Source organism: Acartia tonsa, chromosome 1 (genome assembly GCF_053477335.1).
Source record: "Acartia tonsa isolate MP-2025a chromosome 1, ASM5347733v1, whole genome shotgun sequence".
Taxonomy (NCBI): domain Eukaryota; kingdom Metazoa; phylum Arthropoda; class Copepoda; order Calanoida; family Acartiidae; genus Acartia; species Acartia tonsa.
Genome location: NC_137260.1, coordinates 42922089 through 43066267, shown reverse-complemented (window position 1 = coordinate 43066267; position 144179 = coordinate 42922089). Strand labels below are relative to the sequence as shown.

At 31.6% G+C, this 144179-nt stretch overlaps 4 protein-coding genes across 5 annotated transcripts in view; 3 read left to right on the top strand and 1 right to left on the bottom strand.

Moving 5' to 3' along the window:
• The window catches only part of LOC145327602 (uncharacterized), a 6687-nt gene extending 1335 nt beyond the window's left edge, over positions 1-5352 (top strand). The window contains exons 2-4 of the mRNA XM_080171144.1: positions 1-2344; positions 2428-3755; positions 4110-5352. The exon at positions 1-2344 is cut by the window's left edge and continues 646 nt beyond it. Coding sequence (XP_080027270.1) covers positions 1-2344; positions 2428-3755; positions 4110-5352 — 4915 coding nt within the window. The remainder of the gene's footprint in view (positions 2345-2427; positions 3756-4109) is intronic.
• A 4561-nt stretch (positions 5353-9913) lies between these two features.
• Positions 9914-12023, bottom strand: LOC145320216 (uncharacterized). Its single transcript, XM_080162653.1, has 4 exons — positions 11893-12023; positions 11371-11483; positions 11082-11191; positions 9914-10933 (listed from the first exon to the last, which is right to left on the bottom strand). The coding sequence occupies exons 1-4, from the start codon at positions 11905-11907 to the stop codon at positions 10329-10331; spliced, it is 843 nt and encodes a 280-aa protein (XP_080018779.1). The 5' UTR covers positions 11908-12023; the 3' UTR covers positions 9914-10328.
• A 30869-nt stretch (positions 12024-42892) lies between these two features.
• Positions 42893-105642, top strand: LOC145327594 (uncharacterized). Its single transcript, XM_080171136.1, has 15 exons — positions 42893-42982; positions 46954-47051; positions 47521-47561; positions 47913-47962; positions 48371-48433; positions 53818-53868; positions 84897-84984; positions 85750-85819; positions 86244-86294; positions 86769-86865; positions 90877-90955; positions 93562-93605; positions 94900-95007; positions 96382-96450; positions 105561-105642. Exons 1-15 carry the CDS (start codon positions 42918-42920, stop codon positions 105592-105594), a joined length of 1008 nt encoding a protein of 335 aa, XP_080027262.1. The 5' UTR covers positions 42893-42917; the 3' UTR covers positions 105595-105642.
• A 9747-nt stretch (positions 105643-115389) lies between these two features.
• LOC145320237 (uncharacterized) lies at positions 115390-132847 on the top strand. 2 transcript variants are annotated; one of them, XM_080162671.1, is made up of 5 exons: positions 115390-115526; positions 119750-119960; positions 121005-121075; positions 130628-130752; positions 132099-132847. In XM_080162671.1, the coding sequence occupies exons 1-5, from the start codon at positions 115518-115520 to the stop codon at positions 132499-132501; spliced, it is 819 nt and encodes a 272-aa protein (XP_080018797.1). In that variant the 5' UTR covers positions 115390-115517; the 3' UTR covers positions 132502-132847. The 2 variants fall into 2 exon arrangements, with proteins under 2 accessions (XP_080018797.1, XP_080018804.1); XM_080162678.1 differs by lacking the exon at positions 115390-115526 and adding an exon at positions 115890-115903.
• Positions 132848-144179: the final 11332 nt, after the last annotated feature.

Here is a 144179-nt window from a genome sequence, read left to right as displayed (position 1 = left end):
AGTGAAAGTTATTAAAGGTGATTACATACCTCTACCAACTAAAATTATCAGTGATATGACTAAACTGATGGAGACGCTGGCAAAGGCTAAGCAAGAGCCTGTTACGCCAGTCTCGGGTGCCTCAGTAGATCCTATGCTGCCGTCATTTGGCGCTCAATCGTTTGCTGCCAGTCCGATGTTTTCGTCTCATGGGTACATGCCACGCCTAGACGAAAAACTCCTTCCCAGCTTTGATGGGCAAGAATCTTCTTATGCGCAATTTAAGGAGAATTTCCAGAAGCTTACTACTGGATATGAGCCCAGCTACCTGCAGATGGTGTTAAGTTGCGAACGAGTAATGAAGGATAAACCGTTGAGGCTGCAGTTGCAACAGATTGCCACGCATGCAGCGCAATGGACGTATTTGGACCAACTGTTCAAATCCAGAACCAGACAGATGTTGTGTATATTCAACAACTGGGACAAGAAAGGTAAATTGTCCGAGAGCGGCCAGATTGTCAGCGCTCTCGCCGAGTTCTCAGGTGCCATCAACCAGCTCGAGCAGATGACCAAGGCTGATGGTAAGGACGCAGTTTCTACAAGCCAATGGCTCACAGTTTTATTGTTGGAGATGTTATCTAAGAAACTGCCAAAAGAGTTTCAGGATAAGCTCGACCTTGCACTCGGGAGCATGGACGTTCCCGATGTGCCTAAGCTGCTGGATATACTAGAACAGCAGCGTGGCGCATTATTGATGCGCAGCAGCCACGGCTTGGACACGCTGTCCAAGAAGAAAGGTAATCCTGCCGCAGCTGCGGCCGCCGTAGGTAAACCTGGTACACCTAGCAAGTTCAAGAAGAAGCAGTCCTGTCCGTCAGACGGCTGCAGTGGAGATCGTTTTTTGTTTAAATGTTCGAAGTTTACAACCATGTCTGTTCCAGAATGGAAAGATTTTGTGATGAAAATCGGCGGGTGCCTCTTATGTCTTAATAAGGGGCACCGCGCCTCAGAGTGTCCGCGTGCTGAGAAGCTTGGAGGCTGCAGGATCAACAATTGTAGACAGAAACACAACTCCCTCCTCCATGAGTCCGTCGCCCAGGTTTCAGCTGTGTATGAAGCGCCATTTTTGGGTGAGAATAATTACATGTTGATGCTCCAAAAGCTGGACGCGCTGGACGTCTACAAGAGGAAGGTGCCTGTGTCCGGGATGTGGGACACAGGTGCCAACCTCACCATGGTTACACAGTCTATTGCTAAGAAGTTGCAGTTGCCCTCTACTGGACGTGTAGCTACTATTTCAATGGCTGATGGCAAAGTTCAGTCATGCCCAACAGTTAAACTCTGCCTGGTTGACCGTAACAAGAACAAGCATGTTATGGAAGCAGCTGTTGTGCACACAATTGGACATACAGATGGGCTGCGCAGCATGGACCCAGTCGCCGCAGCTGCTCTGTTTGATATGAGGCCACAGGATTTTTCATTGGTCAATGGACCACTGGATATTCTCTTAGGGCATGTCACGCCCACGAAGTTTCCAGCGGCGGATAAACTCATCGGCGAGTCAAGATTATACCGCAGCATTTTTCGCACAGGTTTCCTTGTTGTTTCTGCCGATGGAAAGCCTGTTAGCAAGCCAGTTGTTTGTAAAGTTACTAAGTTGGAAGTTGCAGCTATGGACTTCCTATCGTCGGAGGCGTTAGGCGTGCAGCCGCCGCGGCTGTGCAGTGGATGCACGGGCTGCAGGCACTGCCTGGCACTTGGGTCAGGCAAGTCAGCCGTTGATCAGCGAAAACAGGATCTGATAAAAGAAGGTTTGACATTGGATCTTGTGAAGAATGAGTGGACGGCAGCTTATCCATACCGGCTGCCAACACATACGCTGCCGAACAATTCGCGGCAGGCGTATAATATTGCGCTTCGTGATCGCCGGCGCATGATAAAAAACGGCGAATATGACGTATTCGTGAAAGTGTTCAAGGAGGCGGTGTCCTGTGGGGTGTACGTCAAAGCCACGCCACAAGACTTAGCATTTGAAGGTCCAGTTTATTTTAATTCATTAGTGACGGCCTTCAAGGATAGCATTTCTACCCCCTTGAGAATCTGCGCAAACTCTAGCTTGACCTGCAATGGAACAAGCTTAAATCATATTATGATGGACGGCCCACAACCTACCTACACTTTGTTTCACAATCTTATTCGGTTCAGAAGTTACAAGTGTGCCTGTGTTTGTGATGTCTGTAAATTTTACAATTCTTTGGCGGCCACATATGAAGATTCGCAGCTGAAGAGAGTGTGGTTTGCAGAGGATGAACATGCCAACCCCGAAGTTTACTTGACCAAAAAAGTTAACTTCGGGGAGAAATTGGCAGGCGATTTCGCCGTCACAGCCCTGAGACTTACAGCAGCCGCCAAGATGTTCATGACGTTTATGGATCTGAATACGTAAAGGGAGCAGAGGTAGTTGCAAAGCAGGACCTGTGGAGAAGTGAGCAACAACCTACCGGTTCCAAGTTTGTACTGCATCAGGATGCTCCAGCTATCAAGCTGGAGCAGTGTACCTACATTGATGACCATACTGGTGGCCATAATAGCAAGCCAGAAGCCGTCAAAATGGTCGAAGAGTTGAAGGAAATGATTGAACCTGGCAACTTCAGCTTTAAATCAGTTATTTATTCTGGAGATGATGTTGATCCTGTTAAGGTACTGGGCATTCAATGGGCCCCCAGAGAAGATGTTCTTACTTTACCTGCTCGGGTGAATCATGGCGCCAAGATAAAGGGCCGAAAATTGCTGGAGGACCTTGATCTGTTAGATTTATGGAGAGCCATGCCAGAATGTGTAACGAAGAGAGAGATTTGGCGGGTCGTACAGCAATTGTATGATCCTCTTGGCCTTATGTGCCCACTACTCCTGAAGTCCAAGCTTATACTTCGGGAGGTTTGCATTAGTGGCGTATCATGGGATGAGCATGTTCCTGCCAAGTTGAGAGATGACTTTGTTGATAGTTTGGCCGACAGGGCTAAGCTTGGAGAAGTGCCATTTCAACGTTCTTTAGTTCCTGATGAGCCACTGGGGCTCCCAACCATCATTGGTTTTTCTGATGCTTCAAGTTCAGCCTACGCAGCCATCATCTACCTACGTTGGCCAACGGCCAGAGGCTTTGAAGTAATTTTGTGCAGTGGCAAGAGTCGTGTGGCTCCCGTTAAGATTGAGTCTATTCCAAGGCTTGAATTGTTGTCATGTTTATTAATGGCAAGATTGGCGGATGCAATTGTCCGAGCCCTGCCCTTTGCAGTAGCAGGCAAGATGTTTTTTAGCGACAGCACTTGCGCTATATCGCAAATCGTGTCTGAATCAGTGATGTTAAACATATTTAACAGTCATCGTGTGAGTGAGATCCAACAGCTGACCAGCCCAGAGGATTGGCGCTGGCTTCCTACAGATCAGAACAATGCAGATCTTGCCACTAGAGGTGCCTGTACCATTCAAGATGTTTTACCAGGATCCAGGTATCAGGATGGGCCTGAATGGCTACGCCTGGAGCAGGACCAGTGGCCTGTAAAGACGGCGGGTGAAGTAAATCACCCCATCCCAGAGGCTGAGATGAATCAGCGCATGGTCCGATTGAAGTGTATGGCCGTCCAGGTAGTAGATACTGATTTCTGGAGAACTTTAGCACGACGTACCTACAGGCAGGCACGTAAAACTATGCAGGCGGTGATCAGAGCTGCCAACTGTTTTAAGTTGTTGCTTGTTAAGAAACGAGTTCCGGCCAGGCAAGAGCCGATGAATGATTCGGTTCCAGCCGGACAAGAGCCGACGGGAGTTTCGGTTCCGGCTGGACAAGAGCCGATCAGTGTTGCGGTTCCAGCTGGACAAGAGCCGACGGGAGTTTCGGTTCCAGCTGGACAAGAGCCGCTAGTTGATTCCAAGTTTTATGGCAATCACACTTTTTCAATTACCTACCTAGATGTGGTGTGTGATTTATTCCTGGCATCATACAACCAGGAAAAGGAGATGGTTATGGAGGCTGAAGGTAAATATGATAGTCTTCAACCTTATTACCACGAGACTGAGGTGTATTGGCCTTTCGTTGGTAATAATGGCTATTATCCTGTTCGTAAATTCAGAGTCCTCAAGATGCGGTCCCGTGGGGACGAGGCCTTGGAGGCAGCAGCCGAGGGAAAGAAGAAGCTGTTCAAGGATTCCCCTGGCCTTATTTTGATTGATCGTCACAATAACTTGGCCAGACTGTTCCTACAGCAGGCCCACGATGAACTTGGCCATGCCGGTCATAGAAAAACTTTGGTACAGAGTTGCAGGTATGCTTCGATATCACGTGGCCGCCAAGAAGCTATGAAGGTTGTCAAGTCATGTTCCAGTTGTTGTCTAGAGTATGCACGTCGTTCAGCCCCAACTATGGCAGACGTCCTGCCAGACAGGTTAGAATCTTCAGTTCCATTCTTCCATGTTCATCTTGACCTTGCAGGCCCGATGGAAGTTACAAGGCCTGGCGTCCGCACCAGGAAGAATCCAGCCAAGTACAAGGTTTGGTTGTTAATTGCTTGTTGTCGTTTTACACAAGCAGTGTTTATTGATGTTCTGCTGGATTACAGTACTGAGGCTGTCATTATTGGCCTCAGAAAGCTTCAAGCATTCTACAATATGCCCAGAGTCGTGACTACAGATCGCGGCACCAATTTTCTTGGCTCGAAAAGAATACTTGATGAAGTTATGAAGAAGTCTGATGTGAGTTTTGAGTGGCACCTTGTACCGACTGGCGCTCATTCGTATGTAGGAAGTGTTGAGCGCCAGGTCGCCATGGTCAAGCGTGTCCTCAATAAGAAGTTGTGTGGAGCTGTTGTCAATCACAACGAGTTGTTGCTGCTGACTGCTGAAACTGCTAGAGTTTTAAACTCTAAACCCTTGAGCTATGCTACACAAGGGAATGATGTTAACACATGGAGAATCATTTCTCCTGCTGATTTGTTGGGTGGCAGAGGTAACGACGGGATTTGCTCGTTCGAGACCGGTTCCAGAGATCGAATTACACGCCGTTTAAGCCATCTGGAGGAGCTGACTAGACAGTTCCATGAAGTCTACAAGCAGCAGCTGCTGCCTGAGCTATTGCGCACGGTAAAGTGGAGGCGCAATCAAGTTCCGTTGAGCGTTGGAGATGTCGTTCTTGTTGACCGGTGCACCAACTTGGTTAAGAAGTATCGCCTCGGCAGAGTTCAAGACGTACGTGGCGGTGGCCGTACAGTTGTAGCCCGTTTCAAATTGTCCGATGATGTTGAAGCCACGGATAACGAGATTTCTTCAAGACGATTGTTGAAAGTAAACCTACCCCAAGATGATTCTCAAGACGATTAAGTATTTTTATTAGTATCGTTCTTATCGCGTATTTTTTTAACTTTCAACAATTGCATATTTTTTTTAGAATTTATAATTGATGCAAATTTCCTTACAATTTCGTTTAAAATTATAAATGAGCTCAAAATTTTATTTCCAACGCATAAAACTAAAGTTTTCTATTCGAATACATAAGTTTTCTTTACGGATTTATTTGATCGGGACCTGGGATTTTTTCGCGTAAAAAATCTTAGGTACGTATTTTTTTAAATTTGGATATATACAGATAAGAATAGAAATGAAACACATTTGATCATTTTAAAAATATCTTTTTATATTACAAGCATTACAAATAATTTAATATTAACTATATATTAAGATTATTATATTTTAATTTCGTTCTGAAGATTACCTAAAAACAAAAAAGCAGTAATTTTATGAACACAGCAGATTTACTTTGATTTGTTTGATTTTATTTCGATGAGTATAGCCTAATGAAACTGCTATACAAAGCCTTCCAGCTCTGTTTCCTCGGCCGAAGACCTTGCATAACAGCAAAACTAAAGCTTAAGAAATATCTGATAATTTCAAAAAGATTCTTTGTAGTTTCTTTGATTCCTTCTTTCTTTGAAGATTTTAACTTTGGAACATTTTTCATTCTATTTTTTTCAGAAATGTTCATGAATTGAGCCCCGCGCCAGGAATCCTGTTCACGGTTACACATAAAAGAAACAAAACATAACCATAAACAGGACTCGTCGCACGTGGCATTATTATAATTGTAGTGCGTCGGTTTGATCTGCAAGCTTTCGAGGTTCAGGTTGAACTGAGGCCCCAATTGCTCTTAATTTTAAAAGACTGTATAAATAAGTACACGGAAAAGCTTATTATCTATTCAGCCAAAGAGAAATTGCCAAATAAACACTTTTTGAGACTTTTCTTTTACTTTGAGCTTAATTTAAAATTCGCATATGCAAAAATGCAATTTTACTTTCATTTTGATGTTTTATTGATGAATTAATACAGTTCTTTTATATGTTCTTAGATATAAGGATATTTTATTTTGATGATATGTTTAGATTAAGGATAATTTTACTTTATTTGATTATTCTGTTTATCTAGATTTAAGGATTATTTTCTTATCTATCTTTTACATAAAGATTTGATCGAAGAAAGAATTTACGTATGCATTTTCACTTTTCTTTAACAAAAAAGATTTGTTTGAAAAGAATTTTTTTTAGTAATTATTCCTCTTTTATTAAAAAGATTTGAATGAATTATTTGATGATTAATGCAGATTATGTTTAGCATTAAGGTTATTCTAATATTAAGAATATTATTATTATCATTATTAATGATTAGGTACCTAATTAAAGTTTGGGTACTTATTTTAAGTTATTATTATGTATTGCATTACATGGTCTAACAAATTCAAATAACTTTTTGTTTATTTCGAAAATTTGTGAGGCCATGAGATTAAGTGTTATGAGTGAGTAGTGAATGTGTAAGCTTTCAATGAAGAATGTTTTATATCCTATTCCTTTATTCCTACATTTTTGTGGAATTGTGTCATTTTGTGTTAGTACGAGTATTCGTGAATATTATACTAGCAAATTTGAGGCCAAAAAGGCCAAAATTTAAAACTCTTGTAATTTATGTGGTTTTGAATTGTGACTTTTGTGGACATTGTCTGCACACAAAGTTGAAAATTTGAATGGTGTAATATTCGATTCCCCACTTTCAGGCGGGTGTGTATTGGAAGTATAATAGTGTGATGCGTTTGTGAACTCGAACCTTTATCCTTTTGTTTTCCTTATCATTAATGTCAGTTTGGAAAGCGCTGAGATTCAAATTGAAAGTTCATAATTGGACGCGGCAATCAAAACAGCGCTTGCGCTTGGACCATAAACAAAGCGAGCGTGGCCATCTCTAATCTATCTTTCAAAATGTGCGGAATATCTGCGTGATAAAAAACCATGTATAGTCAGAATTGTGGTGTTGTCTGTACTGAAAAATACCTTTGAGTGCTTCCCGGCTTTACAGGAACAAAAACTTCGGTAAGAATTCTTTCTTTAAGCATTTTTAATGGAATGGAGTGATTTTTTTAAGACGGCAAATTAATCTTTCATTTTTACTTAAATTAGACCAAGTAATTAATTTATTTTTGTATCAGAATATTTTAATCGTAGTCTATAATGATTTTGTTTATGAATTTCAAACTCGCATTTAATTTTGATTAATTTTAAGCAAAAAATAACCCTAGCCTTCTTATATATTTTAAAATATAATTTCGAAGTCCCTCTCATAATGAATATTTACTTTATTAAAAAAGACGATTGTTCCAAATAAGAAAAAGATTTATTCTCTTTTACAAGATTTATTTTATCATGTATTTAACATTTTAATACTTGATTATTAATTTTGTTATTTTCTATTTCAGCATGACCGTTTTCATACAATAAATTGTATTAGTAACTATGCTGGTTTTGTCTCTTGTGGGAAGTAGCAGGTTTCATACGTCTGTACGTAAAGATCTGGTAAACGGCCAGCCAAATGCCGTTGTACCGAAACATAGTCATAATGTCTGTAATGAGTAATGACACCTGGCAAATTGAATTATTGACTTATTTTTTTACAATTAAACAATTAATAGATAAAAGCTCTAGTTTTAGTATAATAAGTGTAGCTTCTCTTTAAAAATTTATATTTAGATTGATAATTTTTAAAAGCGAGGATTTTCTATAATTATTAAAAGCGAAGCTTTTCTATAATTATAGTAGGTCCGTCCGTATGTCCGTCCGTCCGTCACAGAGAGTTCGTTAATTTAAACAGGTTAGAATTGTCCTATCGACTCTAAACTTTGCATGCTGATTCCTGTAGTAGTTAGGTACAATATAGAAAGCGTAGCAACTCTATAACCAATACCAGAATGTCCGTACGTCCATTTTAAACATGTTGATTTTTAACTTTTTTGACAACAAATTTTTGTATGTTAAAATCCGATTCTTCTGATTTAAAAAAAATGATTCCTATCACAACAAAGTACAATGTTATAAGCGAAGTATCTCTATAAACAAGTCCCAAAAATCTAGGTATGTCCTTAAACAGTTTAATCTATTTCTGCAGTTTTGCAACAAATTTACTTACAATATTGTTTGTACTGATGCATTTATATTCTGCTAATTCAGTTCTGACAATCTACTAGTGTTAATGTTAGTTTGTCCTTTTATTTCAGAGCTTCCCTTTTATGGATGTTGTCATCCTTGTTCATATATTAATTTTGTATTAGTATTTTATTCAAATAAAAGAATAACAAGCCCTTTTTTTAATTTTAGGCTTTTTTACAGAATTTTCTCCCCTAGATGATATAAGCGCAACCGCTTACATAAACTCAATTTTTTTAAACAAAAATCTTTTAAACACGGTAAAACAGCTAGCATTACTTTAATTAAAAGCTATTTAGTTGATACTTTGATGCGTTTCCATTAAAGTCATAAAATTGCTTTGCTTAAATCCCAATCAAAAATGAGTAATGGACAGCAACTTAAATTTCAACAATGCAATATGGTAAAGAAGACGCAGCATTATTGACATAGGTTTCGTGATTTTTAAAAGTAAACTAAGCTTTTAATGTATTTGTAGTAGTGTAAATTACTTTCACAAATTTAATAGGAACTATTTATCTTCTTATGTAAATTTATGATTGATAAAGCGATGCTACTTATGATCAGATATACCCTTGTTAGATTTTATATAAGTTAGTAATTAGACAAAATTTAAGTAGGATAATTCTAATCATCTATAATACAAAGTAGAATGATGTCTGTCCGTCTATCCCTTAAGATCTCGGTAACCGCTGATCCGATCGGAATCTACTCTTCAGGGAATATACCTACTGGTCCTGTGGTGGTTTTAGGCTATAACCACGATATTGTTCTCCTTTAAAAGGATTGTTTTTCATAAGACCTGTTAAAGATTATAAATAATATTGGGGAGTGAACCATCACCCTCCCAAGAGTATTCACCCCTAAAAATATTTTTTTTCTAAACTTCTTTCTTTTTAAAACTACAATTGAATGGAAAGGGGGCTCCCCCTTAAGGGACCCTAGAGGCCTCTAGGGGTGTATCCGCTAGTTATAAATAGAAACAAATTCGTTATACAGACTGATATCCGGTTACTTTTTTGTGGTCTGTTTTCGATATAGAAGTTGTTTCTTTAGTTTTTGCCTAACCATGAGGGGAAAGGTCAAACTGGATCAAAACAATTTTAAACAGAAAGGTTATAGGTAAATAAAATTACTCTAAATTATTACAAAATAAGAGAATTTAAATATATTTTCTACATCCGTGTTTAAAATAGCATTTATTTTATTTCATATTAAATGATTAAAATTGTTATGAAACATATAAATAAATTTATATTTTTTATGAATGATTCTTTAGAACTTAAATCTAGAATCAAAAAGTATTTTTAGTCAGTTTTGTATTATATTATTCTTATTGCTGCTTTTTCCCTTTCATACGAATACTTTTTGTTAAAATTTGTAATAATAATATATAATATAAAGAAATAAACTACAAATAAGTTTTTTTTAATGTTTTATTGTGACATTATTAATGATGACAAATAAAGTATATAATAAATTGCATTGTGATAAAACGGCCTGGTTAACTAAAATATAAATGTATTTATACACAAGAATGCCCAAAATTCAGGTGAAACCATCTTTTTGGCAGCAAAATCCCCATCCACAGTTTCCCAAACTATTGATGCGAAAATCCGCGAATTCAAATTCAAATTCAAATTCGATCAAATTTGGCGAGAAATTCTAGAGAACAAAATGGCTGGGAAAAAACAGTGGAGAGGATGTGTGGTAAGTTGGCAAGTGAACGAGGGTGGTCGTGATGGCATTGGCCAATTGCTGTTCGTTTGGCAGTGTGATATTCTGTAATACTAAGGCAGAAATGTTAATGATTTTTTTCAATTAATCAATAACTTAGTTGCCGAACAGAGGGGTCAGTCTGTCTCCGGCAACAGAGCCAGAGGCACCGAATCCAGTGTTGGAGGTGACAGTGCGGGACACAACATTGTTGCTTCTCTGGGAAGAGACAGCGGTGTTGACAGCACTGCTGATCTGGGGCTGCAGAGCGGTAATGATTCTGGCAATCAGGTCAGACTCGTTGATAGCGGAAGAGGACTGGCTGGTGGAGATGGTGGATTGTCTGTTGTTGTTAATGGTGTTTCTGCTGCCGGTAAAGGCGGAAGAAGCGGCGGGAGTGGCACCGACAGAGGAGGATCCAGTCTTGCTACGGATGGAGACAGCGCCCTCCTGTTTGTCAACAGTCTGTGTGTAGCCCATGGCGCCGGCCTGGTAGTTGACAGTGATCAAGGCTCCAGTGGGATCAACATAGGAGTAGGTTCCGGTAACATCATCGCCATCACGGGCCTCGTTGTGGGTGATGTAGGTCTGCTCATCATCATCAGCAACCTTGAATTCATAGGCGTAGTTGGGGCGGGCGGTCACCTCCTCCTCGAACTGGGCGGATTGGCGGTTGCCAGAGGCGAAACCAGTAGCGCTAGTGCTGGAGCTTCCTTGAGATCCTGAAGAAAAAAGACATTATTTATAGAATAAAAAAGTTTAGTTTGAGCACCATATGACAGTGAAAATCCAAAAAGAGATAAAGACAAAGCTAAAAAACTTCTTCCATTTTTTAAAATTTTGCATACTGAACTAATCCTATTAATCTACCTGAGATGAAATTGTTGGATACAGAGTTGGAGGTAGTGGCACCGAAGTTGAGTCCGCGCAGGGCGTTGGCAACAGCCTCAGCGATGGAAGGCTGCAGGGAGCTCACAACACTGGATAAAGATAGAATTATTTAAAAAGACGCACTCAAAAGATAAAGAATATAAGAAACTATGTAAATTTAATAGAAGTTGTCACAGAAACTAAATATTAAAAAGCTGCTGCTACACTTTTAAGAATTAGGCCAAAAGTCCTATTTTGACATGACAATTTTTACAGGGAAGTGAATCACCTGGTAACGATGGTCTGCTCGTTGAGGTTGGCAGATTGGGAGGTGAATCCTGTGGGCACACCCAGCTGGGGGGCAGCTCTGGCAAGGCCCAACAAGCACAGGGATATCAACATCTAGGAAAACAACAAAATATAATCAAAATAATTTCAGGAACTTGGCCTTCTTTTGAAGAAAGGTTGTATAATAATAGCCTAAAACAACTCATTGAAAATATAATTTAAAATTTTTCAAAACTTGACTATTTCAAATTATTATATATAAATTAAATAAACTTGGATTAATAAATTGCGTCTATTTTCTTCAAAAACTTTAAATAAATGAATTTTGAATGAATTATTAAATAAACTTGAAATAGATGAATAATTTTAATTCAGATAAACAGAATTTTATTTTATTTTTAATATGTATTCTAGAAATGGAATAAGAAAAAGTTTTTTTAAAAATCAAGATAACTTTCAAAAAGAAATTTAGATGAAAAAGTACAGTAAATAAAGTTTCTTCGTTTAGTGAAAAATATAATACCTTAGTTGCAACCATTGTGCTTAGGATTCGAATGATCTTCAAGGAATGATACTCAAATCAAACAGACAGGCCTTTTTATACTAGAATTCCGGCAAATAGCCATTATTACACTTGGGAAAAATTGACCTGAGGGATATAAAACTAAGGAAAGGAGGGGAGGGGGGCGGGGGGTGTTTTAGGGACCGGAGATCGAAGTTAGGACCATATATCACGAGTAAAAATACTTCTTTTCTTTGAAGTGTATTTTTGTGGCTATTGGTAATAGATTTTCTCTTTAAAAATAATTATTTCTATAATAAATAAGATAATTTTATTTAGAATTAATCAACAACATTTTAAACATAATATCTTATATTCATAAGATGAATTTTATCTTCTTTATGACCGAACATTGAACATTTAGATTATCTTTTTTTCTATTCTGTTTTTTATTGAATTTTTATCTATTAAAACAAAATTCAAATATGTTACTAATAAGTATTAAAGGAATCAAAATATTATGCAAAATAGAAATTCTCAGAAATTCTCAGAAAGATATAATTTATAAGATATCTAAAATGGACTGGACGATGAATTGTGCCCTTCATGGAAGCTTTCTATATGTTTTTTTGCTGCTGATGCAGGACAAAACTACCCCCCCCTTCCTTCCCATCCAGCTCTAGAGGCTATGATCAAAGCTGTATGAATGGTAATTTTTTTTATGATAATGCCCTATTTAAATTCGTACTTTCAATTACGTGTATAAATGAGAAAACGCTTAAGAAAGTAAATACTAAATTTCAAAATTTCCTAAAATAAAAGATACACATTTTTGATTGTTTAATCTTAAAAAAAAGATATCATCTTATAATAAGTCATACATATATTAGCCCAAGATAAGAAAAAAAATAATTTTAGAAAATGAAAAAAATTTAGGTGTTTTGTTAGGGGTCATGGTAAAAAGACATTTTTAGGTCCATTTGTCCACAAAATAACTCATCGGGTTTTCCGTATTTCTTACTTTCAATTACGTGTATAAATGAGAAAACGCTTAAGAAAGTAAATACTAAATTTCAAAATTTCCTAAAATAAAAGATACACATTTTTGATTGTTTAATCTTAAAAAAAAGATATCATCTTATAATAAGTCATACATATATTAGCCCAAGATAAGAAAAAAAATAATTTTAGAAAATGAAAAAAATTTAGGTGTTTTGTTAGGGGTCATGGTAAAAAGACATTTTTAGGTCCATTTGTCCACAAAATAACTCATCGGGTTTTCCGTATTTAGCAAGGCTGTGAGCTATGGAAAAAGGGGAAAGAAAAGGTGCGAGAGTTATTTTTAGATCGACCGGTGAATTCTCAAACAAGTTTCCTTCAGAAGGGTTGAAGGAGAAAAGTTTGGGGACAATTTTACGGACATCTTAGGGTGACACGGGCAGAGAGACTAAATTGGGGGTTTAATGGGGGCACAACAATAAGGATGTTGCTAGGAGAATAAAGGGATAGCAGAAAGTTAAGTAACTTAGATTTATTTTTCAACTAAAAATGTAAATCATAATACTTTAAAATACTAGAAAACGGAGAAAAGATGATTTTTTTGTAATCAAGTTTTAGAGAAGATACTTGAATAATATTAAAGTTTTTTTTCATTAGGTGAATATTTAGGATTTTTAAAAGAAAATTGATTTGATATTGATTATCTTTATGTTGGTAAATCACAATTAATGTAAAGAATATTTCCATAATTTCTACACCTTTATAAGTTTAGATAACATAATAAAAATAAGAAAATAAAAGGCATACTAACATTACAAAACTATGTAATTGTTAAAATATCACTGTTCCTAAATGTATGTTTAAGCACTTTTACCCGTTCCTTTACTTATCTGTAAAGGGGGATAAAAATAGATAGGCTATGTGGTGCAGAGGGTAGAAAAAGTGACCGAGAACTTTGGGTTAACTCATCTTCATTTTATCTTGGCTTTTTTTTTCAAACAACACTTGAAATAAATCGTAGTGGCAGCATATAGATTATGTGTTACTTGTTGGACTGCACTGCATTATGAAATGTATTTGGAATGCCTGTCAAATATAGTCTTTTTTTCTTTCTTTAAGTCTTATATTTTGGTTTTGGGTAAAAGGAGTTAAATAACTGAATTTTAATAAAAAATTAACAGTAACTTTTAAATTTCTTATTATTTTCCTGAACATGCAAGGTTGATATCAACTGTATGGTATCGAAAAAAGGGTTCATAATTGACATAACAATATTCTGATTGTATTATGAATAGATGCTTCTATTAACATATTTTTATTCACATTGCATTTTCCATAGTTTAGCCCATAACCATCACGTTTAGACCTATGAAAAGTTTCATCATTTATCTATCTATGAAACACAGGAATTTTCAATTTAGGGTCTTCAGCAAAAAGGAAGATTGAAATTATTGGTGGAAAGGTTGCAACACTCTTACTATATTCAATCAATCAAGATTCAAATTTAACTCCAAAAGTTTTTATGCTAACGAATGACAGAAAGAGTTCATAACAATAATTTAACAATTCATAGTCCATTGTCCCTTTCCCCACTGATGAAGCCCCTTAGAAGATAAAGGGATTTATTGGTATAATATACTTTTTTGGTTTCGGTCTTGAATGGGGTTTTAATGTAAAATAGATAAGGTCCCCCTTTTCATATTAGGAGCCTAGTTACTCTGTAATTATGTTATGTAAATCTAATTTAAGAATTTTGAATCCTTTTTAAACTGGTTTTAGGATAAAATTAGTTAGCATAAAAAACATATCAGAATCCGTTGTTTCATAAACCTTTTTAAAAAAGAAAATTACTATATAATCATATTTTTCAATATTGTATTGTCTTGTGGAATTGAATGTCCTTGTTAGACATTGTGTGTGCGCTGTATGAAAATAGATATAAACATAACACACCAGGATAAATTTTTTCAACACAAATTAAAAAACTTTTCTATAATAAGTAAAATTTGTGCTTTTTTAGCCAGCGAGGAAAAAATTAGGTTTTGTTTTACATGTTTCAAATTATCTCTAAATTCTAATATTAAAAACTATTCAAATCGATTTTTTTTGTCTCTAGCTTCAAGTTGATAAACTCCATTTATTTTACACCCTTGCCATCCAATTAAACTAGCCGTATTACAAGTCTTAAGCATAAGACAAAAATGTATTCTATTCTATGTTTCGAGTCAAAGAATTAAGTAATAACTCAATTTCCAAGAAAAAAGATTAACTTCATAATGAATGATTCTTCTAATACAAAAGAGCGTATGTTTTCTTAGAGAAATGTAAGGCAGGGATATCTCAACTACGGAAAAACTTATTTGACACCAATATTTCAGTCAGTAAAAGTATCTAAGGTTGTCACACTGTACCATGTTTTTCAAAATATTGATAATTTTAGGTGCAATAATTTATCAATTCCAACAGAATATCCCTCCTTCATGAGCAAATGGAGGTATTGAAAAGCATTATCTTATCTTTCTCTCCTCATTTTAGTCTCGTGTAAGAATTTTAAGATGATTCTTTTGTAACCAAATATATATTAGAGCGAAGCTTTTCTATAATTAGGGTCGATCAATCCTTCTGAACGTACGTCCGTAATGATTAGAAGTTAGAATTGTCCTTTCAATTTCAAATTTTGCATGATGATTCTATAACAGTTAGGTACGAGTTAGAAAGCGTAACAATTCTAAAATCGCTACCAGTAAGTCCGTACGTCCATTTAAAACATGCTGATTTTAACTTTTTTAAAACAAAATTTTGTATGATATACTTTATTAATTATCGGGGTTATACTCCATGTATGAATCTAAACAATACGTTAAACAATAAGGAATAATGATTCCTAGAACAAGAAAGTAAAGTATTATAAGCGAGGCTTGTTTGTCCATTCTTCTGATTTTAGAGCTCTGCTTTAAAGGATGTTGTCATCCTTGTTATTACATTTATCAATTGAATACATTGCATTGTAGAACAGACAAAACAAGATTCTCTTTAGTTTTTATAAAAATTCTAAACAAGTCGTCAAATACCGGATACGCCCCTAGATGCCTCTAGTGGGTATGGTGAGAAGACCCTCCTACACTTTTTAGTTTTATGAAGAAAGTAGAAAAAGTTTCTGAGGGGGGGGGGGCACTTTTGTTTAAATGCAGGGAGGAAGGGGACATTGCACTTTGACTTTCACTAGTAAAGAAAAATTTTATAATATACAATCTTAATTTCTTGCTCAAAAACTGTCGATACTTTTGTTAAATTTTCATTGGTTGGTTCAAAACCATTAGTGTCCTAGCTTTTCAACCAATAGTTTGAATCAAAAGAAGGGGTAGTTTGATATACATTTTGCATGTAATTAAACGTCTATCATATAACTACATTCTAATAATGATTTTATATTGATATGTGTTTGAAAATGAACAACCGTGTATTTTAAATTCCTTATTTTACTGGAAAAAATATCAGCTGCCACGTTTTGGTAAAAACAAATAAATCACAAAATTCCTTAAAAACCTTTATCTAAACCGTCTATCATCTATCCTTACAATTTTTGTACTATTTTTGTTCGTCTGTTGGTCGGTCTGTCTGTCTGTCATCATATTGTATTTGCACTGTCCATCCTATGTGCAAGACAAACGTTACAGAAACGAAGTAGAAGCCCAATTAAAATGTAAATTTTTGTAAGTAAAAATTATCCGATTTATCTGATTTTTCGTATTTATTAATTTTATTACAACAAGGTTCAATGTAATAGGAAAAGCATCTCTATAATCAAGTCCTAAAAAGGTAAGTATGTCCATAAAGAGTATCATGTATTTAAGCAGTTTGGCCAAAAACTTAATTATAATTTTGTTTAGACTTATGTATTAATATTCTGCTTATTTAGTTCTGACACTCTACAAGTGTTAATGTTCGTTTATCCTTCCATTTCAGAGCTTCGCTTTTATGGATGTTATCATCCTTTTTACAGCAACAAATAACAATAGAAATTAAAAGGTTTTACTACTACTTCTGTTCCCGCAAGATTATGTTCTTGTTAACCATTCTGGTCTACATTTTATGTACTTTCAAACTGTTTGACGATTTACTTAAATTTTACTACCGTCCATTGAATTTAAATATTTCTTGCTCTTTATATCATTTTAAGAATTACCATTTTTAAAAAAATTATATTTATGTTGATATAGATGTAGACGGTAAAAAAATTATTTCATTAACTATGTAATAAAACTTTAAACTAGGGCCTAACAAAGCTTTGTAAAAGCGAAGCTTTTCTATAATTAAGGTACGTTCGTTCGTGCGCCAGTCCGTACATCCGTCAGTGCGTAACGGCGAGTTCTTATCGTTAATTTAAGGATGTTAAAATTGTCCTGTCGATTTCCAACTTTGCATGATGATTCCTGTAACAGTTAGGTACGATTTTAAAAGCGTAGCATCCGTCTAATTTTATAGCTTCGCTTCTATGGACGTTGTCATCCTTGTTTAGTCATATTTTAGTACTAAACTCTTTTTAGCCTCCTCTGATCCTAATTCTATTCCTTTTCTCTTTTTCTAAAATTTTCAATAAATCTATGATCATATTTTCTAGTTATTTTTTGTAATTTTTTCTTCCCTTTTTGTTCTTTCTTTTCTATATTTATACATCTACATATTTACATGAATGGTCAAAATAAAAATATAGTTTGAACTTATTTGACCTCGGTTGAATGTATACTAAACAAAGTATATAAAATCATGGATATAGAAATAGGGCAATAGAAGAAAAATTTAACTGCAGTAAAATTGAAAATAATTAAAACAAATAGTGCGTTGTAGTAATGGATGTAGACTATACGCGGATATTATGATGTCAATTTAGGTTGCTTTTTCCCTGTCATTTATTAGTCAGTTAGATCATCCATAAAGAGAGGAAGGGCAGGGGAAACTTGGGTGGAGGAGGGATCGTTATTTTAGCCCGCTACAAATTTCACTATAATAGAGTACATGATAATTTGGTGTAAGGTCCAAGTAATAATAAATCCATTGGGAGTAAACATATTATTATTATAATGTATTTTATTTGTTAAAACATCTACTTATAAAATCACAAGTAACGTTTAAAAAAACAAGGATGACAACATCCATAAAAGCGAAGCACTGAAACGGTAGGACAAACGGACATTAACACTTGTGTAGTGTCAGAACTGAATAATCATAATATAAATGTATAAGAGTCAAAGCAAAATTGTAAGTAAATTTGTTGAAAAACTGCTTGATTTAGGATAATGTTTATGGACATACTTACATTTTTAGGACTTGATTATAGAGTTGCTTCGCTTATTACATTATACTTTGTTGTCCTAGGAATCAATATACCAAAAATCAGACCAATCCGATGGTTAGATCACATAAAAATTTGTCGTTAAAAATGTAAAAAAAATCAACATGTTTAAAATGGACGTACGGACATTCTGGTAATGATTATAGAGTTGCTACGCTTTCTAACTCGTACCTAACTATTATAGGAATCACCATGCAAAATTTGAAATCGATAGGACAATTCTAACATGCCTAAATTAACGAAAAAAGCTATTTAAAAAAGTAAAAAAATCAACATGTTTAAAATGGACGTACGGACATTTTGGTTGTGATTATAGAGTTGCTACGCTTTCTAAATCGTACCTAACTACTAAAGGAATCACCATGCAAAATTTGAAATCGATAGGACAATTCTAACATGTCTAAATTAACGAAAAAAGCTATCCGTGACGGACGGACGGACGGACGGACGGACGTACGGACGGACGGACGTACGGACGGACCGACCCTAATTATAGAAAAGCTTCGCTTTTAAAAACAGATAGTTCATAATATGTAAATATGTAAATATAAAATTATCTTCCTTTACCCATCCCTTTTTTTACTGACGGTAAACAGACAGAGAAAATACTTAGAATAAGAAATTTTATATTTAACAATAAACTGAAAAGAATGTCTGTATTGCACTCTAAAAATTTGAGAAAAAAAATCTGGGCTTTTTCCCATCTACGAATTTTCAACAATCAGTGGGCATAACAACAGATCTATAGTATAGATGTATATACAGATTACAGACAACTACCTCCCTTCATTTTTCAAAAACCTCTTTCGTCTGCTTCTAAAGTATTTTCTACTACTTGGCTGGGTAATATAAGCGATACAATTGGTTGATTTTCAATAACTTAATAGAAAGGTTCCACAAGACGGTTGCGATGGGGGAGATACAGTTATTTAACCCTTTCTCCCTCTAGTGTTTTACTTTGATATCATAACAAAAATTGATTGACTGTCAAAATGTACATTATATAGCTACTAAGATAAGGATTAGTACAGAGTTTTAAAGCTATAAATCTCGGTTTAATTTGTTTGACAAATGGTCCAACTTTTTGCATCTAAATCTGCAGTTGTAATTAATTAACAGGTTACAACTGAAGCCGCCCCAAATTTTAAGCTAGTCAAATATTTATTAACACAGCTAATTTTTTATATATCTGCAGCCGCATCTGCAAGAAATAGCAACCGCTAAAGCTGTATTTTTTTTATTATGCAGCAGTCGAAGCAGATTAAGATTTATTTCTGTAATAAGTAGAACTGAGTCGCCCTAAAAATTTGTGTTATCAAACTTAGGTATTGGTTTAAGTTTTTTATGAGTATGGAATTTTTGTGGGAAAACAGTTTTAAAATTGCATAAGGATATGAGAGGGCAGCAACAAATTTTGTATCCATAACATTTTCTAAGAATAGGGTCCAAATAACATTTTTAACATTTCCTGAAAATCTTTTCATGGTGTGTTTTTACAATCTGTTCTGGGAATAGTAAACAGTTAGGGAGTTGAATCAATTTTTATAGAAGCAGAAATATAATCTATGATTATGGTTTGGACCCTCTAAAACTGTAATCTACCTTTCCACTTTCCCCTCTCTTGTTGAAGATATCTTCAACGCCGATACGATCTTTGAAATGTAAGATTCTACTTTCCCATCTCTTGGTGAAGATATCTTCAACGCCGATACGATTTTTGAAATGTGAGATTCCACTTTCCCCTCTCTTGGTAAAGATATCTTCAACGCCGATACGATTTTTGAAATTTAAGATTCCACTTTTGCCTCTCTTGGTGAAGATATCTTCAACAAGAGAGACAAAAGTGGAATCTTATATTTCAAAAATCGTATCGGCGTTGAAGATATCTTCACCAAGAGAGGGGAAAGTGGAAGGGTAGATTACAGTTTTAGAGGGTCCAAACCATAATCATAGATTATATTTCTGCTTCTATAAAAATGGATTCAACTCCCTAACTGGTAAAAGGGTTTTAATTATCACAAAATATGTACCAGTTTATATAGTTTATTTACTCAAATCTTAAAAATTGTGTATTAAGATTTGATACATGTTTACTATTCATAAGGTCATTAAAATAATGATTCCTAGGACAACAAGGTACAATGTATTAAGCGAATCATATCTATAATTAAGTCTTACAGATGTAAGTATGTCCTTATTCTGTATCTTGTATTTAAATAATTTACATACAATTTTGTTTTGACTAATGAGTATATTGTGCTTATTATGTTCTGACACTGACAATGTTTATTTTTGAGAGTAGTTTAGCATATGATTTTAAAATTACCAAAAATCTGCGCGTTTTAGCCCAAACCCTTGACAAGGAATATCTAGATTATAAGTAATCAATTAAGTTATTCCTCTTATTAACTATGCAGAAATAAGTAAAGCTTTCCTACATTTTGGGTTGATCGTTCCGTTTATTGTAGTCCGTTCCTCCGGCCGCAAAAAGATTTCCAAATATTTGATTGTTTCTAAAGTTTAAAGCAAAAGTGCATACACTCTGTTTGTTGATTTTCATTACTCCTTACGAGACTTGTTGACCTTTTCTTTGATGGATGTCGACATTCTTGTTCTTGAGTAATTTTTTAGCAATTATGAATTGTTTATTTATACAGGATTTAAACGGTATCCAACACATATCCCATATTCGATTCCCCCTGTTTAGATTCCCACAAACGGATTCCCAGAAATCAGATGTTGAATATCCTATGTTATTCTTTTCCCCATGACACTTTGGCCTGATGCACTTAGCCTAAATACCATAAATCCATGAGATCAAAATGCCGTTCGACAATTAGCTCCTCATCAGATATCCATAGACACAATGTTCTTTTATTAGCAAGAGTTTTGACATGTGATTGTTAATACAAATAGAGTTGCTTCGCTTAATTATTGTACTTTGTTGTCCCAAAAATCAATATACCAAAAATCAGATCAATTGGATAATTAAATCACATAAAAATTTAAACATACATCTTTTCGTCCTTCATTTATGCATCCTTGTTGACAGACAAAATTTTGTCACATAAGACTTAAATTTTATACTCGTATTCATTCGAAATTGATAAATGTCCGGTGGATTAGAACCTGTTCTCATCCATACGAAAAAACTATGTCTAGCATAGTATTATATCTAGTTTTCTATGAATCTAAAAATGCACAATCATAAGATTAAAACTATTTTTTCAGCCCTTGCCTTCAGCATTTCGGGGCTAAAAAAACTGGTTTTAATATCATAATTGTACATCTTATATCCGCGTAAAGCTGTTTATAATTATAATACGATGCGAGATATAACTATTCCATATTGGCCTGATATTAACCCTCTTCTATATGTATGTAATAAAATCTATGTATTCTTTAATACAATGACCGAGAAAATGGGACACTTTACATTTAAACAGGATGTTTTTATTTTGTTTCTAAGTGTACTTTATTTATCAAAAAAATCAACTGGCGGTTTCCCTCAAATCGTATATAGAGCACAAACTAACTATTTTAAAAAAATATAATGATCCTATTTATCTGATTATCGGATATTGATTCCTAGAACAAGTAGGTAAATATTATGAGCGAGGCATCTCTATAACCAAAACATGAGAATGTATTTACGCAATATTGCAAACAAGTAGATGTTCTGCTTCGCTTTTATGGATGTTGACATACTTGTTTAAAAAACGTATATTTGATAGGTTAGGTTAGTTAAAGTAAAAGGACAGTATCCCGTAGGGATATGGCCAGGCAGGTTTAGTGCCCCCTGCATGGACTAGCAATATTTCCTTTTCATAATCAAAATATATCATAAGAGGGTGGGGAGGTGTTGGTGGTCCAAAAGGGTAAAAGCACCAATCAGACGTATGACTTGAAAATTTTCTCAGAAATAATGATTATGCTTTACAAATAATTTTGACCACTTTAATATAAAAATGATTGTAAGAGTTTCCTTTTAAAGATGCCATCCTTTTCTCTGGGATGTTTACTTGATCTTGATAAAAACTAAAAGAATTGATGCCTAAAACAGATAAGGTTTACTTTAGTTCAGGAACACAGGGAGATGTCAATGGAAAATAATTATGACAATCCTATAATATAAAGAAGTAATTTTTTTTTGTCTGAAGGTCTCATAAACTACTTAACCAAATGGGTTCTCCATTTTAGAGAAGCTTCACACAAAGTCCATAGATAATAGGGGCGCAGCCGCTCAAGTAGGAGTACTACCACCAAGAAGATTATTCATTAGTCGCACAGTAATTGGGAATTTTTGACTTTCATGATTTTTTTCAAAGATAGCACACGGTTGGGCGCTCAGATGTCAAAACTTTATTTTAGTGTTTGGCCAAAATGACTTAGCAATTGTATCTTTAAGTACGTCTAATAACACCCTTTGCTATTTTTAAAATCCTAGAAAATTTTTTTTGCAAGAAAATTGCATAAATTCGCAACCTTTTTTAGAACCACTACATAACTCGAGTTTTAAAACTTTTTATATAAAATCCTTTTTACAAAAAATATCAATAATTACTTAAAATTAAACCTGAAAGAAAAAAAATCTCATTACACGTGTTAATTTGCATGTTTTAGGTCTTTTTTTGAGGAAAGTATAACTTCCACATTTTTGACAATAATTATATTTTTTAACATTTCAAAGTAAAATATAATAAAACTTAAACGATTTTTCTTGAATTATCAGTTGAAAATTTCATCAAACATGCAATTTAAGTGATGAAAATTTAATAAAATCATTTTTTGAATGTTTAGAATTACCAATTTTCTACATTTAAAACAAAATGTTTACAAAATTTAAAAACATTTTAATATATAACTTTAAAAATCAATAACATTTTATAAAATGATGTTTTAAAAAATAAATCATTAAAAGGTATTAAAATGCATTTTAAGTTGATTAAAATTAAAACGAGAATATCTTTTTACACTTTATTCTTTGTAATAGAGATTAATCGTCATTTGCTGAAAATGAAACATTTAATAAACAAATTGAATCTTTTTGTGACCATATTTAAAATTTTTAATTTTTACACTAAGGTGTTTTTTAATAAAAATCTTTGTTAATTTCTGTTGTACGACAAAAAAAGAAAGGGACTTTTTTACTATTTCTAGGTTATCTTATGCAATTTAAACTATATAATATGAAATAAATTTTAATTGTCTTTCTTTTGAGCCACAAAACACTGTAAAATGTAACATATATGCAAAAATAACAATTTTTTTAATGAATATTATAATATCCTTATATGACATTGCGTCAGAGCTTATTCTTTAGATCATATGTTCATGAAAAGTAGCCATAACTTGGAGGGTTGCGCTATTTATTAGAATATTAAATAAACTTGAATGGTAAAAATATTAGCATATCCTTTGTTAATTCAAATGCTTTAGGTATATTATTCGGAAAGTTAGTTAAAAAAGAGAGAATTTGCTGTGTATACTGTTGAAAGACTTTCAAAAATGTGAATTACAAAGCAATCCTAAAAGATCGGGCCGTAGGCGAGTCTTAGTCGATTGGGGGGGGGGGGGGGTTAATGATCACCTTTTCCAACCAATATTCAATCAACTTCTATTTAACCCTTATCAGTCGGGCGCCTGCCCCCCTATTATCTCAGCTCCTATTCGATCAGGGCTCAAAAATTTTGTGCATGTCCCCTGTTTCATAATGAATTTCCGACTATAAGTGAATCAGATTCAATTTTCGCTTCCTTCACTATTTTATTTAACAACCTTTGTTTTTAGGTTCTTTTTATAAAAAAATTTCAAAAGGCAGTAGTAATTTTCTTATTTTTAAAGCTAGAAAAACAATTTTTTCAGAATATGTTTATCTTTATGTAAATTTTATATTAGAAATCTTGAAACATAAATTTCGGTGGCCGCAGCTGTACTTGGTAGCTGCAAGCCGCCGCAGTTGGCGGGAAAACGGATATTTATGACATTTTAATACGTTATGTAGACATGTAAGAAAATCTTAAGTTTAAAATTTGAAGTCTCTAAGTCAATCAACAGAGGCGTTTAAAGATTTCTGGAGACCTTGATGATCAGGACCTGCAAGATCATACCTGGAACCTGAAAATGACTTGAACACCTACATTTTATATAAGATATTTTAGCTCATTACCTGGATGACCCTGCTAGGTTTGCTGTCATCCTGTGCTCGCCAGTATAGAGATATTTGAAAAATTCCAACTTTTAGTTATGTGTCATACCCATATTTAAAAAGCCACTTAGTTATAGTTCTCTATCTTTCACACACAGATAATAGATAAGAAAAAAAAACGAAGGGGGGGCCTTCAAGGTCCCTCCCCCCTCCCCCATTGTTAAGAGTTGGCCAAGTATATTAGCCATCTTATGACAGAAATATCAACTTTTAAAATAGCAAACAATATATTTCTTTGAGGTAATTGAAAAGTGCATAATAAGATTTATTTTTCTTTTCATCCTCTATCTGGAACAATTAACCATTGCTATAAAAGCTATAAAGGCTCTTACTATTAATGACTTAAATCTTATCTTATTTAGGATCTTTCTTAAAACTTATTAACTGATAAAAAAACAGACAAGACAACTTTGAATATAGAAAAACTTTACCTTTAATATGTGTAGTTTTCATCTTACACATTAACTAAGTAAAAATCTGACAAATAGAAGAATAATACATTCATAATCTTTTATTAGATTAATATTTTTCAACTATATATGAAATATAATTAAATATCAGATGAAACATAATTAAACATTAGAAGATGAATTATAATTTAAATTCTTCTGGATTATATTAAATGTGGTTGGAGCTGTAGTCCACTACAGCTTTTTTTAGATTAATTCCATATGTTTTGGATCTACAACTAGTTTTGTATCTATGCCAACTTGTACTCAAAAAATTTGCATGGATTGCTTCTCCAGCTTGCTCAGACATGTACCCTAGATTTTTACCCCTTGAAAACAGAAGGGCATCTAGGGTATGGGCAATTAAAACGTGGGATTTTAGTGTTATTGACAAATTTGCATTTTTAATTGCACATTTTGTTTCTTTTATTGCTTGTTCAACTTTTGGTCCATCATCAGGGTCAATATTTCGGGAATTAAAAGCTAAATCTACAAGGGTTTTGGTACACTTCAGAGCAGTTACATATGGTTTCATTAGATCATTGTCTATATCATCATTAATTAAAGATTCGGCGTTATCAAGTAGTTTTTTACTATTGTTTCCATTCAACTGCTCTCCATGTAGAAAGTTAATGTGGATGCCTAGGTCCTTGAGATTATTCTCCATAGTATCTTTGTCAAATGTTTTGACTATTCCATCAAAATATATATGGTTTACAATGCCTTCCATTATATGCAATTCAGGCATAGAGCATATAGACAAAATAGGATCATTTTTATCACCTTTTATAAGACACTTATTTACACAATTGTGTGCATATTTGGCATCCTTGAAATCACTTTGATATTCCGTTACAAATGTGTTATGGTATTGGTCCAAATCACCAAATGTTGTTAGACTAATATTGTTTTTTATAATATCTTCATAATCTAACACTGATTTTGATCTTAAATCAGCAAGTGTCACGTCACAGTATGGGCAGGGGTAGGTGCTTACAGCTGTTTGCTTTCCTTTAATATTATAATTTTATCTTTTAGAGCATTTTAAAATTTAAGTATTTTATCAATTTGTTATCTAAGGCAGCATTTTAATATGTTTACATACATGCAGGGATGTCCAATATGAGAGGGGGGGGGGGTAAATGGGTGATTACCAAATTTTTATTTCCTCCTCCCCTTTCCCAATCGAAAAAAGCCTGGATGACCTTGCCTATATGATATAAAAATTACCCCCAAATGATTTTTAATATCCCCCCCCAACTAAAAAGCTTGGACGTCCTTTTAAACATTTTCTAAGGCAGATACTCAGATACTGCATGATACTGGAACTTAAAGTTGACTTGGATAATTAAAAATATAAAATACTTTTACTATTGTAGAAAATTTCATTATTCTTTCAGATTTAAATTATTTGTTAACCCTTAAAAGTCGGGCCCCTTGCCGCACCTTAATCAGTCGGGGGGGGGGGGGGCGTTCAACTCTCAGTTATGTGTCATACCCACACTTAAAAAGTCAAGCAGTTTGGGCTCTTTATCTTTCACACACAGAAAATGAGATAGAAAAAACCGGATGGGGGGGCGTTCAACGCCCCCCCCCCCCGACCGTTAAGGGTTAAATTCATTAAGATATTTTTGCTCTTTACCTGGATGATCCAGCAAGAATACTTAAAAACCTTAAAAACATTTTAACCACTTTCCCCTCTTTTATGGATGACAGGGTCATTAAGAAATTTCATTTGTACTTTTAATACCTTTTTAGCTTTAGAAAGATAATCTAATTTCCTAAAGCACAAAGAAGAAGTTTTAGATCCGCATGAAATGTATACTGTATATCTGATAAACAGGTAACTTCAAAGAATGCTTTGATATTGTGGTGACTTTCAGGAACTTTTTTGCAGATTGCAAGGATTATAGATCTTTTGGTTCCAGTTACTTTGGGACGATCTTTTACTTCAGGTTCATCTATGTTACTTGTATCTAATTCTGCAGGTAATACAGATGCACTCATCTTTAAAAATTCGCCTCCATCATCAAGATACACTAATATTAATTGATTACTTTACACTAGAAACAAGAATGATAATATCCATAAGCAGTAAAGCTCTGAAATATGACAATAAGAAAAGAATATCTATTTGTCGCTTCACCTATATCTACCAAATTTTTTTAGAAATTTAATTTTGATATTTTCCCACAAAAATTGTAAAAGTTTAACCAAAAACTATTAAAAAAAATTTGAAATATTTTAAATTCAGTAAAGGTGTGTGTTTTAGGACTTTGAAATAGGAGTAGAATTCTAAAATAATTTATGGCAGTTGCTCTTATATGGTATAATATATAAATGTGAAGAAATTGCGGCAAAACCGCCGCTGCCGCTGAAAAATGGTATATCCCGTCAATTTTCTTTGCTTTTCTTGCTAAATTACACAATTTGAATCATTTAAGACAAACTTAATATTTTCTGATAAAGTTGACCTTTTCTTTGCTCTAGACACTTGTGATATTTTGGATTTTAATATCAAAATGTCAGGAGAAAATATTCAGAAAAGGGATCATGGAAAGAAAACAAAGTCATTCCTAATTAGGACAGAAGTCACTGGAAATTGATCTAAGGAAGGCTACTTATGTTCTTCATCTAACAAAATCTAACTTAAGGGAGGTGACTTATGTCCTTTGTCTTACAAATTCTTACATTAGGAAGGCTGCTTATGTCCTTCATCTTGCAAAACATAGCAAATTCTTACAAAACATAGCAAATTCTTGCAAAACATAGCAAATTCTTGCAAAACATAGCAAATTCTTGCAAAACATAGCAAATTCTTGGAAAACTTAGCTTTTCTGTCCTTCACATAGCTAATTCTTGCAAAACATAGCAAATTCTTACAAAACATAGCAAATTTTTGCAAAACATTGCAAATTCTTACAAAACATAGCAAATTCTTGCAAAACATAGCAAATTCTTACAAAACATAGCAAATTCTTGCAAAACATAGCAAATTCTTGCAAAACATAGCAAATTCTTGCAAAACATAGCAAATTCTTGCAAAACATAGCAAATTCTTGGAAAACTTAGCTTTTCTGTCCTTCACATAGCTAATTCTTGAAAAACATAGCAAATTCTTGCAAAACTTAGCTTTTCTGTCCTTCACATAGCTATTTCTTGCAAAACATAGCAAATTATTACAAAACATAGCAAATTCTTGCAAAACATTGCAAATTCTTACAAAACATAGCAAATTCTTGCAAAACATAGCAAATTCTTACAAAACATAGCAAATTCTTGCAAAACATAGCAAATTCTTGCAAAACATAGCAAATTCTTGCAAAACATGGCAAATTCTTGGAAAACTTAGCTTTTCTGTCCTTCACATAGCTAATTCTTGCAAAACATTGCAAATTCTTACAAAACATAGCAAATTCTTGCAAAACATAGCAAATTCTTACAAAACATAGCAAATTCTTGCAAAACATAGCAAATTCTTACAAAACATAGCAAATTCTTGCAAAACATAGCAAATTCTTACAAAACATAGCAAATTCTTACAAAACCTAGCAAATTCTTGCAAAACATAGCAAATTCTTGCAAAACATAGCAAATTCTTGCATTTAGGGTCCCAAACTCAAAAACGACCACTGGTTCTTGAGATACGGTGACCTGGTGTCCTTGGTACTGACTGTAAGATTTGGGAAATGGTTCGAATCCTTAGTAAATTTGGCTAAGTCCAAAAATATTTTGACACTTAGTCAAATTTTTGAAGAAAAAATGCCCAGGTGACACAAGCGTACCTACTGAGAGGACACCAGGTCGAAAATAAGTGTCAAAAAATTTTTGGACTTAGCCAAATTTACTAAGGATTCGAACCATTTCCCAAATCTTACCGTCGGTACCAAGGACACCAGGTCACCATATCTCAAGAACCGGTGGTCGGATCGCGCTGAAAATTCGTTTTTGAGTTTGGGACCCTCATTGTATGAATTTGCTATGGTTTACAAGAATTTGCTATGTTTTGTAAGAATTTGCTATGTTTTGTAAGAATTTGCTATGTTTTGCAAGAATTAGCTATGTGAAGGACAGAAAAGCTAAGTTTTCTAAGAATTTGCCATGTTTTGCAAGAATTTGCTATGTTTTGCAAGAATTTGCTATGTTTTGTAAGAATTTGCTATGTTTTGCAAGAATTTGCTATGTTTTGTAAGAATTTGCTATGTTTTGCAAGATTTTGCTATGATTTGTAAGAATTTGCTATGTTTTGCAAGAATTGGCTATGTGAAGGACAGAAAAGCTAAGTTTTCCAAGAATTTGCTATGTTTTGCAAGAATTTGCTATGTTTTGCAAGAATTTGCTATGTTTTGCAAGAATTTGCTATGTTTTGCAAGAATTTGCTATGTTTTGTAAGAATTTGCTATGTTTTGCAAGAATTTGCTATGTTTTGTAAGTATTTGCTATGTTTTGTAAGAATTTTGCTATGTTTTGCAAGAATTTGCTATGTTTTGTAAGAATTTGCTATGTTTTGCAAGAATTTGCTATGTTTTGTAAGAATTTGCTATGTTTTGCAAGAATTTGCTATGCTTTGTAAGAATTTGCTATGTTTTGCAAGAATTTGCTATGTTTTGTAAGAATTTGCTATGTTTTGCAAGAATTTGCTATGTTTTGCAAGAATTTGCTATGTTTTGTAAGAATTTGCTATGTTTTGCAAGAATTTGCTATGTTTTGTAAGTATTTGCAATGTTTTGCAAGAATTTGCTATGTGAAGGACAGAAAAGCTAAGTTTTCCAAGAATTTGCTATGTTTTGCAAGAATTTGCTATGTTTTGTAAGAATTTGCTATGTTTTGCAAGAATTAGCTATGTGAAGGACAGAAAAGCTAAGTTTTCCAAGAATTTGCTATGTTTTGCAAGAATTTGCTATGTGAAGGACAAAAAAGCTAAGTTTTCCAAGAATTTGCTATGTTTTGCAAGAATTTGCTATGTTTTGCAAGAATTTGCTATGTTTTGCAAGAATTTGCTATGTGAAGGACAGAAAAGCTAAGTTTTCTAAGAATTTGCTATGTTTTGTAAGAATTTGCTATGTTTTGCAAGAATTTGCTATGTTTTGTAAGTATTTGCTATGTTTTGCAAGAATTTGCTATGTTTTGTAAGAATTTGCTATGTTTTGCAAGAATTTGCTGTTTTGTAAGAATTTGCTATGTTTTGCAAGAATTTGCTATGTTTTGTAAGAATTTGCTATGTTTTGCAAGAATTTGCTATGTTTTGTAAGAATTTGCTATGTTTTGCAAGAATTAGCTATGTGAAGGACAGAAAAGCTAAGTTTTCTAATATTTTGCTATGTGATAGACCAAAAACCAATTTTATGCAAGATTTTGCTATGTGAAGGATCAAAAAGCTAGGTTTTGTGAGGTGAAGGGTGGCTACTTATGTGCTCAATCTTGCAAAATCTTTGTTAAGGGAGGCATGTTATGCCCTTCATCTAACAAATTCTTACTTAAGGAAGGCTACTTATGTCCTTCCTAGGAAGGTGACTTCTGTCCTAATTTAGGAATGACTTTGTTTTCTTTCCATGATCCCAGAAAAGTTTTTAGATAAAAAGTTAATGATTCAAAATTGTCTAATTTGTAGAGGACATGCGCAAAAAATTCGGCGGTTAGTTCTACATCTATTTTAAAGTCTTAAAACACATATCTTTACGGAATTCTGCAAAAGGTACCACTCCCTTTATTTATTATCTTTAAAAGGACAAAGTGCCTTGCTCTCATATTTGAATTTAAGGGCATTTGTGGAACTACCCCTTTCTTTATGATTAGGACGGGATTTTTAATTTCTTAGTTATGATGCAGTTAAAGTCGAGATTCCTTTAAAAATGAATTATGTTGAAAAAAGCAGACATTTTAGCTAAGAAAGTGAAACACAAAGGATGAAGTAAAAACTACAGTTACAGACAGAACCACTTTTTTTGACCAACACAAATGCTTAAAGAGCAGCTTTGCATTTCAAATTTATGAATGATATGCATTGTAGTTGAGGAGTGAGAAATAATATTTAATATATCTATATATAATTTATAAGTGTAAAGCATTCCTTTGATATGACATTCTTTGTATCCTCTTGCAGAGGCAACTTTATTTAATATTTCTTTAGCATTTGTGTACACAACGTGAATTTCTTCATACTCTTCTTTACCCCTTTTAGAACATGTTTGAAGATTAACAAGTTTGACATTGTAGTCTTCCTCTAAAACTCTTCCACTTTCAACAATACTTGATTTAAGTTGTGGCTCCACAAAATTACGACCTAATATTTAACCTATGACCAAATTATTATAACTTTGAATAAATTCAATCTTTTGAAAAAGTGGGCAAAAGATGGTTTAATCAGCATTGTTACAAAATACCTAATTACAAAAGACCTAATCCAAGAAAATTTATGCAAGTTTAGGTTAGGATATGAATTTGTGCATATGATTATTGAATTTTGGATATGCACAAATTCATATTCAATAATCATAATCTAGCGGAACTTTAGTCGGATTAGTTCTTTTGGTTTTAGGTCTTTTGTAATTAGGTTTTTTTTGTAGCAACGCTGTTTTATCTCCTTAAAGGTGTTTTTATATGGATTATAAAGTTTATTTTGCATGAATTTACATCCACTGGAAATAAAGGCTAAACAAGAAACCCTACTGCGGCAAGCACAGGAATGCAGGGGTGTGCGCAAAGTGGAATTGAAAATTTTGACACCCCCTTTAAACTAAACTCAATATTCAGCCCTAAACAACACTATAGAGGGAGTGGATTTAACTGAAGGAAGTGAAATTTCAGAGTGAGAAGATAAAAAATAAATTAGACAATTAATTATATTTTAGATTACTTTAGCTTTCAATAAATAAATCATAGAGTTAACATTCCTAAGGTCCCTCTTATCCATTGGGCAACTTTATATGTCTGATTATTGCTAAGGTTTAACTTTTCTTTTAAAATTTTAAAATCATCCGACATAATCTTTTTGTTACTATGATTTGTTTCCTTTTTCACTAATATTTTTGCTCTGCCCTTAGTTGAAAGCTTTATTTCTTTATCATTGTCACTGAGAGAGTTTAAAAGCATACTTGTTATTTGCCCTTGTGATGTTTTGCTTGAATTAGCAGTCAAAGTTACAATATTTTCGGATATTTTAGATTCTACACATTTGTGCGGAATACCTTTGCCAATTTTACCTTTGCAAATAACACAAATTTTTATTGGATTTGGGCATACAGAGGATTTTTTTACTATCTTTGATTTTATACCTCTAAGACCTCTTGCCTTCTTGCATATGATACAAGTACAAAGAGTTTGTGATCTTGTTTTTGGCATAATGCTTTCGCCTTTAAAATCAAAAAAAGAAGGGAAATTCACACTTTGACCCTTTGTAAGCCTGTATAGCTTTTGCCTACATCCCTGGCACACAGAGCTTGGATAGTGTGGGTCTTCAGGACAAAAATCTTTGTTTAGGTAATTTTGAATGTCTTTTGTGATTGATTGATTGATCTTGATTATTTTTTCTTTTTTAATTTTACAACAACATAAAGCACAAATAAGGCCCCTGTTTTCTTCGTGTACTCGTGACATCCTTATCCTTAATAAAAAAAATTCTGAGGGGAAATAACTTTGCATCACTAATCACTAAACAAAGAGGATGTTCCATGCTGGATATTTGCTGGGGTTGAGGATTAGGGGAAGATGAATCCCCAGCCCTATTTTTAATTTTAGTTTTAAAAAGAAAAAGTAAAATATTTTTTTTTAGGGGGGGGGGGAGGTCATTTCTTTATGGGCGATTTTCCTTAAAAGGTTGGTGGTTCCCTCCCATCAAAATACGTTTTATGAAAAATCTAAAAAGGCTTTCTCCATTAAGATTTTGTTAACAATTATGAACTGATAGAATTTCCCCATCTTAAGAAAGCAACACATATTTAATGATGGTTTTAGGCTATTTTGATTTATAATTTTAGTCATGCTATATTTTTAAGCTACATTATCCCCTCTCAATTCTAATTCAGAATCACTAGATGCTAGATGCGAAGCCCAACACAATTACAAAATTACAAATGAAAAAAAAATAGGGAATATTATCCCCCTAACCTTTAAACCTTTGAAACCAATAAAAAAATTCATCCATAATTTTCACAAATCAGGTATATTTTTACATTTCTTAAATTTTTTTACTCCCCCTCCCCCTTAAGAAATTTAAGAGGGTAATCCCTCCCCTCTTATTATTATCATTATATTCTATCCTCCCTGAGAGATTGTCTCCCCCTCCCTATTTAGATTTTTATCCTTTCTTACCAAAGAAAAAAAGTTGAGACGTCCTTGACTAGAAAGTTGCTATTTATCTCAATATTAAGAAAACATATCATTAAGTAAATCAATTTTACCTATTTAGTGAATCTTATCAAGTTACATTTTTTTTAAATCCTGAAAAGTAAATTAATGTTTTAGATTAAAGTTGCTTAAAAATATTTTATTATAGTAGCTTTCATATCAAATCTAACGTTTTTATGGTTCTCATTTGGAATAAAAACTTTATATTATGTATGTGTACAGTATATTTTACTAGTAGCTTCGCATCTAATTATAAGGTTTAAGCAGCAGCATTAAAGTAAATGAATAGAATGACAGGAGTTAAGTAACTGTATGTCCACGCAGGGGTGGAGCCTGTGCCGTCTTTTAATAACAGCCAATAGCGTCAAAATATTCACACATCCAAGTTGCTACAAAAGAGCAGAAAGCAATTTTTTAGTAGATAAAAAGGTCACCACCACTTTAAACAGATAGGTGTCTGGGTTACATACACCTATACTTATACATTTATTGCAACAATTATTATACCATAATGCACTTTTTGCAGTCTTAGCAGAGACAAGCTAGTTTTAGGCATACGGTAGCCAGAGCCACACTGCCCTTTTTGCACATATTTCTATAATCTGCTGCTAAATTATCCATTTTCAAATCATTAATAATTCCAGGCGTAGCCGTGTCACATAAACTGAAATGATAGAAATAGAAAAAAAATTTTAATCATAAACAAAAAATGATTTCTTTAATGTTCCTAAATTCCTGATAGCAAATTTGCGTTATTGGTATACGAGGTAAAAAAAAGAACATTTAAAAAAAATTATTTAAATAAAACCCAACGTGTATTGGCAGTACAAACATCTTAATGCTAGCAGACATATGTTTATCAACATTTGCAGAAAGCTATTTCCACAAGAAAAATTATTCAGGTTTCTACTTCACAATTTTAAATATTTCTTTTTGATAAAATGTTTGACATATATCGTATAATCATTTACCAAAAAAAATATTTTGATAATTTAGATTTCAGAGAAGATTAATCCCTTCAAAAAACTAAGACGACATTTTACATCTTCTGTCATGACATTTTAGAAAAAATATAAAAAACCAAAATTTAGTATGAAAACTATTTTCATCGATTTTTCTGAAGGTATTATCGTATTCTGTGGCTTTGTTATTATCATTTATTTATATCGAAAGTGCCAAACATTGTACCCTAACTTATTCATTTAATAAAAAACTAACCGTGAGCAAGTATTCTACAGCCACATAAGATACTTTCTCGTATTCATTTGAATCCAGTGGATATGAACCGGTTCTCATGAATACAAAAAAAACTATGTCTAGCATCGTATTATATCCAGTTTTCTACGAATATAGAAATGTACAATCATAAGATTAAAACTAGTTTTTTTAGCCGGTGCCTCCGGCACCACGGGGCTAAAAAAACTAGTTTTAATCTTATAATTGTACATTCTATATCCGCGGAAAGCCGTTTATAATACGATGCGACAAATAACTATTCTTTGATATCTACAACCTATATATATATACCTATCATTAAAATATCTTAGTAGAAATATATACTTTAATTCTATTTCTTTCTAATCAGTTCCAAAAGTAAATTAACGTTGTTTGATTGGATGGGAGATTTTTACATGATTTTTATTTCCTTTTCCTCTGTTAGATTTACTGCACTTAGTGGTTTATTTGTTACCATGCACACAAGAAAATATGGCCTACACTTACATATTTAAACCCTATTAGGGTAGAGGGTACGGAAAAATACAGTCATAATTTTTTTGCCCCCCCCCCCCTCCTATACTTCCCTATCTGGCACATATATTTTTTTTCGTTGCGCTAAACAATTTTAATATTAGGTACCCCCTCAGCCATAAAAGTACACTGTTAACAAGGATGACTTTAAACGAAACAAATCTGTATTAAAGTTTAAAAAACAAAACATTTTATTATAGGGGGTGGGAGTCATCTTAATTTTGAAAAAGAAGTTAAAAACCCTCCCTGGACTTTTTTTGGTATATGTCTAATGATCAAATATAATTATGTATTTTTATATATTTTTTCTTGTGTTTGTTAATTAGGTTCTAGTAAATAAAATTGAGTTTTGAATTTTCTGAACTAAAGACTTTAGCGTCCGCTAATTTTCAGGGATATGGCTGGTTCAAAAAATGGACTTATATCAACAATTGACAAATTATCTTTAACAAATTAGAGAATATAATTATATATTATATGTTGTAGGTATTTATATTCACGAAACCTATACTATAATATTTAAGGGCAAAAGAAACTAATATACTGAAATACTAATAATTAGTCAATATATTTTTAACATTAATCAATACCCATTGATCTCTATGTAATATTCAGGTATATTAAGGGATAAGACAATGGATGATTATTTATCCCCAATGATAACAAACAAAAAAAAACTTTCTGTATATGAAAATTATTGGTTGTAAAGTTTAGATACTAAAAGTTTGGAACCATAAAAGTACCCAAAGTTAAAACGCGTTTATAAAGCTTTAAGTACCAGTGTTGTTTACAGTTAAATTACAGCTATGGTAAAACATAAAATAACAAGGATGACAACATACATAAGTAGCGAAGCACAAACAATTAATTAAGAATTTAGATATTAGGAGAAAAAATCACGAAACCTTTTCAACATTTGTTTTTAATTTCTTAATATTTATATTTCAGTACTATGACTAACAGACGGACGGTCAAAGTAAATTACATACTAGATGCTCAAAACAATGGGAAATTTAATTTTATATTTTTAACTACAAAAATTTTAAAAGAAACGGACCATAAACACTAAAGATATGAGGAAAAATGTGAAAAATAGCCAAAAACCTGCAAAAGGCAGTCTGACCGCCATTGATGTTTTCTTAAAACAACAGAAAATTTAATTTTGATATCTATAACTGAAAATCTTTGGAAATCGGTCCATAAACACCAAAGGTATGGAGAAAAATGTGAAAAATACAAAAAAAAACCTAAAACCTGCTTAAAGGCAGTCTGACTGTCATAGTTGTTTTCTTGAAACGACAGGAAATTTAATTTTGATACTATAACTGAAAAATTTTGGAAATCGGACCATAAACACCAAAGATATGGAGAAAAATGTGAAAAAAAAACAAAAATAGCCTAAAACCTGCTAAAAAACGGTCCTACCGCCACTGATGTTTTATAGTTAATTGTGCTCCTTTATAATGGAAATGTTGTCAAAAAAATTTAGCCTTTTATCTTTTACAGGAGCCGAGAAAATAACGTTTCCCCCAAACTAAGACGGACAGACGGACATTTCAAATTATAGAGTAGCTTCGCTACTAAAAATATACAATTCGATAACAAATGTAAATAAAGTATAAACAATAGTAAATGTTATTATTATAGCATAATTAAAGTTTACTCTTAGATGACTATCATAATATAAAAATAGAATTTGTAGACAACTTAATATATTGCAAGGAATCAAAAGTTATATCATGTCTGTCCGTCAGGCTAACTCTCCCTAATGTATATATTTTATTCCACTTTATATTAGAAAATTCACCCTAAACCCTTGTAGTTTCGATGGGAGGTTGATTTAGGTTCTATTTTATTCGGACTATATTTATTGCATTTATGTTTTTCTTGAGATTAAATAAGTATTATAAAGGGAATATTTTTGTACTAATATATACAAAACCATACTATTAAAAGGAGTCATTAGTAGATATTTTCCCTTACGTTTCATGAGAACGGGGTAAGCTAAGGAAAAACACCCTATAGGCATTTGCTCTACTTCAAATAATTTTGATTGTTCAGCTTTTCTTGTTTAACGTTGTTTGTAATTGTAAATGTTTCGCTTCCTATGGATGTTGTAACCTCTTTATGCTTTTTAACCTTTACATGTTATAATCAAATTTTTCAACTATCAAACCCTTTGTTTAAAAATTGTTCTTTTTGTTTTCAAATTTTCCACCCTAGTTAAATGATATTCTACGTATATTGTCGGCTTGTCCGTCCTTACCAGCAAGTCTAATCGTTGTTTGGGCATGTCAGAATTGAATCATCCATTATAAACTTTGTATGATGATTTTGTAACAATAAGGTACAATTTAAAAGCCGTACGTCCATTTTAACATTTATATTTTTTATTTTATTTTATTTTAGCAGCAATCTTTTTATATAAAATAATTTTTCTGTCATATTGATAATTTAAAGGGCGATTTCTTGAAAAATTAGGCACAATATTATAAGCAAAGCATCTCTGTAATCTCACCTTTGAAATATAAATATTAGAAAGCTTTCTGTATTTAAACAATTTGACTACGCATTTTACATTGTTTTTGAAACTTATGCAAATATTCTTTTCTTAAAGTGAAATCAATCTTTATAATGTTAATGTTCGTTTGTCCAACTGTCTTTTGTTCAGATTTGCTTTTAAAGATGTTTGATCCTTGTTTGAGATGAAAGCATGAATGAAGAAATTGAATTTAAAATATACACTTTATTTAGTTAATTTTTAAGTCTTCATGCGTTGACAAATTTTAAGTTAAAATTTGAATTTAATCTAATGAAGAAACATTATTTTAAAAGTAAAAGATAAAAATTATGTTAGAATAAGTATCATTACGTTCAAGAGTAACGAAGTTTTTTTTGAAATAATGTGCAAAATATACGTTTAAACATTTAGAGATGAAATAGAAAAAGAAAAGAAATATTTATATTATTAAAAAAATACTTAATTATTGGTAATAATTCTTTTTTTTTTAGCATATCTACTCCATAATCCACTTTGGCTGTCCGCCCACTAGTCCGACAGTTTTATAACGTCACTGTGGACACCTGAACCATGAAAGGACATGGAATGTTTCTTGGGATTTTTCTTCCATTCAAAAATAAAGTCAGTTTCTTTTAAATATTGCCTTAATTTTTTGGAGGCGATGTTTATGTTTCATATCACCAACCCCCCAAAAATATTTTCATCCTAAAACTTTTGCTTCACACACCCCTACAAAATAAATATACGTGCTTTGTTTGCGGGGGGGGGGGGATTCTCCTCTTTATCTCCCCCATTTGGCGTCCTACATATTAGTGGGAATAGCATGTATAAAAATTGACAATAGGAATATTTTCAAGGAACACCTATGATTTATAGACGAAGAAAAAATGTTACCAACAGACAAAATCATTTATTAAGTAACCTCACAACTAAAAATTATATTTACAGAAAAAATACCTAACTTATGGACAAAAAAGTTTGACCTATATCTCCCATATCAATATAGAAATCGATTAAGGTTAGATTGATATTATATTATTATAAAGAAACCATCTTATATATCCATCAGTAAAGTTATTCATAAAAAAACTATTTTCTTAATGGAAGAAAGAGAAAAAAAAGTTGTTACCAAACTTGTGCACAATATACGAAACTAGCGGCTTCGCCCCTAGCCTCTAGGGGCTCTGCCCCAAGATGTTTGATCAAACCAATTTTTCGTATTTTAGATTTAAAAGAAAAAAGAAAGAAAAAAATTTTTTTTGGGGGGGGGATTTTTTTTGGGGGGGGGGGGTAGTCGACCACACTATTTTAATTTTAGTTTTAAAAAGAAAAAAATTTTTTTTTTTTTTTGGGGGGGGGGGTATTTTTCATTTTTTGAGTGGTTAGGGGTGTCCCACCCCCCAAGAAAATAGTTATAAACCTTCCTGGGAACTATGAGAAGCTACCCTGTAAAGGAGAACCCGATCGGTTCAGCGGTTAGCGAGATCCTTCGCTACAAACAGACAAACACACAAACAGACAGACATCGTTCTACTTTGTATTATAGATTAAAGGTTGATGCCACCGAAATTATGGTATTACATAAAAGTGCTTATAACTAACATACAATCAACAAGACGATAATCTCTTTAAAATCATGGATGTATCCAATAATTTAAAGTAGTAAGATTTTTTGTCTGTAGCAAAGGATCTCGCTAACCACTGAATCGATATAATTATTCTTTACAGTGATGCTTCTTGTAGGTCCAGGGAAGATTTTAACTATTTTGGTGGAGTGTATCTCAACAATCCTAACAAAAAATTCCCCACTTCCTCAAATAAAATATTTTTTCTTTCTTTTTATTTTTAAAACTTGAATTGAAATTGTTAGGGGGCCGACGTTTCCCCCCACCCTTAAGTGCCCCTAGGGCCTTCTAGGGGGCGTAGCCGCTAGAACTTTGATATAATAACTCCAAATAAATTAGATTTACACGTGAAGATTTTTCTTGATTTAAATTAAGTATTGTTGCTTATCAGGATTTTTTTTTAAATAATGTCAAAAAGAGGTTAATAGTAAATACAACTTCACACAAACATTATTCGATTCAAATTGCTGAAAGTACATGAATTTTAAGCTCTTATTTTATAAACAAAATCACGCTGTCATTGACGATCCGTTTACCGCTGGTTTACATACAAATATATAATATTTTTTTCCAGTATGGCTTTGAAACCGATTAATATCCGTTGGGTTAGAACCGGTTTTCAGCCATACTGAAAAACTATGAATAGCATCGTATTACAGACAATTTTCCACGAATGTTAAAATAAAATCAAATTAAAATAAAAACTGTTTTGTTAGATTGCGCCTTCGGAAACTCGGGTCTAACAAAACTGTTTTTATGCTTATAATTTTATTTAACGTCCACGGAAAGCTGTCTATAATACGATGCGATAAAAAACTATTCTTCTTAAGTTATCTTATGTACATTATCATTATTGGTAAATTTTTTTGTTAATGAAAAAAACATGGTTAACAAGGTCCAATATAAGCGTAGCTATTTAAATAATAACATAAGAATTATAAAATGTATAAGATAAAAAAACAAAGTTTGAAAAATGCTTCTCATATGATAATTATTTTTTTTAACTCCATTATCATTAATTTCAAGTTTTTTTTTCATAATTTAAAAAAATAAGAATATTTTCTTTTCACAAATATAGCAAAATTTGCAATATTGATATATTGCCATTAAGTACTTTTTATTTGGTATGATATTGTGCAAATAATACATATATCATAGTCAGAGGGGAAGTGTCTGGGCCATTTTGATAACCCAAAAAGACTAAGTTTTTAGGCGTTTTGAGCACAGAACCACTATTTTTATAATTTTCAATCCATTTTTACTTTTGAAATATTGGTTTATTGCTTATTTTCTAGTTTTACGGAAAGTCAGAAGGAAAGTTCGACTTTTAGGTTATTTTCTGGTAGTAACAGAAAACGGTACACACGTAGTGAAGCGTAATCTGTAAATTAGCAAAATTATAGAAATGATTATATTAAAATTTATCTATAAGATATAGCTCTATATAAAATTTAGAACGTAGACAAGGGTTTAACCTTGAATTCACATTATTTTATTAATTGCTATTCTTTTAGATTTCTTTAACCGAAGTGTATGAACAATGAAAATGCTACAGCAGTAAACTCAGGGATCTGAAGGGATAAGACATTGGTTTAAACATTAATACACATAATTATCCCTTTTGTTGATTACAATTAGTGGTTGAAACGATTGGACACTCAACTAAATGAACCATCGAATCAAGATTCATCAAAAGTCCCCAAGGTTGCTAAGCCAACGAATAAGAAAACTTTGTTATTAGACTTTGGGGACTAGTGTAATAAACAGCCCAAATGTTCCCTCCCTCCCTGAATAAACTACTAGTAGACCAATGCAGAAAATGATCATGTTTCCTACCTTGACATTCTACCTTTTTCATGGTCTCAGTCTTCAATGGAGTTTATACAATCTTGTAAACAATGTTTTGTCAATAAAAATTTGTGTATTAATGTTTTGCTATTTGAGTGCCAAAGACATTAGAGGGTTGAGAAGGATTTTAAAAGAAAATAAGCTATAATTAGAGTAGGTCCGTCCGGAAAGAATAGCTTTTTCGTTAATTTAGGCAAGTTAAAAATGTCCTATCAATTTTAAATTACAATTTTGTTTGAACTTTTATACATTTATATTCTGATTATTTAATTCCGACACTCTAAGTGTTAATGTACGTTTGTCCTACCGCTTCGCTTTTATGGATGTTGTTATCCTTGTTAATAAGAAAACCTTGTATTAGATTGTATTAAAATTATTTTTCATATTTTTTAAGGTTCAATTTAATATTAATTTATTAATTAGCTACTTCTATATTTTATCAAAATTGTGTAAACTTAATGTTTGAAAATGTCTGTGTAGTTTAATAACAGACAATTTCTTTCAGTTTACGTAAATTGTTAAATACTGTAACTAACTTTGGTTTAAGGGCTATAATTGTTAATAAAATGTTATGTTTTTTAAAAATCATATTTAGAATTTATGTATTTGTTGCTTTTGATTGAATATTTTGAAAAAAGGTTCATACTTACAACAGCTCGAATGACCAAAAATACTACAATTGTTTGTTATAATGAATTCAGCAACCTTGAAAATCTTTGTAAATGTTAAAGTAAGTTTTGTTAGTTATCCTATTACATAAAGTAGCAAGGTCTTTTGTTTGTAGCTTAAGATTTCGATAACTACTGAACCGATTGAGTTCTCCATCCTATTACATAAAGTAGCAAGGTTTTTTGTCTGTAGCTTAAGATTCGATAACTACAGAACCGATTGAGTTCTCCATAGTAGAGAAACAGCACATAGGTCCCGTGGTAGTTTTAGGTTATATTTTTAGATGTCAGTCTTAGTGATTCCCCAAAAGCTAGGGGCGTAGCCGATGGTAATGTATAAAATTACGACAAAGCCCAAATTGTGTTAAAATTGTGTCAAAAATTATCTATTTGACGTAATAAAAATGAGGGATTATCCATCTCTTTTTTAGGGGTTTTCTTTCCGACTTCTCCTCTCATCTCCCTCATTTTTTATTACGTCGCATGGATCATTTTTGACACAATTTTAACACAATTTGGGCTTTATACTACTAGTTTATAATAACTAATTTATTATAGTTTGACTTAAGAAAAGCATTCGACATTTTTTATTATTTATTAAGTTTACAAAGTGTTTCAAAATCAGCCATGTGATGTCATAAAAAAGTGAGATGAGAGGAGAAGTGGAAAAGAAAACCCTTAGAAAGTGATTGATTATCCCTCATTTTTATGATTTCACATGGCTGATTTTAATTTATATGCTATAAGAGCTTTTTATTAAAAAGAATTCTATTTTGTTCTCTGAGTTCCTTTGTGTTATTTCTCTCTTAATATTGATAATAAACAAAAAGAGTAAGATTAATTAAATTTAATGAAAAATAAGAGAAATTTTGTTACATTTTTTCACAGACGTCATTGTAACAAGGAAATACTTGCATTTATTGCAATTATTTTGATTGGTCAACTAATTTCCACAAGAATAGTGTTGTTTAATGTAAGACCTTTGTCTAAAAGTCCTAAGTTTGTACTGAAATGATTTCAAGAATATCACTGCTTATAAAAATTTAATGTCTTGCAAAATAACCCTCGAGCCTTTACTCAAAGAAGAAAAGAACATAATGATAGTTTAATGAACTTAAGAGAAGCTGCACTCTAAAATTGATGTTAGTTACAAATATAATGTTTTATAATTTTTAAAAAATACATCAAAACTATCTAATTAGTGGACATGACTTCGGGACCAGATTTTGTAATAATTGTAATGAGTTAAAATTACAGATTTTTGTAACTGAAACTACAAAATGAGCGTGAAGTTTGTTTGTGTTGATGTTATCAAGAGTATTGCTGGACTAAACAGATACTCCAGGTGAGGACAGGTATTATAGTTTGTATCATCAGAGAGAGGGAGATATATTCTAGTTTGTTTGTGTTGATGTTATCAAAAGTATTGCTGGACTAAACTGATACTTCAGGTGAGGACAGGTATTATTATGTTCATTGAAAAAACAAAATATAATTGGAGGGAACATTACAGAAAAACTAACAGAAATACATTGTTAAATTTGTATTATATAATATTTAGTTAATAAAAAGAAAATGCTGTGTATAAATCTTATTTGTTTCTTTAATTGAATATTTCGTGGCACAGTTGGAACCATAACCTTTCTTATCGTAATAATGAATGCAGAAGCGTGCACTGAGTTTTTCCGAAAATGTTTACAAACCACTTAAACTAAAATCCAGGGAATGTGACTTATTTATCTTTAAAATCCCCATTGTTGCTTTAGAGGTTTTATTACTATTATTGAACCCCCTACCCCCTCCCACCCAAAAAGAAACATAAAGCTTTGACGTACTTGAGTTAGTTGTAACAAAATAATCAAATATAAATTAAATTCTAAATAGTTTTTGGCTTTATATCAGGTTAGTCTATTTACATAAGCAGTTTTAAGAATATATATATAACATAGTGTAGATTTGGCAAAATGCTTAGCTCTAAAGAAATTTGTAAGTGTATAAACTGTATTAAGTTGCAAATAGTTTGTAATTGTTTTTGTACTGCTTGTCTCTCATATTTATCTCTCAAAATAAAAATAAAAACAGAAAATGGTTATTTGAAATGAAGAAACTATAAATACCAATGAAAAATATGAGAACAATAACATATATCTAATATTATCTAACAATGAACTTGTACAAAAACACTTCTTTAATGAAATAGAAATTCAAGTTTTTATTTTCGAGGACTACCAGCGAGAAACTTCATTTTAGTCCAGTCTACACCGTTATTAGGGCATTATCTTAATATTTTATTATAGGTTATAATAAGTTTTAATAACGATTTTTATTTTTTTTTTTTGGGGGGGGGGAGGGAGTAAGAACAAAATCATACATATTTTTTTAATCTACCATAAAGTTTATACCTTCCTAATATTTTTTACATGGGAAATGAGTATAACTCTTCTAAAAATTTGGAGGGGGGGGGGTGTAAAACTCATTTATAGTTTGTAAAATATCTTAAAAATATACCAGATTTGTAATAAACAAGAGGGGTTAGGAGAGGGAAAGAGGCAATAACTCAAAAACCCGAAAGGTTTTTTTTGGAGGGTAAATCCAATTCATTTTCAAAAAAAAATTTTTGGTTGCCTTCGATACCCGTGAATTGTTTACCTCCCTCCTTGGACGTCCTTGAATAGTGAATATGTTAGAAAAAATAATATCCGATAATATTTATAAGTTATAGTTTTGTATAGGTTAGACTCTCTACTTAATCTATGTCTGTGTCTCTCCAAATATGTGGGTACTAAATTATATATATAAGATGAAACTATTTAAAATTTAGTAAAGAATGAGTAAAGACTTCAACTTGTAATTTCTCTCAGGAACAAAAGGATACGACAATACAAGATAAATAAACCTTCTCTGCAATTTCAAGTGTGAAATTTTGTCTTTCTAAATTAGTTGATGATAAGGGAAGGATAGAGATGGATAATAAAATATCCGTAATTGTTCTATCCCTCCCTGAGTTTCTCTATATTCACGTGACCAATATGTAACCGTTCATACCCCTCTCTAGTGTTCATAGAATGTGGGGAAAAGTAAAATTGTTACTCCTAAAAATTAAGCTTTTTGGTTTCGTTACATCGCCTCTTAAGGGGCTTTCGACGAATTTTCATAGTACCTTTTCTCCTATTTCTAGCCCCTGCGGGGCTCTAACCCTGCGAGGCAATAATTAATATTTACCTAACCTTAAAAAGACCACCAATAGCTGAATGTAAAAATGCGACAAAACGCTCCTTAAGAGGCGATGTCACGCAACCGACAATCCCCGCTTTGAACCTAGTAATAGTGTCTAACTTTTTTATCCTTGTGACGTAACAAAAATCGAAGGATGAGAGGGGAGGTGGGAAAGGAAACCCCTAAAAAAGAGATGGATTTTTGTTACGTCACAAAGATAAAAAGTTAGACACTATTACTAGGTTCCCAGCTTTTTGTCAAACAATGAAATGAATCATTTCAAATTTTCTTGTATTTTGTAATTAACAAAAAAATTTAAACAAATACGAAAATAATATTAGTGAACAACTGTTAGACAAATTACCTTTTTCTGTTAGTCAAAAATGAAGGTTTAATTACAAAAAAAGAGCATTTTTTGTAATGATTATGAGCTAACGAAAAGTTTGGAAATATAATAGTTTGTCTTTAGAAATTTCCTTTTATATTCTTAATTTGAATGCGTTTTCATCAGAGAGAGAGTGGACAATGGGCTGTTTATTACACTAGTCCCCAAAGTTTTACAATAACGAGTTCTTATTGGTTGGCTTAAAAACTTTTGGGACTTAAGTTAATTTTGATTGGTTGGTTTATCAGGTTAAGTGTTCAAATTTTTTAAGCACTAATTTTATTTACATAAGCGGTAATTTTGTGTATCATTATTGGGAATGTCAATCAATTTATCTGCAATTGTCTTGTCCATTTAGATCTCTGGTTTTTATTCAGTACATTATGAGAAAACTAAAAGAATGTGTATTTATTTCTCAACAACATTTGTTAAACTATTGGCTTTGTTATCAAACTTGCTATTGACAGTGTATAAACACTATCTGAACAAATCACGCGAATTCTTTACAAATATTGGAATCCTCAATTAATCTCTTTTTTTGCAAAATAAAATCTAATCATTATTATAATTCTCTATTCAACCAAAACAAATTTAGAGAAAAAAAAAGGATTTTCATTGTCTGAATATTTTGTTCATGTTGTATTTGATTAGGTAAAAAAATAGACAAGCATTTTTATGCTGTTTTATACAGCATATACATATAGAAAAAAATCTCTCTTTTATGATATCAAGTCTTGAAATTCATACTCTTATGATATATGCAACTTATAAATATAAATCAGACAGACAACAATATTAGTGATATTAATATTTTGTCCTTCAATAATCTAGAAAACAACAATTTTAAAAATGTGTAATTTATGCTCATAATATTTTTTCTGTAATGGTAACTTTAACAATCACAGATGGAATATTTTTTGTGTTAAACCAAAATGGAAAGGATGGTTTTATACATATTATACAAAAAAAAACATATAAAGGATTTTTAATCTCGGTACCCAAGCTTATTAAACTCACGTCGTAAAACCAACCCTTCAAATTTTTGTTCTAATGCTTTGGTAAAGTCCAAGTGTCTTAAAATATACACGTAGCAAAGTTTATGCAAAATCAGATTATAATCGCAGGGAGAGAGGGGACTTTAAGCTGTCTATTACACTAGTTCACAAAGTTTTAAAGTAACGTTTTTTTTTATTTGTTGGATGAACAACTTTTGGGACATTTTTTAAATTTATATTAATTGTTTTTTGCAGTTGGGTGTTTAAACGTTTCAACCACTAATTGTAATATCTAGAAAGGGTAATTTTGTGTATCATCATTGAGGTGTACAATGTACATCAGTTTAATGGCCATTGTCTTATCTGTTTAGATCCCTGGTATGTTCGTATGTCTACGGTATTTCTCTACTAATTAACAATCCCCATTTCTTTCTTCTTAAATTTTAAATACACTAGCCTTGCCCCAAGAGGTTTGACCAAACCAATTTTTTTTTTGGGGGGGGGGATTTTTAATTTTTTTGGGGGGGTTAGGGGTGTCCCACCCCCCAAGTAAATAGTTATAAACCTTCCCGGGACCTATGAGAAGCTACCCTGTAAAAGAGAACCCGATCGCCTCAGCGATTAGCGAGATTCTTCGCTACAAACAAACAAACAGACAGACATCGTTCTACTTTGTATTATAGATAATTAGTCCTTTCCTAAATACAGTAATTTTTTTAGAAATAATAATCTACACTTGGAAGACTGTTTGGTTGATATCAACGGAGACGAAGAGTTAACAAACAAACAAATTGAGTTAGCAAATATTACCTTGAAAAGTAAGTGAAAAATGTAGTGATTGGTTCGAATCTCGTTCAAAACCGCGTCCTAACTAAATATTGTACGATGTATTATATTGATAGTTAGAGTATGCTACTAACTCATTTCTCAAATAAGTTTATTAAAACATATTAAATTTTGTAGCATGGGTTTCTTTGCACTTAATGCAAAAATGTAATTAATTGCAACAAAAAAATATGAAATATTTGAAAAGTTTTCCTTTTTCTTAAAATCCAGATCTTAGGAGAGCAGATGGCACGAAGCTTGTTAAATAGCACTACGACTCTATTGCGGTATATTAGCAATTGTTTAATCATGACATCAGCTTTCTTTGCGACTGAGAATAAAAACTTTAAGATTAGCAACTACTTGTATAGTCGACTTGTCTGCGACTAAGGATAGCAGAAAAAAAAACACTAGACTGCAACTAAATAACGAAGTTGTCGTCTGATTGATAATTTTGTTTAGATTGTGATGTAAGATTAAAAGGAGTTAGAATTATATCTCAGGTGAAACAAATGTTTTCGAACCCGATTAATATCGGGTGGATTAGAACCAGTTCTCAATCTCAACCATACTGAAAAATTATATACAGCATCGTATTATATACAGTTTTCTACGATTATAAAAATGTACAATCATAAGATCAAAATTAGTTTTTTTTAGCCATTACCTTCGGCATATCGGGACTAAATTATCATAATTGTAAATTTTGATATCCGCTAAAAGATGTTTATGATACGTTGCGATAAATAACTTTTCTCCAATTTTGAAAATCCAAGAGACCTATCTTAGTTCAGCTACTTTTCTTAATTTATAAATCATTTTTCTTAAAGAATTCTAAATATTTTTCTTTTTAGGGACAAACAAATGGTAAATGCCTAGAACTTATTTCTTGTAAAAGCTACAGGTTGTGATTTTTTAACGGATGGGCTACAATGCAACTTTTATATACCTGTCCATCTGTTAATCTGAATCATATTTTCTATTCAAAATATGTAACTTTCATCTTTTATTCTGTTCTAGAGGCTGCTATTCAGCCAATTAATTCCAATTGAAAATGCCGCAAAATTTAATATTTTGTTGGCGTATTACTTATTTTGTATGTAACTGAAGGGGACTGGGTAAGAAGGGGAGACAAAAGAGAAGGGGGTTGTAGGGAAATTTTCCTTTAGAATTGTTTGTCAAAATCATATTCCCTTATCCCTGAATCTATTCTGTTGATTTTAGCAAATGATATTTTTTATACCCAATCGTCCTTAGTTGGTTTATGCTGCTCATTTATTTCTAGTATTGAATATCCTTGTTCTTGTTTTAGAATAGAAGATTGCGAGTTTGTGTGCAGAAATATTGGCTCTGATAAGTCACCATACCCAGAGAGGTAAATGAAACTTGTAGAGTAGCTTCACTTTAACAAGGATAACAAGAAGCAAAACTCTAAAATTAGACAAACAAACAGTAATACTTGTAGAGTATCAGAACTTGATAACATTGATACTGTTAAAGGACACTTACATTTTTAGAACGAGTATGGAGATGCTTCGAACACAGTAATAGTGTCTGACTGATTATGACGTAACAAAACAAATTAGCCAATGAGAGGCCACTATAAATTTTACCATTGGTCAATAACGGTCTCTCATTGGCTAATTTTTTTTGTTACGTCATAATCAGTCAGACACTATTACTGTGTTCAGATGCTTCGCTTATAATATTGTACCTTGTTGTTCTTGGAATCAAAATTATAAAAATCAAATGTTTTAAATTGACGTACGGACCTTCTGATAACGATTATAGAGTTGCTAAGCTTTCTAAATCGTACTTAACTGTTACAGGAAACATCATGCGAAGTTTCAAATTGATGGGATAATTCTAACATACTTTAATTAACGATAAGAGCTAACCTTTACATAAGAATTGACGTACTAACTCATGGACATGCATGGACGTACGGACAGACCATAACTATAAAAAAGCTACGCGTTTAAAAGGATTAAATTAATACTTTTTTTTCTGGCGTTGAAGTATCATTAATTTAAAACTCAAATTTTAAGATGATGAGATTTCTTAATTAAGTAAAATTATGAAATATTCTTTTGTTAATACTTTTATACAAATATTTTAATAGAATTTAAGCTACTCTTTAGATATTTGCCAATCACATAATAAACAAGTTTTTTCACTAAAATGTGGATAGGTCAGCAATCTTTTTAATGGGGGGGGGTGGGGTAAAAACTTAATTTTTTGTTTATAAAATATCCAAAATTGACCCAATTTGTTAAAAATTACAATGCTATAGCTATACATATATATATACTTTGTTGGAGGGCTTTTACCTACAATACCCAGAGACACCCCAATTTAACGTCCTTATATAGAATACTTTATTATGACAGCACATAATATTTCATATTCTAAGATGAATAAAATATCAAAATTGTGTAATTATTGTATTTTAAAAGTACATGTTTTTAAAATATTTACATTTTTACACACATTTTTATTAAATATACCATTTTTTCTTAATTATTTTGTAAATGGTTCTTTCAATAAAAAATTTACAGTTCTTGGTAACCATTAATTAGTTTAAAAGATTGTGTAATTGTATTGTATTAAGTTTTTCTTAAATGACATAAGCTTTAAAACGAAAGATACAGATAGAGAGAGAGAGAGATAGATAGGGAAAGAGAAAGAGATACAGAGAGACAGACAGACAGACAGACAGAAATACAGACGGACAGAAATACAGACAGACAGAAATACAGACAGACAGAAATACAGACAGACAGACAGAGCGAGAAAGAAAGATTTGTGATTTGCACCTCCTATTTCAAATCTCTTAGATTTTACGACATTTATCCTTCTGATTGTTAGGACAACAAAGTACAATGTTATCAGCGAAGCATCTCTATAATCAAGTCCTAAAAGTTTGCCCATAAAAATTATCCTGTAATTAAGTAGTTTTTCAACAAATTTACTTAAAAATTTATTTCGAAATTATAATTTATAATTCTGATTATTCAGTTCTGACACTCTATAATTGTTAATGTTCTTTTGACTTACCGTTTCAGAGCTTAGCTTTTATTGATGTTGTCATCCTTGTCTAATACTAAGATTGATGTTACTCTGCATAAAACATAACTTCCATGACATTCAACTTTTTATTACTTCTATTGAAAAATGATAACCTTTTTATGAAATAAAATTATTCAGAAATTTGTTTCCTCTGAAGCATTTTTTTCACTTTTATCTAAACTTTTTATATTAGAAATATATAGAATTGTACGAAATACATGTTGTTTGAGATTATTTCAGAATGAGGATTAAACATTTATTTTTATGGGTTTGGACTTTTTGGTCTTATTAAGATACAATTCTTTATAAAACGCTCTTATTATATATATACAAAGCAAAATTGGCCAGACTGTTCAATTTGAATATTTGATAAGAATGTAAATAGAGTTTACATATATTGTAAATAGGACTGTGTGGTATGGTAGAAATTTTTTCTTCAAATAAAGGAAGCTGTAACTGATTTTTAGTGCTCCTATTAAAAGATATAATTATCTATTTGAATATTAAATGTTTGGACAGTTCCAACTTCCGCTTTTAAAAACATGCGGGAAATATTTATTTTTATAAGTAGCGAAGCTAATCTATTATTCGCTTTCTTTTTCAGTCAGTCAATCCGAATTGGGATTTTCTCAGATGTTATATAATGGGCTGATTTTTTTGTAGTATAAATTCCCTATACCAATGAGCATCCACTTTGTAGTTTACTTTGTCCGTTTGTCTGTCAGTCATGCTATAAAATATAAATATTAGAAGAGATTGGGGATGTGATAAACGTTTCTGTGATCCCTGATTTTAACAAATGCTCTTTATTTCTCCAAGTCTGTATTATCATCCATGATTTGTTGTGCTTCGCCACTTATAGATGTTGTCATCCTTGTGAGCCTATAATTTGATTAAAATAGAAAACAATAGAATAATAATATTTAACTGTTTACTCGCAGTCAGGATGCTGGGAAAAGTGTCTCCTAAAAGGGTGCAAATTAAACAAAAACTTTTGGCCGAGATATCCTCGATAACGTCATATTTCCTTTGACACCATGGAATCTGTCCCGATTTTGTATAACTTTTGCGGAACATGTTCCAGTTACGTCATATTTTTCTTTCCGAAAAAGGGAAGGGGGGAAGAAAATCTCTTCAAAAGAGATGGGAAAACTTCCTTTTCTCCCATCTCTTTTTTCTTCCCCCCTTCCCTTTTTTTTCTTTCCCCCTTCCCTTTTTCGGGAAAGAAAAATATGACGTAACTGGAACATGATCCGCAAAAGTCATACAAAATCGGGACAGATTCCATGGTGTCATTTCCTTTTAATATGACATGTATCAGAAAGAATATTTTCATAGTGTCTATAAAAATCACGTCAAACTGGCCTACCATTGGTCAATCAAAATGAATACTGGCCTGCTATTGGTAGTTTAATCTGTGTATTGGCCTATCATAGGTCATTTGTAATGTATGAGGTCATTTGTAATGTATGAGGTCATTTGTAATGTATGAGGTCATTTGTAATGTATGAGGTCATTTTGAATAGGCACTGTAAAGAACTTGATCAGAATAGCTTAGCTAAACATTTAGATCTCATATAATTATGAGAATAACAACGAGTTATTCTAGAGTATGATATTTATTTTTGCAGAACAAAATATTTTCAAGCTTTCAACTATTATATTCATTCTTTATGGACCCAAATTTTTATTATTTTTGGGTTTTATTTAATTTTTTTTCCATTTTTTTGGTCAATGAAACTTACTTAATCTAACTCAAACTGTTTTTAACCTATTTTTGAAAAATATACTCAGACTCTGATACCTGTAGAATCATACTACAGAGCTAAAAAAGAGAATGTGTCCCCAAATAATTTTTTTTATGGGATTTAAAAGTTTAAAAATAGTTTAACTTAAAAAGAAGAAAAACAAAACAAAATTAAAAATAACCAAATAAAGGTAGGGAGTGATAATTGGTGGGGGGGGGGGGGCTTATGGGTTATACACTGTCGATATTATGGGTTTAGCAAAAATTTAGGAAAATTAAGTTTTGTTTCCACATATTTTTCAATCTGACCATAAACTCTATTTTCTTATTTCTGAATAACCTTCATTTTTTCTCAGAATAATTTTCTTTTATGTATAGATCTAAACTTAACCTTTATGTAATTTAATACCAAGAAAGATGTCTGAACATCTGTCTATCAAATAAGCGTATGTTTAACCCAGACAACTACCTGGAGTAAGTATTTTTGGGACCTTTTACGTCTGCTAGTAAATTACTTTCTGCTCTTTTGAATGACTTACCTGTGTTAATATTTCTGAAACTATTGACTGATTTTCAGAGACCCAATTGAGAGTCGGCACATGGTCTACGTAGTGGGGACATACAGTTATCTAACCCTTATCCCCCCTCTATTTTTTTACTTTAATGTCTTCTTAGTGTGATTTATATTTGGCCTCCTCTTAGAGTGAAATCATAAGTAAATTAAAATACAGGAAAGTGAGCTTAGAAATACTGTAATACCACAGAAATATGAGAGAGAGAATGCGTGGAGTCTAGACTATGTAGAGACTGCATAGTGTTTATGTTAAGACTGCATAGATACTATAGAGTCTATAGACTAGGTAAATAATTAGAATCAAGACTGTGCACAATGCATTTAATGTGATAAACCGTAAATTGGACTATCCCTCAGATCCTAGGCATAGATTAACAATTCTTTAACTTAAATATTTAACAATAAATTAATTCTATGAATAAGTTAATAAAAAGATAAAATAAAATATGTTATTCGAAAAAGTTATAAAAAATCTATATTATATTTAGTTATTTAGAATAGGGAAATATCAAAAAAGAATAGGAAATAATAAAAAAAGAAGTTCCACATGAGAGACTACACAGGAATATTTGGAACTTGAAAATAAACGGAGCAAACAAATCATCTATAACAAAATTTACCATTCCCAAAGACTGGAATGAACTAAATATAGAATTAAAACAAATAAAAAACAGAAAAAAATTTAAAAAAGCAATACTAAAACACTTTATAGATAAATACAAACTATTCATAAACTGTAGCGATCATAATTGCAATATCTGCTACTAAAACCTACACAATAACCCTTGTACATGTCCATAAAATAATTACTTATGAACATACTCTCAGCCTTCAGCCTGCCTTATCCTTCGCCGTCTTCTCACAATCAGTAACATGAAAATTAAAATTAAGTCATGGGTAAACCTACAATAGTATCTATTATACAAATGTAGTGCCATGATCTTCCTAGTTATATTTAATATCTTATTATTGCTATTGTTTATTCAATGTAATGAACTTATATAAAAATTTGTTATAATTAGTGGAATTAATAAATATCTATCTATCTATCAAAACATTTTAAATCAAAACTATTTTTTTTATCCTTAAAAACACAAAACAATTCAACATATTTTTTGTAGTGATTGTATAATTATTAAAAAGCTTAAAACCTGTGTATGACCAGTAGGTATATGCTTTGCAAGGTAGAGAGGGGCTTTAAAATAGTTTAAAACCATTCCAAGACTTAAAACTTAAGCTTTAGACAAACAAAACATTACTACTTTGTATTATAGGGTATATTTTTAGCTTAAGAAATTTTATAATTTGGGCCATAAATTGTTCAAACCTTTGATACTATTAATTACGAATCATATTTGAATTATTTTAGAGCTCAGACATCCTGTTGCGTATATGCTTTCAACTCAAATTTACAAATCAGGTAATTTTGTGTTTAAGAATTTTGAATTCAAACATGTAAAATATTTTGATTCGCGTCATACTACAGACGTAACAAGTCCAACAATTTATTATCCAAAGAAATTTAATTTAAAAATTTGTTATATTTGGATGTTTTATGACCAAGGGCGACCAAGCTTTTTTATTTTTTAGGGGGGGCGTAACCCCCCAAAATTTTTACCCCGGGTATAAAATTTACTTGGAGGAGGATGTTTACCCCCCCCAAAAAAATTGTTTTTTTTTTTTTTGGGGGGGGGGGTAAATACCCCCTCCTATATGGTTGGGGGGGCATTTGGGGGGGGGAGGGGATGGAAAAAAATTTGGGGGGGTAATCACCCAAATCACCCCCACCCTTGGAATCCTTGTTTAAGTCTTTTTAAAATTAATTCTGACAGGATATTTACACAAACAAAGATAAATCATATCGGGTTAAAACCTCATTATCAAACACCATAAAAAATGCTTCGTTTATATCATAGTATTAAACATATGAAATAATTTTACATTTGAAAGATTTTTAGTTTTGTTATTATTTATGATTTTGATATTTTGGGCGGTTTAATTGTTTCTGGAACACAATTACAACGTATTTTTCTAATTTAAAGGGAGTGTGAACGTAAATATTTATCGTCTGATTATCAAATCTTAACATTTTCTAAGCACATTTCACTACACTGATCAACCAAAAACGTCCTATTAATAAAAGTATCCAGGAATAATGCCTTGATTTTATGGTATTTTGGGAGGGAAAAAGGAAAAAACAAGGAAAATCTGAACGTTTTTGTTTCTTATAATGTTTGTAGGGATATTTAACTTGTCATATATAGTTGAAACAATTTACTTACTGTTAAGGATTTATTTTATGCTATAAAATTGCCAATTTGTTTTTTTATAACGTAGTAATTAGGTAATAAAGACCTATTTTAAATTTGTATTATTGACAAAATAATACCTCACTGTCTACAAAGGGTTGAATCTCATAGGTTATTTAAAATAATAATATCCTTTTTTTTTATTGTGTTGGACAATAAATAACCCACTTTGGAGAATTAGTTTACACTTTTATCAGACTGTTTATAAAGAAATATTGCGTCTTTATTATTTACAAATTTGTAATTAAAGGTGGGCGAGAGATGGGCCATCTAAAGTTAATTGGATAATAATAAAAAACCTGTTTCTGGCTTTGTTATTGTATTTGGTTTTCAATAAAAAATATTGCTTATTTCATCAATTTCTAAGTAACTATACATTGGTTTAAAGCAAGGATTATGTTTAAAGTCAGCTTAACCGTTAGGAAAAATCAAGAACTATGTGAAAAAGTTTAATTTTAGCTATAATGGGAGAAAAAAGCAATTTAATGCACATTTTATATAATACGGAAAATTTCTTCCTTTCCCTGTACCTTATAAAAATCGTCGGAAAAAGCCGTTTTTTAAGTAAACAAAAGCGCGTTTTGCTCTATCTGTGAGATATTATGAATGAGATAATGTTAAGATTTGATATTAAGATGAGAAAAATTTACGTTCACAGTCCCTTTAAATGAGGATCAATTGAAAAAAAAGGTTTCACTGAAAGCACTGAGTTTTAATTAAATTTTTGACATCAAATCAAAATAATAAACTTTTAAAAATTTAATCAATATACAATATGTCTTACAGTTAGGGAGTTGAATCCATTTTTATAGAAGCAGAAACATAATCTATGATTATGGTTTGGACCCTCTAAAACTGTAATCTACCCTTCCACTTTCCCCTCTCTTGGTGAAGATATCTTCAACGCCGATACGATTTTTGAAATGTAAGATTCCACTTTCAATAGAGGCGAAACTGAAATCATACATCCATGTTTACATATCAGCGAATTCATAAACATTGATTTCCTTATTTATATCGACATAATAGTAATGTATCATTCTACTTTCAATAGAGACAAAACTGGAATGATACATTTAAGATAACATATCTTATATTTAAATCGACATAGTAGAAATGGTACATATTAAATAGTTTTTTTTTATTTTTATTAGTTTGAAGTTTTTAAGAAAAAAAGGACCTAAAAATAAAGGTTGTTAACACTTAACAATCAGGCCCATTTCCAGACCTTAGTCGTTCAATGCCCCCCCCCCCCCCCCACATATCATCTCGGCTCCTATAAGAGTTAGATGGCAAAAAAAATTGTGCATGTTCCCTGTTCAATAATAAATTTCCGACTTTAAGTGAGACAAAGTCATTTTTCGCTTACTTCACCCTTTCATTTAACAACTTTATTTTTTAAGGTTAATTAAAAGGTTAAATGGATGTAATTTCCTTATTTTTGAAGCTAGAACAATTTTTTTCAGAAAATGTTTATCTTAAAGTAAATTTTTTATTAGAAATCTCAAAATATAAATTTTCTTATTCGTTGGCTTAACAACTTTAGGAACTTTTACTGAATTTTGATTGGTTGGTTTAACCACTACTATCTATAATACAAAGTAGAACGATATCTGTTTGTCTGCCTGTCCGTCGGCGTCCATCCGTCTGTCCCTTAAGATCTTGGTAACAACTGAACCGATTGGATTCTACTCTTCATTGTATATACCTTTTAGTCCTGTTGTGGATTTAAGCTATTTTCTTGGGGGATGGGACAATCCCAACCCCCAAAAAATGAAAATTCCCCCCCCCCCAAAAAAAAAAAAAATTCTGGTGTTGCCCATAAATTATGAGCGCAGTACCAGAATTTTTTGTTTATTTTTATTTTTTTTATTTTTTTTTAAATTACCTCATCAGCCAAGCCCCTAGAGGCTAGGGGCGAAGCCGCTAGTACTTAATAACCTAACCATTCAAAATCCAATAAAAGTCCCCAAAGTTGTTAAGCCAGCTAATAAGAAAACGTTATCGTAAAACTTTGGGGACTAGTATAATAAACAGTCCATTGTCCAACTCTCTCTCTGCTAGTTCCCAAAGTTTTATAATAACGTTTTCATTTTTGTTTGCTTAACATCTTTGGGGACTTTTACTGAATTTTAATTGGTTAGTTTATTTAGTATAGTGTCGAAACGTTTCAACCACTGATGGCAAATTACAGTAGGGGTATTTTTGGGAATGTACATCCATTTATCAGCTATTGTCTTATCCCTTTAGATCTCTGGTGGCGATAAACTTGAATTAAAGTACCTAGAGGGTTTGGACCAGCTAAGAAGGTAATTTCAGTCCAATGTTCCCTACCTCCCTGGGTACAATAAAAGTTGTCTACAGGGAGGGAAAAATGGACGAAAAATTAAATAAATTCTGTCTCTAATAACATGAGAAGACAGAATGAGAAGAACAGTAGCACCCTGTAATCGTTATCAGAAAGTCCTGAACGTCCATTTAAAACATTTGACGACGCTTTTTATATTAAGAGTTAAAACAATATAAATTGATAAGATACATACAAAATGTTAATGCTTCTAAGCGACGTTTTTTACAAAAAGGGTTGGTAGAATTCTGTATGTCTAAAAAAATCACTCTTATGGTTTGCAGGTTTCTATAACTATGTCTTTTTAATATGTTCACTCTCAGCAAAATAAGGGAGGGTTTAAATTTCAGTAGTACCCGAAGTTTTATAAACATTTGTTGGATTTATAAATTTGTTTACTTTTATTTAATCTTAATTGGTTGATGAAAACTGGCATTGTCAAAACTAAACAGCCAAGATTAGTTGTTTATTGCATCTGTTTTTCCAGTTTTGTTAGTCCCGAAGAAGCGAAGGCCCAGTCTAACAAAACTGGTGTTCATATTACAACTTTTTACTTTACTATTTGTAGAAAAATGTCCATAATACAATACAATACATGGTTTCAGGTATGGATTAGACGGGTCTGATCCAGCAGATAATAATTGGTTTCGTAGCCATACTGGAAAATCATAAAAAATCATGGACAGAAGGACGGACAGGCAGAAAAGTGAATTGTAGAGTACCATCGCATTTTATTCTTTCTTGCTCCAGAGAGCGAGGAGACAATTGACTTCTTATTACAATAGTACACAAAGTTTTACAATAACGTTTTCTTATTCGTTGGCTTTGATTGGTTGATTACATTGTGTTTATAAACGTTTGAACCACTAATTTTAATCTACATAAGGGGTTATTTAGTGCGTCATCATTATGGATGTGCATTAATTTATCGGCCATTATCTTATCTCTTTAGATCCCTGATATGTTTCATAATTTTATTTGCTTTGCTTAAGTGAAAGCTTTTCAGTACATTAAGTTTTAAGTCTTTTTTTTTTTTTTTTTTTTTACAAATTAATTTATTTCAATATAATTACAAATAACATGAAATAAACTATAATATTTATGGATTTTTTTTTTATAATAAAAATACAGTAAAATATTTCGCATTAATGAAACAATATGTATAATATTTTGTTTGTATTAATAGTTAAAATTTTATTTCATTGGGAAAAAAAAAACATTTTTAGGTTTGAAAGTAAGTAATATTATCTTTATATTGTAAAAGAAAATTCAAAAATTCAGATGCAATGTTGCAATATGAAGAAGTTTTTTCTAAAATTTTTATGGAAAATTGGGCAACAAAAAGAGTTTGAGAGTAGCAATTATTAACAGTCCATTTTTTTATAGCTTCGTCCTTGCTAGATTTCAATGCTCTGTCTTTGGCTACTAAAATGATTGTTGAAATTTGAAGAAAATCTTTATCATTGAATTGAGGATTTAAGTGAAAGCTTTTCATTACATTAAGTTTTAAGTCTTAAGTATGTGTTATAACATATAACATAGGCCAAAGTTAAACTATATCTGAGAGTGATAGGGCAATGGCAGATTGGTTATCATACCTTTTTACATAAAAATGAAATGGTTTGGCAAGGATAATTTATATTCCATTGTCCTTTACCATTATCCCAAAGTTAATTAAATCTATAAGGCCTTTGTATCTAATTTATCAAGCTATATGAAATATATTCAAATCTATTTTTACAGTTTTAAAGAATCCTGAGATAAGAATTACCTTTACATAAATTCAATCCACCTTCAATGAAAGCCAAAATAGATAGGAAAAATTTCTGGATTCTATTTTGTACTTCAGTTTGAATTTTCATTGGTTTGAAATAAATGCACATTTAAAATAATCTTTGCCTAAGAAAAGGTAAATATACCATGCGTGATTTTATTTTACTTTTTGGGCTAGTTATTATTTCTGAGAGAAAAGTAAAAATAAGTATTTTTTTTGTTGATTTTTTGGTATCAGTGCATATAAAAGGAAACGGCATTTACCTCTTAGGAATTTTTTTTATCAATTTTGAAAATTTGGACAATAAGAAAAATATTTTTATCATATGAAATTCGTGATCAAACACCTAATTGAAAAAAATGCAAGACATAGCTTTTATTTTAAACTGTTTTTAACCTATTTTTAAAACGTATATAAAAAATATACTATGACACCAGTAGAATCAGACTGCAGAGCCTAAATTTGAATAAAATCCCGAATAAACTTTTTTTGGGGGATTTAAATATTAATTTTTACTGTTGCCTTGATCATTTTGACCGAAGCAAAAGGTTTTTTTTTTATTTGGGTAAAATTCGTAGCTTTTAGAGTGTTTTGCTTCATAAATATTGTATTCTGGTATTGAGTAAAATTAGGCCTTATGATTTTACTATAAAAATTCACTAAAAAGTTAATTCTTTATAATGTATCAACGAATTAACATTAACATGTTTGTTAACATAAAAAACGGATGTAAAGGGTTAAATGACAACAAATGTTTATGCAATACAACAAATTTATTTTTGTCACATATACAAATGCGTTATAAAATAAGATTATTCAAACTTATTTTTCAAAATAATTTTAAAAAGAATGTATCTTTTATGTGTATGGTTTTCATTCTTTTCATTTTAATTAAATAAAAATTATTTAACTACATTGGAAATAAGTCACTTTGTGAAAACACTCTTTTTTTGAATTGTTAGGAATTGAAATAAAACAAGACTTCTTATTGGTTAGATTTCAGAATTATTTGTTTTATTGTATAATGTTAGATTTTTCAATGAAATTAATTGTTTTGGAAAAAACAAATTTTTCCAATGAACAGAGTAATGTTTTTTTTATTGTATCAATATAAAGTGAATTATATAAAAATGTTCTGTAAGTCACAATATTACCCGAAGTAAAAAAAGAGCTTTTGCTCCGGTCAATATGATTATAGCAACACTAAAAATTAATTTTTAAATCCCCCAAAAAAAGTTTATTGGGGACTTAATTCAAATTTGGGCTCTGCAGTCTGATTCTATAGGTGTCCTAGTATATTTTTGACCCCCCATTCAAAAATAGGTTAAAAACAGTTTAAGAAAGACTAGGGGCAGCGAACGCCCCCAAGAAGCCTCTAGGTGTTCTTAAGGTGGGAGGGGGATAAGTCAACCGCCCATCTACTTTTCAATTTGAGTTTTAATAAGAAATATTGAGAGACAAAAAAATTTGGGGGGGGGATTTTAAATTGGGAGGGTGGAGATACGCTCTCCTAAAATGGCTAAAAACCTTCCCTGTACCTAAAAAAAAAGCTTAATTGCAAAGGAAAATTAAACAGATGTCATTCAAAAAAAAAAAAAAATTTAAATTGGCACATTTGTATAAACACCTGTAGACTCAATAATGACGCACAAAATAGGGAAAGGAAAAAAGAGAGAGGGTAATTCAAGTTTTAAGATATCCTAAAATAGTTATGATCGCCAACTTCCTTCACCACTTTCCTTTAACCTTTCCTTCCTTGCCCCGTCCAGACATACAGAGGCAAGGGTAATAGTAGGGGGGATTGAGTGTGAAGGGGAAGAAAAAGGGGAGGCGGAAAAAGTTTAAATTTTGAGTGCTGTGGCCAGAGATGTTCGTTGTCGGGTGGGTACTCAAATTTTCAAAATTTCAAAAAACTATTTTAGGTTAGGTAAGGTTATAGGCTAGGGAGCCGAGCATTGCGGCCAGAGATGTTCATGGTTGGGGGTACTCAAATTTTCAAAATTTCCAAAAACTATTTTAGGTTAGGTTAGGTTAGGTTATAGGCTAGGGAGCCAAGCGCTATGGCCAGAGATGTTCATTGTCAGGGGAACTTCTCAATTTTGAAAATATTTTTATGTCCTAAATAGGACTTGATTCATACTGTTGGAAGCATGGACCGGGCTTCACGGCAAATGTGTTGGTAAACTTCTCGGCGAAAGTGTTAGTAAACTTTACAGCGTAACTGTGCTACATTAATATTTATATGTGCTATATGTGCCCTACTCTCTGCCTTTCTCATCCCTTGTCTCTGCCCTCTCACACTCCTTCCACGCGCTCCATCCACTTCAACCAATGAGAGTGTGACTCTCATTGGTTGGAGTTTTATATAAATAAGCCCGTGGCTTGTGGTGCAGAACTGTGATTCTGTTCACCGGTTGCCATGCTAGACTAATGAGGCTTATGTCTCCACTTACCCTCCCTCCCACCCCTCCCTTCCTTTCTGTTCAACATAATAATATTTTGATAAAAAAATCCTAAGAGGAAATTACCAAGGAAACACCCAAATTTGCCTTTTTTCGGTATTTTCCTTGAAATATAAAGATATCTTAAAACTGATTGATTGGGCTTGTAAAGGAACCATTTGAGCCTCTTTGGTCGAAAAAGGTCTGATTTGTGAGCATTTTTGACCAAGTTGTGGCAAAATAATAATGAAACATATAAAAAGGTAGCACACTTTAAATACTAAGTCATTTATAGTAAAAGTGGCTTATACAAGTTGAAATGAAGAAAAAGGAGGAGGAGTAATAATTAATCCCTTCCTTCCTGTAAGCAGTTTATGAAAAAAATGAAGATTTGACTGATATAAGCCAAATAAGCAAAGTTTTTCATTGATTACCTGTAAGTAATTTATCAAAAATAGCATAATTTGTTATATAAGCCAAATAAATAATAATTTTCATTGCTTATATTAAATAGTGGCTTCGCCCCTGGCCTCTAGGGGCTTTGCCCTAAGAGATAATAAAAAAAAATAAAGTACTACTGGTGCTGCTCATTGTCTAATGTGTTCCCAAGAAATTATTATTTTTTGGGGGGGGTTGGGGGTGTCCCACCCCCCAAGAAAATAGCTTAAAACCACCACAGGACCAATAGGTATATACCCTGAAGAGTAGAATCCAATCGGTTCAGTGGTTACCTAGATCTTAAGGGACAGATGGATGGACAGATAGACATCGTTCTACTTTTATAAGTAATTTATCAAAAAAAAAGCATGATTTTGTTGATTAGCCAAATAAGCAGTAATCTTGATTGAATGCTTATACATAAGTTATCAAAAAATAGCATGATTTGGTATATAGCAAGTCAAATAAGCAATAATTTTCATTGCTTGCTTCAAAGAAGAAAAAGTATAGGATAGAATCCATGTAGAAGATTTTGCGTAGCTAGCTTGAAAAAAATTGGAACTTTTGACAGACCCAAAAGTTCATATAGCTTTTAGTAAAATTGCATGATTACATACATACATTATCCAAGTTACCAACAATAAAGAAAAATTGCTGTCCAAATTGACTTAAACCTCAGCTTTAATACTGAATGAATTTCTGTATCTCCTAGAAATTCATGTTTATTAAAGAAAGCTTTAACTTTAAAGTTGTACCACGAAAACCTTTTGAAACAAAACTATGTTAAAATAGGGGTCTTTAACTACAAGACTTGCTTTTGCTGTGCTGTGGCAATGTTCACATGATTGAGATCTTTAGTGAATTTAGAAGAATCTATACCTACATATATTAAGATTCATATTCCCACACTGTTTTTGTTTTTAAGTGGAAAGCTTTACAGTAGTTTAATACAGAAGAGATTTTTAAATAAGAAAAAGTTACTTGTATCAAAGGCAAATTAATACCCTTTAAAGGACGCCTGCAAGAAAAAACACGCTTTAACTGCTGAAAGACTGCCACAAGAAGACCCAATACCCCAAATTTAAAGCCTTCAGCTTCAATAACAAAAAAGTTCTAGGCATTTCAAAATAGCATTTTATGTACAATGGAATTTTTGAAAGATTTCCAATGCTCATAAAAGAAAAAACAATATTAAATTACGTCGCCTAGACACAAAATTATAACCTTATCTTTGTCAGAAACTTAGATTGCCTGTAACTGATTACGTTTTTACAATAAAAACACAACATTTCATAGTCAAAATCTATGAAAAAAATTCGATTTAAATTGCATTTTTAAACGAAAATCATAGCTGAATCAAAGGGGTAAACTAATACAAGCTTAGCTGTGATTGGTTGTTAAGCTGATTCAGCCTTCTTATTGGCTACAGTACATTCGGTATAACGCAAGTAAAACTTAATTTTTTTAATGATTTTGACTGTAAAAATGGGTATTTTTATTGTAAAAATATAATGAGTTACTGGAAACCTAAATTTATGACAAAAATAAGCTTATAATTTTGTTTCTAGGCCACGTAGTTTAATTTCAAAGTTTTCAACATGAGCATTGCAATTCTTCCAAAATTTTCATTGTACATAAAATGTCATTTTAAAATGCCTAGAACTTTTTTGTTATAGAAGCTGAAGGCTTCAAATTTAATGTATTTGGTCTACTTGTGGCAGTCTTTCAGCAGTTAAAGCGTGGCATTTCTTGCAGGATTCCTTTAAGAAACCGTGCAAGAAATAAACCGCTTTAACTGCTGAAAGACTACCACAAGTAGACCCAATACAAAAAAATTGAAGCCTCCAGCTTTAAAAACAAAAAAGTTATAGACATTTCAAAATCATATTTTTAGTACAATGAAAATTTTGAAAGTTTTTCATTGCTAATAATAAAATTTTCATTATTAAAATACGTCGCCCAGAAAATTATAAGCTTATTTTTGGCAGAAACTTAGGATGCCAGTAACTGATAACATTTTTACAATAAAAACACCTTTCTTTATAGTCAAAATCATTAAAAAAAATTCAGTTTAATTTGCATTGTATTGAGAGTAATGTAGCCTGAGAATGCTAGCCTTTAGGATTTCTAGCCCATCAGAAGTCTGAGTCCACGCTAAGTACGCTAAAAAACCAATCAAAGCTAAGCATCTGTATTACTTACATTAGTTTCATTTTTTCCTGCTATGATTTTATGCTTTTAAACGCAATTTAAACTGAATTTTTTAAAAGACATTTTGACTATAAAAGAGGGTGTTTTTATTGTAAGAATATTATCAGTTTCTGGCAGTCTAAGTTGTTGACAAAGATAAGCTATTAATTTAGTTTTTGAAGCTGGAGGCTACTTATGGCAGGCTTTCAGCAGTTAAAGAGAGGTATTTCTTGCAGGGTTCCTTTAATATTCCATTTATTAATGAATTTAATTCAAAAATTTTAATAGAAACAGATTAATTACAATTTTGTTACTTAGCAGTTTATTAGAAATATATAGAAAATTATAGAAATATTTATCCTACAATCAAGAATCAGATAATCTGTAGAGTCATATATTAGCACAATTGAAAAAGAATATCGATTTGGTCAAACTGGTCCTATAATCCATCAACTCAAAAGAGAAATTCTAGAAGATAAACACTTTTGTTAATTTTTTGTTATTTATGAATCATTCCAGTAATACAGTAAAGGAATTTTTCAACCATATGATTTCTAAAAATTTTATCTCTTTCCTGTAAAATTTTTTACATATTTCTACCAATAACTTAGCCAGATTGTTCTTCTGCAGTTATTCTATTGGCTGATTTAGAGATGGTGTCTCTAAATTTTCACTATTCTTATAAGTAAAGAATCCTATACCTCAATGGGTTAGATCAAAAAGAAAACAAATAAAACACAAAGACAAGTTAACCAAATTCAAGTCAAATCACAACTGCTGCATTGATTTTACATTAACCCATTAGTGCCGAGCGCCACTTTTATGGGCCGATCGAGCTGTAAGTTTCAGGGAAGCTTTATAATGGTCAAAACGGAATTCGTATTTTTTTGTTTTGCTCTAGTGGTGTGCACAGGAAAGTTGCAAAAAAACCCGGTTCGGCTTGGCCATAAATACCAACCAGGTATTAACACCCGTTTTTGGTGCTTTCCCCCAGTTTTAAAACCCGGTTGACCTGTATAAACCCGGTTATTTTGACCAAAAATCGAAAAATGTAATTTTTGAACGCCAAAAGTGAGATGAACACTTTTTAGAACTTTGATACCATCCGTAATTGAAAACTACACAACCTCATGTAATCTAAAGAGCTACAAGTATAATACGAAGCAATTTATTTCAAATTTAGTGTTTCGGCTATAGGTGCCGCCGTTTTCGGGTAAAAAAACCCGTTGCTCGAAGTTTTAAAAGACACACACTACAAAAAAAGAACATATAAAATTTGGGTGTTACATATCAGAAAACGAGCATAAAACTATTGGGTGACACCTATAGAGATTACTAGGGTTAGTAGGGTGGCTCAAAGCCTTACTAATGACGTAAACTGTTATTTTTATTGGTTGAAAAGTTAAAACCGGGTAATAAAAACCGAAACCGAGCCGGGTTTTAAAATTTTCGGGTATTTATGGCCAAGCCGAACCGGGTCATAATAGGGCGTAAAAAAACGATAAAAAAATCATATAAAAAATTATAATTTGAATAAAACGAATTCACAAATAGATGTACTTGTCAATAAACATTAGATTTCACAAAAAAAATCAGCGACTTTACTATAAAAACAAAAAAGTTAGAAGGGGTATTTTGAATTTTCATGATTTTCAAATTTTGTTGAGCTATACCAGCAAACGGAAGTAAGCTAAACTGCCTGCTCCAGGGGGAAATGAAAGTCAGGGTAGTAGAGGGGGGATTCATTCTGAGAATGATGCAATTATTAAGCCGGAAACCGGTTTTTTTCCCATTTTTCGGAACCGGGTTTTGATGCCCGGTTCGGCACTAATGGGTTAATAAGATTTTATTTGCGTTACAAAAGTATACTGAGCACAATTTACAGAAACACATCTTATCTTTCTGTATTCAAAGCAGAATTGCCTTCTATATTCGTTGAATTTGGTGTTTTCACCTCAAATCTTTGAAATTAAATATCTGCCAAGTAGGAGCAGCTAGGATTTTATTCTCAATGGATTCTAAATGTCTCTTGGTCCTATTTGAACACTGCATTGTCCGTTTTGATGGTAAATTTTTTTATACTTTAACCCATTAGTGCCGAGCGCCACTTTTATGGGCCGATCGAGCTGAAAATCTCAGGGAAGCTTTAAAATGGTAAAAACGGAAAACGTATTTTTTTGTTTTGCACTAGTGGCATGCACAGGAAAGTTGCAAAAAAAACAGGTTCGGCATGGCCATAAATGCACAACGGGCATTTTGACCCGTTTTGGGCGGTTTCCCTGGGCATTAAAACCCGGTTTTGAAGCAAAAACCCAGTTTTTTCGACAAAAAAATTAAAAATGTAATTTTTGAACGCCCAAAGTGAGATGAACCCTCTTTAGACCTTTGATATGATCCATAATTGAAAACTACACAACCTCATGTAATCTATAGAGCTACAAGTAATATACAAAGCGATTTATATCCAATTTAGTGTTTCAGTTATAGGTGCCGCCGTTTTCGGTTAAAAAAACCCGTTTCTTGAAGTTTTAAAACACACACACTACATAAAAAGAACATATAAAAATTGGGTAATACATATCAGAAAACGAGCATAAAAATATTGGAGGACACATATAGAGATTACTAGGGTATACTGATTAGGGTAGCTCAAAAATAATAAATCATAAAAAATATTTAATGGTTGAAAAGTTAAAACCGGGTAATAAAACCAAATTTATGGCCGTGCCGAACCGGGTCATAATAGGGCGTAAAAAAACGATAAAAAATAATAATTTGAATAAAACAAATTCACAAATAGATGTACTTGTCAATAAACATTAGATTTCACAAAAAAAATCAGCGACTTTACAATTCAAACAAAAAAGCTAGAAGGGGTATTTTGAATTCACCAACATTTTCGTGGTTTTCAAATTTTGTTGAGCTATACCGGCAAACAGAAGTAAGCAAAACTGCCTACTCCAGGGGGAAATGAAAACTAGGGTAGTAGAGGGGGGATTCATACTGAGAATGATGCAATTTGAAGACTGGAAACCGTTTTTTTTTAACATTTTCTGGAACCGGGTGGAACCAGGTTTTAATACCCGGTTCGTCACTAATGGGTTAAATGAGTAAGGCAGGATATGAACGTTTGTCGACCAACGAGTTGACCGACTTCTTGCTAACCAAGTAGAATAGTAGACAGATCCGAAATGATTAATGCAAACAAATGTGCATTTGACTCTTCATAGGCATGTAACTACCCAACCCAGGCCCACCATTTGAACTACAAAAATAACTCACAAGGCTGTTAATGTATATTAAAGGAAAGAAAGGATTGTGTAGAAATGTTGTAAAAGTCTAGTAAAAAAGTTGATAAAAAGTTTGACAAAAAGCAAAATGGTAAAAATATAAAAAGATGAGATTTCAAAATTAGTTAAGGAAAAAGTTAGGAAAAACTGTTTGGAGAAAAGAGCCCCCTACCCATTAAAAAACAGAGCTTCATGATGCTAGGGGTGCAATGATTTTAATTTAAAGCAAACTATTTAGGAAAAGCAAGTTAAAATTACATGATGAGTTTCATAATTATTTATAAGTAACAGGGTGTCCACTTGTGTGGCATGAATGTCAGTGTGTGTGCACTGAGGGATCTTACTAACCAATAACCAAAAAAGTATAATAATATTTTTTCTAGTGGCAATTTATCATAAAAGGATTGTGAATGATACCCTCAAATCTTTGTCTCCCATCCCCCCCCTTTCTCTTATTCATTATCTACATTTGATCCATATCAAGGTTTTTTGATTTATAGTGAATTGTTGTAGAACAGAGCAATATCTATAACTCTTCTTAACCCCCCTCCCTAAATTAGAACAGAGAAACCAGTACAGTACAAAGTATCCAAAAAAGATCCATTTGCATTAAGTAGGGTGAGGGGGGGCATAGACCAGTAAGGAATTAATCCAGTAATTATTGACCTACTTTCATAAAATGACCTTTATCTCCATGTTCCTTTTGAATGACAGAAAAAAACATAGAAGCAAATTTGTTTGTTATTAAATTAATAAAAGAAAAAGTTCGACAAAATTTTTTTTTTTTTTAATTTTTCAGTAGGTGTTAAAGATTGACCAACACAAAAATTGGTAAGACCTAGAACTAATCCTTAAAAACCTTTTTAACTATGAATTGTCTGTACTTTCCAAATTGGTTGAGAGCTTTAAAATAGAGTTAATATTTTTTTAAAAAATGACCAGAGTTGGTGGCGGGGCATTTTCAGGTAATTTTGAAAAAAAATTTAAATTTGATTTTTAAGGTCAATTTTCAGGTTTTCCAAAATTCAATATGGGTTTTTTAAAAATTAGGCCAAAAAGTGAGTAGGACAGTGTTTTTTTTTCTGAAAAAATTAAAATTTTTTTAAAGAAAATTTTTGCAAAAAAAATTCAATTTCATGTCTTTAAAAAAAATGATTTTTGACATAGACGGGATAGTCCAATTCTTATGAAAATTTTTGTGGATAATCCCTCTAACCTAACCGAATTAAGATTAATTATGTTTTATTGGCTGTTTGGCCGTTTTTAATTGATTTTTTTAGGTTGAAAAAAACGTTATTGGTTTGGCCCCCCATGTGGGGTATTAATCGGTAACGACTTTGAGTCCAATTATATCAAACTTCTTAAAGTCCTAGGATAACCTGATAGTCTTTTCCGTAAGCTTTCTAATGGTCTTGGTCAGTCATATCGTTAGTTTCAAAAACTAATTTAAGGCTTCAAAATATTAAAATTGGTGCCAAATATTGCTAAATTCCCTAATTTTCATACTGGGGGTTAAACGTGTGAAATGAAGGGGTTAAATGGATATATGATAAATATTGAAATAGCTATACATTTTCATACGGCCAGGATATCGTTGTAAATCACTAATTATCCCTTTCCAAAACTTAGCTAGACCGTTTAATTTTATTGGGCAATTTGAGTTTTTTTAAAAATATTGGATTTCTCAAATAAAATAGCCTGTTCATATGATCACGGAACCTTCGCATATTTCTAGCAAAAGTTTTTTTTTGTTGGCTTTTGTCTGAAGCTTAACGTTAATAAATACATAAATTTTTAAAAGCAAAAAAGAAAGATAAATATACAAATTAAACTATAAGAAGCTACCCTGTAAAGGTCAGCTAGATCAAAACAGACGCACACACGCACATTCAACGTCAAAATTTGTGCCGTATATGTAATTTAAAAGCAATATTGGAATAGATATTTATCCTATCGTATTATAGACAACTGACATTATTCTTTTATTTTAGTAATCATGGGAAAAGTGAAACAAATTTAAAATGCACGGAAAAATGTCTATAACAAAAACTTAATTATGAAATAGCTTCGCTTCAAAAAAAAAATAAAATACTGAAGGAACAAATTACAAAACAAATCTAAAATCTTAAATATATATGAACGTAGTTTTGTAAGTATGTCTGTCCAGTAAGATTTCGTAAATTTAAGATTTAAGAAGTTTTAAATGAAAAATAGTGAAGTGAACACAATGGAAATTCTATATGGCTTTAGCTTGGACAATATACTCCCCCCCCCCCCCCCTCCCCTATTTAAGAAGGGTTGACCGATATGAAATTCTATATGGCTTTAGCTTTGACAATATACTCCCCGATATATGAACTTGATTTATGACCCCCCCCCCCCCCCAAGAATAACAACACAAGACATATGGAAATTAGGAAATAATAAATAAATTCCCCTCTCCTCTTTACTAAGCGAAGCTTTTCTATAATTTGTGTTGGTTATAGACGTCAGTCTGTCCATCATTAATATGTTATTATAGTATAGAATTTATAGAATTAGAAAGCATAGCAACTATATAATACTTACTTATAATTTTGATTATACTTATACATTTATGTTAATGTTTCGCTTTAATGGATATTGTCAGAGATATCAGTAAAGGACGGAGCGGCCTTGATTATAGAAAAGCTTCGCTTTTAAAAATTGGTCCTTAGAAACACATTCTTACAAAGGTATATCTAACATTGTCTCACATAAAAGTTAATTTTTAAAAGCGAAGCTTTTCTATAATTAGGGTTGGTCCGTCCATACGTCCGTCCGTCACTCCGTACGTCCGTCCGTAATGGATAGCTTTTTTCGTTAATTTAGGCATGTTAGAATTGTCCTATCAATTTCAAACTTTGCATGGTGATTCCTGCAGTAATTAGGTAAGATTAAGAAAGCGTAGCAACTCTATAATCAATTTTGCATAGACTCTTATACATTTATAATCTGATTATTCAATTTTGACACTATACAAATGTTAATGTCCGTTTGTCCTACCAGTTCAGCACTTCGCTTTTATGGATGTTGTCATCCTTGTTGTTTCTATAAATGCTCATATTTAAACTTCCTATTGTATAGGTTTATGGGGTGTGGGGTGTGTTCACACAGGGTTTTTCCCCCCCCCCCCCCCCCCTGGCATAGGAAAAAAAACAAGCCGTTCTTATTTTCTCTGCTCCCTTCCTGAACTACAAATGAATTCTTAAGAGCAACTTTTTTTTGTGGGGGGGGAGGGAGATTAGAATATAGAATTATTTTTTTTCTTCGGCACCTCGGGGCTAAAAACTGGTTTTAATCTTATAATTGTACATTCTATATCCGCGGAAAGCCGTTTATAATACAATGAAAGGAATAACTATTATTGTCCATGTTTTACCTTTTACCTTTATTTTGGCAGAAAATAGTAGTAAATCATATTCAATTGAATATGGGGGGGGGGAGGCAACTCTGTTTAACTTTAGCCAAATAAAGGAAATCGGAAGGTTTATCAACAAGGATGACAACATCCATAAAAGCGAATCAGTAGTACAAACAAACAGTAACACTTGTAGATTGTCAGAACTGAATAATCAGAATATAAATGTATAAGTATAAACAAAATTATAAGTTAATATTATAAAGTTGTACCACTTTCTTAATCTATCTGTTCTAGATGTACAGACGGACGGACGTGAAACCAACCCCAATTATAGAAAAGCTTTGTTTTTAACAGCAGTAGATATAATAACCACCCCTTCCCATAAATCTTTACAATAGGAACTTGATGTTTAAATATGAGTAGTTTTAAAAGTTAAAAGAAACAAAATTTAACTTTCACTTTTAATTAAGAAGCTTTATTGTTCATTGGTTCAGCGGTTAGTGAGATCCTTAGTTAGAGCATGACCTGGACCTTTCTAGGGAATAGGTAGAAAGCAATCAATTACAAATCTGCAAAATTAATCTTTTTTTAAAATAGAATCTGTTTGTTTTGTATTGATTCTCTGCTTGTAAAACTTATATAATAAGCTTTTTTTTTAAGCGAAGCTTTCTATTATTAGGATCGTTCCGTCCATTCAGAACAAATAGCTATTTTTTGTTAGCTAAAATTTAAATTGGATAGGGAAATGGGCGGAGATATGTTATATATAGAATCTGTACTTATACTTTTGTCTTTCCAACCCCTTCAGTATTCTCATGCAATAATTTTTGTATGCATTAAAACAGCTATTTTTTTAGAAAAATAAAATATCATTTTGTATGTAATAAACTAAAAAAATCAACATGTTTAAAATAGTTGTACGGTCAATCTGGTAACGATTATAGAGTTGCTACGCTTTCTAAACTTTGATTTTAATTTAAGCATTTATAAAAGTTATAAAAACAGAATGACAACATCCATGAAAGGGAAGCTCTGAAATAGTAGGACAAACAAACATTAACACCTGTAGAGTGTCAGAACTGAATAACATTATACATTGTTGTTCTAGGAATCTGTATTCCAAAAATCAGATCATTCAGATAATTATAATGCATAAAAACTTGATGTTGAAAAACTTGAAAATCAACATGTTTGAAATGGACATACGGACATTCTGATAACGAAAAGAGCTAACTGTTACAGACGTACGGACCGACTCTTATAATAGAAAAGAAGTTGAGGTTTTGATTTGAGCAAGGGGTCAAACTTGAAACCTTACTTTTAATAAAGCAGAGCTTTTCTATGATTATAGTCTGTATGTCCGTCAATTACGGTTAGGTATGTCCTTTAAACAGTTTTCTGTATTTAACAGTTTTACAAAAAAAAATGACGTATGATTTTGTCAAAAATAATACATTTATAAGTCCAAGCAAACGAATGAGAAAACGTGATTATAAAACGTTGGGTACCAGTATAATTTACACTTTACAGTCCATTCAATCCCTACTTGCCTTCCGGGTAGTAGCACCTTTAAAATGGACAAACAATGAAATAATATGAAATATACATGGATATATTGAGAAAGAAAATTTGTAGTTAATTTAGCTTGCTAACATAGAACTCCTTTATTGTTCATTAGTTCATCTAGTAGAAGGGGAGTGGGTAGATTGGGGGGTGGGGGGTATGGTTATTTTAGCCATCTATGAGTTTCACTTTATCAGAATACATGAAAATATGATGCAGCATCCAAGTAATAATATTTCCGTTGTAGTAGCGCCTCTAAAATGGAATGGACACACACACAAATAATCTATGATTCATACCCAGGAATCTGAGGAGAGTAAAAAAAGAATATTTTGGGGGGGAAGTTTAAAACCTTCCCAGGACCTATAAGAAGCTTTACTGTAAAAGAGAACAATACCGGTTCAGCGGTTAGCGAGATCCTTCGGGACAGACAAAAACGCTTACTACTTTGGATAATTAAAAATACTGTTCCCTCCTCCTCCAATTTATCATTACTTTTTACACTATCTCCTTTGAGAAAATCAAGGATAACAACATCCATAAAAGCGAAGCTCTAAAATGGAATGACTAATATTAACTTTTGTAGAGTGTCAGAAGAAATTAAGCATAATATTTTTGGATTATTTTTGACAAAATTATACGTTATTTTTTTGTAAAACTGTTAAATACAGAATAATGTTTAAAGGACAGACCTACCGACCCTAATTATAGAAAAGCCCTGCTTTATAAAAAGAGAGGTTGGACCCCTTGCTCATATCAAAACCTCAACTTCCTGTTGTTGTATTAGTAAAGATATATATGGGAGGGATATTAAATTAATCTAATGATTTTATAAGTTTAAATTTTTTCTATATATAATTTTGTTTGTCTGCCATAAAGCCCATAACAGATTGATAACGTCCTTCTTGTTTCAAGCTTTTTATAATGACTCATATAACATTTCAGCTTTTTAATTTGAATTTAAGTTGCAATTACGCAGTAGTCTAAGTAATGATTACTCCCTTCTCCTTCCCTACCCCATCCCCTCCCCTCCTAATGAATTATCGACCTAACCAATAAGGGAGTTCAATGTTAGCAATCTAAATAGACCACCATTTCTCCCTTGTCATAATATCCACGTATATATCCTTTTCTACAATAGGCAAATGTATATGTGATTGTCCAATAAGATCTCATAATTGAGAAATTAGCAATATGGGGGGGGGGGTGGTGGTAAGTAACTGGTAACATGATATTACGGTCAGCCAAGGTGTTCGTACAGAAATGTTGTAAGAATTATTCTTTAGAAAATTCAAGCTATATTTTAAATTTGAGAACTTAAGTAACTGATATAGATATTATAAAAAAAATTTTGTTTGGTATATTAGATAAATAAATAGCTATTTCTGATCATTGATACATCAAAGTCAAGCAATATTTTGAAAAATTAAGTATCACATATAGATATTATAAAAAAAACCTTTGGTTGGTATATTAGATAAATAAATAGCTACTTCTGAATCTGATGCATCATTGTAAACCCCCCCCCCCCCACGCCAGAATTCATTAACAATATATATGCACCTGTTTCTCTACTTTGTGTGTGACTCACGTATAAGATATTTTAAGAAATATGATTGGGGGGGGGGGGGGTTACATAACATTTTTAAAAAATAATACATAATTAATAAATCTACAAAATCCTATTTCTTTATTTGAACTGACAAACACAACAGAACATAAAGTAACTGGAAAGGTCAAAAGTTGCCGCTAGATAAAAAAGCAAGATAAATTAGCAATAACAACTTTGGAGACTTTTTTTCTTTAATTGTGATTGGTTGGTTTATTAAGCATGAAATGCTGTTAAAATGAAAATAAAAAAACAAGCGAAATTAGCAATAAGAACTAAGATTAACTATCTTGATAATCTTGCTACGAGATTGCATGATGATAGAAAAAAAATCTATTCACCAAACCTTTATTATTCCAAGTCATAAAATTCTAGTGAGGCCATAATTCTTCTTCTTATGATAATATTTTCCGGAATTTTTATGATTTTCTGACAATGTTTGACCGTAAAGATATGTGAACATATGTAGTATCTTACAAATACATCCCAAATCTAGCATAAGTTGACCCCTTCTATCCGTATGAAAATGTTAACAAAGGTGTGAAGTCTCAATTTCCTGTCGTTTGAATATATAGGGAAATTTGTATATTGTTAGGGTTATTTTAGTATTTTGAAAATATTGAAAACAGTAACATTTCTCTACGAAATCACCCATCGTTTAAGATTTTGAGTATGTTTTGAAAAATACTATAAACTAAAACTATCATTGGTCTTGGTTTTATTAGAAAATATAAATATTTTCCCTTTTTTTTTCTGCAAAAAACTGAAAAAATTACCAGTTTAGCCTGCCCTCACCCTAATGCAAAAAAATTTAGCTCTTTCATTTTGTACAAAAATAATTAAATATAAATTTTTAATTAATTGTTTATAAGAAATTAATGAAAGTTTTTGTTTATTAGGCTTATATACCAAATCATGCCATTTGTTGATAAATTACTTTCAAGAAATCAACCAAAATTTTTGCTATTATCCAAATCATGGTAATTTTACAAATAAATACTCATAATCAATCAATAAAAATTATTGCTTATTTGGCTCATATACCAAATCATGCTTTATTATGATAAAATACTTATAAGTAATCAATTTGATTGATTGATTGATTAGCCATAGTTTTGTATGGTTTTGACCTGGAGTAGGCTGAGACACTTTTCCATAGAAATAGGACTATCAAGCTCCATGTTCAAGCACATTATGACTTGACTTGCTATCTCATGAGATCTACTCATTATTACCTTAACCTTGCCGAGTATGGCAGATGTCCCAAATTAAGTCACTGTAATGAATGACCCTCTCCAAAGAGGAGCTTGGGTTAAGGGTAGTACTGATTTTAAGTAAGTGACTATTGGGTATCCAAACTTACTCAATAATCCCCTTCTTACACAACCAGGGGATGATGCATGATTAATGTTGCGAATGAGAAATTAGAGCCAACATATGGATAATTGAACTTGAACTCTCACCACTGTAGCTCAGTGTGCTACCACTAAGCATGACACCGTTACTAAGTAATCAATGAAAATTATTTGACTTATATATATACAAAATCATACTTTTTTGAAAAAAAAATTACTTATAAGCATTCAATGAAAATTATTGCTTATTTGGCTTATATACCAAATCATGCCTTTTTATGCAGGGAGTAAGGGAGGGGACAATGGGCAATTAATTCAATTTAAGAGTTTTTGCTGAAAAGCAATGAAAACCAGATTTATCAAGAAAATTTTACCAAAATTGTAAAGGGATCATGGTAACCTAATTTAGAACAAAATTAGTTCTAAGAAAAAAATCATTTACTTGAAAATTAAATTATCAACACATCACAATGTAGTAAACATTCTGTAATTAATCACTAGAAAAATCTTGTTTAGAACTACCTCAACCCTTCTGATATATTTATAACTGACCCTAAATTCGAGTGGTTCTTAGATTATTTAATACATAAATATCACAGTAGAGTTTCTATACATGAATAGACATTTTCTTGGGAAAAAATATTTGTTAAAACCAGCGATAAATAACAAACTTTTCTGTCTGCATATTCAAAACTAGCTCAGCTAGTTAGCGGGGCATTGATGCGCAAGTCCCCAAAATCAGTAAGAATCTGCTGTATTCGTGCACATTCCCTTTAAGCCAGTCCCCAAAGTCTGAGACTCCTTAAAAATTGAATATTCGATCCATTGTCCCCTCCCTTACTCACTGCTTTTTATGTTAAATTTTGTTTAAGCAATCGATGATAATTTTTGCTTATTTGGATTATATCAGCCAAATCTTCAATTTTCGTCATAAACTGCTTACAGGAAGGAATGGATTAATTATTACTCCTTTTCTTCACTTTAACTGATACAAGCAACTTTTACTATAAATGTCTAAGAATTTATTTACTCCATCCACTTTTAACTCACAAATCAGACCAAATTGTTTAGTAATTGATCGGTAATTTACCACAAAAATTCACAATTAAATAAGCAATTAACCTCTTAGTGCTTACTTACACGGTGAGAGATTACTAGGGAAATATTAAGATGAAATAAATTAAACAAAGAAATTACAAATATATACAATTGAATTAATTAATAAACAACTTTCTTAAAATAATTTTGAATACTCATTTGATACCCTTTTTAAAGTATTTTTTTTTAAATAAACAAAATATCTTTTATATATGCTCTTTGTATGTTTTGTTTATTTAGTTAAGAATATACAACAATGTTTAAATCATATATAAAATCTATGCTTTTTTTCACAATTGACATAATTTTAAAATAGTATGGTACATTTCTATTATGTCGATGTTAAAAAAGTAATGGAAGATTACAGAAACATAGATATTAAAAATGTAAACCATGATTCCAGTTTCGCTTCTATTAAAAGTGGAATCTTACATTTCAAAAATTGTATCAGTGTTGAAGATATCTTCACCAAGAGAGGCAAAAGTGGAATCTTACATTTCAAAAATCGTATCGGCGTTGAAGATATCTTCACCAAGAGAGGGGAAAGTGGAAGGGTAGATTATAGTTTTAGAGGGTCCAAACCATAATCATAGATTATGTTTCTGCTTCTATAAAAATGGATTCAACTCCCTAACTGTCTTACTTAATAGTTACAAGATGTTTCTCTTCGTTGTTTATCTCAATTTAGAAAAATTTTCCTTTCAATTTTATGTTTTATATTCTTTTATGAATATTAAACTTACAAAAATATTCAAAGAACTTTTATTTGTAATTTTCCTTTTAAATAGTTTTTATCTATTGCATGTATATAGTAGGTTCTTCTTTTCAGGGAATCTCCATTTTTTATGTACCATGATTTCCTGTCTATTTCGGGTTAGGAAAGATTTATCCCCCTCGCCCAACTTTTTTTTAAATCTGATATTTAAAGTGGTAGGTGTGCCATAAAAGTAAAAGAATAGAGGGGTACGAGCTATATGGAAGTCTACCAACGGGTTGGGGACCCTGAGCTGACTTTTAATTAAGGTTTTGAATATCAGCCAACAGCGTCGGAATTATAAACACAGCCACGTCGCTACAAAAGAGCAGAAAGCAATTTGCTTGCAGATGAAAAAGGTCCCCACCACTTGGGCCAGGTAGTTGTCTGGGCTAAACAACTATACGTATACATTTATTGGGTTGTATTAACCCCCTCCCCATTTTTATAAATGAATCTAAAGATTCCTAGGGGCGCAGTCGAAATATTTTTATACAGCTGCACTGTTGAATTAAAAATACCAACTTTGATTCTGTTAAATATTTCAAAATAATTAACAAGGATGACAATATCCATCATAGCGAAACTCTAAAACGAGTTGGACAATCAAATATTACAAATGGTATAGTTAAAGAGATCTTTTTTGATATTATAGCAGAATCTTTTATAAAATTTTAATGAAAATTCGATGTTAAGATATATATAGAGATTGTATGATATGGACACACTCTTTAGAGATCTAATTACTGAGAAGCTACTCTAATAACATGATTGTAAAAATTTAAAATCAAAGTATGACTATTATGTTAGGTGAAAATTTAGTATAAAAATTCAAAAGTTTATATGTTTAAGTTAGAAGTATGAACTTTAAAGTAAAGATTTTAGAGTAGCTACAGTTTCCAGATTAAACCTTACTTTTGATTGAATTCTCAAATAGCCTTTGAAATTAAATGCCTTAATTGACAATCATAGCTGTTAGGCAGACCCTAAATGTAAAAAAGATTTCCAGGGTTCGGCAGCCGCGCCTCAGTTTTAAACCTGCTTGTGAGCCGAAAAAGAAATTTCAAAAAGAAGGATTGTCTGCTAAAGAGCAGTTTTATACATTCAGCTGAATTTAATAGTGATCAAATGACGAATTCACTGAGGCTTACACGCGTCTTACGCGCGGCTACCGATCCCTGGTTATTTCTAACACAATAGCTTCACGTCAAATTATTTTTATATTTTCAAATTTTTCCTCGTTAATTCTCTAAAATAAAAGCAAATTAAAAGTTTTAAATCTTTTAAGAATTTTGTTTTTATCTAAATATCTTATATAAAAACAAGGATGAAAATATCCATAAAAGCGAATCTATCAAAAGATATTCTTAATATATACACTCTTTTAGAATACAGACAAAAAGAAGAAAACTCATGTTAAACTTGGACACACAGACTTTATAGTAATGATTTTAGAGTTGGAAAACGTGTTGAATCATTACACAAATTTTGAAAACGACGAGTTTGACAATCCTAAATCAACCATTATACTTGGGGACGGACGGGCCGGTCTTAAATGTGGAAAACCTTTGCTTTTAAAAAGATTAAACATCCGCTTTCAAGGAAATTTGTAATGTTTTATTAAGAAGCGCAGCAATTAAGTTAATAATGTTTTAAATTAAAAAGAACGATTTTACACATGCGTTGTTAAGCAATAATATGTATAAGTTGAAACATATGAGGGATATACAGAAAAAATAAGGTCAAAGAATAAAAATTTATGTAGATATGTATAATCCAGAAAACTACCTGCCCAAAATGGTGGAGACTCTTTTAGTCTGCTAGCAAATTGGCATCTGTTCTTTTATAGAGACTCGGCTGTGTTTATATTTTCGACGCTATTAGCTGATTTCAAAGACCCAATGCAAAATTGGGACAGGGTCCCCGCTCGCTGGGCAAAGATACATAATTCTTTTGCATTAATTGTCAAAGTTTAATACCCAATTTATTGCATAAGGTGATCTAGAACATAAATACATATCAGACCTACAGGGTAATTTCGAAAGGGGACAAATAACTAATAGCTTTAAGCTTATCCTCGCAGCAGTTGTCGGAAAGACCCCAGCAGCATTTAAACTTAAATTAAAACAAGGATGACAACATCCATAAGTAGCGAAGCTCAAAAATTATAAATGGATATCGGGAAAAATTATATAAAGCAGTGTCATACAATACACATAAATCTTGATAAAATAGGGAAATCAGGAAACCGTAAAAATCACGCAACCTTAAAAATCACAAAAATTAAAATATCTAGGAATCGATCTAGCACCGCAATTTATAGACAAATCCTAATGAAACTTGATAGAAATATGTAGAATATGAGCATATTCAATCTCTGATAATTTCAGCTGCCAATCCTGAATAGGAATCGAAAAAACCATAGAAAACCTAAAAATCTAGGAATCAATCTAGCACCCAAATTAATAAATGACCGCAATAAAGTTTAAGGAACTTATGTAGAATGTAAATCTAAGCAATCCCTGAAAATTTCAGCCCATTATCTTAGAAAGGAGTTGAGAAAATCAAGAAAACATGAAAATCTAGGAATCGATCTAGCACCCCAATAACAGACAGGTGGACAAAACAATGTATAGATTAGATGGGCATATGTTATGAGGATCTTCAGTAAAAATTTTAACTGTCTATCTTTTATAGGAGCGGAGAAAATCTCGTTTCCCCCACTTTGTCTCAGACGGACGGACAGACGGACGGACATTTCGAATTATAGAGTAGCTTCGATACTAATAAACTGACTGATTATTCACTTTTAACGCTCAATATTCTTCTGAAGCAAACTAAGCTATCAATTCTAATATATTATCTGCAAAAATATAACTTTAACTTTGAACAGTGAAGCTAATGATGATTATACTGATAAAGTAGAGAGACTAATTTGTAAATATAGATTTGTAGTTTTCAGTTAGTTCTAATTCTCTGATTTCATTGATATTTTATAAATACACATTCTTTAAATGTAAAATTATTTTTCCCTCTTTAAATTGAACAGCATATGCTTTGAAATTGTCTATATATTATATAGATTCTGTTATTAAACATTTCACTTTTATGAAAATCAACAGAATAAATTGTAAAATAACAAATAGAATATATTCTTATGATTACCTCTTAAACGGAGAAATACCTAATTCTTACTTTATTTTTTAATTGTGTAAGATTTCTAAAGAAATAGCTTATTAAAGATTAAGCTCCATTTTATAGAAGTGAGACTTTCATTGGCTAAACTGTATCAACTTTAAAGGTTCTAACATCTGTTAATATTACAAATATCTGCAATCTTGCTCAATATCTCCCTATCTCTCTCTCTCTCTCTCTCTCTCTCTCTCTCTCTCTCTCTCTCTCTCTCTCTCTCTCTCTCTTCTCTCTCCCTCTCTCTCTCTCTCTCTCTCTCTCTCTCTCTCTCTCTCTCTCTCTCTCTCTCTCTCTCTCTCTTTTCTCTCTCTCTCATTTTCTCTTTCTATCTATTTTAATCCCTCTCTAATCTATATCGTTATATATGTTTATTTTTACACCTCTATCATCTTTCGCCAATTCTCCTATCAAAAAAAAGTCCCCGTGCTTCGCTAATTGCTGAATAACCCCTATTATAAAATATTGCCTACTGCAACATTAGTATTATAACTAAAAATCCTACTTTTTATTTATTATTATTTAGCGGGGTTATGTTTTTCAAAACATAGCTTAAAACCAAACCATTACCAATAGATTTATTCTCTAAAAGATCAGTTCCAGATAGGAGACATGTATTGCATTACAGATTACACTAATTAAAACTATTTTTCTGGTAGCATTATATTTGTTAACAAATTGATAAATATATATAATATAAATATCTTTTACCCACTAAACAACATACTTTTTAACTAAATCTAAAATCAGATGAGAGTTCGAGTTAAAGTCCCCATGTGGCAACTCGAATTCTCAGTTGAACATATTCACACAACTTCCCCTGGTTGTGTAAGAAGGGAGATTATCAAGTGGTTTGGATACTTAATAGTCACTTACATAATTTCTGTACAACCCTTATCCCAAGCTCCTCTGCTGAGAGCGTCATTCATTACGGTGACTTAATTTGGGACACCTGCCATACTCGGCGAGGGTGAGGTAATAAAGAGTAGCTCCCTTGAGACAGCGGGTCAAGGTATAATGTACTTGGGCGTGGAGCTTGATCGCCCCAGTGGCTATACAAAAGTGTCTCGTCCTTCTTCATGACTACTTAGGTCCAAACACTAAGAAACTATAGCTACACACACACACACAGAATAATTTTCGGATCATGGAAAGATAACGAAGTAGCGGGTTTCGTCGTATTTTCATTGTATCTTTTGATAGTTTAGGAATGCAAATGTTAATGAAAGCTGGGTTAGGGAATTGGCCCAGTAGGGTTAGGGAAAACATTTCCATCATCTAATTTTCTATATTTAAAATGCCTTTTATGTTTGTCTTCGTGTTCAGTTGAAGAGAGAGAAAAATAGAAGATCTATAAAACATGGATCTAACATAAAAACTTAGTGGATGGTTGACAAAGACGTCAAGAAATAATACCCCAGACTGTATGAACTGCCTCCATATTTATTTATTCGTGAATAATATTTGCTTCTCTTGAATTTGTAATAATACATCCAGTATTTTTCTTAAATCTAGAATTTGAGAGGTAAAGAGAGGTTTGAAGGTCGCTTGGGATTTGTTGTTTCAACACAATATTTATATAAAGAAATAAAGGTTTGTTAATACTTGTTGGTTGTTGTTTCAACACAATATTTATATTAAGAAATAAAGGTTGGTTAATACTTGATGGTTGTTGTTTCAACACAATATTTGTATTAAGAAATAAAGGTTGGCTAATACTTGTTGGTTGTTGTTTCAACACAATATTTACATTAAGAAATAAAGGTTGGTTAATGCTTATTGGTTGTTGTTTCAACACAATATTTATATTAAGAAATAAAGGTTAGTTAATACTTGTTGGTTGTAGTTTCAACACAATATTTATATTAAGAAATAAAGGTTGGTTAATATTTGTTGGTTGTTGTTTCAACACAATATTTATATTAAGACATAAAGGTTGGTTAATACTTGTTGGTTGTAGTTTCAACACAATATTTATATTAAGAAATAAAGGTTGGTTAATACTTGTTGGTTGTTGTTTCAACACAATATTTATATTAAGAAATAAAGGTTGGTTAATGCTTATTGGTTGTTGTTTCAACACAATATTTATATTAAGAAATAAAGGTTGGTTAATACTTGTTGGTTGTTGTTTCAACACAATATTTATATTAAGAAATAAAGGTTGGTTAATACTTGTTGGTTGTTGTTTCAACACAATATTTATATTAAGAAATAAAGGTTGGTTAATACTTGTTAATTGTTGTTTCAATACAATATTTACATTAAGAAATAAAGGTTGGTTAATGCTTATTGGTTGTTGTTTCAACACAATATTTATATTAAGAAATAAAGGTTGGTTAATACTTGTTGGTTGTTGTTTCAACACAATATTTATATTAAGAAATAAAGGTTGGTTAATACTTGTTAATTGTTGTTTCAATACAATATTTACATTAAGAAATAAAGGTTGGTTATTACTTGCTGAGTATTTTTTCATAATGCATATTCTGACTTACTGGTATTTATTGTAGAGTTTTACGCTTTCTTATTTTTACTTAAAAGTTATACACATCACACTGCAAACTTTAAAACCAAGACAAATATAATATGCTGAAATTAACTATCATAACTATCCGTTAAAAACGAGCAATACAACCCAAAATGTGGATAAGCTTCATTTTTTATTAAGGTTGTTTTTATTTTTTCATCTCACTAGAATGAAGTGAAAATACCTATAGAGTCACTAACTAGTATTCCTTTATTTACATGGCACATACACTAAACCAATTTAAACATTTCCGAAACCAAAACCAAAATATTTTCTTCACACTGATTGACGTATGAAAATTTTCAAACAATGCAAAATATTTATATTATTGAAGCTTTTCTATAATTTGCATAAATATGTTATGGTCATATAGGCACAAAAAATTACTTGTCTGATACATTCAAAGTCTCAATAAGTTTGTTCATTAACCCTTTTAGATCGGGCCCGCACTATTATCTAACCCGGCTTCTATTAGAGCTAGGGGTCTAAATCATTTTGTGTGGTTACAGTTTTTTGTATTAAGATTTTCCTGCTTTAAAAAAACATTTAGGTCAAAGTTTTCCTTTTTTACTCGTTTAGTAAGCAACCTTTGTCTGTAGGTTCTTTTTATAAAGCTTTAAATATATATAAAAGTTTTTGGGAGCTAGAAATTAGAATTCTCAGAGAATGTTTATTTTTGAGTTTATTTTAGTGGGAGCGAGGACAAGGTGGCAGATTTTCACGGAATCTAATGAAACATATACATAAATAAGATTAAGTTTTAAAATTAAAAGTATCTATGTCAAAATTGTCAAGTTGTTCAAAGTTTTGATGCTGTTCTAGAGAAAGAGAACCTGGAGGATTAGACCCGACACTTTAAATTGGCTTTTAGACACTTATATTTTATTTTATTCACCATTTTCTATTTTAATGCTATGTTAAAGTCAAGAATAGTTTTTGCTATCTAGTTAAAGGTGACCAAGTTAATTTAATTTGGGGATAAATAAAAAAAAATCCAGTGCCCGTTTGATTAAATAATACACTTTAAAACTTTTTTTTTACAAAATTACACAAAAATGAGGAACCCCCCCCCCCCACACCCCTCATCCAAATAGGCAAGCGAAAATAGGGCGCCTGGTTAATTAAATTTATTTTTAATTATGTTTTTTACATTTACATCCCTTTTATTATTTTTTATATTTCAAACGTATATAATAAATAATATTTAATGAATGTTAAAAAATTAAATTGTTCAAAATATCAGTTCTAATTTGAATAGAATTAAAGGTTAAATCTAATACTAAATATAAAATTTTAGATTAATTTATCAAATTTAGTTTTTCACGTTAACTTTCACGCATATATATTTAAAATTTGTATTAATTCAGCCATTCTATCTATAATACAAAGTAGAACGATGTTTGTTTGTCTGTCTGTTTGTTTGTTTGTCTGTCTGTTTGTTTGTCTGTCTGTTTGTAGCGAAGGATCTCGCTAACCGCTGAACCGATCGGGTTCTCCTTTACAGGGTAGCTTTTCATATGTACCGGGAAGGTTTATAACTATTTTCTTGGGGGGTTGGACACCCCCCCTAAAAAAAATGAGAAATCCCCCCCCCCAAAAAAAAATTTTCTTTCAATTTTTCTTTTAAATATAAAATACGAAAAATTAGTTTGATCAGTCCTCTTGGGGCTTCGCCCCTAGAGGCTAGGGGCGAAGCCGCTAATTAATATATAAATTACTCTAAAGTTTTAAAATATTGTTTTCTTGTTCATTGGCTTAATAACTTTGGTTATTTTTATTAAATTTTCATGGGTTTTTGAGTGTCCAAACGTTTCAACTACTAATTGTAATCTACAGATGAGTAATTTTGTGTATCATCATTGGAGTTGTATATCAATTTATTTGCTATTGTCTTATCCTTTTAGATTCCTGCTATATACAAGTCTTGTTGGTTTGATTAAGTTACCAGGAAAACAACAAGAAATAGTTAGAGTAAAAGGAATGCCTTGTCCTAAAACAGACGTGCAACTAATTATCATGCACAGATCGTGTAATCAAAGAGTTGGTTGTGTTTGTTTAAATAATCAATGAATTTTACACATTATTAAGATTTGGTCCAGACATACAAAAAAAGCAAGATCTTGTGATGTATTGTCCGAGGCTAAAATATTAAACTCTAAAAAACTTTATAAATATTAAGGAATTGTAAATTTTCTGGTCCTGGAGAAGAAGTGAGAGGTATTGTGACCGAAAATTCAAACATTCAAATATCAGATTCTAATTTTAAGGTGAGAAAAATCAGGTTTTAATTCAACAGCAAAGCTACCCACAAAGTATAACTTCGTAATGTGTCGGTGAATCTGTCTGTGCTGTCGCAGGCATTTTATTAACATGCTAGAAACTAAAAGACTTAGAATTGTAAAACTAGTATGATTTTGCTTCGACCATTTAACCATTTTTTTCTTAAATTCATGGATAAAAATGATTGTAATCATTGCTTTTCACAGGTTTTTCCATCGAGGAGAGAAAGGTTTTATTTTATCGTTAGAGGGTGTAAGACTTGCTGTGAAAATCTTAAACATTTATTTTGGTACGTTTTTTGGCTGGGTGTGACTTTTTTAACAGCCTTATCTGAACGTCTCAAATTATGATATTATTAATTTGTTCCATGCTAGATATAAGTTCTCAATAATCTTTAATCCTATATTGATTTATAGCAAATTTCATCATTCAAGAAAAAAAATATTTTGCGCTATGATAAAAATATATACATTTATAGAATTTATACTAAGGTAAATAAATGACATTAAGAGTTTCGTTAAATATCAATTTATTCGACTAAAGTATAGCTAGTACCTTGTCCGTCAGCTAGTCTGTCTGTAAATCTTTTCAGGCTGTACAGCTTACTAAGACCGTCAGTAAGTCTGATGTGCTCTTGATAGAATTCAAATTTAGATAGACTTGATATATTTTTTTCATATGCTATTTAAGATAGAAGGGTGATTTGTTTGAGATTTAGTTGACCAATGCTACTCTATAAATCACTTGTATAGGAAATAAATAACTCAGCCCTATGGTGCAAATTTGGGGGTGAATCTAAGATTACTGAGAGCACAATTTCAGGTAAAAGCATTTTTTATTTAAAATTCAAGAATTGGTTTGTTGGTCTGCTAATAATGCAAGCGTGCATTCCATACACATACAATATAAAATTGCTTTGAAAGTTAAAGATATTTTTGAGAAGGAAAGAAAAATATACATATAGCATACTCTGAACATATTTATTTGTTGCTTGCAAAAATCTTATGCAAAACTGTAGGATGTATATGTATGTAGCTTAACTAATTGCTTCTTCCCAACCTTTTAATGTAAGGCTGGCAAGGTCGAGAAAATATCCAAAAATCCGTGCAGGATATTTCTATAGCTTATATAACATGTACTAATAATTCAGAATAGCAATTTTAGAAATTTTCAGCAACAGACAAAAAAAACTTCTACTCCATATCATAGAATATAAAATGATTAAAATTAAAAGTATAATATGTAGACTGTGGTGGGTATGGATCTTTGTACTGTACTAATGCTGCAACATTAACAGGTAAATTCCAGGGATACAGGAATATCACAATTAGTTTATCATATGAAACTCTTTAAAGTGGCTATAAAAAAAAAGATATTTTTTTCCAATGTTTTAAAATGTATCCTGTTTTTTAGAGGCACTATAAAGAGCTTTCAATGATATGAGTAAATTTATGGGGGCATTCGATTTCATATAATTTTATTTCTAAGTATTACACAATAGCAAAGTATTAAGAGTTTTGGGGTGTTTGTGTGTCTCTCCGTATGAAATTTTGTGTGTTATAATATGATTTTCTATTTTTATTTGGTTAATTGATGTAACAAAAAAATAAAATATTTCTTAGATGTTGAAATTTTTTTAAGGCATTTAGGTATCACTTTCATTTCAAAAAAGGCATAAATTTTCATAAATGAAACTCTTTTTAAATTATTTTATTATTTTAAATTTTTCAATTAAAGCAAGCTTCGCAATTATTGAATTTTCTTATTCTAGTTGAAAATTGTAAGATAGAGTCCAACCCTCGGGGCTGTGGAGTTTTTGTTCTACATGATAAATCAAGAATAAGCATGGACAAATGTACAGTAAATGGGTAAGCTTTTCTTTTCTCAGATTCATTCGAATCCGGTGGATAGGAACCGGTTCTCATCCATACGAAAAAACTATGTCTAGCATCGTTTTACATCCAGTTTTCTACGAATATAGAAATGTACAATCATAAGATTAAAACCAGTTTTTCGGGGCTAAAAAATTGGTTTTAATCTTATAATCGTACATTCTATATCCGCGGAAAGCTGTTTATAATACGATGCAAGAAATAATTATTCTCAGATTTAGATACACAAATAGTTTGTTGTCTTTCTGTTAAAAAAAGCAAGATGTGCTAAATTGATATCTGGTTTTGCTAATGATAAAGGGGATTTTTTTTCGCAATATTCGGTAAAGTTGGGTGCAAGCTTCCAGTCAAATGCGCTTATTAGGTCAAACTGTTCTTAATTATTTGTTAATTATACTATGCATTTGGTCATAAGTAAGACCAAAAAGCGTATTCGACTGGAAGCTTGCACACAACTTTATAAACTATCGCAAAAAAAACCTTTAAGTTTTTTTTATTGTTTGTGCACAACACCTTCTCTGAACAGATATAATTAATAATAACGACCTTCATTCATTAGGTTTTTTCTGGGGGACGGGGGTGGCGGCTTTATCTAAAGCCATAAGTAAAATAGACACATAGAACACAAACACGAATGGAGTTATAGAGTGCCAGCGCTACTGTTATAAATATTATAAAATCTTTTAAGTAAAATGAGTGCAAAAAGCTTTGTAAATCATATTAGAAATTTTTGTTAAAAATATTAAATTAAATTATATTGAATTTTATCAAATTTGAAAAGATAATAATTTATAACTTAGGAGAAAATCAATAATTATAAAAGATAAAATCTGAAAAAGATAATTCTTTCTATAATCCTGTGTGAGCATAAATTAAAATGTATAATCCTCACATGGATAAAATGATAGGTGAATAAGTATTTGTATTTTTTGTTGATTAAGAAAAGACAAAAAAACGCTAAATAAATCTACTTCTTTTTCTTTTCCCAAAATATACAATCTTCCAAAAGAAAAATTCTAAACATGAAAAGGGGACAATGTAAGATCGAGAGCAATAGATGCTAAGCACCTAACTTCAGTTAAGTAAGGCATTTTTTTGACTGACAAACTTTTTTTCTGTTATATAGGGCTATATAAATAAAAAAAAAGTTAAGGTCTACCATGGTCTTGTCTAAAATATTTAGAAATGTATAACGAGTTGAGATTATAAATCATCAGATGCTTTGACACAAAAGTATTTTCAATAAAAATGTATATTTAGCAAACGGGAAGTTAATAGTATTAATGTTAACTGTTTTAAAAAAAACATGGTGAAATTATGTTTTTCGTTGTTATAATTCTATTAATTATAAAAAAAATACTATATTCACACACAAAAATCACTGCAGTAAGGTGCTTGAAATCACTTTTCTTCATCTGTGACCATAAGACTATCTAAATATATGTCGTACATCATACAAACAGAATATTAAACGGCGTTGCTACAAAAGACCAACTCTACAAAAGACCAACACTTCAAAAGACCAACAAGTAGTTCATACAAAAGACCAACACCTACAAAAACCGTAATGATGGAAGGTCTAAAGCTGCAAATGGTCTACCATTATATCTGTATTGATCAAATTAATAACATGAATGCTATAAATAGATTATAAACGATACAATTACGAGAATAAACAGAAAATTATTTTTTTTCTATCAATGTAATGAAATAGTTGTATAAAATTTTCTAAATTTGAAAGAAAAAATCTTCCAATTTTAATGGTATCCAATATGGCGATAAAAACACAAGGACAAAATTCAAAACCAAAATTTCTTTCTTGAATAACTTTGTCCACAGGCTGAATTTTAAAATTCCGTCCGACAGTTTGTCCAAAGACTGTGTTGACTACGTACAGGAATAGTTTCGAACCCGATACAACCTTGCTTTTAAAAAATCGACCCTTTTGTAGTTGTTGGTCTTATGTAGGTGTTGGTCTTTTGTAGGTGTTAGTCTTTTGTAGAGTTGGTCTTTTGTAGTGTTGGTAGCAACGCCTATTAAACATTTCAATTTATTTATCTTTCATTGTCCTATCCTTACATCTCTGAATTCAGAGCTGTTAGATAAATTTACTCAAATTAAAGAAGAGAGAATTTTTAATCTTTTAGAACAAATTAAATAGAACAAGAAATAAAATAAATGACAGTCAGGTGGTTGAAAACTATTGCTTCCTCTTTAAGAAACATTGTTTTAACTTTTAAAATCTAAACTAAAAGCCTAACTTAAAAAAAATAAAGCACTTAAGAAAACTTTGAAATTGTGAACAATTACAAGCAATAATCATATTTGAAGGGACTTATGCAAGTTCTAATTCAGATTTTCTTTAAAATAGGGAAAAATATTCTCAAACTCCCAACTGAAGGAGAGAGAGAGTGTTAACAGACAGTCGGGTATACTAAAGCATTTACCATTAACAATTTAAATTTAATATTATAGTTATTAATGTATATGAATATATGTACTATTGGCTTTGTTCCTTGCCTCTAGAGGTTACTTTTCAAAAGTAGTAAGACGGAAAAATGGCTTAAAACCACTGATTAAAAAAGTAAAATTAAATCATATGTTTACATTTCATGTAAGTAGAAGTGTAGGTAATCCTATTTTTTAAATGGGTACACCACATATGCGTAGAAAGAACACCACAGGTTTTTGCCATTACACTTACAATACTTGACACCACACTGAAACCAAGATTAAGGGGTGTGGCGTCTAGTGTAGAGGGGTGTGAGCTTATTGTTGGGTGTAATACAGCCAACTAGAGCAGTGATATCCAAAATGCAGTAGAATGATGTCTGTCTTTCTGTCTGTTTGTTTGTTTGTACCGGTTTCCTTAACAGGGTAGCTTCGGCCCGGGAAGGTTTATAACTCTTTTAGGGGATGGTAACACCAATATTCCAAGAAAAATCACCCCTAGAAAAAATTATCCCCCCCCTCCCCAAAAAAAAATTAAATCTTTTAAGCTCTAATTTTTTTTATACTTTTTTATCTAGATTTTAAAAACGGGTTTTGGGATTCAACTCCCCCCTCCTCAAGTGCCCCTAGAGGCCTCTAGGAGATTTACATAATCTAAAGTCAAAATAGCGTTAATTGGCTGGTTAAATGACGCGCGAGCCTACTAAATATTTTTTCACATTACCCTTAAAATCAAAGGATGTGTGACATTTTTAACTTGATGTTTCCCTTGGCTGTTTTAGGGGTTGTATACGAGGGGTGTAGAGATAGGATACACCCCCTCCTCAGCACGCTTCTACTTCCAATATATGACGGGTATAATAGACAAATAAAAAAAATACACATGTTAATACACGGAAAAAGGGTGGAAAAATAATTTTATAAAATAAATTCATTTTAGTTATCATATCCAATATATTGAAAACAAAATATTCTTAAGTGGGTAAATATAAAATACAAATAAAATGCTAAATTAAAATTTTCCTGGAAACATTAGCCAGAAAATAAAATTTTAACAAAAAAAAAGTTTAGAAAATAAATTTTGTTTAGAATCAAAATATGTTTCTAAATTTCTATATTCAATAGTTCATGCGTAGTTTTTTTCCCAAAATTTTAATTTTTGACTTATTTTGTTAAAGAATTTGTGCAAAATTGTTTTCTTTAAGATAAAATAAGGTAAAAAGTTGGGGTATAGTCCCGTTCGTTGCAACGCCTCTTAAGGGGCGTTTCATTGTATTTTCACATTAGTTTTTATAGGTTGTTTTAAGTAAAGTTGGGTAAGGTGATTGCCCCGCAGGTTTAGGCAATTGGCCCCGCAGGGCCTAGAAATAGGGGAAAAGCCAATGTGAAAATGCGACGAAACGCCCCTTAAGAGGCGTTGCAACAAAGGGGACTATAACCAAAAGTTTTAGATACCAAATAAAATGATGAACAAGAATTAAATAATAAGTCAAAATCAATCTTAGCATTTTTTAAAACAAATCATTATATTTTAAGGCATAAATGGAGTGGCTTTGGGTGTAGATGGGGTGGAGGAGGCTGTATTAAAAACTCAAGCTTTGATTCTAATGGTCAGGTGCACTATTTATCTTTATACTCAAATTTGCATTTCAACATTGCAATAATTAACAAGGATGGATGAGTCTAATAGCTGCGAATTTTAATCTTCATAAATGTACCATTATTTACCTAGATCGCCAGTGTGGCTGCCTGAATTGATGATTCCAACAATTGGTGCCCTTGGAAAATCTATTTGTCGGTTGCGCAGCTTGCATATAACATAGCAAGCAACCAAATTAGACTTAGCCACAGCTGCGCAGCTTAGAGAACGAATAAGCAATCCTTAGTATAAGCCAACATCAGTCAATACATAAAGCCAATTGCAGCCACCCCACTTAGAGAAAAATAAGCCTTAGCTAACTCCCTAAGTTAGAGCCAACATCAATTAAAGCAGAAAAATTTTATTTCAGCCAATCTATGGATCACTTGGTCTAGGCCACAGTATAATACCAATACGGCCGAGATGGGTTTTTAAAAGATGCCGCGTTTTTTCTCCACCTTTTTTACGCTATGAATAACAAGCGCGGCATTAGCGAAATCTAAACAGAGTATACAACTTAAGAATTCAAAATTTTAAAATTATTATTTTAGCCATTTGTATAATGTCTAATATAGCTCTAAAAAGATATATTAATTAATATGCAGCAATAATGGATTTTAGATAATTTGTTTTTCTTTTAAAAAGGCTGTACCAACAAAAGCGAAATAATTAAATACATAGTTGTATACTCTGTTTAGATTTCGCTAATGCCGCGCTTGTTATTCATAGCGTAAAAAATGTCGAGAAAAAACGCGGCATCTTTTAAAAACCCATCCCCGTCGAGCCCTGTCTAAAAGATTTTTGGGAAGAGGACTTAAGAAAGGATGAAATTTTTTGGTTGATATTAACAATACAATTTTTTTTTATAATTTAGGGTCTATTGTTCTAAGACCAATGTACTGTAAGAATTCATTTTACATAAACTGTCACATTTTAAACCAGAAAATATAACACCTTTTTATATTCTTCTGTCACAACAAAAAAGTCGAAAGAAAAAAAGAGTTTTATATTATTCTTTACTATAAGATACTAGCTGCTTCGCCCCTAGCCTCTAGGGGCTTTGCCTCAAGAGGTTTTATCAAACCAATTTTTCATGTTTTAGATTTAAAAAAAAAAAAAATTTGGGGGGGGGTTATTTTTTATTTTTTGGGGGGTTAGGGGTGTCCCACCCCCCCAAGAAAATACTTATAAACCTTCCCGGGACCTATGAGAAGCTACCCTGTAAAGGAGAACCCGATTGGTTCAGCGGTTAGCGAGATCCTTCGCTACAAACAAACAGATAGACAGACAAACAAACATCGTTCTACTCTGTATTATAAATATGTAAACTTCAAACAAGATGATTTTGTCCATAAGTGGCGCAGCTACAACAAGCTTGATTTATTAAAATTAACTTGAAATGTTTAAGAGTTCAAACAAAAAATTGGAAAATTTTATATATTCTAGTAAATGGAGCGAAGAACCATGTATGTAATCTAATGTAAATTATACAAGAGGCCCTTATATTAAGTTTCTACTTTCCCTGTGTAGTAAGGACATACTGTAATAAATTATAGAGTAGATGTGATACTAAAAATCCTTATAATAAAGTAACAGGATGTTTGTGTGTTTGCGTGTTTGTATGTTTGTGTGTGTGTGTTTGTATGTTTGTACCGAAGGATCTCGCTAACCGCTGAACCGATCGGGTTCTCCTTAACAGGGTAGCTTCTCATAGGTCCCGGGAAGGTTTATAACTATTTTCTTGGGGGGTGGGACACCCCTAACCCCCCCCCCCCCAAAAAAAAAAAAAAAAAAAAAATCCTCCCCCGCCCAATTTTTTATTTTATTTTTTCAACTAAAATTAAAAATGAGGTGGGGGGCACACCCCCCCTAAAAAATTTTTTTTTTTTCTTTTAAAATCTAAAATTAGAAATTGAATTATTAAATTCGACTCTCTCCTCCTCAAGTGCCCCTAGAGGCCTCTAGGGGCGTAGCCGCTAGTGTTAAATTTAGAGTTTATTTACGTAACATAATATATTTAATGCTAACAAAGAGAATATTTCTAAATATTTAAAATTTAAGATTTTAAGGAAACATTAATTTAATTTTAAGATCTAAATATAAAATTTAAATTAAAATATTTTACTGGTGTGTTCTAAAATAGTAGAATATTTTTTCATATTTAATTAAGATTAAGACCATTTCTAATCAATAATCTTTTTGCTAGATGACGGCATTTTTTATAAATTCTTTTCAAACCAATCTGATCTTTTGATCTGTCGTCTTTAATGCTCAACAGGACAGCTAATTTCCTCACGGGAATTTTGATTTTCTCAACTTTTAATAGAGATAGATGCTGGTTTAGATTGTTAAGATTCCAAGTCCAATGCTACTTGATATCTCAAATCGTCTACTGTCTCTTACTAACGATTTTGTTTAGTAAATTATTTCATATTTTTAAAATAAAAACTACGCTACTTATGAACTTTTTCATCTATGCATTAAAAAAGTTTACACAAAATATCACCAAACAACTCTCTATTGTTTGTTTGTTCGCTTAATCCTTAATCTTTCGTGTATGTACATAATTGTTTTATATTTAGGGTGCGTGGGCTATAAGAAAATCTGTAATTAAAGATATAGTCAGGTAAAAATACATATCTAGGTTCTTTATGTAGAAATATTCAGAATATTGACTAATCATCCTGGAAATCACCATAATAAGGATGACAACACCCAAGAAAACAAAGCTCTAAACTCAGAAGAATGACAAACGAATGTAGAATGTCTAAACTTAATAAGCAGAATATTAAATTCTTGCAAAACTACATAAATATAGGATACAGTAAAAGCTTTTTAATTCGTATCTAACTGTTATAGGAATCATCATGCAAAGATCTAAATCGATAGGACAATTCTAACATACATAAATTAAAGAAAAGATCTAATCGATCCTAATTATAGAAAAGCTTCGCCTTTAAAAAAATGCAAAAGAATGCTAGGATATTTCTATCATGTAAAATGTGTTGTTAATATCGCTTTTTGAATCGCCTTGTTTAAAATGGACTGAAGAGTACGGACTTTCTAGCTATGCTCCGTTTTCAATCTTTTTTTCATTTTTTAAGAAGTTTTAAATTGATAGATTGATTCTAAAATTTCTAAAATAAACGGTTAAAACTATTTGTTACGGACAGTCCCACAAAAAAGGACTAAACAACTCAGGGAGTAAGGGAGGGGACAATGGATCGAATATTCAATTTTTAGGAGTCTCAGACTTTGGGGACTGGCTTAAAGGGAATGTGCAAGAATTTAGCAGTTTCTGACTGAGTTTGGGGACTTGCGCATAGAATGCCGCTACTCGTTATGTATGTTTTGAATATTGCAGACGGGGAGACGGGATAAGGGATGTGGGGGGAAGGGAAATAAACACTCGTTGTGTTAGTTTGGAATGTAGCAGACGGGGAGAAGGGAGAAGGGAGGTGGAGAAAGGGGCAAGGGGCAAGGGAAATAAACAGAATAAAATGGGGCAGTCATATTCTTGCTAGGAGCTGGCTGGGTCCAATAATATTTTAATATAAAAATCACACCAAAAAACCTCAATATATTTCATCAAAAACAAGTTGTGATTTCACTTTACATGACGCTATGGAAATCTATTATTCAATTAACAATCCCTTTATAATTTCCTACAAATTTATTGGATTAAACTGGATTTCATGCCCTTTCTTTGATAACTCTTATATTGAATTAATTGCCCATTGTCCCCTCCCTTACTCCCTGTAAACAACTAGATCATCAGTAAGATAGATATATCTTTCTAACTAGATTTATAACTAGATATTACTTGATAACTTTAAGAAATAGGGATTTCTGGGACGAATTTGCATAAAGCTACGCTTTCGTGGATTTTGTTATTTTTATATTATTTTAATTTTTTTAAGGGAGAACAATACAGTAACAAATGATTTTACTGATGAAAACTACGAGAAAGTGGCATTTCTATTTGCAGACCCTCTCAACACTGCTGTAATTGAAAAGGGATTAAGTAGGTGAGAAAATTTGGATCGTGTCAAATTTACTAAAAAACAGATTTCTTGGTAGTTTTAGTAGTACATTTAAAGGCTCCTTATTGCCAAATTGTTAGCGGAACAGCATAGGACTGACAGCCTTAGAACCAACTTAACCTAAAAATAATCTTACAGGCAATACAAAATAACGTAAAGGTAGCGTCCAGCTAGGGAAAATACGCAAAAAAATAGCATTTTCATGCGTTGTACGCTCCCTGTGCACCAATTAGTTTTGGCTACGTCAGATTAATTTTTGGCTAGCTAGATTTCACCGGTTTTAATTATGTGCGAACCAAGACATTGCGACTAGCCGTTTGATCGTATGCAGACAGACTTGTAGAGAATATATTTTCTTTCTACTTTATACTACAGATCTAGCGACTTTGGCCCTACTAGACTTGAGGTTAAGGGAGGGGGGGGGGGGAGTAATCAACCCTGCACTTTCAATTTAAGCTTTAAAAATAAAAAAAAAATGTTACATTATAGGGGGAAGTATCAGAGTGCCCTTCTTTAAATATCTTTAAATCTTCACCAATACGAAGCTTCGCATTTAAAGAGAATTATAGAATTGTAGCGGTTTGTGAGATCCTTCACTACAGACAGGCGTAGAGACATAAATACAAACTTTTATATAAAGAAACACTCTTGAATCACCCTGTATTATCGTATCTGAGGTGTTTTGTAATGAAAAATCTATTTTCTGCCAGATATTTTTAGTCTTGGCAATGTAATACTTTAGGCACTAATACACATGGGATTCTTTTTATTTTTAGATACTTACATTACAATAACAAAACAAAGCTTCAACTAAAAACAATTTTTGCAGATATTGTTCAAATGCACTTGTTTCTTTTTATCAGCGTAATAAAGATAGACGTGAAATCGTCTGCTTTTTTAACTAACATAAATATTTCACAATAAAAAAGAAAACATGTGTGACAACATTTATAAGAATTAAGTAGTTAAATAGTTTTAAACCAAATATGACTGACTACAGACTTTTTAATGGACAAACGTACAAATTGAAATGAAGAGCTGATGTTCAGTGGTCATAAAAAATAAGCAGTCTATCTATCTATACAAGATAATGGGTAAAAAACACATTTCCTCTAAAGCGTTATGGTCTGACGGACTGATGGACAGATAGACAAAGCTTTTTGTAGGGGGAAAAAGTATCTAAAAAATCAGCCATGTGACTTCATAAGAAGGAGGGATTATCCATCTATTTTTTAGTGGTTTTCTTTCCCACTTCTCCTCTCATCTCACTACTTTCTATGACGTCATATGGCTGATTTTGAGACACTTTGTCCCCCTAAAAGCTTTTTTAATAAATCATAAATTTTTTGTTTTGTTCAGTCGAGGTCTGAGCGTTGAAAAGGCCCGGGAGCTTGTAAGTGGAGAGAGAAGAATGAGAGAAGCGACAAGGTAGTAATTATCATATTGTATGCATAGTAGCCTCACGTATTGTTCCATTCTGTTCTGTCAGGTGTGTGATATAAGAGAAGAATGAGAGAAGCTACAAGGTAGTAATTATCATATTGAATGCATAGTATCCTCACATATTATTACATGCTGTTCTGTCAGGTGTGTGATATAAGAGAAGAATGAGAGAAGCTACAAGGTAGTACTTATCATATTGTATGCATAGTAGCCTAGCATACTATTCCATGTTGTTCTGTATGGTGTGTGACATAAGAGAAGAATAAGAGAAGCAACAAGGTAGTAATTATCATATTGTATGCATAGTAGCCTCACATATTATTCCATGTTGTTCTGTATGGTGTGTGACATAAGAGAAGAATAAGAGAAGCAACAAGGTAGTAATTATCATATTGTATGCATAGTAGCCTAGCATACTATTCCATGTTGTTCTGTATGGTGTGTGACATAAGAGAAGAATAAGAGAAGCAACAAGGTAGTAATTATCATATTGTATGCATAGTAGCCTCACATATTATTCCATGTTGTTCTGTATGGTGTGTGACATAAGAGAAGAATAAGAGAAGCAACAAGGTAGTAATTATCATATTGTATGCATAGTAGCCTAGCATACTATTCCATGTTGTTCTGTATGGTGTGTGACATAAGAGAAGAATGAGAGAAGCTACAAGGTAGTAATTATCATATTGTATGCATAGTAGCCTAGCATACTATTCCATGTTGTTCTGTATGGTGTGTGACATAAGAGAAGAATAACTTAATAAGAGAAGCAACAAGGTAGTAATTATCATATTGAATGCATAGTAGCCTAGCATACTATTCCATGTTGTTCTGTATAAAAAAATAAATAAAAAAAACATTTATTCAGTGACAGATTACGCCCCGTCTTACGAAGCAGTACATACAATAGTACACCAAGCTACTGCTTAGTACCAGGTGTACTTTACAATTTTTCATAATATTTATAAATTTAAATTGCATGACTAACACTAGATGTTATGTGTGGCACTGATTAGGCTTCCCTAAAAGTAGGAATATGCGTATCCGAGATGTTTGCATTGCCTTTTTTAGGTTGGCATTAAAATAATAAGAAAAATAAGAAATAATAATGTCAAAATAAATGTAGGTAAAATTAAATGGACAGGGGAAAAAGAGAAGGAAAGAAGGGTTACAACAAATTTTAAGGCTAGTTTTTCTTAAATTTTAAAACCATTTCTGTAATTAATAATGTAAGGTTTTTAATAAATCCAGGCAAATCAATATATTTTAATTACATTCATTACATTCTTCAATATTACATATAGATTTAAAAAGTTCATCTTTAAGATTTAATGCAAATGTTTTTTTAGGAATATTCTCATTTAAAAGATCTTTTTCATGACAAAAATTATTCCATAGTCTTTGAAATGAAAATAATGGAAACCTTTCAATTTTTTTAAATTTGGCTATTGGAATATAAAACTCACTAGAATTTCTTAGTTGTCTCTGATTTCTTAGATTATTTCTAATCCATACACCATCAAAAGAATTTGGTAGCCTCCAGCGAATAAAATCATAAAAAAATAGTAGTTTTGTATAAATAGATAGCTCCTTAATAGGCAAAACATTAATTTTCCTAAACAAAGGTGGCGTATGGCTGTTATAAGCGGATTTGTGTATAATTCTAATAGCTTTTTTTTGTAGAACTACTAAAGGCTTAATAGATGATTCTAAGCCACAGCTCCATGCTGGCAAGCAATACAATAAATGGCTATTTATAAAAGAGTGGAATAGTGTTACTAAGGATTTTTCACATAATATATGCTTAACTCTATTGATTAAAAACAAACTTCTAGATATTTTTTTCCTTAAATATTCAATATGGTATTTAAAGTTAAGTTGAGAATCAATAAACACACCCAAAAATTTAATTGCAGGAATTTCACTCTGTTGGTTGATATAACCCAAATATCTAATTTTATCTGTATCATTCTCATTTTCATTATTAAAATCTAATTTAATTTTAATTTGGTCCCAAGTTATGGAATCCTCCCTTTTATTAAAGATCATAAATTTAGTTTTAGTTGGATTAAGAGACATTTCATTGCAACGAAACCAATCACAGATATTTTTAAGTTCAATGTTGAGTATTTCAATTATCTCATTCAAATCTTTTCCTGATATCAAAAAATTACTGTCATCTGCAAAGAGTAGTGTCATTAAGCTAGTACAATTTTTAATATCATTGATATAAACTAGAAACAAAATTGGGCCCAAAATACTTCCCTGTGGGACACCCTTGCTGATTCCTAATAAATCACTTTTTTCGCCATTTGTATAAACAAACTGATTTCTATTACTTAAATAGTTTTTAAACCATTCTAATTCTAATCCATGTATACCAATTTTTTTAAGTTTTTTTAATAAAATTGTATGCGAAATTGTATCAAAACATTTAGCAAGATCACAGAATACCCCTATAGTAATTAAATTTTCATTTTTTGCTTGTCCCAGATAATTCAAAAGGTGAATCATAGGATGTAGTGTAGATTTTTTTGCTTGAAATCCATATTGATGTTCATAGATAATTTGATTAAATTCAAGATATTTTGTGAGTTGTTCAGATACAATTTTTTCTAACAATTTTGAAAAAATAGGTAGCAAACTTATTGGACGATAATTGCCAGGGTTACATTTATCCATTTTAGAGCTGTTACTATATTTAAAAATTGGCAAAACTTTAGCAATTTTTAATTGTGAAGGAATTTGACCTGTTTTAATAGATTGGTTAATAATGTGAACAAGAGGTACGGTAATACTATTTATAATTTGTTTTAATAAACAATTTGATAATCCAAACATGTCAGAGCTCTTTTTATTTTCCATTTTTTTCACTAAATTAAAAAGAACATGAATATTTATTTCTCTTAGCTTAAATACACTGTCTGTATCAGGAATAAAGTCGCACGGATTAAGTGGGGAAGGGTTAATTTGGCTGGCAATTTCATCAGCAATTGAAGTAAAATAAGTATTAAATTTGTTAGAAATATCATGATTATTACTGTAAGATGTATCATTGACAATTATTTCATCTATACACGATGTCTTGTCATTTGATTTTGAGATTACTTGTCTTAAAGTTTGCCAAGTTTTTCTTAGATTTTCTTTATTTTGATTAAGTTGTTCCCTGTAAAAAATTTTCTTTGCATCTTTTATTGCCTTATTGTAAATGTCCCTATATGTTGTATATGCAATGTTATTTTCTGGTGTTTTATTTTTTGAATAAATTGTCCCTAGCTCAAGTTTTTTTCGTCTAGAAATCATAAGCCCTCCCGTCATAAATCCCTCTATTTTATGAATATTTTTATTAAATTTAACTTCTTTGATGGGAAAATGTAAATTAAAAGCACAATCAAATACTTCATGAAAGTTTTCAAAACTAATTTGTGGGTTTAATTCATTAAGAACATTACCCCAGTTGTTCGTGTTTAACATTGCATTAAATTGAATAATTTTTTCACTTGTTATATCCCTGCTGATAAATGTTTTAGGCTTTTCTGTTTTTTGTGTTTGAGAACTAACATGAAAAATAGGGAAATGATCAGAAATTGAGTTCAGAATAACGCCAGATTCCAATGTATTATTGCAAGAATTAGATAAAATATTATCAATCAATGTACATGAAGCATGTGTAACTCTAGTTGGTTTAGTAATTAAAGGCAAAAACCCGTTAGATAAAGTGTTCTCTATAAAATCATTTGTTTTTAAATGAGATTCAAATTTAAGGAGATCTAAATTCAAATCAGACATGATGTAAGAGTCACCTTTATAAGATGACATTGCTGCTTGTAAATTTGATATTTTATCAATAAAATATTCCATCTGATCATTAGAACTCATGCCTTGTATTGGAGAATTAGGACGATAGACACAACTAATTATATTGCTTTTTTTCTGTTCAGTAATAACTTTCAATGTTAAAGATTCAAAAAGATTTTCTTCAAAATATGATAAATCATCAATTACAGTAAATCTATGTTTTTTATGAATATAGATTCCAACTCCCCCTCCCTTCCCCTTTTTTCTATTTGAAAATACAAAATTATAATTTTCAAGTTTATATAGATCTTGATCAATAATTGAAAATATTTCTTGAATACAAATTATGTCAAAATAAATGTTGTTTTGTAGAAGAAAATTGATATATTCTTTAAATTCATCAAATTTCGAGGGTAAGGAACCAAGATTCCAGCTTAAGAATTTTATCTTCCTGCAATTCTTAAATTTATTAATGAGTTGTGTGTTGTCAAAATAGGAACATTTTAAATCTATACTGAGATACGGGCTTTCAATTTCGTTTTGATTTGCACTATTTAATTTATCAGCAAAACATTCATTTAGATAATTAATAAATGTCAAAATTTAAAGAAAAAAATAGCACATAAAAAATGTTGTAAAATTTTGCGTGGGAAAACTTAGGAACTTTTATTAAGGAAGGGAAGGAGAGAGGGGGTGAGAATATTTTAACTTCCTGTTGAAATAAGATATTTAGGGTGTATGAAAGGACATTTTTAAAAATTGAGGGGAAAAAAAATAGCGAGAAATACTATTTTGAATAAAATTCAATTACTAGTTTAATTTAGAAGGTTAAGATTAGGTCATAATTACTATTATATATACTAACTTTGAGCACTATTTAATTGTTCATTAGTTCATTGCATGATTTATCAAAAAACTTCACAGATTGTATCCTGTCTCCTTCGTTCTTAATATATTTGATCACTCTACCATCCAGGTGCCAGCATTTACAGAATTGTTTACTTCTGATCAGTTTCTGCATTACATCATACCTCATTTTGGTGAGGTCGGCGCTTATCGAGTATCTCTCTACACCATTTTTGACGTCAATTTCTCTTATAGGCAGATTTTTTTTGTTTGAGAGGATAAAATCTTTCAATGGGCGACTATGGAACCTTACAATTATAGGTGGAACTTTGTATGATCCATTCTTGTCTTTCGGTATAGGCAGAATATGGGCATTTTTGATGAATTGACCTGGTTCAGTGGGCATTTTGAGACGGTTTTTGTTCGCCTCTAGCAGAGGTTTGAGGACCTCTTCAACTGCTTTCATGGCTGCTTGATTGTGGCCAAGGGACTTTTCCAGATCTTTATCAACTTGTACACCATTGATTCTTACACACTCGTTTCTGCTGTGTTGTTCTCTGTCATCAAGCTTGATTTTTAGCAATTTGATTTCAGATTTGTAGCTCTCCATCTCTGTCTTCAGATTTGTGTTAACAACCTTTATGGCGCTAATATCCTTTTCAATTTGTGGAAATTTTTGAATAAGGGGTAGAACCTTCTTGTAATTTTCCTCAAGGACATGGACCCTTTGTATTAAATCATCCAGGCTGTTGAGCTTATCCATCACTTGCTTGTGGTCGGAGGATTGTTTTTCCGTAAGCTTAGTAATAGCCTCCATGATATCTTTGGAGATATCCTCACTTGTCAACTCAATAGGAAGATTTGCAAAACGGTTTTTGTCCGACATTTTTTAAAACAAATTTTGTCCCTTCTGGCTTGAACTATGTATTAAAAGCGAGACATTTACGACACGTCCGCTCAGTTCAAGTATTTTAAGTCAACTGTGAGTATTTTAAGTCAACTGTATGGTGTGTGACATAAGAGAAGATTAAGAGAAGCAACAAGGTAGTAATTATCATATTGTATACAATTCATAGTAGCCTCACATATTGTTCCATACTGTTCTGTCAGGTGTGTGACATAAGAAAAGAATGAGAGAAGCGACAAGATAGTAATTATCATATTGTATGCATAGTAGCCTCACATATTATTCCCATGCTGTTCTGTCAGGTGTGTGATATAAGAGAAGAATAAGAGAAGCTACAAGATAGTAATTATCATATTGTATGCATAGTAGCCTCACATATGTATTGTTCCATGCTGTTCTGTCAGGTGTGTGATATAAGATAAGAATAAGAGAAGCTACAAGGTAGTAATTATCATATTGTATGCATATTAGCCTCACATATTGTTCCATGCTGTTCTGTCAGGTGTGTGATATAAGAGAAGAATAAGAGAAGCTACAAGGTAGTAATTATCATATTGTATGCATAGTAGCCTCACATATTGTTCCATGCTGTTCTGTCTGGTGTCTGACATATATATAGGATTGTGGGGAATAACTTTTCATTCTAAACCTTACCCCCCCCCCCCTCCCACCTATATAGTGCCAGTATAATAAAATACACAAGCTGGTTATCTAAAATTGCTAGTTTAACACTAACTAGCGATTGCGCTCCTAGCATCTCGGGGCTCTATATTCGAAAGAATATGGAAGGGCACAATAATAACCTAAAATCATACACACCCAGACTTTTTTTAAAAATAAAATAGTCTAAAACCATCCCGAGACCTTTAGCTTCACTGTAAAAGAGGACCATATCGGTTCAGTATTTAGCGAGATCCTTCACTACAGACAAAAAAGCTTATTACTTTATATATTAGGAGGATAAAAAAATTAAAATATATATAACAGTAAAGAAAATTTAGATTGAGGTCATTGGAGAATATCTTTTTCCATGGTTCAAAGAAAAGAAAGAAGATTAATAGCATTACTCGTATTCATTTGAAACCGATTAATATCCGTTGGATTAGAACCGTATATCGTCCATACCAAAAAACTAAGTCTAGCATTGTATTATATCCATCTTTCTACGATTATAAAATATTATAATTGTACATTTTATATCCGCGGAAATCTGTTTATATTACGATTCGAGAAATAACTATTAACAACCTAGAACACTTTGTAGATCATTCATTAATCTATGCAGGAAAATGAACTAATTATAACACTACACACACACAGAAAGATATTTTATGTTAAGTAAATTCATGATTTTAATTTTAATTCAACAGTTCAACGTTTCACATTTTCATTCATTTTCAGGATTTAATACTGCTTTTAATAATTTATTTAAAATTAAGGGATAGATTAGGCAAGAATTCAATATTTCATCAAATTTAAAAGTAATTAATAAAAATCTAGGTATGAAATGAGCAGAAATAACATGTGAATTATAACCTTTAAATAATACCAAACGACAGATAGACATACATTGTGAAGTAGTTTCGCTGTATAAAACACTAATCTGAAACAAAGTTTAAACTTTAAAATCCGCCAAGCTTTTGATTTTTGCCCAATTAAGAGTTTGTCTGTTGCAATTCTAACTAATCAAACATTTGGAAAGAAGTTGTATCAACTTTTTTTTTATAGCTAGCCGGTTCTTTTAGTAAGTAGTAGATGTAAAATTTTTCATAGAATTCAGATATGCAATCGGTTTTTTTGTAGACCTCTTATTTTTTAAGTAATTTAAGTTTTTTAAAAAAATAACTAAGTCGGTTTTAAGGTACTAAAACGCAACAAAATAAAAGAAGAAAATGGCCAGTAAGAACAAAAATAGTAAGATCTATAATTTGACACCTTACTTTTAAAATTCTGTTGAGTAATTATTGAAAAATCTATTTTTTTAACCTCGGTTTAATAAAAACTTTAGACCTAAATATTTTCTCAAACAGACATAAAAAACATGGGTTCATATATACCTTTAGAATCAGAAAAATATTACGAATCCATTGTAAGCAAAATTGAAAAAAAAGTAAAAAAATTAAAAATTAAACAAATGGCCAATTGTATTTTTTGTTCAGGCAACACTATCGTCTTCCCTTTTTTACCCCCTCTTTACCCCCTCTTTACCCCCTTCCCATTTTTATACTCAATTCAAGAATTAAGACGTTGCCTGTACAATATAATATGATATTTTCATATAATTCCTTTTATTGTAGTTTATATACTATATTGTAAACTTTTTTTTTCAATTTTGCTTACAATGAATTCGTAATATTTTTCTGATTCTAAAGGTATATATGAACTCATATTTTTTTATCTGTGAAATAATAAAATTAAGTTCAAAGTTTTTATTCTCGTGGGTTTAAAAAAATCGATTTTTTCAATAATTACCTGACAGAATTGAAAAAGTAAGGTGTCAAATTAAAGATCTTACTATTTTTGTTCATAATGGCCATTTTCTTTCTTTTTTTTGTTGCATTTTAGTACCTTAAAATCGACTTAATTTTTTTTTTAAAACTTAAATTACTTAAAAAATAAGAGGTCTACAAAAAAACCGATTGCATATCTGAATTCTATGAAAAATTTTACATCTACTACTTACTAAAAGAACCGGCTAGCTATAAAAAAAAAAGTTGATACACCTTCTTTTAAATTAAATCAATTAAAAGAGAAAACAGTGCTCTACAACTAAGAGAGAGGGGACAATGTTCTGTTTATTACACTAATCCCCAAAGTCCAATAATAACGTTTTCTTATTCTTTGACTTAAAACTTTGGGGACTTTAGTGAATTTTAATTGGTTGGTTTATTAAGCTGTACGTTCAAACGTTTCAACCACTAATTTCAACTACAGGACGGGTAATTATGTGTTTCATCATTGGGGATGTACATCAATATATCGGCCTTTGTCTTATCTCTTTAGATATCTGGTTCAACAAAGTAAAATATCTTTTTTTGATCAAAATGATTACTCGTTTTCTGGAGAAAGATTACAGTGATAGGTTAATTGTAGATAAGACTAAAATAGAAATCATACAATCATACATCAAGAACAATACATCCAATAGAAGGAATAAGCTATTTCAGAGAGTTAGAGATAGAAAAAATACATAACAGTTTTTTAAAAAGAAAGGGGAATAGGGAGAGAATAATGTATTCCAAAATTTAGACATACATGTAAAAAAAAGATTTAGGATTTGTGGATATTGTGCCAAGAAAATTTTTAGGTTGCTAATATATTCCTCAGATATTGGTCATTACGTTACCTTATGGTCAGAGGAGGGGATGGGGTAAATTCATAAAGAGGGAAGAGATATTGTTATATTAGCCAGTTGGGAGAAAAATTTTATCAGGGTATTCGAGAATCTTTCACAAAATCCACGTATTCTTTATTATTGATGTTAATTTTTTTTTTGAAAAAGCTTAGCTTCTATTATATGCACTTATATCTATTTTTATTTTAGGTACCAAGCTAAATTCCTATACTCAAGAAAATGATGTCATCACACCATAGAAAATAGAGATGTTAATAGTTATTTCTCGTATTTATTCGAATCCGGTGGATAGGAACCGGTTTTCATCCATACGAACAAACTATGTCTAGCATCGTATTATATCCAGCTTTCTACGAATATAGAAAGTACAATTATGAGATTAAAACTTGTTTTTTTAGCCCGTGCCTCCGGCACCTCGGGGCTGAAAAACTGGTTTTAATCTTATAATTATACATTCTATATCCGCGGAAAGCCGTTTATAATACGATGCGAGAAATAACTATTCTTGCATCGCATTATAGACAGCTTTTCGCGGATAGCAAAATAAAAAACTAATATGAGATTAATTCCAGTTATGTTGGCACCGATGGACGGTATTAATTTGGGATTTTTTTATGATTCGGGGAAAATTGTCTATAATACAATACAATATATATATTTTTTTGTGTGATTTTATCAATAATTTTCGAAGCCATACTGAAAAATATTTTATGATTTTCAAATTTCAAGAACATAATTTTATTGAGTAGCCTAGCAAAACCAACAATATTTGCAATCTATTAATATGACCTTTAGTTAATATATTCTCATGTAGTTTTTACATAAATCGAAAGATACACGTTAAGAAATATAAAGATAATATTCATTTAACTAACTTCATTAATTTTATAATAAAAAATGTTGTTTTTTGTGTTATATTTGATAAATATACATTTTAGTATGCGTCATAAATATTTGTATAAAAAGTTTCTTTATTTGATATATACTGTTTACAATAAATATTATTACAAGAACAACAATAATCAAATTAACGGATCGGCTATAGAAAATGTTAGGGAACAAAAAAATTGTAAATAAGTATCTTAACAATGGTAACTTTTAAAAGAACAATAAAATAGTGGTTTCCCTGTAATTGCAGGAATCTAAAGGGATAATACAATGGCCGATAAATTAATGTACGAAATCCCCAATGATAACAAATAATAGTTGAAACAATTTGACACTCAACGTAATAAACCAACCAATTAAAATTTTACAAAAGTGCTAAAAATTGTTAAGCCTACTAATAAGAAAACACTATTATAAAACTTTAGGGGCTGGTATTGCTCCAAGTTTTATTTTTTGGTAGTTAAACTCTACAAATAACCCTCTTTTATTAGACGCCCAAGTGGGGGGGGGGCGAAAAAAAATCAAAATTATACATTAGATTACCCACTTCTAACCTCTGAAATCCCTCATTTTACTCATTATCAACGCCGATATGATTTTTTTAATCTACCATTCCAATTTTGCCTCTCTTGGTGATGATATCATCAATGCCGATACGATTTTTGAAATGTACCATTTCACTTTCAAGAGAGGCGAAACTGGAATGGTGGTTTACACTTTTAACAACGACATAATTGAAATCATACATACTATTTTTAAATTATGTTAATTGTAGGAATGTGTAAAATACTATTTATAATTTTAAAAAATTTATGTAAAATAAAAATAATAACTAGAATATACCATTACTATTATGTCGATTTAACTAAGGAAATCAATGTTTATGATTACGCTGATATGTAAACATAAATGTACCATTCCAGTTTCCTCTCTATTGAAAGTGGAATGGTACATTTTTAAAAATCGTATCGGCATTGATGATATCATCACCAAGAGAGGAGAAAGTGGAATGGTAGATTACGTTTTTTAGAGGGTCAAAACCGTAATCATAGATTATATATCTGCTTCTATAAAAATGGATTCAACTCCCTAACTGTTATAGATGAAGACAAGAAAATGTGTTTTTCTTTCAACATACTCACAATACACATTAAAGAAATAAATTGATATAAATGGTGTTTAACAAAAAAAAACGATCACACTATATTTTTTAAAAATCATATACATTTTTAATAGATAAAACATTAAAAAATAAGGCTTAATTTGTTTTTTTTTTGCTGCACTCTAGAGCATAATGGCTTTTAAAAACCAAAGATTTTCTATAATAAGGTCCATCCGTCCGTATCGTATTGTTCTTATTAAGATTTTTAGAATTGTCCAAAAGTTTGCGTGATGATTACAGTTAGGTACGATTTAGAAAGAGTAGCAACTCTATAACGTTACAACAATGTCCGTAAGTCCATTTTAAACATGTTGATTTTTAACTTTTTAAACAATTTTTTATGTGATTTAATCATCCGATTGATCTGATTTTTTATATGTTGATTCCTGGGACAATAAAGTATAATGTTATAAGCGAAGCAACTCTATAATCAAGTCCTAAAAATGTAAGTATGTCCATAAACATTATCCTGTATCAAGCAGTTTTTCAACAAATTTACTCACAATTTTGCTTCGACTCTTATACATTTATTCTGATTATTCAGTTCTGACACTATATAGGTATTAATGTCAGTTTGTCCTACCGTTTAAGTGCTTCGCTTATATGGATGTTGTCATCCTTGTTTTAAATGATTTATGGGACAATACAATGTTATAAATACCATACAATACAATGTTATAAGCGAAGCAACTCTATAATCAAGTCCTTAAACAGTATCCAGTATTTAAGCTGCAATAGATTTACATACAAGTGTTAATGTTCGTTTGTACTACATTTTTTTCTCATTAATTTTTATTATTTGTAAACAAGATTACTACAAATAATACTATAACTATATACAGTAAGATATATTATAAGTTGGAAAGAATTTTAATGTTAGAGGGAGATTTAAAATCTGCTTTAAATTATAAAGATTTTTTATAAAATTCGTTTTTTGTATAATTCTTTATCTAAAAGCGGAAATACAATTTAAGTTAATTAATTTTGACATCCGTGATAGGTGGATTGAAAACTACCTGCGCTCTAATTGGTTGAATGATGTACGACACTTAAGCTTCTCCAATCAGAGCGAAGATGTTTTAAATCCACCAATTTAGTGGCGTTTATACTTTTCAAATTAGCGTAAATATTCGGTATACTGTGTTTTTGCCACCAAAATCTGGTGTTCAGATTATAGATTTCAAGACCTTTAAAGATTTAGATAAATACAATATCTTTAAATACAAAAGAACTTCTCAGGAATTAAATTCAGCTAATTTCCACAAAAGACATCTAAATTCTATATTTTATAAACACAATATTAATGGCTTCGCCCATAGCCTCTAGAATCTAGAGGCTTCGACCAAAGAGTGATTGATGGTAAAGCTCCACGTTGATTACTTTTGGATTTTCATTGAAGTAATCTAATCAACATGATTTAAATAAATAAAAATAATTCAATAAAAATCTTCTATCTTAAATAATCCTTGAGTGAGATTTGAGCAAGAAACTGATGATTCAAACATTTACTATTTATCTTATTTTCAACGATACGATATAGATACAAAACATATAGATATGTTACAGACAATATTGTCAAAGGAATAGCCCCATAGACCCAGGATTAAACACAGTACCTACAATTCAGCTCATACCAATAACGAAATTAATTCGGAAGAAAATCACGAAACTTATACGTGTTTTTCAGCTGTCGTTGGGGGGCAACACATCGTAAAATTGACGACCTCTCCATTTGCCCCCCAAATGTTATTTTAGATTTATTTTGCTTGTTGGTTATACCTTATTCCTGCCTACAATTACCTTCCGGTGGCGGGGTTTTGATTCTGGTTCTGTAATAACAACGATGGGTATTGATTGAATTACCCAACAGACAACCAACTCTTTGAATGCACGAGTTTTGTCTGGAAATTTTAAATGTGCATGGTAATTAATTATTCCTGTTTATGAGCCATGGCATTCCACTACACTTACTATTGATGTCACGCAGCTAACAAAGCAGAAGTAGGTGTTACTTTTAACGTAATACAGTACATCCAATGTTTTTTATTTAAGTCAGAAAAATCATACATTTTTTAAAAAGTAAATTCGAAATGAATCAAAATTGAAATATATGTTCATGTCTATTAATGTTAATTTATAGAGTATAGATTGTTTCTCGCATCGTATTAAAAACAGTTTTCCGCGGATATAAACCGTACAATTATAAGATTAAAACCAGTTTTTTTAGCCCCGAGATGCCGAAGGCACAGGCTAAAAAAACTGGTTTTATTCTTATGACTGTACATTTTTATATTCGTAGAAAACTGGAATACGATGCAAGACATAGTTTTTTCGTATGGATGAGAAACGGTTCTAACAACCGGTTTCGAATGAATACGAGAAAAGCATCTGATATCCTTTTCTTATATATAAAGTAGTAAGCCTTTTTTGTCTGTTGCGAAGGATTTCGCGAACTGCTCAGTGCTCAACCTATATGGTTCTCCTTTACAATGAAGCTCCTAACAGGTCAAGGGAAGGTTTCAACTATTTCTAGGAAAGGTATCTTCACCCTCCCAATAAAAGATGACTCTTTTTTTCTTTTTCTCATAACTTAAATTGAAAATGGGGGGATCTACTTTTCACCCTCCCACCTTAAGTGCCCCTAGATATTCTAGGTCTGAACCCGCTAGTACCATACAATGTAGAACTCTATTCTATACCATCTATTATTGTTGAAGAAAAGATAAATTGGAATTTAAGACAACCGTTTACTCAGAAGTAGAGAAAGAAATGTGTCTTATGTAAAATCCTTTTCAAAAGGTTTTATCTAATTTCAAGCGAAAATATACAATTCTCTTAAAGTGAAGCTTTCTACATTTATCGCGTGTCCTTTTGAACGTTCGTAAAAGATAGCTTCAATTGCAAATTTTAATTCGAACTGTGCATAAGGATTCCTGTTATAACATAGTATAATCTTAAATAAGTACCAATTCTGAAATCATTAAATACATTTTGGTTTTTTAAAAGAGGGATTCACCAGAAAATTGTCATTACATAGTTAATACGACCCAATTTTATAATTCAATTTTATGTGTCGTCATCCTTTCAACTTTTAAATCAATTAAATCTAGGGAGGTGGAGGGGGAGGGGAGACTTTTATTGATGTGTAGTAGTACCTATCACGTAGTGTATATCATTGAAGCTTCTTTGAAAATGCCGCAATTTCCCTCAAGTTCCCACGCAACCCCCACCCCCTTCCCCTTATTTTTTGATAAATTTAAAATAAAATTTTGGGGAGGGTTTTGTTCTGTCTAAATATATATTTTTTAGAGGGTTTTATAAAACATCTCCCCCATTGCACCCAAATGCTTAACAATTCGTTCCGTACACAGTACACAGATGCTTACTTAAATAAACTATTTATCTATTAACATCTATTTATTGCATCGTATTTAAGATAGCTTTTTTGCGGAAAGAAATATTAATTCCAGTGTTGTTGTTTTATTCTATTATTCGTGAAAAATTTTCTATAATATGACTCGATACACGATTTTTCAAAATAGCTAAGAAGCGCTTCCAATAAAGCAGATATTAATTGGTTTCGACGTCATACTAAAAAAGCGATAATGATTTCTTGGGTATAGTCCCTTTCGTGGCAACGCACCTTAAGGGGCGATTCTTCGTATTTTTCACAGTAGCTTTTCTCCTATTTCTAGCCCCTCCGGGGGGCTCTAACCCTGCGGGGCCAATTGTCTAACTCTGTGGGGTAATCACCTAACCCAATATAACCTAACCTAACCTAAAATATTCTGTAAAAAGCCACGAAAGGGACTATTCCCGATTTCTTTAGTATACTTTATTATGTAACTGGAAATAGAATATGAAAACGTCATACAGTGATTGTTGACATAAATACTTTTCATTTTCATTAATATGGACTTGACTGACATATTATCGAGCTCATTGCCTTTTTAAGAGTTGATCTGTCTTATTAATAGTCCTATTTCAATTCTTCATGTACCACTTAAAACTATACAAATAATTTCTTTATGACAACAGTCTTCTGTTAATAGAATAACAGCACAAAAGAGGACGGGGGACTTAGTAAACCGGCTAAAAAACTGGTTTTAATCTTATGATTGTACATTTCTATATTCGTAGAAAGCTGGATATAATACGATGCTAGACATAGTTTTTTCGTATGGATGAGAACCGGTTCCTATCCGCCGGATTCGAATGAATACGAGAAAACAAATTTAACAACTGCTGCGCAACAACAACAAAAATAGAATTACAAAAAGAAGTGAGTTTTAAAAGAGAACCTTGTGTCCAACATAAAATCCGTGTTCTCTAAAGTTTTGTGTGTTTTTGTGTGTATGAGTGTGTGAGAGAGAGAGAGGTTGTGTGAGTGTGTGTATGTGTATGTTGTGAGAGAAAATGTGCCGGAATATTGGTCTCCTCCTCCGACGTACCTCTTAATTCTCTCTCTTAACCTCTAGTTTCTCTCAACTAGTCGCTCACGAAAGTCATCGAATTCGCACATGTTGATTTTTAAATACAATTGAAAATTAAAAGTTAACATTAGTATAATTTTATCAAAATTAGTAATTAAAAGTATTTTCTATTCAGATTAAAATTGTAAAAATTTAGATTTGAAATTTAAACACCAATCATGTTACTAAATAAGCCGTGAACCATAACGTAGAATCAGTACGTACTATAACTCTTGAAAAAGCGTTCTTGTTACTATAAAAAAAAAAACAGAACATGGCCTTAAAATCTTTTTATTGGTGACATTATTTACCAAACGTTTTGTTGCTTATTTTTGACACACTGACTAAGCAATTAAGGGATAGTCTGATTTCCAAGTTTTTGTGTAAGAATTTCTTTGCTTTTTTTATTTTATTTTATGGAAAGTAAATCGTTGAATAAATTTAAACATGTTTATATTATAAAACAATTATGAAATATTGGTTTATACCTAAGGACTACAATAAAAACTAAAATTGATTTTTCAATAGTAGATTATAAGACACTAGTGTTTGCACCCCTAGCATCTAGGGGTACGTATTCAAAAGGGGAAGGAATACTCAGAAAAATATTTTAAAACCAAACTTGACTTATGGGAAGCTTTCCTAAAATGGAAAACTCGATATTAATATCTTAAGCTACAGACAAAAAAACTTACTACTTTATATGATAGGATAGACCCCAGAGATAGGTCAAGAGTAGGAAAATTTATTTTGACCAGAATTTTAATATTATCTATAATACAAAGTAGCTTGATGTCTGTCCGTCTGTCCGTCTGACCGTCTGTCCGTCTGTCTGTCCGTCTGTCTGTCTGTCCCTTAAGATCTCGGTAACCACTGAACCGATCGGATTCTACTCTTCAGGGAATATACCTACTGGTCCTGTGGTGGTTTTAGGCTATTTTCTTGGGGGGTGGGACACCCCCAACCCCCCAAAAAATAAAAAAAATCCAACCCCCAAAATTTTTTTTTTACATTTTTTGTAAAATCTCAGTAACTGCTGATCAAATTGGGCTCTACCCTTCTGGGAATATACCTACTGGTCCTCTGGTGGTTTTAAGCTATTTTCTTGGGGGGTAGGACACCCCAATCCCCCAAAAAAAAAAAAAATCCCCACTTCCAAAATTTTTTTTTTTAATTTTTTTAAAACAAAAACCAGTAATTGGGGTGGGGGAACCCCACTGCAACATGGGGCGGGGCGAAGCCCCCATGAATCCCCCCCCCCGAAAAAAAAAATCAAAATATTTTTTTTTTAATTTTAATTTTTGTGTATGCGAACAACCTAGGTCTAATTTTTACGAATTGAAATTTTTGTGTATACAGCAAACAACCTGGGTTTAATTTGTACAAATTAAAATTTCTATGCATAAAGCGCACAACCTGGGTTTAATTTTACCACAGAGTAATTAAACATAGAATAATTTTTTGAATATTTCTATTAAGGAGGGTTGACTTCCCAAAACTATATAGGGCGAAGCCCCTAGAGGCTAGGGGCGAAGCCGCTAGTATTCAAATATTACAATTGTGTTTTAGGGAAACTTTAAATATTCATGTATAAATTTTAAATTGGAAGAAAAATAGATTTATCTCCGGCCTACTCCCTTCCCTGTATCCCCGACACGAGCCACAGAAAGGCGTCTTTAATGAAACCTCAGTTATATCTACTTAAGTTTACTTCGAGGGTTATTTCACTCATAGGTTGGAAACAGAGAGTTTCTAAATCAAACTACTGTTAGTGCCCTAGCCCCCTAATTTCTAATCAAAGTGACAGTTACATCTTCCATTAAAAAATATTTATATTGGAATTTTTTTAATGGGAGGGGGGGGGGGGAGTGAATTATTACTATAACCCAGGAAACACCTTTAATATACAGTGTGTCTTTTTTATGAGAACTTTTTTGAAAGCAATTTTACCCCACTTATAGTTATCAGAATTTAATGATTAACGGCTTATATTCTTCGTTTTTTATAACCATTTTAAGAACATCAAAAAAATATTTCAGTTTTTATTTAAAAAGTACAGTTAAATCAAAAATTCAAAACTTATGTGTCAACATCTAAAAAAAGGTTTTAGCGCATTTTACTTAAGCTCAAATCTTCTACCCTTTGCAAGAAAAAAATTGGATTTTCAGTAGTCCACTCTGGGAGCCAGTACTCCCTCCCTGGTTGAGATATGGTCTTCAAACTTTAATATGTTCTAATACATGTCCCCAAAAGTATCTGTATCAATTTTTAATTCTGTATCTCAACTTTGAAGCGTTTAGCAGCCATTCTTGCAAAGGGTAGAAGATTTGAGCATGAGAAAAATGCGCTAAAACCATTTTTAGATGTTGACACCTAGGTTTTGAATTTTTTATTTTACTCTACTTTTTTAATAAAAACTTAAATATTTTTTTGATGTTCTATAAATGGTTATAAAAAACGAAGAAAATAAGCCATTAATCATTAAATTCTGATAACTATAAGTGGGGTAAAATTGCTTTCTAAAAAGTTCTAATAAAAAAACACACTGTAGAGAGGACTATTTTATTAATCTTACTTAAAAATCATTGTTTTATTTTGAGCATATTTTCCAAAAGAAATGAGGCCTCTTTATTAAGTGACTTGTCTTTGGTATTAGGATGATAATCATCTATCCAACAATGATTACAGTGCACTAATGGTGATTTCTGTCCTTATATAAAAATAACAGGTTGTCTATATAGAAAAATATAGCTTAGCTACCCAATAAACCTTTATGGCCTTCCTTTTCAATAGAAAATAAAAATGTGATTCTGACTAGAACCAAATAATTGCAACAAATAATTTTGCAACCTTAAAATACAAAAGTCTTGATCTCGACTAATTCACACATGGTCGTCACAAAAAAAGTTTCATCCACAAAACTAAAAGTTTTATTTGTCTGATAATATTTTTTGTGGCGTCTTTAGAATATGAAATTTTACATAGCATTGCAATTTAACAGGTAGCTGGACAAGTGTCTCAAAAATTCAGCCATGTGACGTTATAAAAATGAGGAAGATAAGAGAAAAAATGTGAAAGAAAACCCCTAAAAAAAAGATAAATAATCCCTAATTTTTTTGACGTAACAAGGCTGATTTTTGAGACACTTTGTCCAGCTACTATAACAGACAGAAAGAATGGTTTTTAAACTAAATTATCGTAGTTAATAGAGGGACAAAATGAAAAGGGGTATTGATACAAATGTAAATTTCAATTTAATCCCCAAGAAAAAATTTAGTTGGGGAGGGGAGTATTTTTTATTATTCATCCCTTCCCTTTCTCCCATAAAATCATAAGAAAGAAAGGCTGTAAAAGAATGGTTTGTAAAATACTTCTACTTACAAAGTGACGAACGGCCATACTGCTATATCCTTCTAAAAGAGATTGTTAAAACAAAGCATGAAATATAATATTCTATTTTAATTTTAAATTTGAACAAAAATATGTTTTTATTTGCAGAATATTAAAAGCTCTGGAAGCACTTAGAACTGTTATTTACTGGAATTAAAATGTTTATCCGCCAGATTTGTTTATCAGAGCATCTGAGTCCTGTAACTGGATAATTCCTGCCTTAGGATAAGAGACATGAAAGAGGTAAGGATGCTACATAGAATAGTTTTCATAGAATCTTTGCTGTGTTAAATAAGAATGCTGCATAGAATAATATAATAGAAGGTTACTGTAGATAAATTCTGGTCATGGATAAGAGACATGTAAGAGGTAAGGATGATACATAGAATAGTTTTATAGAATCTTTGCTGTGTTAAATAAGAATGCTGCATAGAATAATATAATAGAAGGTTACTGCAGATAAATTCTGGTCATTGATAAGAGACATGAAAGAGGTAAAGATGCTACATAGAATAGTTTTTATAGAATCCCTGCTATGTTAAATAAGAATGCTGCATAGAATAATATAATAGAAGGTTACTGTAGATAAATTCTGGTCATGGATAAGAGACATGAAAGAGGTAATGACTAAGGATGCTATATAGAATAAAGAGTTTTCACAGAAAAATATAATAGAATGGTAATGTAAGTAAATCTGGTATAACTAACAAGTAGGAGTTAATGATGCTTCATAGAAAAAAAATTTTAGAATGTTTCTCATGAAATTGTATGATCCAAAAAATGTATGTTGTTAATTCTTTCTATTCTTTATCGATGGTTTGATCTGTTTTTAGAAGATATTGAAACTACTCTTGTATTCATATATACTTTTATATGTATCAGTTAATGTCACAAAGAAACTTACCATCAGTTTTCAATAATACTTTGTCATTCTATTTGTATACTTTTCTATGAATCACTTAGATGACAGCATGATATATTAAACTAATGGTTGTACGGGACTAAAGCTTTGTTGTAATAATGCTAACTTACTCACACACATAAAAAAAACATCGTTCAATCAGAGTCGTCTGTGTGTCTTTCTACTATTTCCATCAGGATAGCTTTCTTATCAATTATTTTAGCGGTTTTATTTTAATTACGCCTTCAGTTTTATTGATTTGAATATAAATAGTTTAAAGTTCTTTCTTTTCTATAAATGAAAATACGTGTTATTGAATACAAAATCTTTTACGTTTTAGTATTAACAAATACCAAAAAACGAGAGGTAAAGGTAATTAGCGTATTTTTTACTTTAGAATGACATTTGACAGAGGTTGGTTGTAAGACTGTATATATACAGGGAGGAAGGGAGGGGACAATGGATCTAAAATTAATATTTCTGACAGTCTTGGACTTTGGGTACCAGAGCACATGCAACTTTTATTATTTTGGCAAATTTCAAAGACTTTGGGTACCAGCGCAAAGAATGCCGCTAAAACAATTATTCCAAAAGCAGACGACTCTTACTGAACTAACCAATACAAATACTAGCAGACTATTTGAAAAAAGATTAAAACAAGTTTATTTTGGTTTTTAAACAAAATAGTTTTTTCTGAGAATGGGTGGGATAAACCAGAAATTCTACTGTGATACTTCTGTAACTATCCATTCTTGTCAAATATGAAAACAAACCCCAATTATGGTATTATTTTGTAAGAAACTGCCTGTACTTAGGTCATACCTTGTATGATAAATTACAGACTATTCACAGGGAAAAAAGACAGGATAACCTAATGTTAAATACTTTTTTTCAGTGTTTAATAATTTCTTATAATACAAATCTAATAAAGATTGCTATATCTAAATTTTTAGAATTTTCCAGATATATCTGGTTTTGAAGATATTGAGTTAGAACTCTAAAATTGAATTAATTGCCCATTGTCCCCTCCCTTACTCCCTGGTATATTTGTATTTTTAAAAAAACTCTTTTCTATAATTAGACATATCCGTCTATAGTATTGAATACCCACTTTAAAGTTAGAATATATTTGACAAGCGAAGCAGCTCTATGAAAAACACTTAAAAGGTTTATTTAAAAACATTTTCTTGAATGATTATGATATAATTATTTAATGTATCCTCCTTTAATAAAATGGAAAAGTTGCTTTGCCCCTAGCCTCTAAGAAGTGGAGTTGGCGCTAAGATAAGAACTATGTAAAGATTCTATACAATTGATAACTACTCAAGCGGTTCAGTAGATAACTAAATCTTAAGGCACGGACCTAAAACACTTACTACTTTTATATATATTAGTCTAAGGCTTTATGGTGGTAAATATAATAAAAATATATCTTAAATACCTAGATGTTTAATTCTAATCCTAAACGCGGGTAATCATGTATTTTAAATGAGAGAATATCTGCAGTGTGCCTTTAGTATAGTATTTAAAAGAACAATTTATATTACATGCAGATAGCTTAAATTGTCACATTAACTTGAAAATAGCATTTTCTTTGTCTATTACATATTTTCAAAAACGTTTTTAAATTTTTATTAGCTTAACTAAGGCCATTTCCAATAAGGATTTATATTGGTAATGGTTACATAATTGTGGTTCTTCTGTCTTTTAAAATATACCAAGTTTTTTTGGAGGTGAGAAAATATTTTAAATTGGATGGGGAGGTGTTAAAAACCAACCATGTTGTATAAAATGTCAAAAATTCAACCCATTTTAAAATTTTATAAAAAAAATTTTAGTTGGTTAAAAAATTAAATAATTTGGAGGTAACTACAAACTTCCAAAAATGATTTTAGAGGGTACTACCCCTTCTTCCTACCCCTTTAGACGGCCTTGGTCTTACGCTTTCGAAAAAACAAATTTAAGAGGAAAAAATCAGAAGGTTTTGCCAGGGGGGTTAAGCAATTTTTTTACATTCCATTTAATATTAAGGCGTTTTACTTGACACCTTATTGGCTGCATTAGGGCTGGTTACATACACCCTTGCCAAGGGGGTATAGGGGCTATAACCCCCCCTTTCTGCACGCCTCTGAAAAAATGTATGATAAATACGTCATAAAATATAGTTGTAAAAGTTTATAATATTTGGGCTAATATCATGAAAGTATCATATAATCTAAAAGTTATTTATTTGCAGTTTTCTTTTCTATATTCAAGAATTCATGAATATTATAATATTTATTGTATTTACCATATTTCCTATATATATAACAAGGATGACAACATACATAAAAGCAAGAGCTAAAATTAAAATATAGATCAAATGAACATTAACGGTTGTTAATTGTCAAAACTGTGTAGATATTTTTTGCAAATTTCTGTAAATACAGGATCCTGTTAAAGAACATACTCATATAATTAGGACTTGATTATAGAGATGCTTCGCAAAAAAACTGTTGTTTAACAATAAGCGTGTTTTATATGGATTTACGGTCTTTCTCATAACGATTATAGGGTTGCTACTGCTTATTTCATTTTAATATTTTTTTTAATTAACGTTTTTCAGTTCAATTGTTCAATTTGAACAATCAACATGACAAACTGAGTGCCTATACTATTTATAGTAAATACATAAAATAATTCTAGAAAAGCTGTGCTTGTTATAATAATAACTATAAATAGTTTGGCACCACAAATTAATATTCCTAAGATTCTTCTATAATCTCTATTTCTCTGTGCACACCTGTCTAGAGTAAATAAGAATAAAAAAAACCTACATGAAAATTTACCAAAGAAAAAATTTGTAGTCAAAAAAGCTGTTTTTTCCATTTTTGAAATAAAAAATCTGCCTTTTTAAAGTTTTTTTTCAGCTCCTATTTTTGTATTATTCTACTTTACCAAAAAAAGTTTTTAAAATTCACAAATGAATCATTTCAAATTCGAATTTTTTCTCAAAAATATAATACATGTTAATTTAACAAAAGAATTGTTGCCTTTTTCTTCTGAACTTTTTGTTTAACTTAATTTTCACTATAGATAGGTGTGATTATGAATATACTATACCAAAGTTATGATGATCATATGTAGAAAGTTAGAAATGTTCCTTGTCTGTTTTAACCTTCACACACTTTATTAGTATGCGGCACTTACAGCATTAAGTTTGAGCAAGAACAGAGCAAGTTCTGAGAATTTATATAAGAAAACCTGATGCTCTAGTCTTTAACAGCAGCCTTTAAAGTTTTCATTTCTGTCAAAACAGAAAAAAAAATATAAGAATTTTGTATATCTTCATCATTATCATCGCCATTTATCTCTTCTTTCCAGAGCATAGGCCACGCACAATGGTTCTCCATTTATCTTTGAATTGGGCCTCAGTAGAGGCATCATTGAATGATGATAGATTCTCATCTCTCAGTTCATCCAGGAATTCCCTCCTCCAGGTTGTTATTGGTCTACCTGGTTTCCTTTTTCCCGTGAAGGGGTATTTTGTATATCTTAGCATTTTTATATGATTTTTATTTTTCAGATTGAAATTGAATCATCTGTGAGCGTTGATGACTCTTCCAGCCTGTGTCCAGAACTGAACCTGTCCACCAGTGAGCGTGTGAACCTGTGCCCAGCCCTAAGTTTGTCCGACAATCACTCCGGCCTTTGTCCCGCCCTGAACTTGACTGAAGAGAAAGTGACAAGGAGAGATTCAACACAAATGCGTCTCTCACCAGATCTCAAAATTAAAGGTTAGTTCCAGGGACACAGGGTCAGGATACTTGCAAACAATTAAGTCCACTTCCTTTCTTTCGCACATTTCTTTACCAATTCTGTTCCCCTAGGTGGCATCTGAAAACCAGTTTAACCCACAGAAATGGGCTGTTTATTACATTAGTCCCCAAAGTTTTATGATAACGTTTGCCTTATTCGTTGACTTACCAACTTTGAAGACTATTAATAAATTTTGATTGGTTCTTTTATTAAGATGAGTGTCCAAACGTTTCAACCACTAATTGTAATCTACAGAAAGGGCAATTTTGTGTATTAACATTTAGAGTGTATACACCAATTAATCGCCCATTGTCTTATCACTTAACCCCAAATTTACCACACAAAAAAATCAAGTTCAATGAAATCGCTGAATCCCATTTACCACTGCTTAGTTCAAAATGAGATCTGATTAATATTAAGATATGAGAAATATAAATACACACACACACACACACACTCTGCTAACAGTAGTAAGATTAGAAAGAGGAAGTACTTTTTAGCAGAAATGATAATTAAGATATTCCATTGTGTATTATTATTATCAATTTTCCTTGTAATTATAAACTATATCAAATGTTCTACTAGAATTATGTAGGAAGGATGTAATCGCTAATTAGGGTCAATATGATTTAATTAATAAAAAACCAGGAAAATATGTTTATATTATATTTACTTTATGTATTTGCTCTCTTTCCGCCTTATCAGACCAATCTAATAAATTTTTTTTAGTCTAAATTTTTCTATTAACACAAAGTTTAGTTAAAAGTAAATGTCTACAGTTTAAAAGGAAATGGTTCATGCATGTACAATGTTTGCTGTTTGTATTTTAGGGTCTGTTTGGGTTATTCTGTGTAAGGTGTAGGTAAACCCTCCCAACAGAAATGCACCCTAGAAAAATATGAACCAAAAATTTTTCCAATAAATATTTGGGGCAAGATGTAAACTCAACATCAAATTAACAACATCCTTAGAGGATTGACCCGAGCTATAGAGAAACTATTCTAAGTGAATTCAATTTACAGGTGGAGAGGTTGGAGGTTGTGATAAAGAAGTGATCAAATCTGGAGGTGATTCAAGATCCACTCCTTTCAAGGTAAGAATCATGCTTGCTTGCCTGTTAAACCTTTCAGTTATGTGCTTAATACACTGATAGGTCTATAGTATACTTGTATATACATGTAACTACCTCCCCCTTTTTCAATGACCTTTTTTTGTCTGCTAGCAAATTGTTTTTTGCTACTAAGCTGTGTTAATATTCGCGTTACCATTGGTTAATTTTCTAAGACCTAATTGAGAGTCGGAACAAGGTCATCAGGATGGGGAAATTTAACCCTTTCTCCCTCTAGTGTTTTACTCAAATCATACAACATTGATGTTATAATAAAAGTCGTGGCTTTTATTATTGTCATCCGATGATAAGCTGCTGAAAAGTACTATTTGCTATGGAGGAAAATGTTCCAATAATTTGTGAGACCAAAAAAGGAAAGAAAAATAACTTGGTGGGAGGTATATTTAGATGATTCAGGATAACTTTGTTAAAGAGATACCATTCGTTGGGTTTCCTTTTTTTCTGATATGTGTACTGTATAATAAACTGTACAGTCTAGGGTGTACTTTTAATTAGGGTTAGGCCGGATATTGAAGTAAAAGCAAAGAAAGTTTCTTAATAAAATGGTGCTTTATTAAATAAAACAAGGATGACAACATCAAAAAGTAGAGAGGCAAAAAAAATCATGGATGGTGGACATAGGCGTCCAAGGGGGGGGGTAATGGGGCGATTACCCCCCCCATTCAAAATTTACCCCTACCCTGGGGGTGCCGTAGGCACCACCAACCATTTAAGAGGGGGTATTTACCCCCCCCAAACAATTTTGGGGGGGTAAATACCCCCTCCCAAAATAAATACTATATATTTAACTAGCGGCTTCGCCCCTAGCCTCTAGGGGCTTTGCCCAAGAGGTGATAAAAAAAAATTATTGCGAGAGACCATAAAGGACCATGGAAACTCCTTCAAAAAAAAAAAAAAAAAAAAAAAAAAAAATGGGGGGGGATTTTTTGGTTTTTGGGGGAGTTGGGGGTGTCCCACCCCCCGAGAAAATAGCTTAAAACCACCACAGGACCAATAGGTAGATACCCTGAAGAGTAGAATCCGATCGGTTCAGTGGTTACCGAGATCTTAAGGGACAGACAGACAGACGGACGGACAGACGGTCAGACGGACAGACGGACAGACAGACATCGTTCTACTTTGTATTATAGATAAAATTTAAATTACCCCCCCCAAAAATTTTACCCCGGGGGTAAATTTTGGGGGGGGTAAACTAAATTTACCCCTGCCAACAGATTTCAGGGGGGGTAATTACCCCCCCCAAGCAAATTTTACCCCCGGGGTAAAAATTTTGGGAGGGGTAAAAAAACACGAATTACCCCCCCCCCTAAAAAATTTTTACCCCCCCCAAAATAAAAAGCTTGGACGCCCCTGATGGTGGACATACAGACAGGGGGAATTAAAACAGATTTTCAGAGGTCCTAGATTAAAAAGAAATTTACAGAAAATAAAAAATAACGAAATAAATGTTTTCTAGACATTATAATATTTATATTTGTCTAGCATGTCTGTCATTCCAACAGACCAAGTTCATTATATGTTGGTTGCTCATTGAGTGCAGTCAATTTTCACTAAAACCAATAAAATTTCTGGAATATAAGTGCAGTTGTAATCTTTTATAATATAAATAAGGATTTTTCACATAAAAATTCTTCTGTTTATCTTGACTATTAGCATAGAAAACACATTTCAAATTAAAGAGTAGCTACTCTACTATTAAAAGAGATTTAGATTTATTTTGATAAAACTTATAGAAGAAGTGAAAATAAATAATTTAAGGGGAAAATAAAATGGGCGCTATAAGCTATTGATACTTTACAAAAGAAAAAAAATATAAATCTTGCAAATTCAAGTAGAAAATGAGAAATGAAACCAAGGGCACTCATTTTATTTATTTAACAATGTTAACCTCGCTTAATCAAGACTAATTTCGTAATCTTATTTTTGTTAACAACGTGGTAGTCCTTAATATGTATATATGTACATACATTTTTGACCTCATTAGTTATTTTTGTTCATTCAAAAATAATAATTTCAGCCTTAACTAACAGCAACTGCCCTAGCCTTTAATGCTTTCATAAGTAATGGAGTACGACAACTCTTATTTTTCTTTTTAAAAGTTATTACGTCTTTCATTGTTAGCAAGGAAAGGTATCCTATTATGTAAAGTAGTAAATTTTTTTTGTCTGTAGCGATGGACCTCGCTAACCGCTCAACCGATATTGTTCTCCTTAACAGTGAAGCTTCTTATAGGTCCAGAAAAGGTTTTAAACTATTTGCGGGAGGGTAACTCCAACTTGCCCGATAAAGAATGCTCCTCCCCCCCCACAAAAAAAATATTTCGTACTTTTTATTTTTAAATATTAAGTACCCCTAGAGACTTCAAGGGGCGTAGCTACTAGTATTAAACTTTTTTTAATGTCCCATAAAATATATTTAAAAGCATTTGTGTCTACAGCGTGGATAGGCGAACATATGTTGTATTTTGTCTTCTGAACTAAATTTTCAAGTAAAATCTAGCAAAGGTTGGATAATATATATTTCCTACGCAAAAAAAAACAAATGATTTATATGCTTCAGAAGTAATGCGTCAAATTGTCTGCAGCAATGCACAAGGTTTACATTATAATATGTTCACTATCAGATTAAAATTGTCTGCTTTTTAACTTATTTAATGTGAATAATATATCTAATATGCATAAAACGCTTGGACCTTTAAAATACTTTTTTTATAATATTAATAATACATGTCTATTTCGTCCAAATCGCGTTTGGGGAAAAACGTTTATTCATTTAGGTTAAGTTAACTAAGTACTCCTCCATAGGACATACACTGCAGAGTTATTTTCCTTACAAGGTTTTTTGTACCTTTCCTTCCAATAAGAAAATTGCTGCAGTTTTCTAAGAAAAATATCTTTAAAAATTGCATCTAAAAATGATTATATATTTGTTTCTTATTTACAATTATATACAACAATAAGAATCACGTTTCTCATATTTTATAAATATTCAATATTTGATTCATTTAAGATTTACATGTTTTATATTGCTTTTTAATCAGAATTTAAACTGGATTTTTTTTTTGATAAATGAATTTGCCAGTAAATAAACAATTATATTCGTAATTTAGATAATTGTAATGTAAGGGAATTAAAGAGATAAGACAATTGCCGATATATTGATTTATATCCCCAATTATGAAATACAAAATTTCCCCTTTTGTAAATTAAAATTAATTGTTGAAACGTTTGGACACTCAACTTAATAAACAAACTAATCAAAATTCGATTAAGGTCCCAAAAGATTTTAAGCCAAAGTATAAGAAAACGATATTATAAAACTTTTTGAAAGAGTGTCCCCTCCCTCCCCAGTTGTAACAGCATTCAGTCAATTATATGCAAAGTTTTTTGAACAAATAATTGACTATTCACGGTTTAAACATAAAGTATAGCTTTACAAATGTATGTGTTGTGTTGATGTAACGATTGCTCAAGGACTATCAGTCGGACATATTTTGTTACTGGAGTTGCTCTGCTAATAAAATTTATTTAATTTTGTCTTTTTGTTGTTTATGGTTTATGCAACCAAAAGTTTATGTAAGATTTTTTTTATAAAGCAAAAAGAAATAAACAAAAAAGCTTTCAATAACTTTTTAAAGAGACATGACGGCTTCTTTTCAAGTTTTTAAAAGTTATCAATAAAATATAAATATTACGAGGAAAATTATTTATAGAATATTCTTTTTTTTTAAATAAAGTAAAACAAAAGCATTTTTTATTATTATATTTATCTTCCTATGTATATAATTAAATTCATATGAATTAAAGCATGATAAATAAATAATTTAAGAATGTTTATACTTCATTAAGTAATAAAGACGTTATTTCATATTTTGTAAAAGTAATATTATATACAGTATTCGACTACAAACATTATTTTGATATGTCACAGTCTAGTAGTAAGTTTATTTTGTCTGATGCTTAAGATCTCAATAACTACTAAACGGATTGGATTCTCTAATTTTGGTAAGATTCATATAGGTCCTAAGGTGGCTTTAGGCTATTTTTTATTTTATTTGAGTTTTGGGATATTTTTGGGCTATTTTTCTAGCTACTCTCTGCCCCTTAGAAAAAAATTCCCTAGACTCAAGGGTGAATATCCGCTATTTTTTTAAGTTGAAGTAAATTATCTACCTACAATCCTATTATATAAAGTAGTAAGATATTTTTGTCTGTAGCAAAGGATCTCGATAACCACTGAATATATATGGGTCTTCTATTCATTAAAGCTACTTAATGGTTCAGAGAAGGTTTTTAACTATTTTTAACTAAAGGGTACCTCCACTCTTTTAAAGAGAAATCACTCCTAGAATGACCCTTCACAAAGATTTTTTACAATTTTTTAAAATTGAAAATAGGGGTCGGGTTCCATTCAACACCTCCCCCGATCCCCTCAAATGCCCCCAGAGACCTCTAGGGACGTATCTGCAAGTTATGGATCACAGTGAAACTGCTCCACCTAGTATTAAAGATTGATAATAAATAATAACAATAAATTGGAAAACAATTTGGAGGATTAGGGAAAATATTTTAAGGACATTAACCTTACATTCTTATCAAAATATCAGATATGGCATCCAATGAAAAAGAGGGTTCTTAATTATGGACCTTTTCATATATATATATACCACGCCAGGCTACAATTGAATCAAGACAAAAGTAAGTGCCGAGCTCTGGGACCTATGTATGGTGAAATTAGACATAAAACCATGATGATTCCAGGTAAAACCAAAAAATTTCAGCGGGAACTTTTTGAGAAAATTAAATTTGAAAATTTCAGGTTCAATTTTTACCCCATAGGAGTTGCCGTATAATCATGACAAGAAAAGCAAAGATTATTTATTTAAAAATTTGAACAAGTTTGCTTTTATGAAGTCTTTCATAAAACCTTTCTATATATGATTTATTTAAGGCTTAATTTCCGTGACCTTAGCAAAGCAACTGATAAAAATGGCCATTAATTAATTCCCTTCAGGAGTGGTTTTATGAAGAACTTTATAAAAGCAAAATTGTTCAAAATTTTAAATAAATAATCTTTGCTTTTCTTGTCATGATTATGCGGCAACTACTAGGGGGTGAAAATTGAACTTGAAAGTTTCAAATCTAATTTTCACAAAAAGATCCCGCTGCAATATTTTGGTTTTACCTGGAATCATTATGGTTTTATGTCTAATTTCACCATACATAGGTTCCTGGCGTGATACACTTTTGATTACAATTAAGAACACTTTGACTTAATAAGAGCATTTGACTACAACCCAACACCCAACTATACGTAAATACGAGGAAAAAATGCTAATCTTTTTTTGTGTCATTTTTTAGTTTGCTGCGATTGTTATAAATAAAAAAAAGATATTTTTAGCTTTCCAAAATTTTTATACAAAAGTTTTTTTTTCCTAATGCCATATCCAACTTATTTGTGATAACACATTAATAACATATTTTTCATATCTCTAAATAATTAAAAGCAAAGCTTTTCTATAATTTATAGTTATTTTTCGTTAATTTAGGCATGTTAGAATTATCCTATCCTTTTCAAACTTTGCATAGTGATCACTTCTGTAGTTTGTTACAAGTTTGAAAGCGTAACAACTCTATAATCATTACCAGAATGTTGATTTTTTTCTTTTTTCACAACAAATCTTTAGTGATTTAATAATCCAATTGATCTGATTTTTGGAATACTGAAACCTTAGATAACAAAGGGAATCAAGTCCTGAAAATGTAAGTATGTCCTTAAACATTATCCTGTATTTAGGCAGTTTTTCAACAAATTTACTTACAGTTTTGTTTTGACTTTTATATTCTGACTATTCAGTTCTGACACCCTAAAAGTTTTAATGTTCGTTTGTACTACTGTTTCAGAGCTTGGAATTATGGATGCTGTCATCCTTGTTTATGTTAAGGATAGGATATTGTCTGATTTATTTCAGCTTGTTTGTGTAAAAATTTACCCAAGAAAAAGTTTTTGTTCAAAACAAGGAGATAAAATTGGGACAAAGCCCAGGGAGGGAGTGGACAATGGGCTGTTTATTACACTAGTCCCCAAAGTTTTATATTAACGTTTTCTTATTCGTTGGGTAACAACTTTAGGGACTTTCATTGAATTCTTATTGATTAGTTCAATAAGTTGAGTGTTTAAACTTTTCAACCACTGATTGTAATCTACAGAAGGGGTAATTTTGTGTATCATCACTGGGGATATACATCAATTTATCGGCAATTGTCTTATCCCTTTAGATCTCTGGACAAAGCCACAAACAAAAAGTTTAAGTAGAAGTATATTTTTCAAGATTTTTTTCAGGAAAAAAAATATGTCTCTTTTCTTAACATAATTTCTTTATATTAAACTAGCGGCTATGCGCCCCCCCCCCCCCCCCCATAAGAAAATAGCTTTAAATCACCGCAGGAGATATATATATTCTCTGAAGAGTAGAGCGGTTACTGAGATCTTAAGCATAAGACCGATAGACAGACTAACAGACAGAAGGACAGACAGACGACCAGACAGATGGACAGACAGACGGACAGACAGATGGACAGACAGATGGACAGACAGACGAACAGACAGAAGGACAGACAGACGAACAGACAGAAGGACAGACAGACGGTTAGACAGACAGACGAACAGACTATTATATTTACCAAAAAAATTTACTTTCTGATAATTTACTGAAACATTAATAAATGTATTTTCTACTCGAGGCCAAATTAAAAAATGTATTCATTGTCCATCCATATTGAATAGAAATAAATCTTACGTAACTACAATTGATTAAACATATACTTATGTAAGACAACTCCCATAGGAGGAAAGAAAAGAGGCATGGAGAAATAGGGAAGAGAATATAAATACATATTTTTATTGAAAACAAATAACATTATCATTATGATTGTAATAAAATGATTGTTTATCTAGAGTACTAAAGTTGTTGTTAACAATGGATATAGAATACATGGATATAATAGGGAAAAATCATCAATTTAGGTTGCTAATATGGACCTGATATGGTCAATTCGTTCGTCAAGTAGGAGGGAAGGGGGATGGGGTAAAGGATGGAATGGGGTGTATCGTTATCGTTAGCTGTTAATATCACTTTATTAGAATACATGAAAATTTGGTGCAACATCCAAGTAATAATATTATATCGATTTTAGTAACAGAAGGTCCAAATATTTAGTTTATTTTTTAAATTATCTATAATAATGGGTTGTCAATTTGTTTGTTAGCTTTAATAACAATACAATTTTGGGTGCAGCTTTCGGGTTATCATGCCAGCTTTTACTGGTTATCATGCCAGCTTACTGGTTATCATGCCAGCTTTCTGGTTGTCATGCCAGCTTTCTGATTACCATGCCAGCTTTCTGGATATCATGCCAGCTTTCTGGTTATCATGCCAGCTTTCTGGTTATCATGCCAGCTTTCTGGTTATCGTGCCAGCTTTTTGGTTGTCATGCCAGCTTTCTGATTTTGGGTGCAGCTTTCTGATTATCATTCCAGCTTTTTCTGGTTATTATGCCAGCTTTCTCGTTATCATGCCAGCTTACTGGTTATCATGCCAGCTTTTTCTTGTTATCATGCCAGCTTTCTGGTTATTATGCCAGCTTTCTGATTATCATGCCAGCTATCTGGTTGTTATGTCAGCTTTCTGATTATCATGCCAGCTTTCTGGTTATCATGCCAGCTTTCTGGTTATCATGCCAGCTTTCTGGTTATCATGCCAGCTTTCTGGTTATCATGCCAGCTTTCTGGTTGTAATGCCAGCTTTCTGATTATCATGCCAGCTTTCTGGTTATCATGCCAATATCAAATTTAATAAAATCTTAAATAATTTTTTTTTGAATATTAAAAGCAAACTTTTTATTTTTGATTAATAAAATTATGAAATAAATTAAGTGGTTTTTAATACTACGTAAATTCGAACGAAATGGTAGGATATAATTTATCCATTATAAAATGATATTATAACCTTTAATATTACATTTGCATGACATATTGGTAATACTTTTATCTTAGTATGTTATGTATAGTTAGAATTTAACAATATTTATAATAGTAATAAAGAATGGTTTTCATGAAAACTTATGTCTTTTTGCAATAAAGAAATGACATATCGTCACCTCACCTGTCCCCTACCTCACTTTTACCAAGTTTTTTATCGACATATATCAGTAGCTGTCTATAGTGCCCTAGCAAAATGGGGATTTTACTGCTTTTTGTCTACCTATTCTATTGACGTCAGGAAATACCCTATACCCCATTTCTTTTCTAGGGGATTTCTTTCCATCTTACCTTTCTCTTTCCCTCTACTATGGCATCAATAGAAAAGGTAGGCAAAAAGCGGCTATATCTATCCCCATTTTTCTAGGGCACTAAACACTAAACTAGACTAATTTTCTTCTACAGAGTAGAAGAAATAAAAGCTATTTTAAAAGATAAGAATACATGAATTTTCACGGGTCCAAGAAGAGACACACGCCTGCATACATACAAATTTAATGGAAGCTACTGTTTTGGAGGTCATAAGAGATCACAAGGTTCGGCAGCCGTGAAACGGCTGCAGATTGTCAGACCAAGAGCGGCTCGGCTGGATTTTGTTAACTTATTTACGAGCTCGGCTGCATTGAGTTACTTTCGGCTAAAGCTGCTGTTTGTTTTAAAACAAGATGAGCGTTTAAAGATACGAAAAAATTATTTAAGTATGAAAATAGTTATTTATCGCATTGTATTAAAGAAATCGCATGCAAATATTAAAATGAAAAATTTTAAGATTAAAAACATTTTTCTAGCCCAAAAGAGATGAAGGCACTGACAAATATTCGTGGAATAAATTGTCTGTAATATGACTCTCTAAGTGATTTTTCAGTATGGCTGAGAACCGGTTCTAATCTAGCGGATAATAATCACTTTCAACGCCATGCTGGAAAACATATCCGTTAACCAAATAATAAAAGAAAACTTACATATGACAAGAAAATTAATCTATTTAAATCTGATACCTCTTTCTATATGACGTTCATATTTTATTAAATTAAATATATTATTTAGTAAATTATGAAAGCAAAGGTTTAGGATATCAAATATCTAAAAAGATGGAGATATAAATTAATCAAATTTTATTTTTTATGTATTTAAGAAAGGATAAGTATATTAAACACATCTGGGTGGTGCCCATCAAATGCTCAGTCGAGCTCAAATCTTCTCACTTAATTTTGGAAAAGTTGGAAATAGGGGGGAGGGTCAGTTTTTGATTAGTTTGTTTATTACTTTAGGTTAGGATATTTGAGTACTGTGTAGCCCCGCAGGTATGGGCTTCAACAAAACGCTTCAACTTCCACCTTATTTTCATTATTTACAAATGAAAGGTTTTGGGGGGGTTTTCATGCTCGGAAAACAATTTAAGGGAAAGCGTCCACATTAAAAGTTGCAATCTTATTTTACCCGTTTCCAAGATCTTAATTGATGTTTGAATTGCAGGATGAGAATTACGACGGTCTGAGTGGAGTGTACCTGGGACCCTCCCGGACTCTGGAGGATTATGATATTGAATATCTCAATGGAGACATTGTAGAGGCTGAAAAAGAAGTTCAGGACAGTTACAGGTATATTTATTCTATTAAATAAAGTAGTAAGGTTTTTTTTGTCTGAAGCTTAAGATCTCAATGAATAATGAACCGATCTATGATAGTTTTAGGCTTTTTCAGATAAAAGTCATAGGATGGTATTAGGCTATTTTTCTAGCCCCTCTCTATCCCATAAAATACAAAGTCCCTAGATTCTATTCATTCGTCCGTCTTAAGCTGTCTAGTTTTAAGCTATCTTTGAAACTTTCGTAATCAGTAAATGAAATTGAGAAACTTATGTCATGGATTTGATTTTGCCAGGGAGTAAATTTGAGAAAAATTTTGATAATATCTTTATAGCTTTAAGAACGGTTCTATTGGTTATTATTCACTGACAAATATGTCCATAAACGGCAAAGAACAGTTTTTTTATTCACAAGCGTAAGTTGATACAATAGGAAAAGAAAAATTAATAATGGCCTCTTAGGTAGTAAAGTCACAAAAAGGAAATAAACAATAATCCCAACATCGAAAAGCATTGAATTACAGAAAAAAATATTACTGTTTGGTTGTTTGCCTTTATTAATATTTTTATTCCTATTCATTTTTTATTAGTTGTAAAAGTACTTTCAAAAGTACAAAAAAACTCATTCTTGTGTAAGTTTAAAATCCATCATTTATATGTCCATTAACCTTCATTAATTTTTGAAAACGATATTAAATTGATATTCTAAACTGTAAATTATTAATATTTTATCGATCCAATAATTGGGTAAACATGATCACATCAATTATGATTTAAATAGAAAAATAAATTAAGTCTATAAAGAAGTGATTATTTTTTAGTATAATTATATATCTTTTGTTGGTCTGATAGGAAATATTTGACAAAGACTTAATTAAAAACAGTTTGATATTAACAAAACCTTTGACATAAATAAATTATTATAACATTAAAACAACGCTTTAAATTTGTTTTTTTTTTACATTGAACAGGTATACTTATTCATTAAATTCAAAATTAAAACTTCAATGTGACCATTCTTAATTAAATTACTTTTCTTTGTTAAGACGAATTTTTGAGGAATTGAAATATAGTTTAACTAGCGACTGCCCCTAGAGCCTTTAGGAGCACTTGCGGTGGTGGGAGGCTAAATTCGACCCCCTCCCACTTTTTTATTTTAGTTTGAAAAAGAAAAAATCCCCCCTTCCCAAACATTTTTGGAGTTGGGGTACCCCCCGTCCCAAAATAGTTATGAACTTTTTCAGACCCTATGAGAAGCTACATGGTGAACAAGAACCATATCGGTTCAGCGGTTACTGTTATTTTTTTAAGATCTTTTACATGTGTAATTTATTATTTTAATACGTTTAATATTTTGTAGGCCACCGTCACCCTTATCTCTGGACTCTTTCTCTGGCATTTACATTGGACCCGAGGAGAAGAGGAACAAAGAAGCCGCCATGCGCAGAATGTCCCTCGACCTTATAGACTCCAACCTCTCCCCACAGACACCCGACCCATTATCTGGCTGCGAGGGGGAGGGCGATTCCGCCTGTGTCGGTAGCCTTGAGGCGGTCACTGATGACTGCCGGCGCCAGTGCCCATCTGTTTGTGCTTTATCCGTCGACAAAACCAAAAAGAAGAAAAAGCGCGGGAGATTTTTCTTCACGACGACATCCCAGCAAAATAGCAGCAGCGAGGAGAAGAATGACCGACGCGGCATTGAGCGCAGCAAGACACTGTGCTTGAGAATGTTTAAAAAGTCGTTCAACATCACTGATTAGTTTAACAAAACATGTTGTGAAGAAAAATAATTTAAAAGCATTAAAAATATATTTGGTTTGTGTGACAAGAAGAAAAACAAATAAAAAAAAGAGTGAAAATATATTAATAACTGTGACATATAATACATTTGTTTCTGAATGTGATTTGATGGTGTACACAATTTGTGATTTAGAGCAAGAAATAAACATATATAAACAAGAATCTGGGGGTGTGTAGAGGGGATGTTATGGAACAGAGGGAGGGTTCAAGTAGTATATGAAATATTTTGGCACTATCCATCATTTTTACTAAAGACAATACAACACCTCTCCTAAACTTGAATTAACATTTATTGTTAGATTTTGAAAAAAATAGATATTCAGGGACTAGCCAGTGTAGATAAAAAGATATCTGAGAAATATGGCAAAAGGGGGGGTCGAGATTAAGACAGTAGTAGAAGGAAAAAATTATGTTAACGTTAAAACAAAATTTTTTTGTCTATAATTTTGTTCAATAAGGAATACACATATTTAGTGAATATTATCGTTCTACTACTGTTTTTTAACCAAGTCTTAAAATTTACACATTTACGGAATTTTAGCACAACCTACCTCCCCCTTTATCATTTTTTATGAAAGACAGAAAATATGATATAAATAATGGGGTGGTGTTGTATTATTAACTTTAAAATGATGGATAATGCCTGGACATTGTAGAATAAGAAAAAAACTATCTTTTTGTTGATTTATGTGACTCTCCACTCCACTTGTGAGCCTCAGAAATTTATAAAATTACATTTATGTCAAATATGGATAATACAAAATAAACAAAATATTCCATTGATAGATTTTATACTAAGGATGTTAACGTTAATAAGTAGCGTAAACAAAACAATACAGGATACAAATTGATTTTTATCCGGTATTGTTTGAATCATGTTTTAACAAAATTTCGGCTATAATTGTGACTTTCTTATCGAATATATAACCTATAAATAAAACTTTTTTATGTAAAAAAGATAAGATTTAGTTTAGATTAAAGTACAAGACATATTGTAGAGTAACTGTGCAATTGCAGAAAATAATCTATTTCTTATTGACACATTCTTTGTTTCTATAAGCACAGTGTGTTTGTATTCATAATAATTTTTCTCGTATTCATTCAAAACCGATTATTATCCGGTGAATTAGAATGTATAGCATAGTACTATATCCAGTTTTCTACCAATATAAAATGTTTATTTTAGCCATTGCCTTCGGAATCTAGGGGCTAAGAAATCTGGTTTTAATCTTATAATTGTACATTTGATTTTATATCCGCGGAAAGCTGTTTATAATACGATGCGAGAAATAACTATAAAAACATTTACATAACATTAAATTTTAAGTCTTGATTATTTTTCCCAGATAGATTCTAGGGTTAATTCTTGAACAAAAATTTTACAAAGGCGTCATTTACTTTGAAATTTAGTGCAATTTGATAAATTTGATTAAATACATGAAAAATTATTAAATGCGTTATAGAAAAATTTAACAAGAAATTTCAAAGTTGTGCTTGTACATTTTGTAAAAAAAATATTTAGTCAACAAATATTATTAAATATTTAAAGCTCAATTAACAAATAAATTGAATAAAAATTGTGAGAATAAAGAATTATTTCTATGTAGAATTGTGTTTATTTTTTCTTGTCAAGTGTATTCAACATGGACAATAAATACATGCTTCAGTAGAGTTTGAATATTATTGTTTGTGGCACAGCTATTGTGTCTAGTTTTAGTTCTCGATGTTTGACAGGTCATTCTTTTGGATGCCAAAGATTATTACAAGCCCCATAAAAAAAGTATAAAACATTATTGGGTCTATCTACATGATATCAAGTACTAACGAAGGTTTCTTCTTTTAACAAGAAGACAAACCTGTCTTAATTTCTTAATTTGTCAAGAAATATGCATTCTCCTGGTAGAGCAAAATTCTGCAATAGGGTCAGGTCTCGATCTGTAGTGCTCTGGAGAGGTGAGTAAATTCAAGATTGTTTTCTTGTTGTCATTTCTTGAGCATGAATTTGATTATTTTTTATTAGTATTTGACAAAAACTTAAAATAAATTAAAGGAAAGGGGGGGGGGGTAAATGATAGCTCCGCAGGATGAGGGCCCCCGCAGAAGCAAAGGGAAATTAAAGAAAACATGGTATTTTCATTTAGAAAATTTGGAGAGAACTAGGGCCGAAGCCACTGATTTTATACATTGCATTTAAATTATATAAAGATCGACTTTCTACTAAAATTTGATGAAAAGGAAAACTAATTTGAATGAGAAATCATAAAAGAATAAGCCTTTTAAATGCTATTTCATTTACCAATTTAAGTGAAAAGGTAATGCATTTTGGAAGGCCTATAAATCCATGAATCGCCAACAAAATATGCTTGTTTTGCCTTTTGTCCAGGTGAAGATAATTAGAAAGAACAATTCCTTTCTTTCCAAAATTATCAGAGATTCACGGTATTGACAATGGGCTATAAATTTTCTATCCTGTAAAGTCAAGTATCTACTGCCTTGGGTAGCTCTTAAATTGTAAGTGAGAGAAAGGTAATGTAAAATAATTTTTCGGAAAGTAAACCATCCGATATTCCGGTAAAATATTACGGATTTATTTTACTGTATAGAATTATTCACCAGAGATCTTAAGGGATAAGACTATGGCCAATAAATTAATGTACATCCTCAATTATAATACACAAAATTACCCCTTCTGTAGATCACAACTAGTGGCTGGAACGTTTGGACAATCAGCTAAAGGGACCAACCAATAAAATTTAATTTCCAACCCCATCAGCTATTTAAATTTTTTTTGATAAAGTTATAAAATTCTTATTATAGTAATGTAATATCTAAATTTTATCTTATATTTATTTTATAAGAAAACGTTATTATAAAACTTTGGGGACTAGTGTAAAAAACAGCCCAATGTCCTCTCCCTCCCTGATTATTCACACAATCTAAAAATTTTACAGCTATTCTTATTGGCCCCGGCTACAATTTAAACAGACCGTCATAGCTGCAGCACATCGCACACAGTAAAAAAGTTCATGTTTAATCCGTCCGCAGCTACAAATTAATAGAACAATTTTATTTAGGATAAAGCTACAAAAGAAACATTGAAAATTTATACAACTCTTGCGTATTAAGGGGTATAGAAAACAAACAATGAAAATGATATCTTATTTCTGGTTGATTACCTTATACTTCTCTTATAAATGATACCCTATTAGGTAATATTTGTACAGAACTGCAAGGAGAGTTAACAAGAACGGTTTTTTTCATCTTTAGTTACAATTTTAATTGCAAGAAAAAACAATAAGTCCAATTCAAGGAGTTAGATAACAGTGAGAATTTTACTAGACCCCAAAGATTTATAAGAATTTTGGGAATAGTCCCTTTCGTGGTTCTTAAGGGGCGATTCGTCGTTTTTAAAATAGCTTATAGGTTATGTTAGGTTAGATTATATTGGGTTAAGTGATTGCTCCACAGGGTTAGAGCCACCCGCAGGGGCTAGAAATAGGAGAAAACCTACTGTGAATCTCCCCTAAAGGTGCGTTGCCACGAAAGGGACTATACCCGAACTTTTTTCTCATTCATATTTTTTTACAATTTTTGGCCTGTCCTTTTTTGTAAAAAAAAACTTTCATACAAATAATTTGTGTCTACTGAAGGCGTGATTGTGTACATCAATTTATCGTCCATTGTCTTAGCCTTTCAGATCCCTAACGATTTTAAAACTTTCCCATTAAACCAGACGTGATTATTTATCAATAATTTGACACTTTCTAAATCTGTTTTTCTAATTAAAACCTTAAGGCATTAACCCTGTTCTATAGAAGAAAAGACGGAGTATTCTGCTTAACTTTTTTTATGAATGATATCTAACTAAAACTATGTATACTAATAGTTGTACAAGAATATGTTAAGAAATTGCCAAGTAACCAGAAGGGATTTGGCAGAACCCAATAATATTGAAGGATAATACAATTATACACACAATCATTTGTTTATGCCTACCTATACATATTTAGATTTAGTTTTCCTTATAAACTTATCTATCAAATCAAATAAAGATCATAAATAATGCCTTTTTGATTACTTTTTCTCGAACAAAAACTATATTATTTCTTTTGTGTGTTGTAACTACACAAAGAGAATAACATATTATTTTGATGATATCAAATGTTTTCCAATGGTAAATGAAGACGAGACAATGTCACGTGCAGTGCAGCCATAACTTGACAAGATTTAATAAAATTAGATATAACTGCACTTTTAACTGCAAAAAGAAATTATCATCAAAATTAATTTACATGAAAAAAAACGATTCAAAATGGTTTTTAAATTATTTTTAAAGCCCTTAAATGCAATGAAGTATGCATTAGTGTGTAAATTTAAAAATCAAAGGTTAAACACAAAACTTGATCAGTGTGGGAGAAGAAAATTATTTGAATATTAAAGTAAAAGAATAGAGGGGGCACGAGCTATATGTAACTACACACACAAGGTGGGGACCCTGTGCCGACTTTCACTTGGGTCTTTGATTATCAGCCAATATCTTCGGAAATATTAAAAAAGTAAAGTCGCTATAAAAAAGAACAGAGTAATTAGCTAGCAGACAAAAATGGTCCCCACCACTTAAGCCATCTAAAAATGGGTATTAAATCTATACTTAACTACAATAATGATTTGAACTAAATGCTTTCAATGATAAAAATATTAATTAGACTTTTAAATTACAATAAAAACATATTAAAGAAAAAACCTTCATTATGAATATTTATTCAGATCTAAACGGTCTTTCTTAATAATACATAAAAAGATTATATATATACTGTAGTAACATTTTTATATAAAAAATTAGAAAATATTACAAAAATAGAAAATGAATACTTTAGGTAACATTTATTGCAGTATGCAATTTATTAAGTTGTCAATTACGATTACAAAAATGCATTTTTAAAGGGTAAAAAATAAAAAACTTAATTAGGTAGATTAATTTACAATTAAACATTTACCAAATTATGTTTCATAAAGTTTTTTTTTAAAGATTCATAGAGAAATAACATCCATATGTACATTGCTGATACTGTGATTATAATTCCTTTTCTAAATATTTGTACACATCAACACATGTATAAGATGATTCTTGTTAGAAGAAAGTTTGTTCTGTGCTAAGTTTCTGGATAAACTTCTCTGTAAGTGTATCATGGTCAGCAAAGGTGTAGTAGGCCCGAAACTTTTGTCCCTGGAGGCAGAGAAAACATTTTTTAACATTTATCTTCCAAAACTGAATGCAAATAATTCATTTTTTTAAACATCTTTTCTAAAATGTTTCTTCGAACTCATGAATGTAATTTTGTACTAAAATAAAATACAATGCTGCTACAGAAGGCAAGTGACATTAGTTCCAAAGTTTAATTAGAACAAACTGCATGGAGATTGTACATTTTACATGGCAGTTGCTTTATAGGGGTACAATATGGAACTGTGAAGAAACAGCGTCGCAACCGCCGAAAACCGCCGAGAAAATGCAAAAAAAATTTCGGCGGGAAACGGTGGTTTTCGGCGGTTGCGCCGCCGTTTTTTCACAGTTCCATATTTTACCCATATAAAGCAACTGCCATGCAAAATCTCAGACCTGTAACTCTTTTTTTAGTTGAGTTCCTTTGTTGACTTTTAGTTTTGGTTTCAAAAAGTGTCACTTTCGCTTCCCCCCCCTTTAGATTAAGTTAATAAAATACTTCTATAACTAATACTATATAATCCTAATCAAAGTCAGGTTTCTAAGAATAACACAAGTCCAATGCACAGTAAAGGACCCAAACAAGCTATGGTACAATGCTCAAAGGTGCTGTGATCACCTGCGTTCGGTCGTGAATATTCCCCTTTAAGAAGAGAACTATAAAAAAAACATAGTATAACCACAAATAGATGTTTTATATCCTTTACAAGGTCCTGGTGTAATATAAAGCTATTAAATTGATTGCTGTCACTTTTTACCATCGATAAAACTACACATAAAATATAAAAGTTGCAGAGTAATGCATTATGAGTTTATCAGCTACTCTATAACTAGGGTAAGTGTGTCAGTGCAGTGAAAGAAAGTTTCTGTCTATACTAGCTTTAGTTAAAACGCAACACTTCACAGACACACAGTTTTCCATTTTTGACAAGTTAGTTAATTCCCAATAAAGACTTTTAAAATTACTAATATTACAAATTAAAAGCCATCTTGATAGATAATAATGTAATCTTACAATTGCTATAATACTTAAGGAAAATATACTCCATGTATAAATATTGATAGTACATATTTATCTGATCTAGTTATAACTTGACTATAATCTGTATAAGAAGTTTGAGTATACGTGCACTAATACAGAAACCCACCCATCCAAACCCATCCCAACGATTCCGGTGCAAATACAAAACTGGAAAATATTTGAAAAATTGTTTACTATAAATTTTCTTTACATAAGTAGCAATTTTCAGAAAGGAAACTACTATAAGCGTTTGACAATAAAACAGAGAAATTGGAGGTGGATGGATTTCCAAGAAAAAAGAAAACTAGAAAGATCCAAACCAATCTAAAGGAGAGAACTCCTACCTGAACTAGAAGATAAAGAAATCTCATCTCTCAACAATGCCTCATATTGTTGCAAATCCAAAGAATATTGGAGAACCATTGTGCATGGCCTATGTACTCAAATGAATTAAAGGGCAACGATGATGGTAAGTTTTTGAGTCTAATTTTCTCTGTTTAGGTTCATGTAGGAGTTCTCTCCTAAGTCCTTGTATTTAGTCAAATGAATAACAAAGTCAAACTCTACTATGTTACAATATTTATTTTAGTTTGTTTGTAAAAAAACCATTCACTTTAACTAGAGGATGCTTCTTTTAGCTCTTTTTAGTGTTTTGTACTTTGGGAATATTGGAATAATAAAACCAATGCAGAGTAATGCTAGAAGTAAAAGAATTCTGTGTTAGAGGGAGCTAAATAAATTACTATTTCTTCAAAATTGACTGCTATAAAATCCTTTAGTTGACATTAAATCAGCTGTAAATTGTCAAATTAGCTTTGCTCTTGCTGTTTTATTTCCTATGCATTGCACATTATGTACAAGAATGGCTTTGTATATTAATTTAATAAGATAATTTTTACCTCAATTAAATTGCAGCATTAAATGAGAGTTTTAATAGGTCCTACCCCAAACGTAGGAGTCCCAAACGTCGGAGTGGACAAACGCAGGAGTCCCAAACGTCGGAGTGGACAAACGTCGGAGTGGGACAAACGTCGGAGTGGAAAGCGCTCGGCCCCCTGGCCTATAACCTAACCTAACCAAACTCAGAAAAATAACGGGACCGAGGGGGGGGGGGGATTGTATAAAAAAAATTAAAAATAAAAAAAAAAATTAGGACACCTATGTTTGTCCATTCCGACGTTTGTCCCAAAAATCCTGCGTTTGTCCACTCCGACGTTTGTCTCACTCATGCGTTTGTCCTTCTCCGACGTTTGGGACTCCTGCGTTTGTCCACTCCGATGTTTTTCCACTCCTACGTTTGGCGTGGAACCTTTTAATACCTATCTATGTATAATTATGTTAAAGTTTCTTATAGGGGTGAAGCTCTAGAACATTATAAAAGGTGATTTTTTTTAGTTTAGGTACTATTTCTTATGGGCTAAATTTAATTGCCTATTTATTTGAACTATTCTCAAATATTCCTATAATGATTAGATTAGTTATTTATGAAGAAAATGGTGAATACTCACACTAAATATCCCAGTTATCTAGTTATAACCTGAATATACTAAAAACCAGGGTTTTAGGTTTTAGCCAAAGGTCCTAATAATGCTCTATATTTATATCTAATATTTTTTCTAATACTTTCAGTGGATATCTTTCCAATTTTATCTTTTAACTTCAACACATATGTATAGAAAATGTCTTCCCAAAAATTTAAACACTACATAAAAGTTTAAACAAAAGGTTGAGGTCTTTATCCTATAATATAAAGTAGTGAGGTGTTTATGTCTGTAGCGAAGGATCTTGCTAACCACCAAACTGATACTGTTCCTCTTTACTGTGTAGCTTCTAATAGATCCTTGGAAGGTTTATAAATATTTTAAGGGAGGGTACTTGAACCCCAGCTCCTTTTTCCTTTTTCTTTTTGAAACTAAAATGAAAATGGAGGAGGGTTCGAATTCATGCAATCATCACCTCAAGTACCCTAGAGGCCTCTAGGGTCGTAGCCGCTAGTTTTATACAAGAGTAAACAAATCTGTTAGTTATCCCTGGTTACAACATACCATTACCTATATTAGAAGATGCACCAAAGACAAACTGAAGCAGTAATTCTTTTTCCAATATTGTTCTCCCAATCCATATACTACATAGAGTACATAGTTTTCAGATAATTACCAGGCAAGGTAAGTATTTCAGTAGGAAAGATAACAATGAATACTACCAATTGGTAGTTAGTCACAAATAAACTGTTTGAAAAAAAAAAGATTTGATATCGTATGCTTTTTTGGGTTAGAGGAAATCCGAAAGAACAGGATTTGTTAGATTTTCAAATAATTTGTTTTTAAAAAATTAGGACTTTCAATCATTTATACCCCTATTATGAAATTAAAATGGAATGCTATAAAATAAAAGGCAACAATATTACAGAAATTAAATAAATGACTTGTTGAACAGATGAGTTACTAAAACTTTTTTGTTTATTATATCCAAAACCACAAAGCTTGATTTAAATTTTTTGTAAGCATGTAAGTTTTTGACGCAAATAATATTTTTTTAATTTTTAATATCTTGTACACTAATGACCAATTACCAAATATTTTTAAAGAACTTTAACAAAATATCAAACTCACCTAATTTACTCTAATTAGGATAGTTTGATAAAATTATACAATTTTTCAAAATATTAAATTTTTGTTTCTTATAAACAAAAATATAAATTAGGTAAAAAATGTATAACGTAGTTTAAACCGTTCCTTGACAAAAAAAAAAACGATTCCTTTGGAAATTAGTGTAACATTCTCACTCAGAGCAAGCGTTTTGGACGTAAAGCTCAAGCGGCAGATTTGTTTTATATAGGTTAAGACCAGAGTTTCGCTGCCAATTCTATGATATAGAAGTTTAACATTTTTGTTTTGTGTAAATTTTCATGTGTTTGCCGAAATTTCTTCGAAAGGAGCCAATGACTGCATTTGAGGAATGCTTGCAGCTGCAGCTGTCAAATCTAGAATTTGCTGCAATAATTAAACACCAAATCATTACAGATGCTAGAAAAAGGAAATATTGCTAAAACAACACTCTAACAATGTACATAAAAATACTAAAAGTACAAGAGGTATATTTTTGGAAGAAATTTTTATGTTAGATTTGTTGAGAATTTTTGAGACGCATAATCAGAAATAAATATCCTTTCTCTTTTGAGAAATGTTTTAAAACGGTTGATAAACTACATGAAAATGTATATTTCAAACCTCGCGCGTCCTTACGCTTTTCTGGGAGTATATAGTTAGTAGTGGGTGCCTGGATTAATACGTTTTCACTCCCCTTTTCCTTTTTACATTCATTTATTAATGTTTTTTTTTTGCCTTTTCATCTAATAATTATGTCCTGCATTTAAGTTTATGCAAGAAAAGATTGTAAATATGTATTCAAAAATAAGTAAAATAAATCTATGGAAAATTCTAAAATTATTCGCATTCTGTTATCAAATTGAAACTTCTTCAAATTTTTATATTATCAATTTCATTTTCTGTGAAGAAAAAAAAAGGAAATAATGATTCCTATGAAAATAGACTTTGAAGATAAAATAAAATAGGTTAGGTAAATTTCAGTAAAATTACCATAATTAGATAGTGGAAACTATTCTCCCCCCACCTTCCGGATCTAAAACTAGTCATTATGAGAAGTACTTAACACTTTAGGGAAACTTTTTTTATCAAACTAATCAAAGTTAAATACATGTCGAAATGCTTTTTTAATAAGGGATATGTTGTGAGTAAGTTCTACTGACAATTTAAGGTATTTAGCCCTTTCTTTTTAGTGGTCATGAAATACTTCTGTACATTTTTTATTTAAATTTCGAATATGATCTTTTTCTTTACTTTTTTATAAACTAGCGGCTTCGCCCCTAGCATCTAGGGGCTTTGCCCCAAGAGGTTTGATCAAACTAATTTTTCGAAAATTTAAAAAAAAAAAAATTTGGGGGGGGGGGGATTTTTTTTTTGGGGGGGGGGTGGGTAGTCGACCCCACTATTTTAATTTTAGTTTTAAAAAGAAATTTTTTTTTGGGGGGGGGGGGGTGGGAGGTATTTTTCATTTTTGGGGGGTTAGGGGTGTCCCACCCCCCAAGAAAATAGTTATAAACCTTCCCGGGACCTATGAGAAGCTACCCTGTAAAGGAGAACCCGATCGGTTCAGCGAGATCCTTCGCTTCAAACAAACAGACAGACAAACAGAACATAGATAGAACTTTAATTTATTCTGAAATGAAGGAAATATTTTTCCAGTATGACATCGAAACCGATTAATATCCGCTGATTAGAACTGGTTGTAATCGTATTATAGACAAGTTTCCACGAATCGGCCACTCAGGGCTAACAAAACTGTTTGTAAAAATTTCTCATTTTAATATCCACGGAAAGCTGTATATAATATGATGCAATAAATAACTATTAGGAAAGGCGTCTATAATATGATGCAAATAAATAACTATTTCAGCACAGTTAAGTTGTAAATAAAAACTTATTATAAAAAAATATTATTTATGTTAGCTTGACTTTATAAAAACATTTAATTGTTCAATCCTTGACTGTTTTATAGGTCACTTTTGTCAATAACTGATCCCCTTTGATACCGATTTTTCTTTAAAGTATTAATAATTCTTTCATCTGTTTAATATATTAATGATATCCATAGATGAAAATAAATCACATATATTAAATTATCTATTGATTATTCATTATTAAGCAATGTACAATAAAGGGGAAATTCCAAAATAAGTTTTGATTTTTTAGATGGCTTATTACACTGTCCAATAAAACAAATTTATATTGCGAGGTCAAGTAAATCAATTTCAGTTTACTCAGAAAGTTTGCTGGCATTTTAGACTCTGACCTCATCAATCTTAAAATCTTATTTTGTGTAAATTTTAAGAAAGATTGGTTTGGTGTATTTTATATCAAAGCATTTTTAAAAGTCAAACTTTAATATCTTATGTAATGTTACGTATCATTTTCTAATGAAAAATAGAAAGTTATCATTTAATAAGCGGATTTATGCAATATTTCAGAAATCACTCTAAAATCTAAATAGGGGTACAACCAATACTAGAGTGGTAAGATTAAGTCATTAGAGCAAAACACTAGAGGGGGAAGGGGTGAAATAACTGTATATCCGTATCCCAAGGACCTTGTGCCGACTCTTTGAAAGTGTTTGGTCTTTGAAAATCAACCAATAGTGTTGGGAATATTAACATGACCAAGTAGCAGAAAACATTTTGCTACCAGACGAAACGGCCCTTTAATACGGGAGGCAGGTAGTTATCAGTAAATACATCTATACTATAGATCTATTATTGCGTCTGCATTTATCCAAAAAAAAATCATGCCCAGACAAAGGCGACCCAAGTAATAATA

Excerpts from the sequence above, each read along its gene's own strand:
- LOC145320216 (XM_080162653.1), bottom strand. Across the intron at positions 11,192-11,370 it reads GAGCAGACCATCGTTACCAG|TGTTGTGAGCTCCCTGCAGC; the intron begins GTGATTCACTTC and ends ATCTTTATCCAG. Across the intron at positions 10,934-11,081 it reads ATCCAACAATTTCATCTCAG|GATCTCAAGGAAGCTCCAGC; the intron begins GTAGATTAATAG and ends TTTTTTCTTCAG.
- LOC145327594 (XM_080171136.1), top strand. The coding sequence starts at position 42,918 with ATGAGCGTGAAGTTTGTTTGTGTTGATGTTATCAAGAGTATTGCTGGA. Across the intron at positions 95,008-96,381 it reads ATTGAAAAGGGATTAAGTAG|TCGAGGTCTGAGCGTTGAAA; the intron begins GTGAGAAAATTT and ends TGTTTTGTTCAG. Across the intron at positions 96,451-105,560 it reads AGAATGAGAGAAGCGACAAG|GTACCAAGCTAAATTCCTAT; the intron begins GTAGTAATTATC and ends TTTTTATTTTAG.
- LOC145320237 (XM_080162671.1), top strand. Across the intron at positions 121,076-130,627 it reads CAAGATCCACTCCTTTCAAG|GATGAGAATTACGACGGTCT; the intron begins GTAAGAATCATG and ends TTTGAATTGCAG. Across the intron at positions 130,753-132,098 it reads GAAGTTCAGGACAGTTACAG|GCCACCGTCACCCTTATCTC; the intron begins GTATATTTATTC and ends AATATTTTGTAG.